General features: G+C 46.2%; 4 protein-coding genes and 3 long non-coding RNA genes across 9 annotated transcripts in view; 5 read left to right on the top strand and 2 right to left on the bottom strand.

Annotated features, from left to right (window-relative positions):
* The window catches only part of LOC115322729, a 7,193-nt gene extending 7,132 nt beyond the window's left edge, over positions 1 to 61 (bottom strand). The window contains exon 1 of the long non-coding RNA XR_005716498.3: positions 4 to 61. This is a non-coding gene — a long non-coding RNA (uncharacterized LOC115322729). The remainder of the gene's footprint in view (positions 1 to 3) is intronic.
* Positions 62 to 2,922: 2,861 nt separating this feature from the next.
* On the top strand, positions 2,923 to 3,765 carry LOC121833975. The gene has a single exon (XM_042287706.1). The coding sequence runs from the start codon at positions 2,923 to 2,925 to the stop codon at positions 3,763 to 3,765; it is 843 nt and encodes a 280-aa protein (XP_042143640.1).
* Positions 3,766 to 4,294: 529 nt separating this feature from the next.
* On the bottom strand, positions 4,295 to 12,132 carry LOC115322746 (putative nuclease HARBI1). The gene is made up of 4 exons (XM_029983100.4): positions 11,912 to 12,132; positions 10,957 to 11,376; positions 8,408 to 8,643; positions 4,295 to 5,004 (listed from the first exon to the last, which is right to left on the bottom strand). The coding sequence occupies exons 1-4, from the start codon at positions 12,130 to 12,132 to the stop codon at positions 4,697 to 4,699; spliced, it is 1,185 nt and encodes a 394-aa protein (XP_029838960.4). The 3' UTR covers positions 4,295 to 4,696.
* A 47,944-nt stretch (positions 12,133 to 60,076) lies between these two features.
* Positions 60,077 to 65,606, top strand: LOC120844909. Of its 3 annotated transcripts, none has more exons than XR_006076971.1 (5): positions 60,090 to 60,283; positions 61,746 to 61,866; positions 62,145 to 62,303; positions 62,448 to 62,563; positions 65,509 to 65,606. It is a non-coding gene; the product is annotated as an uncharacterized LOC120844909 (long non-coding RNA). The 3 variants fall into 3 exon arrangements; XR_005716500.3 differs by lacking the exon at positions 65,509 to 65,606 and adding an exon at positions 64,597 to 64,669; XR_006076970.1 differs by lacking the exon at positions 65,509 to 65,606 and having other exon boundaries at positions 60,077 to 60,283; positions 62,448 to 62,828.
* Positions 65,607 to 69,817: 4,211 nt separating this feature from the next.
* LOC121833976 lies at positions 69,818 to 70,669 on the top strand. Its single transcript, XR_006076969.1, has 2 exons — positions 69,818 to 70,431; positions 70,526 to 70,669. It is a non-coding gene; the product is annotated as an uncharacterized LOC121833976 (long non-coding RNA).
* Positions 70,670 to 85,533: 14,864 nt separating this feature from the next.
* On the top strand, positions 85,534 to 130,440 carry LOC120844901 (4-coumarate--CoA ligase 1). Its single transcript, XM_040216902.3, has 9 exons — positions 85,534 to 85,656; positions 87,624 to 87,825; positions 87,920 to 88,023; positions 117,289 to 117,491; positions 118,736 to 118,904; positions 121,613 to 121,885; positions 126,676 to 126,820; positions 127,809 to 128,069; positions 130,304 to 130,440. Exons 1-9 carry the CDS (start codon positions 85,534 to 85,536, stop codon positions 130,438 to 130,440), a joined length of 1,617 nt encoding a protein of 538 aa, XP_040072836.1.
* Positions 130,441 to 134,019: 3,579 nt separating this feature from the next.
* On the top strand, positions 134,020 to 135,719 carry LOC120844902 (putative nuclease HARBI1). The gene is made up of 2 exons (XM_040216903.1): positions 134,020 to 134,237; positions 135,119 to 135,719. Exons 1-2 carry the CDS (start codon positions 134,020 to 134,022, stop codon positions 135,717 to 135,719), a joined length of 819 nt encoding a protein of 272 aa, XP_040072837.1.
* The last annotated feature ends 8,460 nt before the right edge of the window (positions 135,720 to 144,179 follow it).

The raw sequence follows: 144,179 nt of genomic DNA, 5'->3' as shown, positions 1-144,179 counted from the left end.
TACCTCGGCAAACTCCGTGTTCCTCGGGTTGAAAATCGTCTGAACAATAAGACTACGTACTACGTCTTGCTTTCCGTTCCTTCTTGAATGGATGGCGCTGCATTTGTGTCAGGAACTGAACCGCAAAAATAAGTTATAATTATGCCAAACTTATTCACATTTGCCTTTACGAAACAGCACAACTAAACAGTGGTGTTATTGATATTATTTCTTACCTGAGCACTTGCACCAGGACGTGGGTGACCAGTCAAGCTCACAGGAAAACAAGCGATTGCGAAACCACCAAACCGAAAACGAAACAGTCGTGGCAGGCTTTCCTCACTTTCCTGTCGAAGACGTCGATGGCGTAGAAGTAGTCTAAACTCGCTTTAACGAAAGCATTCACCCGGTAAAAATGACTTGTAGCCGGTGCGTAGTGGCTGGTGGTAGCCACGTCCGACATTTTGTTTTCTCGTGTGGTCTCATCTTGGGTCTCAGCTGAGACCCAGCGTAAGACGCCGGTTGAGCCGCTTGCTCGAAACGAAATCGGAACCGTCTCAGTCAAGTCAGAACTTGAGTTCGGTACCTACAACGGAGTGAGCAGTACCTCGAGAGGGAATCTGGGGAAAACAGGGGAAAGCGAAGAATACAGACGTGGATGGCGACACGGGGTCGTCTGCTTCAGCTACGCCGCGATCGTTTTGGGCAGCGACGAACGACGACCGTCGTTTAAGCGATGTAAGCCATTTGGCGAGTGACGAGACAAACGACGGCAACCCCTTTTGCTGTTGCTCGGTCACTCTCGCGACAAGGCAAACCGCATCAAAGCGGCGGGGGCAAGCGACGAAGGTGATGAGCGACGTGGCCTCTCTAGAAATCCAAAAATCGAGCGACGCATCGCTTACATGCGGTTCAGCCTTAACTGCGTCATGTATTTCGTGCAAACCTCGCTTACATGTGAAAAGCGACAGCGAGCCGCGGTTCTGAACGTGTCGTCTGTCACCACCATCCAGCGCATACGCCGAATAAAGGTGTCTACAAAATGTTTGCTCGAGCTAAGGTGCCCCATTTTTTTAAGAAAAAGGAATAGCTCTGTACGTCGCCGGTCCATCACGAATCCCTTCCAAGGTAAAGAAGAAAGTAATTTGGTACGTAGATGAAAAGTTTCAATGGGTGAAGGAAATGAAGAAACGAAAACGCGTAATTCGAGAGATATTTTACAAGATTACATAAGTTGCTAAGAAAGAATGTCAGGAGATCGCATCCGTGCTAAACTCGCGGCATCCATTGACGCTTTGCATAATGCTTCCTTTGAAACGTTTTTATTTAACGACGAAAGAAGTGGGCACTACATGCCCAAAACATGCATTTTGCAGCTGCAGAGTTGACAGTTTCTACGAAGGCACACTCCACGACCAGCGAGTTATACGTGTTACTGCACATAAAAATGAAACATTCTTTGTGCTGAAGGAATTTTGTTTGCTTCTTATTTTCCCGGCTAAATTATATAAGTAATGAAGAGTTCTGGATTTTACCACAATCAAGCAAAATTCTGTGCTGAGGGAAATTTTATTCACTTCTCATTCCCCAAAATAAATTATAGAAGCAGTCAAGAGTTGTGTATTTCAACCATTTAATACAATCAAGTTAAAACAACGAATGCGCTTGCCGCAATCAGCCGAGATTCAATGCATCAACAAAATATAAAAAGAGCCTTGTCTTCCACAGGCACAGGGCGCAACAACCACCAACTCGCACCACTGGCTGAAGCTGCGCTGGCAGTCGTCAGTACAAGCCCAAACCTTTGCTGGCATAGAAGGGGGCATCGACACCAATTAGCGAGCTGTCATGTTACTGCTGTTTCTACGGTTACACTTGAATTCATGATGTGCCATTTGATGCAGTCAAGTCTAGAGCCTTCAGGTTTACACAAATAGCGGTTCTACTAGCAAAGCTAACATTGTATTTATAATCATATCTTGGGTATGCAGTACTAAATACTAAGCCCAATGGAGGAAACATTCCGGCATGTTCCATCCAGAGCAAGAAGAATCCATGCACATCCAAGAACACTAAAACTTAGAGCCATGTTACTCGAGTTAAAATTCAAGGTCGGCATTCCAGTGAAAGGCCACTGCACTTATGGATAGCAGACTTAGTCTGCTACACTGTTGAAATGCTAGAGGGTACATTTTCCAAGAGTTATGCAATGCTAACGATACAAAGGTGATTGTGTTTCCACCACACCATCATTACAAAATACACAGGCTAGAAGTTTTGCGAAGTGAAGCCGAAACATGACAAGCAGCAACACAAATTTCTTTTGTATCGAAAACTACATCTGGGTAGATACGAAAGTCACAAACACAACACTTCGAACTACTTTTCTTTGGGTTCATTGTATTGAGATGCCAAGTTAAATCAATGTAAAGACAAAGCTGAGAGTCTGCCACGAATATGTATAAGATTGGCCTATCTCACTCATTTAACAGTTAATGTTTACTGGTGTGGAAAATCGAGAAGGATGAAGTGAAAATGACAGCGATACTTGGAAGACGACGAGGAGGCAGGAGGTTTTTTTGTTGTATACCTTGAACTATAACAACGGCCGATTAAACGGTACAACATTTACTGCTCGGACTATTTAATTCTTAACTGAGAAGGATCCTCGACATTTTGGAGCCGAAACCCGGGAAACTGCTTCACGACATCACCACCGAGCCGAGACGAAGCTGCAAATGTACCAGGTACTGGTGACTTTCGTTGCTAACCCTAACAGTGGAACTCTGAGACTTTAACGACGGAGGCAAATCATCGGGATTGTAACGCGAAGATCTTTCAAGAGGGATTCCTGCCAACCAAGCGAAAGCCAATCGACTCTAACGAATCGCAATGGACAGACTGAAGGCGAAGCGTACCACTTGACGAGCCCAAAATACCAGGATGATAAACGACGCTACCACACTGCTGAACAGCCCTGATATAGACCTGAGCAGGCTCATCGGATGCAAAGAACGCCTGACTACGAGCAACGCGGAGCTTGATAGAATTAACGAGGAGTTAGAGCCGCTGCTATCAGCAGAGTTGGAGGACGAGTACGCTGCTGCTGCCGAATGTCAAGGCCATGCCGTCATGTTTATTGCGCAGCTTGGCTTCAAGATTGCGGAATTGGAGAACAGTAGACGCCCCATGGTTCAGGCGACAGCAACGACTACGCCCAATGCGCATGACACAGTCTTCAGGATGAGTGGATCCAGACTACCAAAACTGGACATCACTACTTTCAGAGGGGACGTCACCCAGTGGCAGACGTTTTGGGAACAGTATGAAGGAACAATTCACTCAAATCGCACGTTGTCAACGATGGATAAATTTCATTATTTGCGCCGCTACTTGACTGGAGACGCAGCAGCTGCAATAGCAGGGCTACCCACAACGGAAGCGTGCTATGCTGATGCCATTCAACTACTAAAGCAACGTTTTGGTGATCAAAAGAGGATAGAGCAAGTACACCTGGCGGCCCTTCGAAATCTTCCCCGTGTTCGATCTTCTACAGACACCATGGGTCTGAGGAACTTGTACGACACTATGCAGCTGAACATTCGAGCTCTCAACTCACTAAACGTGCCGACCGGAAGTTTCGCGGCCATGCTTTGCGATATCCTCATCACATCGATGCCTCATGACATTGTGGTGCAATACTACAGACAAGTTTCATACAAGGCTCCAAACAATGCAGCAGCAGAGGAGGCAGGAGGTTTTTTTGTTGTATACCTTGAACTATAAGAACGGCCGATTAAACGGTACGACATTTACTGCTCGGACTATTTAATTCTTAACTGAGAAAGATCCTTGACAACTGGTGGCCATAGCTGAGCTCGTTGATGCTGAGCAAATGCCGACGGCAAGCTTCCACAACAATTGCAACACGCACATTGCCCACACGAAGAATGTCTTTTTTGGTATATCAATAAGAAGTCATCCTGAGCCGTAAGCTTGAATATGGTGTCCAATGAGCACTGACAAGCATACCCCCTAAATTTGCATAACCACAAGCACATCTGATACTTAGCATAGTAGTCTTTTCACCATTGGAAAGAAACACAGGGACAAGCAACCAGAAAATTGGGTGGCTTGGACCTGTTATGACTTGTTTTGTATGGTTCCTAACGCCATCTATGCTGTCGCATACATTCCCAATAAAAGGCCAGCCCCATTAGAGCTAGCCACGCGGCCATGCAGCAATGCCACGCTCTTACCTTCGCAACCAACGTGTCTTTGTGACATTCCTACTAGAACACACCATATCAGCATCAACACTGCACACTGGCTCCACTTGAAGCCAGCTGCATTCACAACTGATAGCCACGACAGCTAATATTGGGCTTGACCTGCACAACGTATTTTGGCTCTGCTCGAGCCTAGCTACTTTTACAATAGCCACAACGGCCAAGACCTGAGGGATCAAGCTTGATCCACAAGCACACAAAAAGATTTCCTGAAACAAAAATAAATAAATAAATAAGAGTGCTTGCAAAATATGTACAGGGGTGACATGACACACAACCTTGCGGATTGTCCTCAGGGTCAACACAGCCCCAGCCAATGTGCGGCTAGCAACTGATGAGGCTGGGCCAGAAGTTGGGCTTTCAGCCACAAGGTCGATGTGGACTCCGGGGTCATTTTCCTCGAGGTGCCGGAGTTTGAGGGAACGAGACTACCAGCCTTCGGACTGGTTGCTGGAAGAGGACAAGACGTCCCTGGAGTCTGGTGCAGCAGCTGCTCTGCCACGCCGGGAAGGGCCTCTGCTACGCCGGGAAGGGCTTCTGCCACGCCGGGAAAGGCCTCTGCCACGCCGGGAAAGGCCTCTGCCAATGGCGGAGGGACCACCTGAGCCTGAGGCAGCAGCTGCTGCTGCTGAAGGGCGACCAGTACCACCGGGCCGACGACGACCGGGACCCCCTCGTCCACGACCAGCCTGAAGCCCCAGCACACCGCCCGCAGGTTCGGCAGCCGGCACACGGGCTGCAGACAGGCAGTATTATAAAGACCTGCTCGTGCAAGCCAGAAAACATGCCACTCAAGCAGCAATGCGTCCTTGTTTGGCTAAATACAGCCCTTGAAGAGCTCAGAACGGCACAGGCAGAGCGCAAAGCATCAAAAGAGACGCAGAATGCGACCCTATATGTTTAGAGAATGGTGCAAGACTGTTTTTGCCCTGCTTGGACTAGCTGCTTAAGAAGAAGGCCCTAAAGGAGGGGATTGTAGATATAATAAGCATATGTTTTCTGGTTAGTGCTCGTCGATGTCTCCACCTTTAGTATCTAGCATGCACAAATCTTCCACTGCATTATCTCGTTTGGCAGCATGCAGAACTAAAGAAATGATGGCTTCATAAAAGGTATGCAGCAACTTTTACACACTCAGCCAAGTAAAAGCGAACATCATTACTGTATAAACACGTGCAAGGGCCCCACTTCAAGAAAAATGTTTGCCTTCCACACCACCGCATTTGTACAGGCTTGTGCAATGTCACCGCATGCAGTAAGCGTCAATGCTTTTCTTCTCTTTGGACTCGTTACAATCCTTTCCCTTCTTGCTGCCTTTTGTCAAAGTTCCTTGAGGTAATTTGAGCCAAAATCCCAGCACATTTGTCTTCTTTTTGCATTTCAAGAAGACGACAAATGCATCCACCATTTGCTGATGTCAAAGCTGAGTGGGAGTGAGAATGAAAGAAAGTACAAAATGCAGCTGCAAAATGGCAGTGCAACGTCGTAAACGCTCATACACGCAGTTGCGTTTTAGTGTGTTTGACTGCATTACATCGAAAAGTAGCCATGAGTCGGCGGATTGTCTGTAGTTCACATAAAACGAAGCACCTAATTTGCTTATCACGCGGCATACAAAGTATATATTTACTTGTTACCTGCAGTCGCAACGCAGTCTAACGCAACAGACTGATCTGACTGAGAATTCGGCACATGCGTGGTGCCACCATAACTTTAGTTCAGAGGAGGCAGACGGCGGTGCCAGGACAATGCACGAGAGGACTCGTACCATCTCGTGCTTACACAAGCAGAAAGACTGAAGTTCTCTTGATGCATTGCAGCAGTGGTGGTGCAGTCAAACTGGCTGGTGAGATCGGTCTATTGCCTGTATGGGCCTTTACGCAAGACTGCCACTCAGGAATGTGTTTCCACAGAACAAGAGATACTGCAAGAAAGGCACGTTTCAAAACCAAGATTGCGATTCAGTGTAACGAATCCCTTCGATTTTTATTTTTTTGTTTTGTTTTGTTGTTGCTACATTTCTTTAGCGGGAGTGGTCTGTCAAAGCAGGCCGTGAATCCCAAAAAGAAGCGACCGGGGACTGGCTCGCTTACAAGGAGGTTATAAGGGGCAGGAGGTGGCGCCCGTATTCTCCATACATGGAGCGAAGTGTAACGGAAGTAGGTGTGACCATGAACTCTTCTCACCCAATGGGGCGCTCGTCAAATTGATTTTTGGGGCAAACAAGCCTCGTCGCCATGGCATTTCCGTGGCAACGCTGTTGTTTGCCCCAATATTTCAAGACAGCGATGGCAGCGTCCACTGAATCGGTGTCGAACAGGCGAGATTTGGTGCCCAACAGTTGCCTGACCAGTAGGAAGTGGGTGTGTAGCGCACGCTCTCGACACCGCGAGACCGTGCCTGGAGCGTCGTCTAGAACGAGCCGTCGTAGCGCGGCTTTGGCAAGAGATCGCGTGTCAGTCGTCGTACACAAAAACGTTGAGAATTCCATCGCGGGTTGAGAAAGCCAAACAAACCCTGCTTCCTGAAGATGTTGGTTTCACTCCGCCGTGATGAGAATGCGCGTTCGCAACGAAACATCTTTTGGTGCGCCGATCGAATCGAAAGCCAGCCGCGACAGCGAGCAGACGAAGCAGACCGCAGGCATGGAGCAGACATAGCCCAAGCCTAACGACCGAGCGGAGAGCAGACGATGGGAGCCTGGTTGAATTTAGTTTGGATGAGAGCGCGTCGGTGCGCGAGGCAGTCTGGGCTTGGGTTCTTTTTCCGGCGTCACTGGGTACGACGTCATGCCAGGTCCTGCCCTATTTAAACGTCCTTGCTCTCTTATCTCAACTCCGCCTTGTGTACTGTGTACTGTACGCATCCTACCGAGAACCGATTGCTTTTTGTGTGTGTGTTCTGTTGTGCCACGCCGAATGTATCTAAGAGAAACTTCCTGCGGTCTGGCTTGTTTATGTTAAGGCCGCCTTGTGTATGTGTACCACCCAGAATCAAAGGTTTGTTTTGTTTGTGTTTGACTTGTGTTCGGTTCAACCATGTGGGGAAGCCAAAGGGAAACGGTAGGGGCACAGCTCGTTAGCGGAAAGGCAACTTTTTGTATGCGCTGAACGGAGAATGTTGGCTGACCGCGTACACCACCGCCCAATGACGCTGTTCCAGCTGGATGAAGTGTGAAAGTAGCGTTGTGTTTGTTGTTTTTCTGAAAACCACAAAATTGAGTTTTGATTGGAGCGAAGAAGCTTGTTTCTGATTCGTCAAAGCAAGTGTCTCCAGAATGCTGCTAGCTCTTGTATATAGAAGTGGACTGGCAGGAAAAAAGGCCAGAATCCAGAGAGCAGTCGGAGACTCTGCTCTCCTGTCCTGCGGTCGTGAAGACGGCAATGAGTTGAGCCTGCCGCTGGAAAGTCATTGTTCCCCATCGAGTTTTGTTGGTCCCTGTGTTGCGGCGTAGGTGGGTGAGGAAGTGCACCAGATGAAATCGTCCGACTGACTGGACCAAAACCATGAAAAAGGCATTCATGCCCCCTAGATCAGCGTCGATGGCAGATAAGACTCATTTTTACTTGTACTGCGCCCGTTCGCTTTGAGGCTGTGGCTATGTATTCAGCTACTGTTGGGTTTTCTGTTTGTCTGCTCACAACCGTGTGCTGCGCATCGCCTAGTTTTTTTGCGTGAGCTGTTTTTGTCATCTTGGTGAAGGCAGTAAATATCTTTTGATTTTCACCCTCTACCCTGTCATCGCTTTCCTGCTCACGTTTACACCATGAGTGGCCCGTTTTGTATGTCGACCAGTTGAATCATCTTTTTTTTTTCTTTTCTTCCTATGTGAGCTGTGGACTGTGTCTTTTTTACGTTATTTCTATTAATCAACAAAGGGGCCCACAGACATTGTGACAAGCTTGCACATGTATGGCAGTCCAGGTCTGTTAAAATGCTTTTGTTCTTTCCCGGTTCGAAATGGAGGTGTATTAGACCATTAATTTTGATTGCAAGTACATTAAGTGTTGGATGCACAAATATATATATTTTTTAAATCCCATGTGGCCAATACCTTGAAAAGATATCTTGTAACAAAAAGTGCTGCTCTTACACGAGTTTATAAGGGATAAACTTGTGTTTGTAGGCTTAAATCTCACCACGAAAGTGTTGGTGCACAATTGCATGTCGGCGCGCAACCCCATCGTCTGCTTCGGGTGGCGATGGAGGCACGGGAACCTCTGGTGGAAGGTCACAGTCACCTTCCCTGCACGTGTAGTGCTGTGCAATGTTGTGCATCACACAGCACGCCACAGCGATGGTGCAGCAGCGTTCTGGCAGCATCCTCAGCTCGGCGTGCAGGCAGTGGAAGCGGCGCTTCAGCTGCCCGATCGTCCTGCGATCGAAAAACTTCATTGGGCCCCTGGCACATTTTATATAACCTAAGGCAGGCTTAACTGCCACCCTTCTCCGGTACCACACTGCAAGAAACACAGTTAAGTGATGCCACTCGTTATCGGCAGGAAGGGGGAGGCACGGAGAGATTGTGTTCTGAACTAGCCTTGAAAGAGAACTGGTTCATTTTGACAGAGAGGGCACTCCATCCAAGAGGACTACAGTAAATAGACAAAGAGGGAGGAGAGGCTCATGTTTGCGAATGGTGCGGTGATGCCGCGAAGGTGAACAGACCTCTCAAAAAACTCTTTATGCTGATTTAATGGAGAAGAAGTGGATAGATGGACCCCTTGATTCGGGCACCAGCTATCCGCATTTATGAAACTGCCAGGCACGCCGAACATAATCTGGACACTCCATCAAATCAAGGTGCATCACCTGAATGTGTTTGCTGCATCGTGTTTTCTACGCAGACAGTGGAAAGAGGGTGCCACATAAATAAAAAATCAAGTTAGGCTTGCAACATGTACAGCAACTCACATCTTCTAACAAGACGTGCATCCCTCGTGGCATCAAGCACGCATTATAGGCTGTGGGTAAAAAGAATGTTCTCCACAAACAAGCACTGGGGCTGAGCTGTCATCAGTGTTTGTATCAGGTACCGCACTCATTTTGCATCTCTTTATTGACAAGACTTCCTATACTTAGGATAAACTTTCTGTGCAATGAAGAGAAATCTAAAGGGGCGGAGCTAACGGCTCTGTGTTATCACACCAAGCAGTTCTGTTAAGTTCTGGATTAACAGACCTGCACTTCCTGCAGTTCACTCCTTCGTATGAGAATTGCGGTTGGGGGCACTGAACTGCAACAGCCGAGATATTTTCCTACATTTCACCCGTTTCTAAACACAAGCGAACGCTTTGACTGAAGCACCCGGACCGACTTGCAAGGTAAATTACACAGGTTTCAATCTGGTAGAATTATATATGTCTTGCGACCGACATGAATATGGGGCATCAATTTAAGAAATGCCATGAAGTTCATCCGTGCTGCAGTTTTGAGGTTATCGATACGCTAACTCTTCTGGTGCTGAAAAATCATAGCGCTTACGCAATATACCGAAATAGGAACATTCCCAAGCAAAGGCGCAAAGTCAAATCCCATTCGGATCGCATTCAATTACTGCTGGCCCTAGGGGGATTCGGTGGTGCACCACAGCTCTGAAAATATATAGCGAAAGCGCATGCTGCAGAACCCAGAGATTCTGGGCTCAAAAGTCGTGGCTCAATTCCCACCCCTGCCAATGCACGTGAGAAAGATGCCATGTTTGTTCTGCAGGGAACAAGAAAACCTGCGGCAAATTTAAAACAAGAAACCCCGAAGGAGCTAAAAAGAAATGCTACAAGTCTGGCCCACCCTGACTAATATTATAGTAACATTGTGGAATGAAAGCTAAAAAGAACAATTTTAACTTGGTGGTGAAAGTAGAGTGAAGCTATATGCACTCCGGAGTGCATTTCGGAAGAAATGGCTATACTCACTCCGCAGAGAGCTCATGCCGATCGGGCCACCCTTTTCTAACGGCGCGGTATCACTGGGGAGCGTGTTAAGCCAGCCCCCCGCCTGCATTCACGCCGCTTCGCGGCGACAGTGTACGGTTGCTAATTACAAAACATAGCCAGTACATGCCACTTCGCGACGTCCAGTCTGCAAACTAAGCCCCGCCGTCCCCGATCGCACCTCCGGAAAGGGAGTCCCATACCATTTAGTTCTGCGAAGTTTCGTCGACAACATTCGGTTTTCTTAGTGATCATCGCAAAAAAGAAATGTCGTAAATATCGCCAAATGCCTCGACAAAACAAAATGTTCAAGAAAAAAGAAAAATAAAAGTAGACCTACTGCGGATCGAACCCGCGTCCACTTGCATACAAAGCAGACACCTTAACCACTATGCTATGCTATCGCTAAGAAAACTCGTTGTGACCATTCGTTTTATACGAGTTTAGCGGAGTGCGTATAGCCATTTCCGTCTGAAGTGCACTCCGGAGTGTGTATAGCTTTACTCGTGAAAGTATACCCAGCAAATTATTTTAGGTGAACTATATTTAGCTGTGCAGTGAAACGGCGTGCTTGGGCTCTGTAGCCCCTATCTGCAATGCCACGATGGTCACTTTGAAAATCTCGTTGTGACAGTTGTGTTTTTATACGAGAACCAAACCGTTTACGTCGTTCGTTTACCATTCTCTGGTCGAGGTGCACGACGTCGTGCGTATAGCCTTAGTCTTCTCTGAGAGCAGCTAGCTCTAAAGCCTACCTTTCGACCACGGACCGAGTCGTTGCGTGCGTCTGGTTGTACGCACACTCGGCCGGCGTGGTCGGCGATCGAAAAGGCGCCATCAACCAAGGCCTGCACGGGTAGCCGCTGTCGCCGATGAGGAGGCCGCCGTACGCGCCCGTTGCGAAGTTCTCCCCGACACTGCTCTGCGACAGCACGTACGAGTCGTGGACGCTTCCGGGCCACTTGGCAACCACGTTGAGAATCCTTGAGCGCGCGTCGACCACCAGCTCCACGTTGATGGAATGGTAGAAGTGTCGGTTCACGAACACTTCCTCGTGCAGCGGTGGCCCTTGGATCCGAACGTGGGTGCCGTCGATGGCTCCTACGACGCCCGGAAAGCCGTCCACGGCGTAGAACTGCCGCTGCAGTTCGGGGACTTCCGCTGCTGTTGGCCACCTGAAGTAGAAAATGTGATTTACACTGTCAGTTGAAAAATAAATTATAACGTTGGTTGAATCTAGCACATGTTCGATTATGACGTAGTCGGAAATTCGCATAAAGCTTGTCACGATCGAGTGTGAATCAGTACGTATTATTCGCTACTGTTTTGAAACGCACCCTCCTTTCCGAAACGTTCTTCAGTATCCACCAGCTACTCCCGCTAACATGTTGTGAAACACGTTGTTTTTTCGTAATGAGAAACACTCCATAATACAAAGATAGTGCCGAGGGTGCCGAGGACCACACCCACCATTACGGACCGTAGCAATAACCAGACATCGCTTTGAGCACGCATATCGAGGGCTAAATAATGGCGCTGCATGTTAGTGAAAAAAAAAAGGTTTTCTTTAACGAAAACAAGTTGAAGAAGTCTTTTCTCTCACGAAACAAGTTGAATAAGTCTCTGTTCCCCGAAATCCAAAATTACGTTGCAGCTGACTGGCCCACCGGCAAAAAGAAACGCTAGTGTTAGGACTTCTTTTTTTCTCACCGTATGAAGTGCGGCGCTTGCTTTGCCAGAGCCAGGGCCACTCGTCGCACGCACCGTGACGCTGTAGATTCATGCAGATGCAGAAAGTCCCCCGCCGTGATCAAGAAGGTGCCGGTAGCGAAGAATTTCAGCGCTAGGAGCACTTGAATCAGGACGGGGGTTGCATGGCTGCGTCTCGTTGGTCGTATGAGGTCGCTGGCCAAGACGTCGGCGATGTACATGATCCCATCGCGGCCAAACCGAAAACGACGCTGGAGGCCCTCTTCGTCGAAAACGTCGAAGGGGTGAAAGCGGTCGCGGAATACGCGGTCCCGCGACAGCATCCACGCGGCAAAGATGGCTTGGACCCGACTTGTCGTAGCCACGTCCGACATTTTGTTCACTCTGAGACCGCCAGTGAGCCTTCTCCGTGGCTGTCTCACGATCTGAGACTAGAGTTGAGTCAGAGACTCGGTTTTGGTCTCAAGTCCAGACTAAGTTTCGTTTCGAGCAAGTGGCTAACCTCTGAGACTGTCTCAGTTTGGGTCTCCGTTTGGGTCTCAGTTTGGGTCTTAAATCGGCCGCCAGCTAATTTGCTACGGGGCTGTCCCCCGGCTTGAGACACAACTTGAGTCAGAGACTCGGTTTCAGTCTCAAGTCCAGACTAAGTTTCGTTTCGAGCAAGTGGCTCACGTTCGGTCTCGGCTGAGACTGTCTCAAGTTGTGTCTCAACTCTTTCGAGCAAGCGGCCCCTGGTGTTGTAGCGTACCTGGATGATATCATCATCTCGGGAAAAACGAAACAAGAGCACAACGAGCGTGTGGAGGCTGTGTTGCGACGGTTGCAAGACGCCAGACCGAGGGTCAACAAGGACAAGTGCCAGTTTGGCAAGACAAGCGTAGAGTACCTTGGACACAAAATCGATGCTTCGGGGATTCACCCAAGTGCCAGCAAGGTTGCAGCAATCCACATCGCTCCAGCTCCAACTAACAAAAAATAACTGCAGGCCCCAAGCAGCACGTTGGGAATGGGCCATCGCTGGCAAGTGTACTATGGGAAACCAGGTTTTCGATGGCCCAAGCTTGGCCAAAGTGCTCGGCAATAGCAGTGTTTGCGTCCTCGTCTGGTGACTTGCCATTCAAGTTTATGACAGTCGCTGGCCATTCACTTTAGGCCAGTGGCTGGCCAATCACGTTTGGCCAGTGACTGGCCATTCACCTTTGGCCAGTCACTTGCCATTCCGTTTTGGCCAGTCACTAGCCATTCACCTCTGGCCAGTCACTTTTGACCAGCCACTGGCCATTCGATTTTGGCTAGGCACTGGCCAGTCACTTTTGGCTAGCCAGTGGCCATTCCCGTTTGGCCAGCTACTGGCCATTCCCATTTGGCCAGCTACTGGCCATTGACTTTCGGCCAGTCTTTGGCAGAAAGTGGCTGTAGTTATACACTTCATATATAATTTATTACAGACTAACAGAAAATTTTGGTGTTCCTCAGACGATTGTCAACAATTTCCGGCGCTCAAGTTTGAGAACTCAACCCCAAAAACTTTTACATATTAATGACAAGCGAAGCTGCTGCAAGGTTGCTCAACATTTAATGGGCGTTTTGAGTGCTACGTCTTACAACACTGGTTGCGACCACCATTTCAGTCCTCCGTGGTCCCACCGTTAAGATCCCTCGGCAATGCAGCAGTAAAAAAAGAAAAAAGGTGAAGGGGCAGTGAAACGATATTCAGTTATAATATTTTTCACTTTACACAAGCTTACTGGCACTAATGGGAAGTCGAAGCCTTCAGTACACAGTAAAAGTTTTTACGCACTTAAGGGTGTAAATCATTTTGTACCAGGGCTAACACCCCTCATAATGTTCAGGCAAGCACCCTTCATAATGGGTGCTTAATAACACCCTTGGGAAAGGGTGCTTGGTATGGATGGGCGCCCGCTGGGGTGGCCCAGTGGATGCTGGGCCACCCCAGCCAATCCGGCGCCGGGAGAGTATCACGCGAAGTTTGGTTATGTGGAGTTCAAGGTCATATGACGCACTTTCGACGCTGGATTAATTGGCAGTGTCCGCCACGCTCGGACGAAGGGTGAAATGAGGTATAGGCCCCAGCGAAAGAAAATATTATAGGAATCTGTCCAATACACATATCAGAATCTGCAAATTGTACAAAGATCATATATGGTATTGCATATTCTTATATTATTATTATGATATGATTTACAGCTATGTTTACTGAACACATGTTTACTGAACACATTTACACTTTTTTCACTTAGGGCGATAGCCACACCACCACATACGAGGCACGTGATAAAAAAGTAGTGAGTCACAGTGAACGCAACTTATGAAGTAATACAAAACAGTTCCTTGTAAGCCAGATCATAACCCCGGGGGCAATTGGGAAGTGCTACGGCGGCCCCCTTTTTCAAACTCTAAGCGAGCGATCAGTGGCCCCAAGCATCGTACTGCGCGGCTGAACCATTCTAAGCATCATGGGTTGCCACAAACGAGGCAAGGGGAGCTTTCCTGTTGGGAGATCAAGTGACACGTTTTGTTTGTTTCAGAGGATTGCAGGCAACACGCTTCACTTATCACTTGTCTCTTTATGCGCATCTCATTACTAATTGGAAACAGAGTAGAGGGGGGTGGTCTAGCCCTTGACTGAACCACAGCAGTAATTCAGTAAGGGAAGCTCATTACGACATCAATTAGAATGTGTTGAATTGAACATTTATTGAACCCTAAGAGACAAATGAAAAATACAATGTATGCCATTCCATGACATAAAGAATGCTATCTGCAAACATGTTATGAAAAATATCACATAATGAACTTGCATTCTACGGCAAAAAAGCAAAAATTTCGGTAGAAGACGCTATCCTCTTGCTCATGTACAAAGAAAATTATAAAGTTCTGGAAGACGACTATGGATGAGGAACTCGTACAGCTAAATTCTAAGCATGCCTCGCCTTCAAGAGGTCAGCATAAGTTATCACAGAAAGTGCTCAGCAATTAAAGGAAAAAAATAAAACATGAATCCATAAAACATTCTATCATTCGTTCTGAAAGCAAACTAAAAATGGACCTGATAATACTGGCGAGAAAAGTGCATTATAAAATTTTAAAACGGCTCGAAAATATCTCTCCGGCTCTTCGACCCCATAGCTGTCTGCAAACTTTGTTCAAAATTTTGATTACGACTGTCCTTGGAGTTGTGTCGCTCAAGCCAAGGAAAAGCCACCCCAGAGCAACCAACGTGTTGGAGGCCTTGCATTCGTACTGGATGCTGAGCAGCCAATATGCTGCCAACAACATGCACAACCCCTCTTCTGCATTAAAAACGGGGAACAAGCGCTCACGATCCACAACAAGGTGAATAAAGACTGCATCGTCCAGCTCCTGCTTCGTGTAGAGGACACATGGTGTCGATGGAATGTTCTCGCCCTGCGTTAGGTAAAAGGATGAAGCACAATATATTTTAATGGAGAAAGCCAAAACATGTTTGCTCTCGTCAACTGCTATTATTCGCTGCCATTAAGGCCATGAGCATCAGCCTCCACACAGATATACAGCGCTTGTGTTTAAACAAGTAACCGGCGTATGCAGCAATGTAAAACGAATGAGGAATTACAATCGGGGCAACATCACGACATGAAAGTATTGCTATATAATCTTAGCGACATTTGTAGTATCTCTATTTCTGTATCAAGATGTATTTGCAAAATCTATTTGTGTTTCATTAGCGAAATACTTTTGCGATGTATTATGATACGCTGCTAGGCTTATGTATCTTGTTACATTTATTGTTGGAAATAAACTGACGGGTTTAAAGCTAAAAACAAAATAGAAGCCACGCCAAAAAGCCGACGCATCACTGGTTCGTTTTCGCAATGAGAGTGTTCTTTTGCTTTGCTCTCACATTCCACTTTTACAGCGGCCGGTTTTCTTTCTGCAGACTGCAACCTTCCTGTGTAAATTTGAGGTTACTGTTTGGGTAAGAGGATGCACAGCTGAGAAACAATATGCCCAAAAGAGTCAGAAGACAAAAAGCAAGGACGTTTGGGTAGACACACTTTGCCAGGCGGTGTCATCGGTCGCAAGCGTTCTTTGGGTGTGATAATGGGTTCTGGACGGTATCAGCGACCATACCCAAGGGAAGGCAAGTTTAAAAAAAAAGGGGACAAACACAGACAGAAGGTGGGAAGCTCAGGTGCTACAATCTATGTTTGCCACGGACACACCCTTCTCACCACGCCACTCTGCATTATGAACCGTATAGGGCCGCCGACTGACCATAACGGTACATGCTAATATTAGTCCCCTGGCCAATGTTAATTTTTTGCCTCCTCTTCTACACTGAAAAACCCAAAGATGAAGGTTACAGAAAACAGAAAACATAATGTCTTTCATGTAGCTGTAGAAATTAACTTTCACGAGCTATATTTTATGTCTAGCCGCTGGCCACATCAGCTCCCCCGTCGAGCACCAACCGGAACAGCGGAAATTTAGCACGCAGCACGTCGAGCCTGGCGAGGTTGACGGTTGTGGTCATCAACGGTGGAGGGTAGGGGGGGGGGGGGGGGGGGTGTCACTTAAAAAGGTGCTTGTGATAATATATTTCTACAGCTATCTATGAGACATTGTTGAGTTTGAACCTCGCTGCACCCCTAGAATTCGTGACAGACAAAAAGTGTTCTGACAAAATATAAAACGAGCTGTCTAGGTCAAGAGAAGAGCAATCTCGGAGGCCATAAAGGTAACCTGCGGCTGCTGGATGACTTGCTGTAAACGGACCCAGAATTCGCGAGCATAGAGAGAGGTGCAGAAGCTATGTGATATTCAACTGAAAAGTTAATATGCTCAAATAATTATTCAGTTTAAGCCCAAAATCTATGATTCGCACATGCCTATTATTTTAAGTATGAAGCCAAAGGCGAACCAAGTAGTAGTCTGTTGATTTATTGCCGAATGGAATACAGTTTCACTATCAAACTGGATGATTTGCTTATGTTTTAAAGGTTGCGACAAAAATTCAATACTTAATTGAGTGAAAAGCAAACCATTGTAACAATTATGTGCCTGATTATATTCTACAAGTCGTTTTACATGCATACACAGTACTCTATTTGAAAGCTAATAGAATTTTTAAAAAAGGCCGTGAGAATTACGTTGATGTTTTTTTCACTGCGTGTTTGTGGGACTCGGCGGACATTAGTAAAGGGAATAATCGTCACAGTATGTTGACTATTTGACCATAATCTGTTAGCTTGTAATTAAAGGCTTTATGAACCATGTTGCAACTGCAGTGTTAAAAGCCAGTCACTATGAAAGGCTATATACCGATTTAAGCCAATCACGAAAAGCGAAGTGGTTAAGAGGTATTCATTGTCAAACTTCTGCATTTTCAATGTCGGGTGCGAAAACCGCGCTCAACTTGAGCTCAAGAATTCGTGCCATTAATGGTGGGTAGAAGAGTGACATAGTCGTACCGGGTACGAAGTCACTATCTCGACAGTGTGTCCTTAGTGGAAGCATCGGCGTCATACTTTCAGGATAGTGAAGGTGCATCCGAAGCAACCACGTCCGCACGACATCCTGAGGCCTTCTGAGCGCAAGATTTTGTTATTGGGCGACAAAAAGGCAGATGTTTAGGATTGAATATCTCAAAATTGTTGCCATTCGCAAATTGTTTCAATTGGGATGGTCCTTAATATTCACTGCCTTTGAGACTATAGTTACAAAATATCCCATAAAATCAGTATTAAAAATATTATTAAAGTTTTGGTTAAATAGTTTTGAATGACATACTGCGAAGGGTTTTCCCCTTATGTAATATCCTCAGCGCCCCACAAACATACGGTGAAGTAAATCCAAATAACACGCACGCCGTTTTTTTTTTTGTTTTTTTTTTAGTTGAAGTAGAAAGTTTTGTATATAAGTATATAAAAATATATATAAATTCCGGGTGCACCATCCAACTATAAAGGTCCACTTTTTCGTTAAGAAGCACTGGATCAAAGTGGACAAGGCCAGTTTTACATAAACCCTCAGCACAGCTTGTGCCATAGACCGCTAGAAATGATTGCTCACCACATAGAATACTCTGCGTTGCTTGAAGAGAGCGGCTTGCAGTGTTTGACGGTGGGTCTACCCGCTTGACATATACCAGAAAGTAACAGAGGCAAGGCCAGTATCACATAAACCCCCCAGCACGGCATGTACCAAGGACCGCCAGAAATGACTGCTCACCTCATAGAACACTCTGTGCGGCATGAAGAGAGCGGCTTGCGGTCTTTGACGATGAGTCTACCCGCTTCGTGCAGCTGGGACCTGCAATAAATTTAATACAGCTTGCCATATACCACAAACTAACAAAGAAAAACCAGTAATGAATAAGCCAGAGCATGACATGTCCCGAAGACCGCTAGAAAGTCTCCCTCGACTCATAGAACACTTTATGCGACAAAACCCCGCATTAAGGACTGATTGAACTGAATATAAATGTTGCAGAAAAATAAGGATCTGTATTCAGCTGTGTCAAAACACGTGATCTTATGTATTATATGTGTGGCCTTATAGAACACTACTGAAAAAATTTTGACTAACGAGAGTGACCACAAGTGTATACTGAAGAATCTATAACAATGATGAAACCCAGAAAGTAGCTGAATGCCTTCCCTGTGTTTCACCATCGAGTGGCAGAAGTTTCTTGGCCTATATTTTTCATTAGAAACAGGTGTGATGTCCATCTGTGTTTCGAAATCTAAACAGTGAGAGAGTGCAGGCGAGCTGGTAATTAATTGACATCTTGTAAACCCTGAGATGGGGAACGATAAAAAAAATATTGAGATTTTGTTGTATTCGTCCGTTTTTTTATCGTTCCCCATCTCATGGCACAACATCTAGATGTTGAAATCTAGATGTTGTGCATGATATTTTTTATTTCCTGTTGAAAGCTCAAGGACCTTCCCTGTTGTTTGTTTAATCAGATTTACCCAGATGTTAGTAGGTTGCTTCTTTGCGTTTACTCTTTTTGGGTATGTTAGGAGTTGTGAACAGTATTACGCTAAAAGGTCCAGGAAGGAATTCCCTTCGTAAAGTGGTGGTAAGCAGGCGAAATATCGTAAAGAGTGACTTCATGTCTTCCCCTATGTTTCCTCTTTTGGGTCAGCTATTCATTTTTTCTCCATTAAAATTCAACTGTGATGGACACTTCTCTGCGTTTGTATTATCTTCATGAGAACCCGTCTTGAAAAGTTATTCGCGTTTAGCCTGTATATCTAGCTTGTACACTCGTTTTTATTTTTGTTCATTAATGAATGACTAGGATTTAACTATAAGCACAGTGTTAATGCATACTAATAAATAGCAGCATACTTTTATTGAAGATAGTCAATAAAAGTATGCTGCTATTGGCTGCCAACTAGTTCAAGCATCGGGACTATAGTGCTGATGTTTGAACCAGTTGGTAGCCAATCATTAAAAATAAATCATAAAGAATATGGAAACAGAGGATACCAACACAACACAGCATTGTGTTGATCTCCTCCTTCTTGTCCATGCCCTTTGCACTCCATGTTTTTAGTAATACATTTTTCAATAATTTTCTGCTTGACATCATCTGTATAGGGGTTCACTGGAACGACCCACCTGCCATTGCATTCACTTTAGGGCAGCTCCCCTTTCCTCATGGTGCCATCGTTGAGGAAGTGCAAGGCGGGTGTCACTCTCACTCTTGTGGTTCAGTTTCCCAGGTTCCCATAGGTTTCAAGCTGCTAGCCAAATTGAGTCAGGCCTTCCAGCCCTGCAGGGAAAGTCAATTCCACTCTTTTAGGCCTAAGCACCCACATTTTGTGTATACCTGAAAGAAGCTCTAACAGAGAAGAAACAAAATGATTGGCGCTTTTCAAATGCATCCTTTTCTTTCGCTGAGAACATACATACAAGTCACATGCTATTGTACATTCATTCAGTGGTGCAGCTTAATTTATGAAGAATACTTTTTTATATAACTTCGAGCTCTTAGAGAAAAGAGTCAATGGGTCAGACATAAATGGTTGCTATGAACTGTTCTATACATTCACACATTATCTGATATCATAAAAAGAGTAGAGCAGGATAGGGCTGCACTGCATCATTTACGACTTCTGTAAACAATTAACAGTTGGCATTTATTTATTTCTTAATATCGGCTATTATTGTTTGACAGAAAGAATAACCGGGCGAGTTGGTACGGTGGTAGTCTTCCAACTCCATTCAATAATCAGATTTGACATCAGGCGTTTAAGTTCATTTTTTTCCTACCTTTCTTATGTTTTTGCTATTAATGAAGCTATACGCACTCCGGAGTGCACTTAGGACGGAAATGGCTATACGCACTTCGCTAATCTCGTATAAAACAAATGGTCACAACAAGTTTTCTGAGCGATGGCATAGCATAGGGGTTAAAGTGTCCGCTTTATACGTAAGTGGACGCAGATCAATCCGCGGTGGGTCCACTTTTTTTTTTTAGAGCGCAGCTCTTAGGGGCCCGTTTCCGGCTTGAGCGGCGTCGGCGTCGGCGTCGCCGTCGCCGTCGGCGTAACCGCGCGGTGCAATATGGGTAAATTTCCCCGCTAAATCTAGCGGAAAAATTTCCCCGCTAGATTTAGCGGGAAAAATTCCCCGCTAAATGTAGCGAAAAAATTTCCCCGCTAAATATAGCGGAAAATATTCCCCGCTAAATCTAGCGGAAAAATTTCCCCGCTAAATCTTGCGGAAAAATTTTCCCGCTAAATCTAGCGGAAAAATTTCTCCGCTAAATTTAGCGGAAAAATTTCTCCGCTAAATCTAGCGGGAAAAATGCCCCGCTAAATCTAGCGGAAAAATTAACCCGCTAAATCTAGCAGAAAAATTTCCCCGCTAAATCTAGCGGAAAATATTCCGCGCTAAATCTAGCGGAAAATTTTCCCCGCTAGATTTAGCGGATAAAATTCCCCGCTTAGTCTAGCGGAAAAATTTTCCCGCTAAATCTAGCGGAAAATTTTTTCTGGGGGGTCGCGTGACCCCCCAAGGTCACATGACGGCGGAGCTTGGGTTGTCGGCTGGACGCAACGAAGCGGCGTGTACTGGTTAAGCTTTTTATTAGCAGCCGTTAACGAGCTCCCCAGTGTTAACGAGCTCCCCAGTGATATAGGCGCCATTCGAAAAGGGTGGCCCGAGCAGCATGAGCTCTCCGCGGAGAGCGTATAGCCATTTCCGTCCGAAGTGCACTCCGGAGTGCGTATAGCTTTACTCTTTTGGTTTTTCTAGCAGCTCAATTCTTTGTTAGGGATTTCGCCACCACTAAAAAACGTGGCATCCAAACTCTTCTTTTTTTTACATCACACAATCGTAAACTTGGAAAGTGTGCCGGTTCGGCAAACGCGAAGAGACCGCGCGTCTCTACGGCACAGGCATTAGCCTAGGCGAAAAATCATGCTGCTCGCTCTTGTAACGTTTTTCTCGCTCCCGCTTTATGAAACAAATCGGTGGCGAGCTGCTGTTGGGACAAGATGTCAGAACTAGCATGACCTGTGATATTAACACTTCGGGACGGCGCATGAATGCTTGAACTGCCGTCAGACGGCACTTGAACGCTTCACAAAAGCATCGTCGTAGGAGCGTCGGAGGACGGCGCCCAGAACATGCCGCACAGTTCCACCGCACGACAACCCTTCTCACACTGCGGCGAGAGCCACAGGTTTTGAAGAAGATACGCTCTTTGCAAATAGCGAAATAACACAGGGCAGAAGCATAGTTAGAATCAAGGATAGCTTAGCGAGCACACGGTACACGACAAAGTTTGAAACAGCGGCCCACTTAGCCGAAACAAAAGAAAGTTGCTTACCGGTGTTTGCACGAGTCGTCCATACTGTCCTAAACTTACGGGCGTTGGCACGACGCAGCGTCTCCCAACTCTCAGTCATCGCTTGCTATTCTTGAAAACGGTCCTTGTAAGGAAGATAACTAAAATATCCACTAAAACGTCTAAAACCTAAAAAGAAAGGCGATTTCTGAAGCCACTGCAACTCCCACGGCCATTCAACGTCAGCCCCAACCACTGATCTCTATGACAATTGCTGCATCGCGTTTGCCTGCGCCGCGAATGCGGCCACTGGCGGCCATCTTTTTGGTAGAGTTATATTACCTCTAGCCAAGGTAGAGCTGCTGCAGCCACTATTATTCATCCATGGCAGACAGCGTTTTGGCAGGTGTGGTAGCAGGTCGCCGTCAAAATAGGGTGGGTGATATTTCGTACTTCATTGAAATTGTTTGACGAAACATGTTTATGAAATCCGGCGTGAACGGTAGCTCGATTTTTGAGGACCCGGGAAGGTGAAGAAATTCCAACTAAAGGATGAGGTCTACATGAGAAGTTTCATCCCTGGCCCGCAATGAAAAGCAGCAAAGGTGGTTGCCATAATCGGCCCAGTCTCGTACGGAGTGCAGCAGGAGAACGGCCAGATTCATCGACGCCACCGTGCCAAGCTGCGCAAGACCTGGCTGGACGTGAGCATCAACCCAACGAGCCGGGACAATGCTATTCAACTGCCCCCATCACCTGTCGTCAAGAGCCAACGGAACAAGTGCCTTCACCAAATGCGGAGGTTCATGACCAGTCGACAAGTCTTCCTCCTCGAAGGTCATCAAGACTGCGTCGACCAGACTCCCGATCGGGACCTCATGTGTATTAACTAACGAGATTGTGCATCTTACCAAGAGTGGAGGAATGTAATGTAGTGACAAGTTTCACTGTTTTCGCTATGTTTAGCGGACTTTGTGTTTTCGGTTGTCAACCTTGTTATCTGTTTGTTATCGGATCATCCAAGGAAAACCTACCAGTCGTAACCAAGACAGCGATGTGTTCGGCTCAAGGTATTACAGTTAGAATCATCGCTTTTGGGCAGTGGAAGGGAAAATCAACAGGTGGCAGCGCGTAATCAACGTCCTAAAGAGCGCCCGTACCCGTTTGATTCTACGGGGAATCTAATATGTACACTTGGCGAAAAAGTGGGCAAGGTATTTTACCACCGTTATTCGTCGGCGCCAAGGCCAAGCGCAGCGCAGGACAACCACAGCCACCAAATTCCTTGCCGACTTTTTTGCTAAGGGATCAGAATGAAACGAAATGTATCTAACCAGAGGTGCTCTCGAAGCTCACGCGTGAAAAGCGGCAGGACGCTTGCTGGCACGTGGCAAGTGCTCGTTGGGTTTCAGAATTCCTTAAACTGTTTGTCTCGTAACGTGTATGTGCATTAATTTTTTATGAGCTTTAACCGAAGGATGTAAGGCGAAACAGAGCATAGTGGAATGAAGAAGGCGCACACAGTGAACCAAGCAAACGCTCAGAAAACGCGCGTAAAAAATCCTCCCGCATATAAAAAAAAAAAAACGCGCGTTTTTAGCAATATAAACGACAGTCCCAGAACGTTAAAAAAAGAACAACAGGGTGAAAATGCTTGTCGAAGGTCATGACCCATCGACAGGTAAAACAGAAAGGTACACGCGAAAATGCAGTTGTTATACAAATAAGATTGGATTAGCTACGGTCAGTGCGTTTCAGGACGATCGATGTAGATTGCATGCATAAATGACATTATACTGGGATCTTCATTAATCCCGGCGCGGACTGAATTATATTTGTAAATAACATACGATTCTCTCTGCTCGCGATCACGGTTGCTTTTGAAATTGGATTGCAAAAATGTGACGTCCAGTTTGTCAAACGTCTGTTTGGCTAAAGCTATATGTTTTGAAAACAGGAGTTTAGGAAATGATTTTACATGAGCCCGGTGATTGTTAAATCTCAATTGAAAAGGTGTGCTGGTTTGGCCCACGTACTGCTTACGCAGGTGCCACGTGTCAGGAGGTATGTCAGACTACTTGCGCCGCAGTTTAAGTTTTCATGGATTATGTTGGTGAAATTGGATTTCGTACTCTCTGCGTAGTTTTAGGTGTCACGTGTTGACACACCTCGCAATTCGTTCGTCAAAAAGGGCGACTGCCAGTCCTTTCAGTGTAAGTTGTCTTAGACTTGGCTATAGCGTCCCTAAGATTGCGTGAGCGTCTGTAGACTGCTTGGGGGACGGAGGTGATATTCCTTGCGAGGCGTTCGCTATGCTGTAAAATGTTAAAAACTTTTCTCAACATGGGTGCGACGTTCGGAGACTTATTTTTAAAGTTAGTACGAGGTTCGCCTGACGCTCCTCTATCTGAGGACTCCGCCCACTCAACAAGAGGCCGCGATGAAGGGTCTGTGCCTATTGATTGCAATGTCTATGATCTTTTCCGGATACTTCTGTTCTTTCAGGACTTGCCTTAATAGACCGATGTCACCAAGCGAACTGCGCAGGCGCGCGCATTCCGAAAGTGGTGCCGCCGCCATGCTACTTGTAGTCATCCCTTCCCGGCTTCCCGGCTACATACGGCTGCGCGTACGCACATCATTATAAATTATCATTTGGCACGCCCCGGTATCACCTTGATTCTCTTGCATGTTTTTACTTCATAAGATTGTGTTGTTTGGGATGCCTTACTTTCCTAAGCAAAGGACAGAAAAGCAGTTTCAGTCGTCTTATCGCTTTAGAATCGTTTTGTCGTCTGCTTCGCCGTCGTCGGCTTCTTCGTCTTCGCGAACGAGTGAGCCCACTGCCGTTCACGGGGTAATCTTACTGCGGCCGCGGGAAAAACAAAAAAAGAAAAAGAAAAAAAACAACGACGCCACTACTCAAGCATTCCGACTTCTCGGACGTCTAAATTACCTTGCAAACAAATGAACATCTAGTGCAATAGCAAAGAACAAGAGAATTCGAGGGACCATCGGCTCGGTGTAATAGCACCACGGAACAGCCTCAAATGTGATGAAACACTGAGCTTGGTGGTGCTCAGTCCTGTGCATAACGTTTAATCAGCCATCAAGTAAGAGGAGCTGAATAGACTTTCTCGGTCAGCCATAGTTTTCTAAAAGTTGTTTCATTCTGGTTGACAGCGTGTGCGACAGAGTACAGATGAACAGCGGGAGAAGCCTGCACACAAAGAACTGATCTACAGAAAGGCCATGCCTGACGCGCCGTAATAATTGGCATCTACCAAAAAGAAGCAACCATGCCAGATACCTGATATCTTGGGATGGAGATGACTTTTCGTGCAGAGTTTCTATTCAGTTTTATTTTGTTTGCGCGAGATCCGAACGCTAACAGTCGCCCGACGGGGGAAGCTTTATTCTGCGGTCTCGACTGGTGCTAGTACAGAATGGATCAGTAACACCAGCCTAATAGACCACCTTCGTTTGTTACATTTTTATCGGTAAGTACGTGTTGCACTTCTAAATTGCATTATGTAATCTTTTCGCGTTGGAATGAAAAAAAAAAATGAAGGCTGCTTCCGAAAAAAAATTGTGCATATCGGGAATCGCTGCTCTTTTTTAGTGATTGTCCTGATCTTTTGAAGCACAGTGGAGCTTGAAACATCTCGTCGCAATAACAGTTATAACCACCAAAATACACCGAGTAAGAAGTGTATTAAAAAAAAGGCTCCGCAAAGCAGTGCGGAGGTCCTATTTGAGATCGACCAACGAATAGGCCGCTACAGAGCAAATGGTCAGAGGGATTCCAGCTTACGGAACACTTCGGCACGCTCCATGTCTCGTGCCCTGTAATCTTACATATTTTAGCTGACTTGCAATAATTCGATAAAAATTATGAAGCAAATCGCGAAAAAAATCGTAAAACGCTATTTTTCCTGCCGCTCTGTCCGGCTCTGTCGACCTTTCTTTGCCATGCTTCTTACTTGCGGGAAGACGTAATATCCGAGGCCTTTTTGCCTGGTGCTGTTATTATAGCTCCGTGGCATACAACATGTGAAGCCACCGATTGAAAACCATGAGTCAACACCTGGCTAAAAGTCTCGTGCTAACCCGAAAATTTCCAAACGCCAGGCGTACAATGGGCGCCGACGCGGCCGGAAAACTGGGGAGAACTACAGGTACCAGAATGCGCCGCGGCAGCGGTGGCGTCGCTCAACTACTCGTGAGATCGGTCTATTGATCGGTGTTTCTTTTCAAATCGTCGTTGTTTGAAGATATACGTTTAAACCTATGAGCCTGACTGTAAGGCACGGGTCCCAAACACGCGGCCCGCGACTCGCTGGGACGCGGCCCGCAGGCGAGTCCTGGTTGCCATGTCTCGAGCGCTAGAAATGACATGCGCACTCTCATCTCGTCGATTCACTTTTGCTCAAAAAGTAGCTCTGCTCCTTTCACCTAATCACATAGTTTACACTTATCTGTGATCATTTGTCCTTTCCGCTTTATTCTTTACTTCTTGACATTTTTGTAATGTAAAACAATTTCAAGGTTGCAAGCGCGAGCTATTCGTTGACGGATGCATCTCGGTTGTGCGAACTTAATCAGCAGGAGGAACTGCCGGAGGTAAAGCTACAATCTCGGGATTCTCGCCTTCAGAAAATATCACCATTAAAAGAGTATTTGTTCAGAGTTCTAATAAAAAGGGTCAGGAAAGCACCAACTGTCAAATTAACTTATTGGATTCAGGTACATGTTAGCTTGGATAATTCCACGGGGAATTGAGCAACGGAAACGACAGTGTACTTGGTCACTTGATCTAATGAAAATGCCAGCCCGTAGGCGGGACGGTGTCATTTGAATTTTTTCTATATCGTCTGGTTAGGACCCAGAGTAGTCATAAAACAAATCAAATCCAAAGATGTCACTGGCTAAAGTGTGGGTTTACGAAAAACATAAAGCACGAGGTTCCTACTCTTTAAGCTCTTTCTATACACCACCTCCCCCCTCTTACGTTGGCCCTCGACCTTTCCGGTGCGGGCTATCTGGTCCCAACACTCAAAGGAGTTTGAGACCACTGCTGTAAGGTATACTATTTTAGGGGTGAAGCTCCTAAGGGGCTAGCCATGTCCGTATGTCCGTCTGCCGTCGGGTTACGAGCACATGAGCACGCGCTCCCGTGCTCGTGTAGGGGAAAAAAAAAACCCTTCTCCACGTGGTGAATGGTGTTGATTGGGGCGAAGCTCTGGTGGTGCTTGTCTGTGTAGACGGTGATCCGCAGCATGCCGAGCCTTTCGTTCGTTTTCATCCATGTCAGAAAGAGAATGTGTGGTATGGAACGTGGTTATCTACGCATTTGAGCATTTGACCGCAGCGTGACATGGATGAAAACGAACGAAAGGCTCGGCATGCTGCGACTCAGCGTCTACGCAGACAAGCACCACCAGATGCGGTTGTTTTTGCAGGGTCGGTGGTGGCAGCTGTCGTAGTGCGCATATTTCTGACGATCCGTTGGTTTTCGGTACAGTTGATTCACCAACTTAGAGTCAATAATTAACACTCTTGTGTCTAGAAAGGTAATCTCAGATTTTGAGTAACTATGTGTAAAACGAATGGAGGGGTGTGCAAACTTAAAGGCTCTAATGAACTCGAGAGGTTCTTCTTCTGAATGCGACCAGATAAGAAATATATCGTCCATATACCTTTTACAGAAGAGTGGTTTGAGTGAACAGCATGGCAAAAAGTTGGTTTCTAAATTTTCCATAAATATATTAGTGTAGTTAGGTGCAATCATCGTTCCCATTGCAGTGCCGCTAGTTTGAAGGAAGAAACTTCCATTGAATTTAAAGCTATTTAGCTCAAGCACCGGACGCGAGAGGGTAACGACGATACGGTTATCCGGTGAATCGACACTCCTGTGAGTTTCGTACACATTCCCAAGGGCCTCATGTCATCATTGTGGGGGATGTTTATATACAACGACGACACGTCCATCGTAACAAGGAAAGCATCTCTAGGGATATTAGTTTTAAATTTTTTTTTTTTAAGGAAGTGGTTTGTGTCCTGTATGGTACAATGGGAAACTGGGTGAGATGTTCCTAATCACGTTATCAATGTAGCCAGATATTGGTTCGGTGAGAGTTCCTGATCCAGGTATAATGGGACAGCCTGAGTTCCCTTTTTTATGAATTTTTGGTAGCATGTAAAATCAACCTGGCACATCGTTTTTTGCCGTTAAGGCCAGTAACGTATTCTTGGTAATTTTCACCTGTTCTACTAACTGGCCCAGCTGCCCCCGTTTGTTCCCCCTCTCCAGGGATTACTTTCGTCATTCTTCTCCAGCTTGCTTGCACCTTTGTATTTAATAGCATTCACTACGTAGAGCGTCGGCATGTTGCTTGGTTGGATTGGTGTTGAGATGGCAATATAATTTGGCATCGTTAAGTTGTCTATTGCCCTCGTGTAAGTAATTACTGGCGTTAAGAATGATTATCTTGTCGGCAGTTTTTATCACAATGTCGTCTCTCTCGCTAAGGGACCTGAGTGCCCTCCGCTCTGGAGCGGAAAGATTGTAGTGATTCCGCTGCTGTTTTCTAAATATTGCTACGATGCCGCTCTGAACAGCATTACCAACAATGTCGAAATGCTTGTCTCTGCCAGTATTGGGAGTCCACCCAATCTATGTGGATGGAAAAGCAGACGCGCTTTCGCGGGGCCTGTCGAAAAAGAACTCCAGAAGTCAAAGGTGGCGGGCAAAATTATCTAGATCTTGGAGAAAAAAAAAATCTATCACATCGGCCTGTTGTGGGGCAGAAGTTGAGTCCCCGCGAGAGGAGCGACGACTCGTGGGTGGACAGTTCTAGGTTTTTTAAGTTAACAATATCAGTGGATTCGGGAATACAATTCTGCGCTTCTCGTTCACACCCTCTCCGCGGTGGGATCCGAGTGGGTAGTTCTACGTCTGATGAGTTTACTGCGTCATGGGATTCGCTTCTGTAGCTCCGCATGTTTCGTTCACACGCACTTGTCGGAGGAGGCCCAACATTGTGCCTAGCCAGCTTGTTTTCCTTTACCTCCCTGAGCATCTCCTGTTTTTCTCTTCAAACACTTTTAAAACCACGGTTTCGTGCTGTGGTTAATCATGATCGCGGAGTAAATTACGTGCGGCTTGTATGACCGCGGTTAAAGCTGTTTCGCAATGTTCAATATTTATTATCACCAACTCGAGAGGCGCGTTAGTGAGGTGCACCTTTCCAGTTTGCTCTGAGATAGCGCTGTCATGCTAGGCTTTAAGGTAATTTGTAAGCCCTTAGGGGCGATGCCCGCGTCAAGGTAATATTTAAGGTATGCGGAATGTAAATTGCGGCGTACTCTTTTGTGAGCTAATTTTGTAAGTTGTAAAAAGGTTAGAAATGACAAGTTCTCGCGGACTGCGTGTGTCTCACTCAGAACAGGGGGAGCTCGTGATGAGTCCCGCGGTGATCGTCAATCCCGCTGGAGGTGGACAACGTCGCCGAACGTCCTGCGCAGGTTATATCTGGGTGTGGGGTGGGACGGAGTATAGCATTGTTTACTTAGGCAATTTTACACGTGATCTGGCACGTGACGTGACCCAGCTGTGTAAACTCTGTAACCGATTTTGGCAATTAGTCTTGAAGAAGGCCTGTCTCAGGCCGAAACCTCAACTCACTTATTGCATTAAAACTCCAAGAACTCTTCGAAGTGCGACTTCATTACTTTTTACTCTTCGGCATCCTGCGCTATATTTTTGTATATATATATATATATATATACACGTAAAACAAAACCGCAAAAAAAAAAAAGAAATTTGATTTTACTGTCTGACAGAAAAAACACGTGTCAGGACAGTACGCATTTATATAGTATATACCGCGAGCTCACTGCAAGCAGGGACAAATTTTTTTCCGCAGCTTTTTCATTTGGAAGAAGAAATAGTTATGTTATGTGTATATTTTACAGCCGAAAGTTAGCCACTCCCAATGGGTGTCTGGTGTCGCAGCTGTTGATAAGCAATTTAGCCAGTGCAGTACAACAACTAGCTTGGGGTCTAACTTGCAACACGCAGTAGTAATACACGACCGCACGCCGGTACTATGTACAACCAGATCAAAGCGGGAAGGGGGGGGGGGGGGGGAGGGGGGGGGGAGGGGGGAGAACGAACACAGGATCTCTGGGATCTGCAGCGCGGGTTATCTCTCCACATGCTTCGATGTGGAGTGCGCTAGCCCCCTCTTCTACTGATATGCGCTTGGAAATATATAAATCTGTGCACGCTACTGTCAACAAAGAAAGAAAAATACACGGCCATATTGATATGTTATGATCAGCGTTGATCAGCTTTGATCAGGAGTTGTCTATAAAACACAAAGAGACGTTGAGCGATTGGGTCAGCTTTGTGCATGTGCGACTCACGACACCAAATGGCACAGTTTCTCCTGGCAGATGGCGCTACAGGTATGCGAGCCAATGCGCTCCGATGGTCCATTTCGTTTTGTTGAGGACTGTACTTACCCCTGGCAAGTGTAGTTCCTCAGTTTGGGCTGCCCTCGTACCCGCGTCAAAACTCGCAAACTAGGTTAGCAGAATGCTGGTACAATGAAATACAGGCGCAGTAAGCTGGAAAGCTATCTACGTCACTGGAGCGAAAACAACTGCAGGTGTGCGGTGTCAATCGCACACCTGCCAAAGGTGTGCGGTTTCAAAAACCTGGTGACTTTAGAAAAGCTGCACTTCCAAGCTAACCCTCTTTCAATCAACGCAAAGAAAAAAAAAATTGTTTTTTCAAAACCGGTTTACCACAAGAAAAGTGGGGGTGCGTGTCCGTCACCGCTGTTGTTGAAAACGTCTGTATTGCATAAAGGCCGGTTAGAGTTGAAAGACTGGGGGGTAGAAATGTCCATAACCAACCACGACACTTTTTATCCGGTTATGTCTTTAAATTTGTTATTCCACTGGCGAATAGATTGATGTGATGTTGGAATATTTTTGAAGTTTCTTTTTCCTTTCGCTGATTGACTCTGAGCAATCAGGAGCTTCTAGGTTGCCGCAATGCACTGGTGAGGGCCAATCGATGCTGTCGATAGAGGGAACTTGGCGAATGACGTGGCTGACATGTTTAAACCTACAAAGCAGTCCGCGATTTGGCACCAGGCATGACATTTCACCTTGTTAGTGTCAAAGCGCGGACTGTTTTTTACGTCTAAACTTATTATCAGCCGAGTTATTTCCTCAGAATAAAGCGATCGGCTCTCACAAGAGCTCTGCAGGAAAGTATACGCTTTAGGTTTCTTAGAGGGTATGTTCCAGTTTGATTTCTCATGAATCAAGACACACTCCATTCTTCTCTTTGTGGGGAATAATCTCAAAAAAGGAAAGAAATGCTTTCTGCTTTAGTGAGAGTCTGTGATTCGTCAATATAAAATGCGTAGAGACATTTAAAGCCGAGTAATTTTCCCCGAAATGCTATTATTTTATAGAAACCCATAAGCTTTGAAATTCTTGATGAACAGATTGAAGTTTATTCCTTTGTCTTAAAAACAAACACATGTATCACGCATTCTGCTAAAAACCGGGGTGCGCCAAATGTTTTTTGTGTATTATGTGTGCGTCGTAATTGTAATGTTTGGTCACGTGGAGTTTTGGATTATTTCAGGTGTATTAAGCGTTTGGTTGCTCTATTAGGACGCTTAAAGTATTCTTTCGGTGCAGAATGGCTTCTACTTCAGTGTCGCTTTTGGTGTACTTCTACACAGTCTTTTAGTATGCTTTTAAGCAGACGTTTATAACTTGGTTTAAAAAAGAGCGGCAAAACCATGGATAAAGAAAGCACGACACAGTCGACAGAGCTGCAAACAGCGCTGTCGTTTTTCTTGTTTTTACTTTGTCCTTGTTTTGTTGCGCAGGTTTAAACCAAGATGCTCATCAACCAACCCGCCCAAACATAACTTTTAGCAAGCATTTTATACTCCTCAAAGTAGGCTGTCTATGTATAGCTTGAAGTAGTCAGTCAGGTTTTTAAAGCATTTCCTTATATTTAATGACCAATTTCACACCAGAGTTTCAATAAAATTATATCGATTTTTAAATTCTAACGCTCGTGTCGTAACTAAAAATGCATATTATGTTACAAAGACTAATGTGGAATAAGGGCACAAAGTAAAATAACTTCAGTAAGAACTTTTTCATCGAAACAAAGCACATCCAGTATATCACATACAATTGTTTAATATATTGCAGACTTGCTTGAAAACATTATCAAACAAGGAGCATCTAAAATAATTTAAAACCGAAAATAGTTATCAGCTGAAATTACTGGAATTTGTGAAAAGGAATCAAAACAAGCTAATTTTGTTTCTTAGTCAACATTATTCTTCCGCCTGTATGTGTAGAGTTGCTGTATTTGCTTCTTAGGTACCCCTTGACACTCTCTGAAGATTCGCCTGGAAATTCTGCAATTACGTGATCCGAAAACATAAAAGAAACACAAAAAGTTTAGAAACTATAAATATAAAACTGCGTCTTCTTATATTCTCATTAAAAACGAGCGTGTTGGTACACTGGATATACTTATTCTTTATGTCCGCTTAATTTTAGCATACATGGGACCAATGACCAGTTCGTTGCAGTGTGATATTCTATGGCTGCAAGATCTAGAACACAGCATTTTGGCCGATTTCCGAAGTATTAAACAAGCAAAAATACAATGCTGTGTGACATTGGCTAAAAAGTCTGATTTGATGTAGATAAGACAATTTTCTTAACACTGCGATCTATTTTGTATGATAATTCAAGTTTTACTTTGTACGGTTCTATTTTGAGACCATAGTTCCCTTTCGCCGGATGAAAGCAGCAGGGTACGCAAAAAGCTCGTCCCAGACAATGTCAACACACAGCATGACTAGAAGTCTTCTTGCGACTCGAAAGACTGGCCAGGTTCGACCCCACACGCGCGCCGTCCTCTTCCGCGCAATAAGCGCGAAACCGAAATGTCACATAATCTAGCCGGCCGGTCTTTGAAATGGGCGAGTTAATAAACTATATTTGCTCTGCATATACCATTTCTGCAGCGCCGAAGTGTCTACCGTATTTCCCACTGGATTCTAACACCCGCTACCCATTCATGCAAAGGACCGAGTTTGTACAGCACCGAGCTGACCCAACGCTAGAGTTTCATGCAGCCGGCGGCCATGCCGCTGCAAAACGTAGGCTACCCTGACACCCGCCTACGTAAACCGTATGTTTTCTCGAGCATCCCGTTCACTGTACAGGATACAACTATGAACAACTCGTCACATTATCCCAAGACCGTTACTTCCCTCGTGAAGCTTTTGACCACACGAGAACGGCTCCTTCCCTACCTAGCTGTCTTTCCCCGATGTGGGGACCCGCTCTGCCGTCGCCATTATCCTCGAAATGGGTCCCGAGCGAAGCACTCAGACATCAGAGCCGCCGTCTTGGGGTACGGAGGCGACCTATGACGACTCCGTAGGCGCCGGCATCGGGTATACTCGACCACATGGGATCCAGATGAGACTCCACAACTTATGCAGAGGTATCTGGGGCTATAGTGTATTACACAAAAGATTTACAAACAACCAGAAAATACTAAGATTTAGAAACAACGTTTAACAAGAGGTTTAGCAACAGACCAAACATAAAGAAGACAAATGACGTAAGATTAGCACGAATAATTAAGGAGCACTAAGAAAAGGACCGAAATGCGCCCATACACTGTTAGCGAAAATGTAATATTACGCCTGTTTACACCCCATTTTCACTCGTTAGCATATTCTTACACGCTCTGCTAGTGATAAATCGTCAAAAAATTACTTGGGGTAGTAAAAATTGGTGTTTCGGTTTCGGTTTACATGACTAGGCCAACTAGGCGTGTAAGCAACACTGAAAACACCCCAGCCCAACACCCCAAAACGTCGAGCGCCATTTTGCTTCTGCCTCGAAGCGGAACGGCGGACGTAGCAATCGAAGGTTAGTGTTTGATTTTTTTTATCAAGTTTGTATAGAATGTAGCACGTCTCAGATTTTTATTACGTGCCGTTCAAGAACGTTAGATTTGCTTTGAGCAAGCCGGCTCAGGCGTTAAGCCCGATTCACACAACCGGCGTTTAGCCACCCCGTCGATTGGAAACGACTCGAGTGCTCGCCGGTTCTTTTGCGCGAGCTTTCGCTCGGGCGCTGTGAACCCTATGAACTGTGGTGCTCAAAGCTAGCACAATTAGGCACGGGTAGCGTCCCGGTGGAAGGTGCAGAGAGCGGAAACCGAAGACACCGTCGCATAAGAGTGGCGAAGCCGCGATCCTGCACTAATCGTTGTCCCGCCGCTCTCTCCGTCAATATCGACACTTCGCTGCTGGGTGTCTCGTATTTCGACGTTGTAGAGAAACTTGGCAAGCGCGAGGAGTCTCTATATCATTTTCTCCGTCGCCTGCGTGGAGGAAACACGGTGGCGATAGAAACATATGCTCATGCAGTCAGTCAGTCAACTTGGACAATCCCCCTGTTGTCCCTCAATCCTATCGCATTCTTTGACTGCGTTTGTGACAACAACAACGTTTCCCCAGTGTGAAAGCTTTCAGTCGCAACGGGCTAAAAACTGTGTTGTGCATTGCATGTAGCCCTGAGGGAATTCTTCGCCGGAGACACCAGCACATTAGTTTCATTGGTAAGGTGACCGGCCACTAACGTGTTTGGCAAATGAAGCGATCACGGGTAAGTAGAAATGCAAACAATGTTGAATGAATATTAAGGTGGTTGTAGCCAGAGCCTTCCACTTGAAATTTCTAAACAGCAACCTTTAACAGTATAGTCTGCGGTAACTTCTTTTTGCACTTCGGATTGCAATTTTAAACACAAAGCCACTCCACAAAGCTGTCTAAAATCGTGTAAACAACAGCCGTTATCGTCCCCGGTTCGGATGAGCGGAGCTTTAGCTTGATGAAAAGAATGGCGGTCTATACTTCTTGGTTGCTTCAATCACAACCTCGCACAGCTGAACACACAAACAAATCAAGGAAATATATGCCGCACTGGCTTGCAAATCATAGCACACAAGCAGGGTACATAGCAGAGCAGAAAACACTGGCAATGAGCACACGGAGGCATGCAGCTTCCTTTCTTTTTCCCTCGGCGAATGATTGGTTTGCTACAGCATTCCGTAAGCACGTCGACATTCAAAAGTTGAGCCTGATCTGTCTTGCAGTGCTTGCGGAACGGCAAGTATCGCCCACCATTCCACAAGGCACTGCAGGACTCGCAAATGTGTGAACAGTGCTTTGCAATAAAGGCCATGATCGGGCAGCAGGTGCCCATCTAAAGACATTAATTATTGATCGGCATTGAACTAAGCTTTGGGCTTCATCACGTAGCAAGCATGGGTGAGGTGTAATTCAAGAACATTTAATGTTCGACGAGTTTAATACTCTGTGGTGCTTTCCCATCTGTTTCGGTGTCACGGAGTGGGGTTCAAATTATTAAAAATAATTCAATGATCCACTCTGACGATAAACGAGAAATTACGGGAAAAGAACAAAAGAGCTAAGTTCGACCCGTAACTGGCGCTAGGTCCGCGCCTGGTGTATAATCAGTAGAGAAAGACGATGACACAGGGAGGATAAGCAAACAAAAGATCAGATTTAATAAAGTGAAAAACTAAGCTGTACACGGCAATAGAGCACTCAACACAAACCACACTCCAGCTCAAAGCTATGGAGCCCTGCGAGCCAGAAACTAATACTAAAAAGACTCGACGCTCATAAAACCGGAATAAGCCAACAAAACCGTGACGAAAACCCGACACTAACAACGAGAGCAAACCGAGATGGAACTCGAACGTTGCCGTTACACACATGGGATAATCCCCTAAAACAGTCGTAACAGAAAGTAGCACTGCGTAAAAATCTTCCTTACGTTGAACAGTCGTAGAAAACCAGGCTTAGCATTCCGGTAGGTGCTGAGTCCAGAGTAGTCCGTAGTCTGGAGTTGTCGGCCGAAGAATGACTTCTCGGAGTCCGGCGGTCCGGTTAGAAGCTTGATGAGGTCGACACCGCACACCACACAGCCACGCGAGCTTCAGCACAACAAATTCAAACACTTGCCCGACAGACAGGGCAAAAGCCAGAAATTACACATTCCAAGACTCATCTGCAGGGAGTAACCGCGTCGAGCAGCGACCCGGCCAGCTCCGGGGTTCGACTACCTCCTTTGTTCTCGAACCCCCTTTTATAGGCTCGTCTACCGACCAACCTCCCCTTTTCCCCGCCTTTCCGGTCAGTCAACTTCCCAGAGAAACAATGCTGCCCGGCATCGACCCAAATAGCAAAACCTATTACATTTTTCCAACAACCGAACATACGTGCCCATCCATTCCCCCGTACGAATCCAAAAAACATCAATTATCGCCGATACGTAGAACATGACAACCACGACAGGTGACAGACTGGGCAAAGCCGCTGCCTTCAAAAAGCACGCTAGCCAGCGTAAACATCTTTGTATCCCGGCGGCATCCCCGCATGTCAAATCGGCACCATATGCGAGCCAGCATACGCACCCCTCCGTCCGTGAGGTCAAAGTTACAAACTATGCGCCGGGATGATCCGCATTGCCCCTCAACAAAAACCCATCCCGCAAACGAGCAAACCTGTTAGGGACTTATAAAGGAACTACGACGTGACGAACTGAGATTAAAAGTGGCAGCTGACCGTACTGACATTTAGAGTGGTCCAAAAAAAAATATCATAAAAATATTTAAAAATAAAGAAAAGCCTGAATTTGTGATACCCCTCCCCACTTCAAGAATTTTTCACGCTTGAAAATTTAAACACGGCGCGAATTCAGACACATTGACGCCAAAGCAGCCGCTTCAAAATATAACGAGAAAAAAAACGACCACATACGTCTCCAGGCGGTAAAGAGCACATATGCAAATGTACAAGAGAGAGCGCTCCAACGCCCCTGAAATCAAAACCCTACAAAGAGAAAATAGTAATAATAAAAAAAATGATAAAAAGAAAAAGAAAACTCTTAAAGCCGACCTAAATAATTCGCTCCAACGTTTTCCCTGCCCTTTATGTACTAAACTTGCTGTTCGATGACGCCCCATACTGCATATGGTAGCAGGTACTGCTTCGTTCGCTCTGGCAGATCAGTAGAGGTTTTTGGTTCATATCCAAGGAGATCTGTCCTTCTCGGAAAGTCAGAGAAGATGTTATGGAACCTCTCTACTACAACCTCGGCATCCGTCCTCTGTTGAGGGCTAAGGCCCGTGCCAAACACAACGTCTTTCGAGCTCTCGCTTGCTTCCATTAGTAAAGAGAAATCCCGTTTGCGTTCCTTTTCTTCGCAAGTTACTATGTTGCAGGCATTGGTCGCCCCCTTCGTCTGTCGCTCTTCGTACTTCGTCAGCAGGTTGCCGTGAAACAAATTTGTCAAGTGCCCCAGATCCACCTCCTTGATAACGAACTCGCAAGGATGTCACTTTTTCTTGAAAGTCATTTCCTTGCCTTCGTTCAGGAAACAGCTCCGGAGGCCTTTATCCTTACGTTGTTCTGCCCACAAAGCTTCGGGACTGACGGTTTCATTTTGGATTTACGGGGCCTTTAGTTGCTTAGATCCAGCCGTCTGGCTGCTCTTCTTTTGAAGCCTGGTTTCCACGGCGGCACTCATGGCAGACTCGACTTCATCTTTCCTGTCAGCTTCGGTGGTGATCCCGTCATCAGCTGCCTCTACATCACACTCGAGATCGGGCCCTCCCCCAGGAATGTTGCCCAGAATTATGTCCAGTAATGGACCCTCCATGCAGAGTGCTGTTACCTCGCCTCTGAAGAAGGGAGTGCGCATCGACAGCCTGGCTTCAGGGAGTACCCTGACCGTGTTATCCACCAGGTAAACCGCTTTAGACGTTCCCGTGAGGTCCTCATCTGCGATAAGGCTTTTTCGAACGACAACTTCGTTGCACCCGGTGTCGCGGAGGATCTTGACGACCCGTTTTCCCACTTTTCCAGTTGTTACTGGTACTCCATCCGTCAAGTTCTTCGTTTTGGCCCCAATGATTGAACTTACGATCGGGAGTCGCTCCCCTTTCTGAATGAGCCCGTTCTGAATGAGCCCGTCGGTCATCTGGGCGTTTTCAGCAGCCACGCAGCAGTAAGCTTGAGATCGCCCGCGGGGTCCTTCTTGGGATTCTCCCTGGTAGGAACTTGCGGTGTGGCCCGTCCGACCACATCTCCAGCAGGAGGGAGTCTTCGGGCCTTTCTCCCGGCAGTCAGCAGCCCAGTGTCCCAGGCAGTCGCAGAGAAAATATCTCAAGGGAGGCCGTTCTTCTCCCGCAGGTTCCTTGTTGATGTCTCGTGGAGTATCAGGGTTCGTTTTCTTCTTTTCCGCCTTGAATCCAAGAGATTGGGCCCCTTGTGCTTCCAAAAACCGATCGGCCAAGTTGGCCATGTCGTCCAGAGCCTTAGATCCTCTCTCCTTGATAAAGATGGTGAGCTTCAGTGAGCACCCCTTTATGAATTGTTCGGTGAGCACTAAATTCCGGAAAGTGTCGTAGTCCTTGATAGTCTCGGCAAGTTTGACCCAACGGTCGAATAGGCTCGCCAGGCGTGCTGCAAACTGTGCTCCCGTTTCCCCGCTTTCCGGTTTGGCGTTTCAATACTTTCCCAGAATCCCTCTGCAGTCAGACGGAGCCGTCTCATCAATGCCTTCATAGTCAACGGACTCCTTCAGTGTGAGTCGAGAAATTACCGACAGTGCCTCGCCCTTCAAACACAATGCGAGCATCATAGCCCATTGGTCGCGAGGCCAGAGTTGTCCCAGGGCTAAACGCTCGAATCGAAGGAGATATGCGTCTAAGTCGTCCTTCTTCTCATCAAAGGCCGCCATCCAGCATTGAGGGCTCGTTAGGACGGCGCTGTGAGTCGCCAGAGCCCCATTCGTAGGGCTCGCATTTTCGACTTCCTAAAGCCGAATCTTCAACTCTATCATTTCCTTTGCCTTGACTTGCCGCTCGTCCTCCCGATTCATCTCACCTTTCACCCAGTTTCGCACTTCCACGCCCTCGTAGCCCAGCTCTCTCCCAAGCGAGGGTTAATTCTACTCGCGACATGGTAGCACAATAACTCTCACACTCAAAGCAAGAAACAAACAATTACTCAAATCGCCCGCCCTCGTTCTTTCTCGTGGCCCTCCTCCGCAGTGGGGTCGTCTCCCTAACCTTACACCCAGAGCCGTATATTGGGGGTTTGGCCAGTGGGTGTGGCGACGAAGGCGGCGGAGAGGAGAAAAGTAAATGAAAGGGAGGACTGTGTCGAAGGAGCGAGAGAGAAAGAAAGGAGCAGAGAGGAGACGACTGCCATTTTTTCGCAACGCTGTCGGAGACTGGTCGGAGAAGAGCACTGCTGAGGCTACGCGTCGTCTGCTACGGGCCGACTTCTTTTTCGCCTGAATAAAAGTTTGTGGCCATACGTCGAGGAAACTTCATTTATTAGCTTTTTAACCCACCGAGGAATAACAGTATATCCTTCTCTCGCCAAAGCCAGCGATATAAAAGGAAATAATCGAGATTTAGATGCCGATCACATGCATTCCATCGGGAGAATGAACGAAAATGGCGGCAACTCCCCACTCAGCTGCGAGCAGCCGGGAGTTCACGCGCATGCGCTCATGCCTCTCGCTCTGCGCAGCGTGCTGATTGGCTCGCTTGGGAGGAGAGCGTTACGGCGGCGAGATCATAGACTGACCAAGCTCTCCCCATATACGGCTCTGCTTACACCATGCCACCGGTCCTGTCGCGGACGCCAGTTTGGCATGAAGTGGGGGTCAAATTAATAAAAAAATAATGATCCACTCTGAGGATAAACGAAAAATTACGGATAAACGAGAGAAAGAACAAAAGAGCTAAGTTCGACCGGTGACTAGCGCTAGGTCCATGCCTGGTGTATAATGAGTAGAGAAAGACAATGGCACAGGGAGGATAAGAAACAGAAGATTAGATTTAATAAAGTGAAAAACTAAGCCGCGCACGGCAATACAGTCAAACCCGTGTATAACGCACAGCATGAAACGCTCCAATCAGTTCGATATAGCAATAACCATTTACAACTAACTTCCACGATGCGTTCGTTGTAAGGTGAGAGTTCCTTTTTCTCTCTCATCTCTTCTCTTCCACCTTGTAACATAGTGCTAAAATGATTTTTTTTTAAATTTTTTGCATGTTTGCAGTTTTTTTGCTTTTTTTTTCAGCTTATCTCCTTTTCTGAATCACTTCTCTTTATAGGCTTTGGGATGAGGTTTTTTTTGCTTTTTCTTTGAGTACGTGCAGTTCTTTCTTTTTAGTTTTCTCTCCTTCTTAATCGCTTCTCTTTGTCAACTTCGTTCGCGGCTTCAGCTTTTACAATTTGCTTTCTTTCCTAGATTTTTTTGTGGATTGGAAGGGACAGGCTAAAAGGCGATTGTTTGCACGTTTTTGGAAGCCTTCCCGGGTGGAAAAAGTTTGATATAGCCAATATGTTGTTCGTTATAAAAAGTACTTTTTACATGCATTTTTATTTATATTTTCCGTGAGTTTGATATCGACAATAATTCACTGTACCTGTGTTCATTCTAAACGGGTTTTGCTGTAGAGCACTCAACACAAACAACACTCCAGCTCAACGCTATGCAGCCCTGCGAGCCAGAAACTAATACTAAAAAGACTCAAAGCTCATAAAACAGGAACAAGCCAACAAAACAGTGACGAAAACCCGACACTAACTAACGACGAGAGCAAACCGAGATGGAACTCGAACGTTACCGCTAAACACATGGGATAATCCCCCAAAACAGTAGCGACAGAAAGTAGCACTGTGTAAAAATCTTCCCCACATTCAACAATTCATACTTCAGAGCCAGAGAATAAAGTAGAGAAGTCCTAGAAAACAAGGCTTAGCTTTCCGGTAGGTGCCGAGTCCAGAGCAGTCCGTAGTCTGGAGTTGTCGGCCGAAGAACGGCGTCTCGGAGTCCGGCGGTCCGGTCAGAAGCTTGATGAGGTCGACACCGCGCACCACACAGCCACACACGCTTCAGCACCACAAACTCAAACACTTGCCTGGCAGGCAGGGCAGAAGCCAAAAATTACACGTTCCAAGACTCGTCTGCAGGGAGTAATTGCGTTAAGCAGCGACCCGGCCAGCTCTGGGGTTGGACTACCCTCTTTGTTCCCGAACCCCCTTTTATAGGCTCGTCTACCGACCAACCTCCCCTTTCCCCGCCTTTCGGGTCAGTTAACTTTCAAGAAAAACAGAGCTGCCCGGCATCGACCCAAATGGCAAAACCTATTACATTTTTCAGACAACCAAACATATGTGCCCATCCATTCCCCCGTACGAGTCCAAAAACATCAATTATCGCCGATACATAGAACACGACAGGCGGCAGACTGAGCAAAGCCGCCACCTTCAAAAAGCGCGCTAGCCAGCGTAAACATCTTTGTATATGGCGGCGCCCCCTCATGTCAAATTGGCACCATACGCGAGCCAGCATACGCACCCCTCCGTCCGCAATGTCAAAGCCACAAACTGTGACCTGGGATGATCTGCGTCGCCCGTTAACACAAACCCATTCCGCAAACGAGCAAATTCGTTAGGGACTTAGAAAGGAACTACGACGGGACGAACTGAGATTAAAAGTGGAACCACACTCCGCCTTTTTGACCGTACCGACTCTTAAAGTGGTCCAAAAAAAGAAGATCATAAATGTATTTAAAAAAAAAAATAAAGAGAAGCCTGAATTTGTGACACCCGGTTTCTCCACCCTGTGTTTTTTTTTTTTTTTGTGCTTTTTCTATTACGAAGCAAGACATTATTCCAGCCGTAGGCACCAGATGTAATTCCCGTCTGCGATCATAAGATTATAGGATCCTAACTGCCGGCAGCTAAGTGTCAATTACATCCGGCTTGTGCATACAGTGCAACATCTTTTGCTATTCAGACGATCATCACTTTACAGCCGGGGTGTCTGTTCTTGTAAACGACAATAGTGCTACATGTTAAACGGCTCTAAAGCGAAAGAGCAAACTCACATCTCATTATCTTTTAGCTGAATAAACTGTTTGTTTGGTTATGCGTGTTATCCAATCTTTGTTTTAAATTTAATTTTCTCATATAAACACCTTACATTATAGAAAAAAAATGTTATAGTACGGAGGTGTCCATATTAAGAAGACATGACTGTATCATCTTTGAAACTAGTTTGCCACAGCCAGTGTTATAATATGTATTGATTTTTTATGCAGTGCCTGCCTTTCCTTGCCCCTTGTGAGGACGACTGAGAAAGCGATTTTGCGCCACAACGACGGATGGCAAGTATCCCAAGTGTCGTCACCTATAGTGGTCATGTGCTATGTGTACGCAGCATTGTAGGCCGACCGTGGAGCACTTTCAAAAGGGAACTTTCGCCGTGTGCACAGTATGACCGTGTACAATACGGGGCACGTACAGTCAGAACAATTATGAGAGGGAACATGCGGGCGCGTGTCACTTGGTACAGGCAGAGCAGCCTGGCAAGTGTCATGCTTGTGCACTGAGGGGCCTTGGTTTGAAGAGCCGAGGCAGAAGTTTCAGCGGCGGTGTCACTGCCCTGGCGGCTTGTCGCCGAAGCAGAAACGGGGTTAGCTAGCTTTGCTCGTGGCTGGCTTTGTGTAGTGTGTGTAGACCGGGAACGTAGGCTTATGAACTTCGGCAACAAGATTACTATGCGGCTTTGGTGTTTTGGTACGAGCAACAAACGTGACACTATTTGCTACGACTAGCTACGACCACCCACCGCAGCGGTGAAGGCATCGAAGATGCAGACCCTGTGTATTACGCCGTTGCCGTAACCCAACAGTGCTCATTTGTCATGGAGGGCTTTCCGCCCATAGACTTTGCTCGTCACAGAGTGGTATTTCCCATGTTTTTCTTTGTGTGCTCAGTGGCTGGACGGGCCTCATACAGCAGTTCTTCAGGCTCAAAGGTGACTAAAAGTTGAGGGTGGATGGACTTGCAGCAATCCCCTCGGTTGGTGTGTGTGACAGAACCTTTCTACGGCATCATCGGGAGGACACTGTTGTAAGTTAGCAAGTTGTCCGATTGTATGTTCATTATGCTAATATTTGAAAAATTTTGTTTAAAAGGATGCTAGACCAAAACTTGGATTTCATAAGATAAGGCCGCGGAAGCTTTGAATGGGAGCTCTACAAACTCCGAAACATCATTCGTACATTAATATCTCAAACGGATGGCCGTATTCTTGGAAGTTAAAGGGCGCAATCAAACAAGAAATGTGACATCATACTTCTCCTGGTACACTTTAGAATGAGGGGAAGCGGCCTCGCTTCTCTCATTCCCGCTTCGGTTCACCTGCTTAAGGGGATGAAGCCTAGAGGAGAAAGGATGAGAATTGCGACATCACATGTCTCGTCGGCCTTGTTGAATCCCACATGTTTCCAAAAATACGGCCATCCGTTAGAAATAATGCTCTATGTGTGATGTTTTGGGGGTTTTGCAGCGTCCCGCCTACCGCCCCAGTGTTGTTTTGCAAGCTTTGAATTTCGGTTAAGCATACCTTTTAATATGAATAATTGTGTCATCAGAATGTTAGACCATGTCAGTTACACAGCTACTCTCAAACCTTTTCGAGTGGTCTCGCCTGCCAGATTCAAAAGGGGGGGCAACAAGTGCATGTTTTTATGTCTACAGCACAAATAGTTCCTATTGCCGCGCGCCAAGTAGGCAGCGCGGCCGTAGCCTAACGGCTATCGCGCTTGCCTCCCATGCGAAGGGTCAGGGTTCGATTCCTGGCCGCGACTATGCATTTTTGTTAACTCTGTAATGTGATGTTCTGGTGAAATCGAGAACCGTCTAGCTGATTCGAGGTCAGAATGTTCTACGCTTCGAACCTTCTACGTCGAATGCTGCAGAAGCCAACGTGTGTACAAAAGAAGCTCCGCGGGCCAGCCGGAGCCAGTCTCGCCCCAGCGTTCGACTCTGCTGCCACGCCGAATTCGACGCCCACGACGCTCTATTATTATCTTTTGTACTCTTTTATTTTTCGGCACAAGTTCGCCACATTCAACGTTTATTTCTCCCTGTTTATTTCCTGTTTTCTTTTGGTGACCACCCGTGACATTTTGGTGGAGGTGCGGGGTACCGCATGCCCATACAGCGTTCCCCTCCCAGGGCCCGCAGTGCAAGCCCGATTCCAAGCCCTGTGACAAGACCACTCAACGCGGAACCTGAAACTCGGACCAGTCGCCGCACTCAAGGTCTACAGCCGGAATACGGACTTCTGCCACCCAGGACCAGGCAGCCTACGAGGCCGATGATGGACGACCAGCAATCGCAGTCCCCTACCGCCGCCGCCGTCGCCTACCTGCCTGTTGCCCAGCGAACCCCGACGACCTTCCATGGCGAGACCCACGAAGACGTAGAGGACTGGCTCCTGCACTACGAACGTGTAGCACGCCATAATGAATGGACCACTGAGCAGCGCCTCCAAAACCTCTACTTCTCCTTGGAGGGTACCGCGAGGCAGTGGTTCGAGAACCACGAGGCGTCGCTTACGTCGTGGGACACCTGTATCGCTGGCCTGAAGGAGACATTCACGAACCAGACACGACGACAGCGAGCGGAAGACCTCCTTCAAGTACGAACTCAAGGGCCCAACGAAACAGTAACCAGCTTCGTTGAAGACGTCCTCCGCCTGAGCAGCCGCGCCGACCCTCAGTCCACCGAGGAAAAGAAGCTGCGTATCCTGATGCGCGACGTGAAGGACGACATTTTCGGTGGCCTCGTACGCAACCCACCGACGACGATTCAAGAATTTGTAACCGAGGCGACGAACATTGAGCGTGCACTGCAAGCCCGAGCCAGCCACTACCAGAGGCTACCCGGCGTCAGCGCGGTTCCGCTTTCCGCTTGCGACCTTGGCTCCAGCATCTCCAGCATTCGCGAGATCATCCGGGACGTCGTCCGGGAGGAAATTAAGAAGCTCCTGCCTGCTACCCACCAGCCGGCTTCGGTGTCAATAGCCGAAGTTGTCCGCGACGAGGTTCAGCGGGCAATTCAACTGGAGGCTCCTGCCAACGTAGCTGCACCCGAGGAGCCCACCGTGACCTACGCCGCAGTGGCCCGACGGCCACCGCCTCCTCCTCGCGCCTATGTCGCGCCGCCCCGACGCCAGTCTCCTGCGCCGCAGCACGACCGACGCCGTGACGACCAGCCCCAGTACGCCAGCCAGGAGCCCCGTGTACTCCGGAAGACCGATGTGTGGCGAACGGCCGACCGACGCCCGCTCTGCTACCACTGCGGGGAAGCCGACCATGTGTACCGCCGATGCCCATACCGACGACTCGGGCTGCGCGGATTCCACCCAAACGACCCGCGCCCCCGGTATGGTGAACGCCCTCGGGAGATCGACGAGTACCTGCGACGACCCCAGTCCCCCGAGCCTGCGTCCCGCCGAGAGTTCCGGTCGCCATCGCCCCGACGTCCAGCTTCGCCGATGCACCGACCCCGACGTGAAAGCCTGTCACCCCTCGCTCCTCACCGGGGAAACTAGGCGCGGCAACCCCTGGAGGTGGAGTTGCCGAAGACAACCGACGTAAAGAGCCTCCAAGAACGACGGAGCGCTCCCACTCTCCCAACCCCACGCATCACAACGACGCTTCTGCATCGGTGTCCAACAACCTGAACGTTGTGATCGACGGCCTCGACTCATCGGCACTCGTGGACACCGGAGCAGACTACTCAGTATTGAGTGGGAGGCTCTCCCGCCGCCTTCGAAAAGTCATGACGCCGTGGGAAGGACCCCAAATACGAACCGCCGGAGGACATCTCATCACACCAGTCGGAAGATGCACTGCTCGCGTCGAGATCCACGGTGAAACGTGCCCTGTCAAGTTCGTCGTTCTGCAAGACTGTTCGAGGGACGCTATCCTCGGAATGGACTTTCTCTGCGAGTATGGCACCGCCATCGACCTCGGAACAAACCGGCTGACGCTACGAAAACCTGCTCCACCAGCGGAGGAACCGCAAGCGACGTCACCCACGGTCCGAGTCCTCGCAAACCGCGTAAACCTACCACCGCGGTCGAGTGTTTTCGTACTTGTCGGGATCTATGAAGCTTCCTGTGGCGAAGTTCTTCTCGAGGGAAGCCTCCAATTGCTCCTGGGAAGAGGCATAGGCGTCGCAATGGGAGTAGCTGAACTTCAGGATGGGCGGACTGTGGCCCTCGTGACGAACTTCCGAAACGAAACGCAACACCTCACGAAAGGTGCAGCCGTGGGCCACGTCGAGAAACTCCGAAACCCCGCCGAAATCACCGCGATTACTGACGAATCCTCGCCGCCCCAGCAAGACAGTACGTCGCCAGCGCAGCTCGACATTGACCCTAAGCTTCCGGACCCTAAACGGCGTCAGCTGGCTAACCTCCTCGCCGAATACCGCGACTGCTTTGCGACGTCGTCGAAGATGCGCCAGACCGCGGTTGCCAAGCACCGCATCGTTACCGAGGACGACGCGCGCCCTGTGCATCGATCGCCGTACAGAGTCTCCGCTAAGGAAAGGGAGGTGATCCATCAGCAAGTTCAAGAGATGCTGAATGGCGACATAATCCAACCTTCAAGCAGTCCATGGGCGTCTCCAGTCGTGCTGGTTAAGAAGAAGGACGGAACTCTTCGGTTCTGCGTGGACTACCGGCAGCTCAACACGGTTACGAAGAAAGACGTCTACCCACTCCCCCGCATCGACGACACTCTAGACCGGCTGCGCCACTCTCGATACTTTTCATCGATGGACCTGAAGAGCGGCTACTGGCAAATCGAGGTCGACGAACGGGACCGAGAGAAGACAGCCTTCGTCACGCCGGATGGACTGCACGAGTTCAAGGTGATGCCCTTCGGACTATGCACGGCGCCAGCAACTTTCCAGCGTGTCATGGACACCGTACTGGCAGGGCTGAAGTGGCAGAGTTGTCTCGTCTACCTTGACGACGTCGTAGTATTTTCAGCTGTCTTCGACGAGCACTTGAGACGACTCCGAGCTGTTCTTCAAGCCATTCAGACCGCCGGACTCACACTCAAGCCGTCAAAGTGCCGGTTCGCCTATGACGAACTGAAGTTCCTTGGCCACGTGGTTAGTAACGAAGGCGTCCGCCCAGACCCCGAGAAGACTCGCGCCGTCGCGGCATTTCCAGCGCCGACAGATAAGAAGGCCGTGCGAAGATTCCTTGGACTTTGTGCCTATTATCGACGCTTCGTTCGGGATTTCGCAAGGATTTCCGCACCACTTACGAATCTCACGAAGGACGCCGAGAAGTTCGAATGGGCCGAGGAGCAACAGCAGGCATTCGACGAACTGAAACGACTCCAGACTCCTCCTGTGCTTGGACATTTCGACCAGGATGCGGAAACAGAAATTAACACGGACACAAGTAACGCGGGACTGGGCGCAGTACTAGTCCAAGTGCAAGAAGGCATCGAGCGAGTCATCGCCTACGCAAGTCGGACATTGTCCAAGGCGGAAAAAAATTACTCCACGACTGAGAAAGAATGCCTTGCGGTCGTCTGGGCAATAACGAAGTTTCGTCCGTACTTGTACGGGAGCCCGTTCCGTGTAGTCACGGACCACCACTCGCTCTGCTGGCTTGCGAACCTGAAGGACCCGTCAGGACGCCTCGCTCGATGGAGTCTTCGACTACAAGAGTTCAACATGACAGTGGTCTATACGTCAGGCCGCAAGCACAGCGACGCCGACTGCCTGTCCAGAGCCCCCGTCGAAACCCCTTCCGGCTGCAGCGACGACAATGACGACGAGTGCTTCCTAGGAGCAGTGAACACCGACGATATGGCACGACGTCAACGGGACGATCCTGAGCTGCGCGCATTAATCGAGCACCTGGAAGGGGGCAGGAGTACCGTGCCACGTGTCTTCTCACGAGTACTGCCGACCTTCGCCATCCGACAAGGTGTACTCTACAAAGAGAACTTCGGCGGCAACAACACACCGTGGTTGCTGGTAATCCCTGGTGACCTTCGAGAAGAGATCTTCCAAGCCTGCCACGACGACCCGACATCCGGACACCTTGGCTACAGCCGGACACTGGCCCGTATTCGTGAAAAGTATTACTGGCCGAAGCTCCCCAAGACCGTCCACCTATACACACGATCATGCCACGAGTGCCAGCGACGCAAGAAACCACCGACGAGGCCGGCCGGACTTCTGCAGCCCATTTCTCCTCCAACTACACCCTTCCAGCAGATCGGAATGGATCTACTTGGTCCTTTTCCGCCTTCGACGTCGGGGAACCGCTGGATCATCGTCGCCACAGATTATCTCACGCGGTACGCCGAAACGAAAGCTCTTCCTTCAGGGACTGCTGTGGAAGTCGCCAAGTTTTTCATCGAGTCCATCGTCCTCCGGCACGGCGCTCCCGAAGTTCTGATTACAGATCGCGGATCTTCGTTCATGGCCCAGCTGGCGCAAGAGATCCTTTGTTTCAGTGGCACCGGCCATCGTCGAACCACTGCATACCACCCGCAGACCAACGGGCTGACCGAGCGACTCAACAAGACAATCGCCGATATGATCTCTATGTACGTCGACGTAGAGCACGAGACGTGGGACGAGGTGTTGCCCTACGTCACGTTTGCCTCCAATACGGCGGTTCAGGAGACCACTGGATTCACCCCTTTCCAGCTGGTACATGGTCGGAAGGTAACGACCATGCTGGACGCAATGCTGCCCCATGAGCCATCTGACAATGAGAGCGACGACGCCCAGGCGGTTGCACAACGCGCCGAAGAAGTCCGCCAGCTCGCCCGACTCATGATTCAAGACCAGCAACGCGTCGACGCTGGCCGCTACAACCTTCGTCGCAGGGACGTTCACTTCCAGCCCGGAGACAGGGTGTGGGTGTGGACACCCATCCGTCGCCGCGGCCTCAGTGAGAAACTGCTTGAACGGTACTTTGGACCATACAAGGTACTTCGTCGCCTCGGCGAGCTGAACTACGAGGTGATGCCCGACGGAACAAGAACATCATCACGCCGCCCACCACGACCTGAAGTCGTCCACGTCGTGCGCCTGAAGCCGTACTACGCTTGATAGGACTGTGGATCTTATGTGTTTCAAGTGACTCTTTAGTTTGCCGTTCTTTTTATGTGCTTTGTTTTGTTTTGGGATGCATCGGGGTGATGCGCTTTTTAAGGGGGGAGTAATGCCGCGCGCCAAGTAGGCAGCGCGGCCGTAGCCTAACGGTTATCGCGCTTGCCTCCCACGCGAAGGGCCAGGGTTCGATTCCTGGCCGCGACTATGCATTTTTGTTAACCCTGTAATGTGATGTTCTGGGGAAATCGAGAACCGTCTAGCTGATTCGAGGTCAGAATGTTCTACGCTTCGAACCTTCTACGCCGAATGATCCAGAAGCCAACGTGTGTACAAAAGAAGCTCCGCGGGCCAGCCGGAGCCAGTCTCGCCCCAGCGTTCGACTCTGCTGCCACGTCGAATTCGACGCCCGCGACGCTCTATTATTATCTTTTGTACTCTTTTATTTCTCGGCACAAGTTCGCCACATTAAACGTTTATTTCTCCCTGTTTATTTCCTGTTTTCTTTTGGTCACCACCCGTGACACTATCATGCACTGTAAATAGCTGTCAACTGACAGACTGGGTAAAAGAGTGAGCACATACGAGTCCAACTACCAACAATGCCGTCCATGGCGAATCTTGGACACCATGTCTTACGTTATGTGGCCTTAGCGGTCTTTGTATAGTTCTTTTCATTGTTGCCGGTAGAGCAGCTACCGATAGAGGGGGTTGCGAGGACGTCAACTTTGAAATGCAGTTTCTTCTCATAATGTTTGCATTTTGGGAAGTTTCTACACATATACCTTGAAGTTGCTATTGTACGGATGAAACAACTTTGTAAAAGTGTCTATGAAAACTTTGGCAGGGTTCTCTTTAACGTGCCTGACTTACAACAAGGCTGTCCAACTTGAGAAATTTCACTGGTGGGAAGCTTATTTTCATATAAGAATGGTGTACTTCTTCACAGCGCTGTATGTATGCAGCAGAAACTCCAGATGTGTTCAATAAAAGTAGCATTTGCTGATATTGTGTTTTCTTTGTATCTGATGCACTAGTTTGTATTTGTTTTGAACGCTTGCTACGTTTAGGCTATAAAAAATAGTTTAAATTTTATGAGCATTCAAAACCAGTTCCACTTAAATCCGACAAGCTTATTCAAAAAGAAGTGTTCGGTCTGAATAAAAGATTCCAGAAATTACACTAAAATAAATTGCGACTTGGGGTAGCAAAAATGGTGTTTTACAGTCGACTCTCATTATTTCAAACTCCAGGGCCCGTTTGCTCGAAGCGCTAACCGCGGCTGAAGTTAGCCGCAGTACCTAGGAGAGGGATTTTCGAATCACGTGACTGGCTCGGTAGGGATGCGGGGAAGCGTGGCGGTGCCCCGGTGAGTGAGCGCCGCACGCTTTAAAACTAATATGTCGTTGTAGCTGCAATACCGGGCGCGTTAGTCAGCAACGAATGGTGCAGGAGGCTTTCGCTTTGCCTTACCTCACTTCATCACAAAGCATGAGCAAGGCTCTCGCCGCATTTTTTTAGATAGTCTTTCGACTCTGGCCATTCCTAAGCCTAAATGAATGCGGTAATTGCCGGCTTGGCAACATCTTTGGAAAGCGGATTGTCTTGACTCAATCGGTCGGGTATTGATTGCACACAAAAGCAGACAGCATCCCTATAGACCTTTTTCTAAATTACCCAAGCATCGAGAAGAACGCTGGAAATATAATTCTGCGGTCCGCGCGCATTGGCCTTCCTCTTATAAAAGATTCGAAGTAAATAATCAGAGTAAAAATTTGACCAACGCACGTGCAAGACAAAATTTGTTTTAGACTTTTCGCTTTATAACAGTTACTACTTCAGACGCCAGCACGTGCAACGCGTGTAACAACACTTGTAGCATGCACCTCGGTGCCTGGGGAATTTAGAGAAAGGTCTATTATGGTCTATCGGGACGCTGTCTGCTTTTGTGTGCTATTAATACCCGGCCGATTGAGTCAAGGCAATCCACTTTCCAAAGATATTGCCATGCTAACATTTATCGCGTTCATTTAGGCTTAGGCATGAAAAAGAAATGCGGCGAGGTCATATGCTTATGCTTTGCGATTTAAATGAGGTAAGGCAAAGCGAAAGCCTCTGGCACCATTCATTGCTGACTAACGCGCCCAATATTGCAGCTACAACGACATATTAGTTTCAAAGCGAGCGGCGCTCACTCACCGGGGCACCGCCATGTTTCCCTGCATCCCTGCCGAGCCGGTCACTTGATTTCAAAATCCCTTTCCTAGGTACTGCGGCCAACTTTAGCCGCGGTTAGCGCTTCGAGCAAACGGGCCCTGGAAGCCACACACTTTAGTTTAAAATATCAGAAGATTGAATTATCAAAATTCATCTAAATGTTGTCACGAATAAAAACATACTTATTTATTAAACTTAAAATCAGTCTGTAATGCGCCGAACTTGCGCTGAGAAACATAAATTATTAAAGACCTTTGATGGTGTCGGAAGGACAACTGCCTCAAGCAGCCATGCGAAGGTACTTTTGTAAGCGCGTGGGTATCTAAAAGTTTCTGAGCTCGAACAAAAAAAAATTTAGAGTCATCTCATCACTCCAGTCACGCAAACAAAAGAAAGAAGGACATGCGCTGGCGGGGTCAGCGGCATGAGAGCCTATCACGCTGCTGACTCGGCTATTTGCACGTGGCATTACTCCCCTCTTATGAAAGACTCATCGTCTCTAAGCAACACAAAATTAAATTAACAGCTTAAACAAGACTAGGTCAAAATACAGAGTCACGTAAATAGCAGATTTTCACTGTCCTACCGAGCATACCGAGTTCAGTTGAGTCGGAAGACGTGAATCGCCTTCGGGTCACAGAGGGCAGCGTGACAATGTTGATGTGCCATTGGCCAACGACTTACAACTTAGGTCTCATGTAGCGAATAACCTTGAGGTCCAAGCACCACTTTAACAGCTCCTTGCTGTGACGATGAATTGGTGTTGATTCACAGTGGGTAGCCAGGCTGAAACTGGGCGTCGTGGCGACAAAGATTGTAGCAGTCATCGTCAGGAAGTTGTGGCTTGCATCAAAATGCGACCAAGCTGGCAAACTTCCTCCGTTCGTTGAGTGACATACCAGGCGTCGTCGTCCTGTTCATCTTCGTGGCAGATACCACACTTGCCGTAGGTATGGTCATCGGGTTCATCATCAAGGTCGCCGTCAAGTTTGTAGTCATGGTTGCCGTTAAAGGGCAACTCCGGACCATACTTTCAATTTTGGGGTTATGACTGTTTTTAGTGCAGTCAGTGTCCCTGAATTACAAGCTGTAATTTTTTGCTCGTTATTGTGCGTAGTTTTAAAGATATGGACGCCTCAAAGTTTTGTTTGGAACACGGCAAACAAAACCGAAACTAGCCGCTCGAGGCCTTGGCAGCACTAGAAATCAGCCGCTATGTGAACGTGACATCAGGATCGTTCTCGTTCAACGAGTACGCAGGCCGAGCACCAGCTACTTCTGTTGCACTAGCCGTCTAAAGGTAGGAGTTAGGCTGATTTTATTTTAATTCTGTATACGTGGTAGTTATCCAGCATATGTAGGAAGAGTTAGTGCGTATACCCAAAAGTTAGCGACTGGAAAACCCGTAAACTCATACAGTGCCGTACTCGGCGGCCGCTGCCACCGTGCGTGTGCCATGCCGTACTTGTCGCTAGTATACCCAAAAGGTAGTGACTGGAAAACGAGTGAACTCGTTCAGTACCGTACTCAGCGGCTGTCGCCGTGTGTGCGGTCTTCCGTACTCTGTCGCGAGCCCTAAATTGTCATCGGGGCTCCGTGAATGGAGCGACGTTGCTCTACGACGGGCTGCCAGTGATGTACAGTACTGGGGGCCCTCTCGCTTTCGCGCTGCGGGTCAGTAACAGGACATGAGTCTTTGAGGCTTTCCAGCACGGGCTGCTGCGTTAGGGCTGTACATGTCTGTTTTTGCGTTGTTTTTTCCTTGGGCGCGTAAAAGCCAAAGTCCACTCGTCGAACAGCGTTTACCCACACCTTCTTCAATTTCTGGTACGTTGGAAACTTGTGAAAAAGCACCTCCGGGTTGTGCAGCGGGTTGTTTGAACAGCCCACAGCACTACAAGTTGTACTCCGCATCCTTCGAGGAACACCTAGGCAGTCTTGGGCGCTACGAGTTGCTTGCTAAAACCAGTCTTTGAGTCCTCACAAGCAAATAAACAAAAGGCTACACCGAAGCTACACGGGCTACAGATAAAAGCAACGGCTAAACATGACAATCACAAGTCCAAGTAGCGGCGGTAGCGGCTCAAAGAAGCGCACTCCACGTAACGCTCGGACTGGAGGAAAAAAAGAGAACGCTACTGACGTCACGGCCCAATGTTGCTTTAGTGATCGGCAACCCGCTAGCCGCCCGCTAAGGTGCAGCGGCTCGAGGCGGGTCACATTTTTATTATCGGCATTAGTTGAGAATGCGGCATCCCACAAACGTAATATTTTGGCTGGGGTCGTATTTTGTGTCACTACAGCGATACCAGTAATTTTTTTAATTTCGAGTTTTGGCCGGAGTTGCTTTTTAAAGTCATCGTTCGGATTGTCCTTGGGTAACTGTCAAAGCCGTAGTCGGGATCGTCTTCCATGAAATTGTTTAAGTCTTCGCCTGGGTCATCATCAGTGTCGTCATCAGTCTCGTCATCACGGTTGAAGACTGTTTGTCATCGAGGCCGTTGTCAGGTTGGTTGTTGACATTGTAGCCGGGTTTGGTCTTTGGAGTTGTCGTCCGTTTCATCATCAGCGCAGAAGTCGTCATGATGTTTTCGTCTAAGTGTGGTAGCCAGGGGCTTTGTCAAGTTCATTGTCCGGGTCGCTTCCGAGGCCATAGTTGAGGTCGTCGTTGATGTCACAGTTGGAGTCGTCCTCGGATGATTTCAAGGACGTTGCCTTCACGATGGTCGTCTTCAGAGTTATCGTGTTCACAGATGGTACGCTTTATGGGCATAGACTGCGTTACCCTGCACATCCACCATTATGTCATGAACAAAAATAAACTTGATTAATAAAACTTCAGATCAATGTTAAATGCAGCGAACTTGTGCCGAGAAACATAAAGTAACAAAGACCGCACATACTTTGACAGCGACAAAAGGACCACTGACTCGAGCAGCCATGCAAAGCTCTTTTTGTAAGCCCGTAGGTATCTAGAAGGTTCCGAGCTCGAACAAACAAGATTCTCGAGTCATCTCAAACATTCTAGGCATGCAAACAAACGAAAGATTCCCCATTCCCCCCAACTCCATTCCAGAGAATTGGAATTTTCTAATACTAATTCCATACCTTTGAACACCTGGAAAGAAAAAAACTGGGCCCATCTCCACTCCTGGAATGGCTGAACTGCTGCATTCCATTACTCTCAATCCCTCCCAATTGTGAAAATGGCACTTGACAGCTAGTACTAAGTTACCGGAAAATAACGTCAGCGTAAAGCTGGCGTTGTGAAATGCATAGACCACTGCAAAATTCAAAACCCCACCCGCAATCATTGATTTTACTAAGTTGAGCGTTGGTCGCACATAGCACTAGTGGCAATTGGTATGGGGGCACTGCAGATATCGATCGCACCACCACCAGGCGTAAAAGCCTCATAACAGAGAGGAAAACTAAGTCACCCATCTTTTCCACAAAAGAACCGTATATGTCTTCCACTTTTACGAGATACATAATAAGTGAGGAGTCACGTATATTAACGAAATGCGGGCGGTGTGACATTGTCCCTGCCTGGTGGCCTGCAACTGGTGCTGTAATCACACATGGTCCAACAGCCTTATGGTTGCATCTCGCAGCGCCAAGAACGACACTTTGGCTGTGTTCCAAATCTTACCCAAATGGATCAGAGTTACTCCGGTGGGTCGTGTCACGTGACAACACAGATTGAAAAGTGCTGGGCACGGGTAGGTTTTGGAACGCCGAGGTACGAAACCCTTATTCTGGAGTAAGATCGAGTAAATTGTCCTTGTCCGCCTACAACTCTACAGTTTGGGTTGCTTCACTGAGGTTGCCACTTTCATCCTCGAAGGAACATAAGCAGTCAGATAACCAAACCGTCAGTTACCTAAGTGCAATAATGCCGTTTCGAAAGCCCCTTTGACGGCATCGACACAGCTCGCATTAGAACAAAGCCTATTCCATTCCTACTCTATTCTGGGCAAAATGTAACTACTAATTTCATTCCCATTCCATTCCAGTGCTGCCACCATTTTATTTGCATTCGATTCCAGGGTTGTGGAAGTAATGAATCGTTCCAACTCTGGAGTGGCAACTCCTCAACACTGGTGATAGTCATCAAGGCACCCAGTTCAGTGCGAATGCTGTCCTCACAGCCCATCCAAAGCTGCTATTACTGTAACAGACTCCAGTACGACGAAGTAGTTGAATTCGGAAGCCTGTTGTGCAGATTTGTACCTTGCATTGTTTCCGGTATTTTTTATTTCTTTTGTATTTTATAACGGACAACTCTTCTTTGTTAAAAGTGTAACAAGCGTTGTAATCTCGGTATTGTTGCCAAACCTGAAGGTTTTATGATCGGTGCACTTTTAAATAAATATATGCCACAGCCGCAGCTCAGCGATGAGCACTTACACTGCGACTTCGGTGTTTCGTAAGTATTAATTTTGATTGCGCAATAATGATGTTTGTCTTCTGTTAGAATAAAAAAAACCAAAACAATATTCAACATGATGGATAATTTTGGACACCCGCGGCATCTGAGCATTTGTTCTTTTCCTCTGAAGTGTGTCTCTTGCTTACTACCTATAGAGTATACGATGTTGTCTTACTACCTATAGAGTATACGATGTTGTCTTACTACCTATAGAGTATACGACCGACTCCGAGCAATAAAAACATTCTGTTTATTCTCATGTCGTTGAGCTCGTGGCAACGAGTATGAGTAGCATTGTCATCTTTGGCGATGCCAAGGCTGAACCGATAGACTGCCGCAGAGCTATCGCCCTCAGCTCTGCACTGTGAGGAATGGCACGATTTTGTTGAAGTGATTGCGGCTCCAGAGAGGTGTCGTTGCTGTTGACATGTACCGCAAGCAGGATGACACACTAGAGAGCAGGAAAGGGAGCGTTCGGAAGCCGTGCATTGTAGTCGACACCGAGGTCAGGAAATGAGGCAGCAGACGGGGGAAATCGACCCTGTCGTGCTTTCAGTCCGGCTCGATCAGTTTGGAGTATACAGCCTCGGACTGAAAGGGGGATGCCGGCCGACTGCGGGGCCGATGCAACATCCCCTAAGATGAGGAACCGAACTGAGAGCGAATGCCTGACGTGGCAATGATGAGGAGACCCTGGTCGGCTAGCAACATGCCTTGTGAACAGTGAAAATGTCGATGAATATTCACTGGCCGAGCCGGTGGAGCAAGCAAGGTGGTCGCAGCCCATTGCTGGGAGATGCCTGCGCTAGATGCGACAGAGCAGAGGCGGTTGTGGAGGCGCTGCAGATGTGGAGGCTGAGAAAGTTGAATATGTGCCTACTGCATTTTCGTCCGAAAAGGCAGAGCCGTTGCCGTGCTCTTGGCCACGAAGAACATTTCCCTGGATAGCAGGTGCTCGGAGTCAATCATCATGTCCAGGTCACCAATTTGTAGCACTTTCGATCTTAAGGACGGAAGAGACGGTGCAACAGACTCTAAGTTTAACTGTGAAAACATTCTCTTTATTCTTGTACCGTCAAGCTCATTCCGATGAGTAGGTTGCTTTTATACACTGCAGTCATTAACATTATAGTTGATCTAAGTATTTTGCAACACTATTAATACGGCAGATTGGGCGAGTTGGTACAGCATAATTACGAACCAGCGCACAGGTAGACAGTTACTCAAAATCCAAATACACAAAAATATACTCTCGCACAGTGCTGATGTGAGTTTTTTGTGTTTGGATCTTGGGTAACTGTCTACCTGTGCGCTGGTTCGTAATATTGCAACACTGCCGTCTTTAGGCGCGGTGTGGAGGCTGAACCGATGGGCCACCAGAGGCCCATATCTGTATCTGTTTCATATACTGAATGCCTTTTTGCACGGCTCTGTGTTTACTTTTGTCTTCCAGATTTTTACTGCTCACTTGTTTTTTTAATTTTATTTAGAGGATACTACAGTTCATTGAAGGCCCAAGTAGGAGTGGGGTACAACATATGCATTCACACACGTACAACAACAAACAAATAACACGAACAACAACTAACCGGCAAATATACAGGATATATATATTTAAAAGGGGGGGGGGGGGCACAGCATGCATCAAGCAGCATGTAATTTAATCATTTGTAATAATAGATGTGAAATTTAAAACTCATATTTAAGATTGAACATTATCAAACAAATGTGAATTTAATTAAGCTATAAATTTTATATAGACTGCTGCTTTTTATACAATTTTGTCTAGATTTTCAGGATACAATCTGCAAGTACGCATAAAGTAACTGGAAAGTTGAAAGAAGCAAATTAGAGATTGCAAAACCTACTTCTCAATAGATATTTTTTTCCCAAAGTATTTACGTGATAGTGCAGCTGAATTAAGGCTCTTCTTTCAGTTTTTTTTTTATTTGAAACACCTTAAAAATACATTGTTTTCTAAGATTTTTTTTTATTAATATGCTTGGAAAATTAAGTTACCGATTGTGTTCAGTTTATTCTAAACTATTTATATGAAATGCCAAAGTGCTTTTCTGCATAACAGTGGCTAGATAAGGTTTTTATATTTTCTGATAAAACAAACTGACTAGTTTCTCTTTAGTGACCGTTTCACCAAGGTGACAGCGGAACAGGTAACGGATCCCGACGTCAAACTGCAGGAATTTCAGATACATGTTTTCTTAGCGAATGCACGCCACTGTTGTGACATATTTGAATACCCTTATCGCTTGCTTGGGCTCAGCGGGTAATGCAGGTCGGCACTAGCGTGAGTAGAAAGGCTGAACTGCATAAAGCGATTTAGCGAGCGACGGCGACAGCGACGAGTCAGCGACGTATTCCCCTATAAAAATGGCTTCCGCCATTCAATATACATCTGACTGACATCCTATTGCCCCTATCGCCATTCGATTGCTCTCGCTTGAAATTTATGGACACGGTATTACCCCTTTATTGAAGTTTGGCACTGACGTGGTAGGCGCTACAATGGCAATCAAATGGCGAAAGAACCCTTTAGAGTCTTTTTATTGGCAGGTGTCAATACAGAATTCGGGTATCGTCTTTTTATACTCATCCTATTGTCAATCAAGCGCCCCCGGTGGCAGTGCAATACCGGCCAAATTCTGCTGCAAGTAAATCAAACTTTAGGTACAAACCATAGTTATAGTATACGCTAGAGGTTCAATTGGCTCTTGTGTTCCGCGGCAAATTGAAGAAAACCATACATGGTCAACTTCTTCCAAAATGTAATTTAATTACAATTACAATCATTTCGCTCCAAAAGTAGTTTAACCATAATTACAACTACTACTATGTGAAAAATAATTCATTACATTTACAAATTACATCAAAAAGTAATGCAATTACTTTACAATTACTTATTTCTGGGAGCGACCATTTTCGTCTATATAACTTCAAACAACATGTTAAGCATGCAACGCATTTCTTCATTCCTTGCCCAAATGTTTGAATCGCCGAATATATGTCACGAATTGTACATTTTTTTGGTAAATTTTCTTAAATTAATGAGAGAAGTTAACAATTTGGGATAATGAAATCCTACGTTCTTATATTTTCAAGAAATAATAATAAATTAGTTTATATACACGAAGACACCAGATCACTAAAATAAAATTGGTTGACACACCTTTGTTAGCCAGGCAAATAAAAATGTGACAATTAGCTATATCTGAATATTTTAATAGTGTTAATATATGACTACATTCTACATCCACACGCGCTAATACAACCATATTTACAGACAAACGTTTCATTTTTTTCTAAATTATTTACAGTGAGTTGAAATTACAATGGCTCAAACTAAAAAAAGAAGACCCGAATATGGGCTCCCGAATCCATCATGACAATATCCACAGGTGCGAAGTCAGCTCAAAAATGCTTATGCAAATAATATCCGAAGTAAAACCAACGAAAAATAAACGTGAAAATAATACAAAAAATGCGACAGTACTCAAAGAGGGGCGCAAAAAAACTGGCAAACAAATAAATAAAAAAAAAAATTACTTCATAGACCCTTAAAAACCTCAGCCTCGGCCGCCTTTTTTTTTTTTTTTTTTCGGAAATTTTGTTTTGTTATTTGACTATATTTACGACATTTCTTTTTTATGACTAACACTGAAAAAAAGAAAATAAAATGCTGTCGACGACAGTGCTAAAAGCGCGAGCTCGTTGCTTTGGATCGCGCGGCACGAGCGCTCCTGCAGCGGGTGCAGTCATGCCAGTCAAGGCTACTCGCTCGCCGCTTGCACGGCCTTCGCAGCTATTCTATGCAAGGGTGACAATCCGTCGTATTGCACACAAGTACAGCTTCAGAAAAATGCGTACGAAATTACTGCGGCTGGGCTCTGTCGCCTCCGGTACACGTAATCTTCATTTGCAACAGGAGTGACGGACGGCACCGGGCGAAATTTGGAAATGGAGAACGCTTATTTTGATGTTCCTGAGAACGCGACGAGTACAGGCGGCAATGTTGACAACACGCACCAGCGCGGACACCGCCGAGCCGAGCACCCGGCCACACACACGCCGAGCTACCGACATTTCACAATGCAGTCAGCGGCATCCAAAGAAAACGTGTTGTTGACGTAGAAATAACTAAGATGTCAAAATAAAAGAAAGGGGGGACGGACAACGAAGACTTCCCGTTACCAACACGCTCGTTTTGTTTTTAATTTTTTTTCAAAATAAAAGCTGCTATTTTTACGTCCATGACGCCATTGTCCACGCCCCCTGGATATCCAATCGGCGTCGAAAATACGCAGCCTCCGATTCCAAACCGAAACTGAAATCCCGTCGTAGTTGTGTGGCTAAGCGAAGTTTCGTATCGCGTATAAAACTTTTATTTTAATACATTTGTTTTAGTTTTTTAAGTTTGTTAAAACGTTTTACTATTTCGGTTCGCCACTGTTTTACGAATAATGTTACGTTAACTTTTTTTATTTTCGCATTTATTATGCACCTCGAAACAAAGTCGTTTACAAGCCAATCCAATCCACCCTGAACTTCATTTGCGTCGAAGTCTCCGAAGATTTGTTGCGGTTTGGTGTGTCTTTTATTTTTACGTGGAACTCATATCGATCCGATATGCCGCGTCCGAAAATGGATTTTGCGACTAATAAGTGGCGAGGCACCACGCGAGCAAGGATGAACAGCCCTGGAGGTTATGGGCACTGCTCAATTGGCTCATTCCTCGGTGCTTCTCGAAGGTAAGCCTTTTTTCTCTGTGTCCTCCTAAGCTTCCGTTCAAGCATCTCCTTGGTTTGTTTCCTTGCCCTGCCTTTGCCTAATCGCGCCCGAGAAGTGTATTCTGACAGGTATTTTCCTTAGGCGAGCATCTCTCCTCGCGCTTTTCGTCAAACCGTCCGACGGGTTGCGAGTTCTAATCGCGAAACCATGATTCGGTCACCCAACACGTCGGTCGACGTGTCAAACGTTTTATCGCACGTGGGTCGTCACTTCGCGTCGGCACGCATCGCTGCCTACCCATATCTGTACTGGCCAGGTTTCTTTGTCGGCCCGCGCGTCTTATCGCTGTGGGTGATCTCAAGCGACGCGAGCGAAACGCGTAAAAAAAGAAAACATTGTGGTTGGAGCCGTTTGATTTACTGCACCATATGTATATATAGAGAGAGTAAAGCTATACGCACTCCGGAGTGCACTTCGGACGGAAATGGCTATACGCACTCCTCCGAGAGATCATGCCGCTCGGGCCACCCTTTTAGAACGGCGCGTGTATCACTGGGGAGCTCGTTAACACAGCCCCCCACCTGCGTTCACGCCGCTTCGCGGCGACGGTATCGGCTGCTAATTACAAATCGTAACCAGTACACGCCGCTTCGCGGCGTCCTGCCGGCAATCCAAGCCCCGCTGTCCCCGATCGCACCTCGAAAGGGAGTCCCATACCATTTAGTTTTGCAAAGTTTCTCAACACTCGATTTTTTTTTTTCTTTACTGTTTATCGCAAAAAAAAAAAAAAAAAAATGTCCTAAATATCGCCAAATGCCTCGACAAAACAAAATGTTTGAGAAAAAAAAAAGAAGAAAAAAAAGCAGGCCTACTGCGGATGGAATCCGCGTCCACTTGCGTATGAAGCGGACACCTTGACCCCTATGCCATGCCTCCGCTTAGAAAATTCGTTGTGACCACTCGTTTTATGCGAGAAAAGCGGAGTGCGTATAGCCATTTCCGTCCGAAGTGCATTCCGGAGTGCGTATACCTTTATGCATAGCTGATCCAACCTGCATTCTCTTTTGCCATTGCCGGTAGCAAATTGTGTCTGTTTAGTATTGCACACCTGCCAACTTCCCCGTATTACCCAGAAGTCTTTTAAATTTTGATCAGTTTGTATGATTGACAGAAAAACTTCCCGAAAAGAGAAATTACCCTCCCCCTCTCTTTTGTACTAAAGAGTTTTTGCCATCACTGTGGACGGCTGCAATCCCATGAGCATAGGCAGTGCAATATATAAATATAATGAAGTTGTCTTCATGCAAATTTGTTCCCAATATTTCTTTTTAAAACACCCCCCCCCCCCCCCTCCCCTGCTTAGAAATTATCCCGAATTCGGTGTCCCCAAACTTGGAAGGTATGGTACTGTCTGTGCCTTTTCTATCTTGTGTCATTTATGTAACGTAATATATCTGTTCTTCATATTTATAATCGCTGCAGGCCTGGTCAAGGAGGAGTTGCTCAGTGAACTACTAGTTTGAGTTCCCTGAGACGGACACCACTGACATCACCTACAGTGCCGAGGTACAGGCTTAATGGCAGATATCAATAGGAGATGATGGTAAGCTGTCCTATTTATTTAGCAGTGTCGGAGTAACTCACTTGAGTTTTCATCACTGTTTTCGCTGACAGTTTGTTGCCTGCACACAAAAATGGTCCATTAATTGTCCATGTTCATTAAAATTGATGCAGCCTTCACACTTCTGCGGTTTAGAGCGATTCGCAGACATGTCGATCATAGTCGAAACAGCGTGGCTCATCATTAGAGTTGAATGCTGAGTTTCGCTTAAAAACTTTTTGGCCACTTCGATCACTACAAAACATTATTTGCCTTCTCAGGTACGCGTCACGTCTGTTTGGTTGGACAGCCACCAAGTTGACTTGGATGTCAGCGCCTGTTGTCATCAGAACCTGGTTCTTGTGCTGCCACATCATTTTTGGTGGTGGCGCTGTCGTCACCTCCCAGCGCTTGCGCTCCCCGAGTTCCCATTCAAGATGGTGAGTGGTATACTCGTGGGGGCCTCGCTGCTGCAGGTGCTGCCATATAGCTCTGGCTCGTGGTGGCTCCACCGCCATCATTTGTGCTCCCTGGGATCCCAGCCGGAGTGGTGACAGGGATTATGCAAGGGCTCTTTGTCGCAGGTGCTGCCACGGACTTTGGCTCGTGGGGGTGCCGTCGCTACTGACAAAGCCTGTGCTCCCCGTCGTCCCTGTTGAAATGGTGGCTGGAACTTGGAGAGGGTTTGCTGCCACAGCCGGTCAGTTCAAGTTCCGCACATTCTGCCGTAGCCCTTGGGAATTCGTTCCTTCCATGTTGAGGTTCTAGTAGGAGAAGTCCACCGCTGTTGAGCTGCATGTCACCACAGCAGTCAATCTGCAGAGGGGCATGGCCACGTGACCACACTTCTGAAATGTTAGAGCCTTGTTGTGGACATGGAGGCCGGTGTGAGAGATTTAATATGCGTCTGGCACATCTGCCCGGCGAAAGAACTCATGGGTGTGCCACATGGAAAGTGAGCAGACTGTGCAAATCTCTTTTACAAAATGGCGCTAATAGGTAGTGTCTGAATCATTCTTGTCTTACGTAGGTGATACTTTCTAGGCGTAATGTGTTAGTAGATAGCTATGGTGTTATTGCTTAACTCTGAACAAGATACAAAGTATGAGACATTTTCAGGCCAAGTAAAAAATTTCTGCTCACTTTAATCTTGAAGATCTTCCAGAGTTTCACATCATCCAGCAATCCTGAAGGCGATGCACCACATGTAATTATAATTAATATTCCCGCTCTTAGTTTACCAGGAAGGTGTTAAAAAATTGTAAGTAGTGTTAGTTGCTTAGGAGAGCGATGTGTTTTGCAGTCAGTCTTGCACCTTGGCGTTCCATTCGCTTTGGGATGAGGTGCTTCATTCTTGTGCGTCCTTGGTTGTTTCCTTAGCCCCTAAAGATGTTGGAGATTTATATGTTTTATTTTTGGGGAAACCATGTTATGTTAGTATCTGGCATGCTTTTTTTTTTATTGCTGAAAGCTGTTTGAAGTGAGCCTTTTGTCCACCTAAGAGCATAATGATTGGGAGCTTCACTCAGGTGTGTTTTCTGGCCACACCGCAGAGCATGATTGTAAGCATCGATGCATGCTATTGATACCAAGATCGGGACTTCAGAGAGGATCAGTCAAGTCTTCCTATTTTTATTTCCATTGATTCTTTGGCATTCTAGATATCTTTTTGTAAGCGTGTTCACGTAAGCTTGTTCAACTTTCTGGGTCATAGTATCGGGTCGTTCTGTAATTATCATATGCTTTATGCATTTGTCATTAGTCACATCTGAAGTTGTCATGGGCACATGGCTGACACATTTGGTGCTGCTTTGATTTGGAGGGAAAATATTGTCCGCCATAGGTCTAGCAAACTTCATATATTCTACACTTCAAAATTTTCTCGTAGACCTGATTACTAGGCAATAAGCTCCTTTTCAATATGTGCATTTACTTAAATTGAAAAGCCAAAAGGCTTTTAATAATCAGCCACATGCAGAATAAGAACAGTGTTTCTGCCACCTAGTGTGGGAGAAAATGGGTGGGGGGGTGGAGGCCAAAGCAAACGCAAGCAGTGTGAATACAACTCTAGGACTTATATGCGGGGTAAGTGAGGAATTTGAACTGTCTACCAAGACCATGTAGCTCACACATTTAGCAGAGGATAATCGGGTTTGATTTAACAAGCTATTGGGGTAGTTGTAAAGCTCCTATACAGCCCCACATGGAGTCACCCTGCATGCACTGATCTAGACTGCTCGTTTCACATAGATTTTTGTGACCTATTGATCTAACTGCTTCTATTATTTGCAATTTTTTGTGTTATTCAGGATAATTGGGAACCCAGCAAAAGGTTGGCATGTCATGGAGTAAACATGTCATTGCCAGTGTGCTTCACTCTAAAATGTAATGCATGAGCAGTGGCCAAAGCTGATGACACTTGTCTAATGAGCAAATCAATGATACTGCACAAACTGAAGCATATCTTCCTGGGACCGTTGCCATTCCCCTATACAATTATTGCATGACCTCCTTGTTTTTTTTTATTGCCCTCAGTTAATTTGACGAGGACGGGATTGCTGTTATCCTTAATAGGTCGGCGTGTCACGTTTATCTTGAGGTCCAATTAACGGGAAATTAGTTTTGATAAGTTAAGTAAGGGGAACAACAAAATATTCAGAGCAATGTCTTTTTTTTTCTTTCTATTTTTTGCATCACCGAAACATTTATTGGTCACCGCATTGAAACTGGGAGTGTAACGCACGAAGAGAACTGCAGTGTGACCCTCCAGTCTCTGCCGTCAGACGATGCACACATTCTGCAACATAAGTGCAGGATCAGCTTTTTTTTTGGGGGGGGGGGGGGGCGATTTTTCTGAGATAACATGAAAATGTTGTGGTCATCACCATCAAAGTGATTTGTTGTCTGCATGTTCCCTGCTTTAGTGACAAGGCCACTGACAAGCTGCTTCACGGGTACTAAATTGAACCGCTTGACAAGTTGCTCAAACAATAGTGATACACAAATGGCAGTACGAGGACAAGTTGAAGAACCACAAGTAGCGCTTGTCCTATCAAGCACTATTTGTGTTTTGCTCCTCTTCATCTGCTTCATAAAGAGCAAATATATAAGGCTGCTTAATAAAATGACAGCGTCCGTCAAATCGGTAAACATTTCTCTGTAAAACATATTGCCCTGGCCAAGTCCAAGTCTCGTTTTCACGATGAGTCGCATAGTGAATCGGCTAACAATGGTTGATGAATATGATGTAGTTCTACTGATTCAGTAGCATACTTCAATCTCTCTTCTGCACAAAACATATGTTTCGGAGCGGTTGACATAGTGTTTTCTCGACAGCCGAGGGGCTTGAAGCAGGTGCTTAATGTCTGTGAGCCTCCACCATTGAAATTTTAACTTGTCACTTGCTCTAGAACTTGATAATGGAGCAATGGCAGATTTTATGAAGTTTGCGAAACCGACGTCGGAGACCTTCAAATGGGAAAGGTTTACAGGGCTAAAAAAATAATGACAGCACGTCCTCACTCACAATTATCTGTAATAAAAAGACGGTGCCCAAAGAACTGTAGCTAGTTTTAAGTGTCACTCGCTGAAGCGGTTTGTATATTGTGTTAATTCCTGCATTTTGCTGTTTTTTTTCTGTTTCAGGATCCAGTGTTACATTTTTGTGGCTTTTTGGTTGTTTCCCAATTATTGAAGGGAGTTGCAGGCTTATCATGGGCGACACAGTGCTTTGGTGAGTGTACCTTTTATTTACTGCTTGGCCAATCAAATCGAGTGGCTTTGCAGGAAACTCTCTACAGTTTAAGGATGTTTGAGGGTGTGTTCTCCTTCAGACATTCTGAAATGGCACAAATTTTTTTGTGCTGTATCACTATACTCTGTTGAATGACCAGCTGAAATCGTAGTAGAAGCTACATGCTCGTTGGACCAGTCATATGTCTACCTTTCGCCATGTGTTACACTCCCGCCCATAACCATGTGCAGAAGGCGGGGTCAGGTAACGAGAGAGAGGTGGTTGATTGATCCGGTGGGTGCGTAGTTACCACCACAGTCAGCTTAGAGGTGAATGTTAATTACTCAAGCTTTAAATAGGTCACAGTACTCAAAGCTTGAGGAACACCTGAGAAGTTTTTAGAATGTTTTTATTTACCGTGTCTACTCGCTCCATGAGTCTCAAACTACGTCCAACTCGGCTAGCCATCAAGCCAATTTTCTTTCGCCGCCAAACGGCCAGGCCACTTCAAACCAGGCACAGCATAGCGGTACATGCTTTCATGGCTGCAAGTGTGTAGTTGCGGATGTGATCAAGAGTGAAACCGAGCGGCGCATACACGTAACAAAGCTGGAGTCGAGGAATTGCCCAGCGTTGGACATGTTTCGCCCACCGAATGCATTGATGTCAACAAACACGCGGTCATCTGTAGTGTGCTTTCGGACAGTGAAATCGTGAAAGTGGTTAGGCCTAAGGACGGTCGCGTCGCTCACCATGCTGAGTGAGCTTCCCTAGTAAAAAAAATCTTAAATGTATAAAAAAAATTTATGTCCAACAAACGCGTATGATCCAATAAGATCATATAAGAAATTACAAGAACCTTATAGAAACATATAAGAACAATATAAAATTATATTTGAAGTTATAAGAAACTTCTTTTCAGTTTCTTAAAACGTCTTATATAATCTTATATATTTCCTCTATTGTTCTTATACGTTTTTATAAGGTTTTTATATGATCTTATTTGGTCATATGCTTTTATTGGACACCTAAATTTCTTACATGCAAGATTTTTTTACTATTCACTAGGAGGGCGCTTTTCCTTTGACAGAAGGCACACCGAAAGCACCCTAAAAAAAGGTTTTCAAATTGTAGAACATGGTTATTGTAGCGCGCCCACGACCAGCCGTCAATGCGCCTCCGTCAGTGGAGACATGCCACAGTACTTTGCCGTGTCATACTGCCACCTAAAATTACATTTTCGCGAAGTGTGTAAATGCAGAAATTTACCCTGCATAATGAACGCACCCCCGAAATATATGTCAATTTCAGAATAAAGAGGTGTGTTCATTATGCGGGTAAATATGCTAAAAAAGTGAATGATGACTCAAACAAATGCAAAACTCATACATTGGAATTTGAAAAAAATCACCAACCATATCCTACAACAAGGTCCCAACGTTTCAAAAACAGCTTGTTTTTTTCTTCAGGGGTGACTGCTTCCAGATAGGGGACAACAGCTTTGTTTTCTTCTCCGATAGTCTCTTTTTTTTTCACTTCGTTAGGTGGCTGAGTTTGTTCACGTAGCATGATGGCAATGTGCCAGTGGACCTATTGATGTTTCCTGGTGTTGTTTGGATATGCCATGACTATAAAAAGTCAAACTTTGGCATGCCCTGGGACCGCCCAACTAGGGCTATAGTCCGGCAACGTACTTTGGCACTGAAAAGTGCCATGGACCCAAACCTAACTGAGCCCAAGTAAGGCACTTAGGTTTGCTACACCTTTGCCCGAGTTTGGCGTTTCTTTGGCGTGCTACCTGGGAACAATCGTTTGTTATGCGTCTTGCAAAAGGGGTGTACTGCAAGGACTGCAAATCTGGATAAAAAGTGAAAGCCGTTTACAACTTCCTGTAACGCCGAATTGGAGCGCAGCTCTTGAGGAGGAGGAGTGGAGGGTGTATTCCTCCTCCTCCCTCGTGATCATGCCTGCTAGTCCTCCTCCCCTCCTGCTCCCCCTCCCTCTCCTTTACCACCTCCTCGTCCTTCAAGCTCCTCCCCTCGCCTCCGCCTCCTCGTCTCTCCTCCCCCCTCCTCCACCTTCGTACTGCTTTCCTCCTCGCCGCTGAAGTCATGTGACCCCCTCCCCCCGAAATCACGTGACCCCCCCGAACCAGACAATGAGGGGAGGAGGAGGAGGGGGAGGAGGAGGGCAGAGGTCTGGGGGGTCACGTGACTTGAGGGGACGGGATCACATGACCTTGGGCGGGCAGTCACGTGACTTAGGCGGGGGGAGGGGAGTCACCCCCCGGGGTCACGTGACCTGGGCGGGGGAGGAGGAGGGGGAGGGGCTACGCCAACGCCGACGCCGCACAGGCTGGAAACGGGTCATGTGACCCCCTCCCCCCAAGGTCACGTGACCCGCCCGGACCATACTACACAATGAGGGGAGGAGGAGAAGGAGGGGAAGAGGAGGAGGAGAGGGAGGGGCGCGGTTACGCCGACGGCGACGCCGACGCCGCTCAGGGTGGAAACGGGCCCCTAAGAGCTGCGCTCTAAAAGCTGCTGGCAGAAGTTTGTCTCAACATTTATGAGGGTGTTGGCAAAGTTGATGCGATATTCATTGTCCTCACAGTGCTCTGCAACAGCGCTGCGCTCGTGGTCGAATTTGCAGTTGTTTTTGTGTTGTTGAATTCTTTCTGGGAAGTTCTTTTTTTTCCAATGTAGGTGGCATGGACTTGAATATACAATGCCCTGCGCTCTTTGTTTCGAGGGATGACCTTTAATTCGCAGCATCATACGTCAAAGTGTTGATACCGGTTTGTGGGACACCTGAATACTTTCTTTTACCAGCATACATGACAGCGCTTCGCTAGTCCCCTTTATGTAGGGAACACAGATGCGGGTGTGTGGACGGATGTTTTTGAGTTTTTAAGCTTTCTCCCGACCAGGCAGGCCTCTGCCAAAATGTTTACCCTCAAAACTTGCACTGCATGTAGTAATGGCTCTTGGTCTGCGAGAATTTTTGTTTTAGTTTTGTGTTTGTTGAACATTATTGGCCAAATGACAAAGGCTATGCCACCTCATTATGACCACAGTAAAAAGAGCTATACAATTGATAACATAGTCCTGTCATGTTTTTGCTTTGAAAAAAATGTTAACACACGAGATTAATCTATTTCTTGACCCCTTGACTGGGGACCCATGACCAAAAAAAAATTTTTTTGTCCCTATTTTGCCTATATTTTTTTGTACGAAACTTTTCTTGTGCTACCATCATAGCTTTAATTTCTAAAGGAAAATTATTTCCGATGTTAGGGGATAGATGGTGCTTCCTCCCGTACGATAAAAAGAGTGAGCGTTTATAGACACACTCCCCAAACTGATTGAAGAGTGGTGCATCTATGAGTGCGCCCCCCAGGCTGCTGTTAAAATTGGCAAGCATCCAAAGATCTTATCAAAAGTAATAGATAAATCTTTGTCTAAGGTGAAGTGAATATTTACATTAAATTCAAGTAATGACGCAATAACAACATGGCAGTGCCCACAAGCTGCATGCGCATGAACGAATTTCACCATCCAAATGGATGAATGACTGTTTTGGCAGAACTGGACAATGAGGAAAAGGGTACCAATACTTGAGTGTAGCTTTCTAGGGGCTATTATCATTTTAAATTGCAATTCTCATTTGCTCTTTCAGCTCGCACCTTCACGAAGTACAGCAATGTGGGGATGCAAGTCGAGGACAGCCTCTCGATTTCTGTCCCGGGGGCGCTATGCTCTTTCAGGTAAGCTGCTTCCCTCTCTTAAGAGACACGAGTAGACCCTTTTATTCGAGACAAGAATGATGATAATAATCACATCAAATAAAATGGGGAACAAGGGGACAAAGGAGATTCCTCTTTGACCTTTCTCCCCCTTGTACCCCTTTTCCAGGGATTATTATTGTATTCATACTTATTACATCATTGTGGAGTTGACATTTTGACAACCTGTGGTTGGCTGATGTGTTGTGGAAGTCAAAGCTATCGCACATTCAAACATTGTGTGAAATACAGTAGAACCCTGCTGCTGCATCTTTATGCAGTCACAATAAAGGATCATGACATGAGCGAAGATGTAACAACTGATAATGCCCTTGGGATAGCTATAGATGTTTCAGGAAGCTGTATTCTCTGTTTATCTTACCTTAGCTTTTTATGGCTGTAAAAAAGATTGCCTTATTTTAAATGTTAACAATTTTTTCAACACTTCTTAAAATTGTGGTTGAACTATAAGTAACACACTGTTTACAGACAAGCTTGTGTTTGCCCACAGCAGCTATGGGCACTGCATACGCAGGAACTAGATTCGTGTGAGCAGACATGTGTGTACATGTGCCGTGCCGACAGCCGCGCCATCGCAGTGATGCGTTGTCTATAGTTGCAGTTAAAAAAATATTGAAATATGAGGATGCAAAAATTCTGAGCCCATCGAGCTAAACCACAGCTGCCTCAAACAAATCACTGCACCCTGCACGCCACATCAAAGCAGTGGGGCTTGATGCAATCAGCACTGCTTGAACATGGTGGCATGGAGGTGGTAAAGAAAAATGGGGTGTCGTGAGAGCCTGAATCTCTTATTGTCATACAGGACCAAGCAAGAAACACAGTGCAGAGAGGCAAGGAGGTAAAATAAAGGGAGTAAAGCAAAAGGAACAGGGTATGTGTTCCTAGTAGTCATGCCGGCCACCTTGAGTGGCAGTGTTTGGGCATAAGAACCAAGAAGGAAATTCATGAAGCCTGTAATTCTAACACATATATACTTTTGGACGTTCGATAGGACCGGTTTCCGTGAACATAACAGCCGAGAAAACATGTGAGCAAGGTTCTTCTGTGCATATTTTTGAATGTGCTGCAAGAATATTTCTGGTTATATGCCCACTTAATTTATAATGTTTTTCTTCTTTCAGCTGACACCTTACAGACATGTCAGGAAGCAAGGAAAGGTTATTTTTTTACTCATCGTTTACATTTGGGTGATTAACTTAGTCTTGAAAAAAAACACGTCATTTTAATGACATTGTGATAAATAAATTTTGGGTCTTTAAATTGTCCTTCAATCTTTGTTTTCTTCCCATATTGCAAGCCGGCACTATGTGTATCAGGCATGGAATCAATGGTAGGCCATGTAAACTATTGCAGTTTTTCGGCTGGCCAGCTTAAAGTTTACGAGGGGTTGACAATGGCGAAATGGTCACGAAATTCGATCAAATGACGTCTATGTGATAATTATGCCCTTATAAAAATGGTTGATGCCATTTTGTATTATTGCCAAATGGCAGCAGGTGTTTAAGAGCAGTCAATCAGCAGGCAACAGATGTTAATCGTCATTGAGATGTCATCTTGTTGACCCGGATAGCCATTTCGCCACCGTCAACTTTTTGCCGTTCTATTGGTTATTGTCGGTGCATTGCCAGTGTATCTCCATGCTAATGCTAATTGGCTATTGGAGGCAGTCAAAAGACTATAAAATGTATAGTCCTTTGATTGCCTCCTTTAACCATTTAACGTTAACATGTAGATACACTGATGATACACCGACAATAACCAATAGAACGGCAAAAAGTTGACGGTGGCGAAATGGCTATCCGGGTCAGCAGGGTGACGTCTCAATGACGATCAACATCTGTTGCCTGCTGATTGACTATTTGTAAACAGCTGTTGCCATTTGGCAATAATATGACTTTCAAATGGCATTAACCATTTTCATGGGGGTTACGAAGATTTCTTACTATCGCTCGTCGCGTCACTCGGTTTTGGGATTTCTAGAAAACATCGTTCCGCTTTCATGCGGCTTAAGTCGTCGCGCGAGTGACCGAGCGTCAGGGAAGCGGGTCGCCGTCGCTTTTCTCGTCGCTCGCAAAATCGTTTACATTCGGTTTATACTTCACGCTGTCAATAATATCGACTCGAGCGCGCATAATTTCATTTCCAAGAGAGCGCGTGTAAATCAAACCCTAAACCAAGACTGGGGCTACAGCCAGCAGCTTTGAGAGTGTCATACAATGGATTATAGTTTGACAGAAGCAAGCACACACTTCGCTAGCGCATTCCAGCCTTGAGCACTCGAACTTCCGAAAACGAAACCAGATTTTGCTACATTTTGGCTAGCTCGAAACATCTTTTTTTTAATATAGGGTGTCTTTTAGCCATAATCTAGACTAAGAGAAATATGTACCTTCCCAAATTATATTTATGTCGCCGTACTATATCAGTAATAATTGTGTAATATCGTTACGTTCATGTAAAATACGGGGGCGGTCACCGGACCTTCGTCTAAAACAAAAAGTCTGCTATATATACCGAGCGGGTTTCTATTGTAATTGAGTAGGAGTGTCGGGTTGTTAGTGCCTCTGTTCGATGTTTGTCTATGTACATGCTTGTATGTTGATCTTGTGGTATATGCTGTGATGCATGTGTTGGTATTCCGCCGACCGTTCGAGCGAGTCACTTCCAGAAATGCCAAAATGTCTTATTTTTGTAGTCTTTCGTATACTCACTAGGTGGCGCAAGCAGCCGCCCAGTTTTATTTTAGCTTTGTTCGTACATAGTCCATTTATGTGTAAGGAACCACACCACATAGCTACAGTCCAGTAGAAAAGTAGCCGCGTGTTTAAATGGCGCATAGCGCCGGCGTTCAGTTCGTCTTCGTTCGCTGGCCGTTTCGGTAGCCGATTCGTACCCGGAAAGCCGCAAAATTTGCGTACACACGAGATATGAGTGGATACGTCGAAACGTCGCGAACAACTTTGCTCGCGGGAAAGAGGTTAGCGGGACGTCGGTAATGCCGGTCGGGTAGGGTCGGATCGGGTCGGTGTCGGAGCTATTCGTCGTCGCTCACGGCAAACGGGCTTTTTCAATAAAGTTCATGTCTGTGGTCGCGAAAAGATAACTCCTGTGGAAATTACCCGGCGTCGGTGACAATGCAACCGGCTTGAGGCCTCGGCGATCGGCTGAACCGCCACGCGAACGAGACCTGCTCGATGGGGAAACACGCTGCTGGATGCAGTCGATGGTCGCTCCCACTGTCGCGTAATCGCCGTAATGGATACGGCGTCGGCGCTTGGGGGTGAATGCTTGCGGTAGTTCAGCACGCATGGACGATTACGAACGAACACGTGCAAACTACGCTTTCGCTGCGGCGAAAAGCCGTGTAAAGCGCTGGGCCTCGGTCGCAGAACCCGTCTTGCGTCAAACGGCTGCCATTGTAAAAAAACACCCCTAGACGTGTGATCGCAGAACAAAGTACACGTTCAAAGATGTTCATTTTACACGAGACCTCGGGTGCAAACGAAGTACACCGAGCATCCCGTGTAAAACGAACACCATTTGGGGAGTCCGCCCTGGGACAACGGTTTACACGTCCAGGGGTGTAATTTTCGCTGTGTGTGTAGGAGGCTTAGTATTTGCTCTAGTTAACTTTCATTGCAATATTATCCTGCGATTTCTTCTTTAGAGAAATTTAGTCGCATGCCAAGTCCCGAACCGGAAAGACAGCACTTCACCAAGGCCTCGCTCCCGAACACCATAACTGGCAAGTTTTAAGTATATAAAAATGCCGGCTTTCCTTCAAGCCGCTTCAACTGCAAGTCAGATGTCAAACTATTTCTGAAGTATACTTGAAAAATAAAAATGAAATCAAATGTAGTGGTCACATCAACCTGAATTCATTTTATATTAATGTGCAGGCATGCATGGCATCGTCGTCTTGGTGGTAAATAATTTCATGATGAACAGAGCCAGCCAATGGTGCTCAGCATTTCAAGCAGCCACGCAATTGTGCCTTCAAGAAAACACGCACACTGGCTGTAACAAAAACGTCTAGAGCAAGACTATATACAGCTTCATCTTTCAGCCCCTCAATTTACCACAACTTGCACTCCTAGCGGCACCTAAGGAAGCCACTAGGGGTAGTATTTTAACGTGTGTAACCTGTTGACAACAAGATTCGATTCATTTATCTATACATCACCATACCCCGTTTGTAATTACGGTGGATTGTAGCGGGCTTTACAACGTATCTCAGCCAATTTAGAATATCAAGTGACAACGCGTCAGTGCGCCCCTCTCCAAGGTCACATGACTCACACAACATGGAATTGACTTGTACGACTCGGAGCGCCGTCTGTGGTCCATTGTAAGGTAAAACGGAGCATACGAACAGCAGACGTTAGGAATCGTATGCCCCAACATTTGGCAATCGGTGGAGTGAAGATGTGGAAAGCTAGGTTCCATCGCTTGTAATGCCATGGCACACCGGGTGATGTTTACACCACGCTACTGAAGTATGAAATCTCCAACAGCTGTTGGGTGACAATTTTTGAATCACTTTATATTTTACATGTCATCGACCAAGTTATAGTATAAACAAATATAAAAATTATATTGCTTAAAAACAAGTCCGAGGACACCTAAGCATTTATTATGATTTCTTAATGCGAAAGCATGCCGCCTGCGACGTATTGCTTCCGCCTCGCAGTGTCGAAGGGCCTCGTCTTCTTGCCGCCTGGGACGCTTCGAATCGCGATCCGCTTGCGCCTCCCGACGGCCGAGTGCGCACACTCGTGAAGTGCCCGCGGCGCGCTGAGCTCGGCCGTGTAGCCACTCCGGAGTTCGCACGTGCGGGTTCTGCTGGCACTGCGGCCAGCCGCTGCGCCGGCAGGGTGAGGCCTTCTCTGGGGGTGGTCCTTGGATCTACGCCGCACGGCAGCCAATGGGAGCCTCGTTCCTTGAAGCTATGACGCGCGCCAGACAATGGGAGTCTATCCATCAGATGGACGACAGGCTTGGCTCCATGGGAACAGGGTAGTTTATGTTCCGTTTGGTGCGGCTTCACGACCTGATAACACCGGTTCACTCCATGGGACATATAATGCTTCCGCATTAAAAAACATTTCAGTCACAAAAGGTCGTAAATTACGAAGAGCTAGGTGGTCACTTGGACGCCAGCGTAGATAGCGGTGGCACAGCGAAGAATCAAGCATAGTCATGTCTGTAATCGTTTATATATCTCTGGTGTTTTTGCTTCACGCACTTTTGTCTTTCTTTCATCCCGTCTTTTACACTTTGTTTTTGAAAGTGTTTTCCTTTTCTGTGCGATGGAAGGAAATAAGCAGTTGTCAGTTTGAGCTTCTCGTGTTCGATGTAGTTTTTCCATTGTCTCAGTTTTGTTGCCTTTGACTACCTGCCAGTGCAGTTTAAATTCAATGATGAACAACCAACTCACCCCCACTCAAGTATTGTTGAGCTTAATAGTTGAAACAATGCGAAAAATGGGCTTAGTTTTGGTTTCTGTATTTGGTTCATTTTGAAAAAAAAGAGCGTTAAGCTCGGGCGTGCACACCTTCGCTGCGGTACATCCTACAGTTAAAATGTAGTTTCATTTAATTTCATTTGTATTACCTTCAGGGCCTCCTGAAGGAGGCATTACAGAGGGGGGTGCCATATCCATGGCTCAAAACAAAAAAGACAACAAAACACTAAAAAAATGAAGGAAAGCTTTGGAAACATCACTATATAAACACTATTCAAACATTTTAGCAATCAGCTGCAAATAACATTTATGGTCACTGGTAGTTGCCAAGCTTGTGGGTATAAGCTATTCCAATCCCTTATGCATAATGAAATAGGTGATCATTTGAATGTGTTGGTTTTCGAAAAAAAATGGGTTCAACGTTTCAGGGGTGGTCGAGACGAGAGGAAATATAATGGACCGGGGAAATACAGGTTTGGCGAGACCACGGGTTATAGTGCAATATCTGCATGAAAGAGAGTCGATCTATTTTTCTACGAATGTCAAGAGTTTACAGGGATATGTACTGATGCTATTCCTAGTGTAGTTACTGTATCGGTTATGACATCACATGACGTCACTGCTGGCTGGACCTGCCACCTGGGTTCGGCTATAAAAAGGCACTGCACGAGTGATAAAACGAGTAGCACGATTTTCGACAGCTTCCAGTTTATTAATTAAAAAGCTTTGATGAGGGTTTTATATCACTGATGCATACTCCAGCTTAGTTGTGACCAGTGTATGCTAAAAGTTTAACAAGAGAGTTTGCGAGAAAAATATGCCTTCTCATAAATCCTAATGTTTTGATAGCTTTAGAACAAATGTAGTTTACCTGACTCTTCCCTGATAAGTCTTCAGAGAGGTGCACTCCTAAATATTTATATGTGTTCATCCGCTCAACGACACCAGATGAAATATATTATGAAAAACTGACTTTGTTTTGTGATCTTGAGAATGACATCATTTTAGATTTTTTCCGTGTTGATCGCCATGAGCTAAGAATGACACCAAGATGTTAAAGCTTCTAGATCTTGTTGCAAGGTGATGCAGTCATCAATTAAAGAAATATTTCGATAAATCACAATTTAGTCAGCATACAATCGAACGATGGAGGATAATGAAGAAGCAATATCATTCACAAAACTTACAAAAAGTAGTTGCCCTAGAAGAGAACTTTGAGGGGCGCGAGAGATGACTTTCAGTGGATAGAAAGGGACATTGTCGACGATCACAGATTAAGTACGATGTGACACGGAAGCTTGAATCTTGGAGACAATGTTACTGTTGAAGTTTAGATGTACGAGTATGGATATTAATCTGTTAGGGGTAGACCCGGTCAAAGGCTTTTGAAAAGTCTAGGAAGATTGTATCTGTTTGTTTGGAAGAATGTAGATTAATATGTAAATCGTTGGCAAGTTCAAACAGTTGTGTAATACAAGAAAGGTTCTTAAGAAAACTGTAGTGTATTTAAAAAAAAACGGGTTACAAAATCAGCCCGGTCGGAACACGGCTGCATGCTATCGCTCGGGTAGGCAGTCAGTCAAGTACTCCACGCGACACTCTCGGGCGCACGCTGCACGTCTTGGCACGAGCACCTGCAACACACATAACATTCCCCCGCTTTAATTGAAAAACAAAACAAAAAAAAAAAGGGAACGCCAGCACTGCACACAAGGCCAAAAATGTTATGGGGCGTGTCTGTCTGAAGGACGGCGATGTCTTGTGGGGTAGCGCTGTTGCTTGGCGGAATTGTCGGTTGCCGTCTGTGGGGTGGTTGCAAATTAACTGACCACGGTCTCATCGACGCAGTTTTCTGGATCCTTCAGGTCGGACAGCATCACGCCCGTGCCTAACAGCAAGCTGGTAGCTACGGGCGTGATGACTCCCAACTTTTCCATTTTTGCCGATTCTGTCTTGACTGCTGCTTGCATTGCGAATGAAATGCTTCCAGCCTTCAAAAACTTTGGCTGTCAACCTTCACGAAGAAAAAGTTCGGCTTGTTCCCCAGAAATGGTGCCGAGCTCATCTTCGAAAAGGTCGCTGTGGTTCTCCAATAAGGCGTCGAACTGCTGTTTGAGACTCTCTGACGTTTCGAGCCTGTTGACAGGGAGCAGATTTTTCCAGGCTAAGCGAATTGCTAGCAGCCATTCTCTGACAAGCAACGCCGGTCCCTTGGCTTCCATGACGTACAGTGGAAGCTCCTTACTTTGGTCGTTGTTTTGCACAAAGACCAAGGCCAGACCCTTCGTCTTCATAAAGTCTCCTGTACACGTGCGAAGTGTCAGCGTCGTTGGCTGTAACCGCTTTCTTAGGAACAGCTTCTGAAATTCAGCCAATGAGACAACGGACACAGCTGCGCCTGTGTCGAGTTCCATCGTAAGCTTCACACAGTCAACGTTTATGGGTACGGTGACCGGTTCCGAGCCCGCAGTTTTGACCGCTTGCAGAGATACCGCGTCGTGAACGGACGTTAGGCTTTTCACCTGCCTTTGTCGTTTCGATTTTGTCGGCTTCTGTTACCTGAGCAGCAGGCGCACCGAGTGTTCCCTTTCCAGTTGCACTTGAAAAATGTGTCACCGACGTAAGGGCGCTCATCACTGCGATGGTTGGTCCAGTCACAACGGAAACAACTGGACTGCTCTGGCACTAGCTTGTCGGTCCGTGCTTTGTGGTCGACCCGAGCATTGTGGACGTAAGGGACCGATGCACCGCTGGTGTGCTTTCACGCTGCACTTTAGTTGCTATTTCCATCGCAAGGGCCCTCTCTACCTACTTCTGGAAACCCAGCTTTTTGTCTTATGTGAAGAGGACGCGCTGTACGTCTTTTGGCGAAGGCCGCACACAAAACGGTAGCGGAGCGGTTCGTCAAGAAAGCCTCCAAAATCGCAGCTATGTGTTAGATCTCGAAGAACAGCCACAAGTTCGGCGATGCATTCACTTTCTTCTTACGAACGCTTGTAGAACTTCGCCCTTTCCGCTATGACGGATGGCTGCGGCGCAAGACGATCACCCAGAAGCATGGGTAACGCGGTAAACGGCTTTCCGGACGGTGACTGCGGGGCCGTGAGCGTCAATAAAGCGCATGTCTTCGGACCGACGAGATCAAGAAGGCATGAACCTTCCTACCTTCGGGAACCTCGTTTACCAGGAGGTACGACGCAAGTCTTTCTTCGTACGAGCGCCAGTCGCTCGTCATTTTGTCGAAAGACTCGATGTGCCCGATGCGACTTATGGTCCTCGCTGAGGGGTTACCGCTTGAAGGCCGCTCTAGGATTCCGAGGCTGGACAATCCTTGGCTCAAGTCAAGCCCACAGCAGTCAGACGATGATCCAACCCGTCGACCCGATTGCAGTAGGAATTCTTTGCGAGAATCCTATCCTCGTCGCCAATAAATGTAGTGCATTTACAAGAAAAACGGGTTACAGAAATCAGCCCGGTCGGAAGACGGCTGCCTGCTATCGCTCGGGTAGGCAGTCAGTCAAGTACTTCAAGCGACAGTCTCGCGTGCACGCTGCACGTCACGGCATGAGCACCTGCCACACAGATAACAAAAACTATGCTGGTTAGAAGACAAGTGACTGCTATCCAGATGTGACATTACGTTGCTGAAAACGATATGCTCAAGCTTGCACGAAACACTAGTCAGTGAAATCAGACTGTAATTAGTTAGATTATTTAAATTACCCGATTTGAAGATTGGGACTACGTTTGCATTTAGCCAGTCAGACGGCAGTAGGGAGAATTTAAGAGGATGTTCAAAATTAGGAGCCAAGACTCGGCGGACGTATCTTTCGTCAATTTTAAGTGTCGAGAGTTAATTACATCATTACCAGGTGAAGAATTCAAAGGGAGTTGATTAATTACATTCACAATACCATCGATTCAGAGGTAAACATCTTCCATAGGCGTGAGACATTCAGACGTAGAATACATAAGCTTGGGGGCTCGGAAGGTTTCTTGCGTAAAAATGCCACCAAAAAGAGTATTGAAGTTTGAAGCAACCGCATTAGGGGATAGCAAGTTACCTTGTGAGTCAGTGGTGGGCAGGTTGGCACTGCTAGGTTTAGGATTGATGATCGACAAAAACGCCTTCAGGTTTTCAATTAATGTTTTCTTCAGATCGTAGTTGAAAAACGTTTTGCTATCTCGATTTAATGTTTGCACTCCTTAAAGGGACCATGAAATTACCTTTTTACTTTTTCCAGATAACTTTTACATTAAACCGTCAATGTTCACTGAATGCCGAACAGGCATCCGTTTTCGTCTCGGTTTATTAACTTCTACACAAAAAATTATTGAAATATTGACTGTTTCATTCTCTCCAACTGACCGCAAAAGAAGCCTTGACGTAGGCCGTTTCCGGAACCGGAAGTTCTCTCGGCAGTAGGAGAATGGGAGTGTTAGCGGCAACGAGTTGGGGTGCGCCGGTAGGTTTTACTGCGCTGATGTCACCGACGTATTTCCTGAATCGGCGCCTCTCATCGCCGCATCGCAACTGAGCGAAATTCAATGAGATATGTTGCACTACAGCTACAGCATGGGACTAGTCCCATACGCCGGTATGCCTGTTGGGAAGTGCAGCGAGTCTTCCGGTGAAGACTCCAGAAGTCAACCACCCTGTCATTGTTGGCAGAAGGGCCGGCCCGTGTCAGTCGTTTGCAAAGCGACGTAGATGGCGTTTTTCGCGGCCTCGGAGATGCAGGAGCGAGCCGACGTTAAAAACGATACGTTTGAACTACGAGTGTCAGCAAGAGCCACGTAAATACCTGTTTACACTCGGAGCGGACGCGCGCGCTTGATGGAAGTCTTGTATTCGCGCTGTTTGTAAGCGCTTCGGGACCGTTCTTTTACGATTGCAACTCGATACTGACGCGACACTCGGCAAAGAAAGGTTGGACCGGGGTTGTACAGTCGCCGGCCATGTGAGCTCCCCCGACCGAACCCCGACCGGGTCCGCGAAAATCCCGCACGCGGCGCGTCGAGCATTGCCGCGTTTTGGGAACCGGGCTATTGGGACCAAACCATTCCGTTATCAAAGGGGTGGATGCATAGCTATTATTGGGTTTTCAGCCTTTACAAGTGTGAATCACGAAAACATGGCCGATTAGAATTGCCGTCTTCGGGTGTTGGCCCCAGGTGTTTGGAGATGATGGTATAACTGCTGATAAACTGGAGCTTGCTTTAGGCGTAGATAAAGCAGCAGTGTTCGATCGATGTTTACAAATGTAAAGACCCTATGTTTGATATGATATTAGGCATGACAACAATGATCCCTCGGCAAGCGAGAAGTGGCTGACCAGGAAACCATCTGCAAAGTCATCGTGTAGATAATTACCCTTGGCGAAGCAACACGCTACTGAGCGCAGAACAATAGAGTCTCTTCGACAAAACGCGTTCATGAAAAGTGCCTGAATCTTTATTCTGCTTCGACACAAATCTTTTTCTTTTTCTTATTTATAGCATATCCCTACAAATTAAATAAATTATTTCAAAATCGCTTGTCATTGTCTAGTCTAGGTTTGAGAAAGATTGTAAGAAAGTTTGTGCGAAGGATTACTCTTCGGGTAGGAAATATTTAAAATGACAAAGCGGTTTTGCAACTAAAAAAGAAGTAGCATATAACATGTCAGAGATATTATGCAGCGAAGAATTTCGATAAGCCGTCTGCGTTTACCTACAACCGGAATCGGGATTGTAATCTGCCGTGCTTCATTCAGATTCACGTTCCAAAACGCGGAATGCTATTAAACTTCCTGCGTCCACCCCTTTGATAACTGAATGGTTGGGTTCCAATAGGCCGGCTCCCAGAACGCGACAACGCTCGACGCGCCGCATGCGGGATTTTCGCTGCTCCGGTCGGCGTTCGGCCGGGGGAGCTCATATGGCCGGCGACTGTACGTATACCTCGCACGAACTGTTATAGTTCGACATTGACGTGCAGTCTGTCAGAATAAAAGTGGCATACCAATAACAAAGTGTACATACCGTGTTACGAAGGTAATCCATACGGCGTTTATTTCAGCTCTATATCACACAAAACAAGAAGATAGAATCGACGAGAGTCCCTTTACGACGAGTGCTCGTCAACACTGCCTCGGAAAACAAGGGGAAGAGATTGACCTCACGTCTTAATCTAGAATTGAGGTCAGTGATCAAACTATAATACGGGAAGGGTCCACAAGGGTCGCGCGGGCATATTTCATTTAGCACGCCAGCCGATCGTAGGCAGACGGTCTTGCGACGAAGCAACGCAGCGCCGAGTCGGAATGCCTGCTAGGCCTATACGCTTCGTCGGAGTCGGTGGATCCAGCGTTCTTGTTCGTCGTGGTCTGTTTTAAGTACTGTTTTCTTGCTGCTTGAAGTCGGCACGCGCGGGAAGAACACGTAGAAAAATAAACGTTCAGTCAGTCAGAGTTTTGAGAGGAAGGAAAACAAAGAAAATAAACGTTCGTCGCTGGCCGCCACCCAAGTAACTGTCGGCCCTGCCCTACTGCGCACGCGCAGTAGTTGCTTCGTTTACCACACGATAGAGGGCGCCTGGCTCTCAGCATTATCAAATTTGGCAATTTTCGCCACACATCTCTAATTGTGCTACAAAATGTGGATCTGAATATTATTGAACAAAACTTTTAGGAAACATTCGCCGGCTATTTATTGTTTACGATCGCGGTGCTGGTGAGGTAGGCTCTTACCCAATAGGCGACCTGGATTTGGCTGACGTGCTCCATTTCCGCGGATGAATCGCAGTGAACAGGCGAAGGAAGAAAGGCGCAAAAGAGTCCAGTTTCCTTTTAAACTTTCTATAGCAAATAATTTTTTTTGGCTCCCTATTTTTGTGTTTTTGTGTTTCTTTTCACACCTTTTACGACGTGCGGTGGATGAAACTCGATTTTAAAATCATTTCATGGTCCCTTTAAAGAACGCTCGAAAATGAAGCCATATAGCATCCTCGTTTGGCTGTTTAGCTTTGCAGTATAAACGTTCCTTTTTGTTTAATATTCGTTTAATTTTTACGGAGAACCAAGGAGGGAAGGTGCTTGAGGAAAGAATATTTTTTGGAATGAACCGATTAGCAGAGCTAAGCAAAACTTGCTTGAATAAGGTCCAATTGGTTTTGACATAACGATCATTGAACACATTTTTAATACCCACAAGTGCTTTAAAAAGAGCGGTGTTTAAACCCTCTAGGTCAGCTTTTGGGTAATCTCAGATTGCTCTGAATTACCTTTGTTTGTCCGGGAGTTTTACTGATAGGGAAATGTTTATGATCGCATGATCAATAGCTTGCGATATGAGCTGCATAGAAGAGATGTGTTCAGGATGGGTTATACAAAATAGGTCTGATGTTGAATTGCCACGTCTCGGCTCGAGAAAACTTTGATGCAATACAAATGCAGAAAGAAGGTTAATAAAATCTAAACACTATGAGGGGTTGCGCATCTGGATGCAACTGCATCGTTCATCCAGTTAATAGATGGGAAGTTAACATCGCCTGTCAAAATAATGGCACTGTTTGCATATGTCGCAAACACATTTTCTAAATTGTCTCCAAGTTTTTGAACAAAATCTCTTCCAGAGCTCGGAGGGCGATAACACACTCCCAACAAGAATATTAAGTGCAATATTTGCAGTTCAACCCATACAAGTTCCAGTTCTGTGGCAACTTCAGCAGCCGAGGTCTGTAAACCGTTTATGGCTATTAAGACACCTCCTCCTCTACAATCATTACGATCTTTACGGTAGGTTGAATATGATTGACTAAATAGCAATTCGCAAGGTACGTCTCCGTTCAACCACGTTTCAGTCTCTAAGATGATCTGATGATTGTTCATACGCGCCTCTTTAAGCAAAATATCTTGCTTACTATAAACACTACGAAAATTTGTAAACAGAAAAGAAAGTTCATGGGAACGGCATACACGTTCGGGTGACCTTGTGGCAGAAAGTCAGCTGTGCATGCCGCGGCCAGCGGGTTTTTCGATTACACAGTCATTCCGGGAGTCGTGAAGAAATACCTCGACGTTCAGGTACAGCTTGAAGTAAGCACGTCTTGTTCTCTGGTTTCTCTAGTTCTAGGGGGCAATGAGCAACCAGTGATGTAACAACAAGATGACATGACGTAAATGGTCGGTCATTGATGCTGCTGGTCGGGCCATGATCGAGGGGGGCTATGGTTGACATTCCGCCTCACACTGAAGAGTTTAAAACCGCTTGAGGGATTACGGTGCAATCAATCGAAGTGCGGATACTTATGTTGGAACGCTGATCTGAACCGTAGCTCCCGTCGTGCAGTGGCCAATATGACTGTCGTGTACGATGTCCTGTTGTCTCCTCCCCAAGAGCGACTGCTCTCTGGGTAAAGGACTGAACACTATGGAAATATGACGGAAAGTACGTCAATTTCCATATTTGGAATTTTAGCGTTAAGGGAGGATGGCAGGTAAAATCGACAAAAAAGCTATCCTTTATTTTGCTGTTTAAATATACTCCGATTCCTGGAGAAACTGTTCTCCAAGTAGCGCGCCACTAACGATAGCTATTTTTGAGCTCACTGTGCCGTGCGGGGAAGCAAACACGTGGCTTGGAACCGCAATGGGGCGGTTTGATTTATTGACTTCCAAATACCTGCGGCATGAGCGTCTCCTTTCTGGCTAAGAAATTCATTCCCTAGGCCGTTCGAAATACTCTTAGAGGTAGGACATTACTGAAAAAAAAAAAAAAATCAACATGCTGGGAAAACTATTTATTGCTTAGGTGGTCACCGAGAAAATCCCTACCTTCAAAACGACCAGTATGAAACGTGGAAACGCAGAGCTCAGTATAGTTATCGGGTTAGCGTGCTGTTCTATTGACGTTTGTGTGTGCTGTGTATGCATATGCGCTCAATGTATTTGTTTAGCTGATGCTAGTGGTATGCGTATTATATGTACATCTGTGTATAATAAAGGCGTAGCGAAGTGTAATGATGGCGTGAGCAAATGAAAATATTTTGGTAGCACATCCATTGGGTTTTGCTAACGCCACCTTGCCTAACTACGTGCAAATGGTCGGCTTGACTATTCTCTCTGGTGGCAAGCGATTTAACCTCCTTTCACGCCTCGGCATAGTTTTGACCAAGTAGGCAGCTTCGAATTTGCGGTTCTTGAGAGCAGCTTTTGGTTTCGCAAATGGTTTACCACTCCTCCGTGAAGTGCGTTTGACGAAGGAATTGTGGCTCGAGAGATGCAGAGGTAAGACCTAAAGTGCGCGAAGTAACTGGGAACCGGGTGTATCCGTTAAACATCGCACTGTTGGCGATAAGGGGACTGAGTGACTGCTTTTGAAACGGAAGTTTCTTTACCTGCGGGGGGTAGCCTGCTTCGGAAATAAATACAGTTCCTGGAACGATCGTGTTAAGCCTATATTTTCGGCTCTTCCCACCCCGTACAAAAAGCGCCGTCCTCGTTAAGCCTTATTGACCTCGATTTGCTCAATTCGGCGCCGCCATAATGAGATGCAGGCGACAAAGAAACTTTGTCACCTTGCTTTCAGGGATGAAATCTTTTCCCTCTCTGAAGGAACATGTGTGTCAAGAGCATTCCTCCCTTTAGGTAGGACTATATAGACCCTTTTTTCTAAAAAGTGTATACCATGCTTGTTGGAACGTCACGACATGACCGGCCATGCATACTTGCGAAATGTTGCGTGCAGTAGCGTCTTGAAGTTCATAATATATTTATTAAATATTGAGGCGCCTTTTAATGACGTAAATATCAGATCTTACTATATTTCAGCCCATTCTACGTGACCAGCGCAAAAGCTTAGTAGCTTACGGCTTTCACGGACAGTCCCTTTAAAGTGGTCGTGGTTTGATATTTGAAAACATCAAAGTCGGCTTAAACCGCGAAATGACATTGCTTGCCTGGATCTACGAACCGTGTTTTGGGCAGACGATTTGTTAGACATCACGCTGAGAGTGCTCTTTTAGTCTTCCGCCGTTGCTCCCACAGGTGGCTAAATGGATGAAAAGACTCGGAACAGAAATCAAAATGAAAATGTAGCGTGCATAAACATTTTCCATGTCATATAATTATCGTAGAGTTATAGCACCGCAATTTTGTGTTGCAAGTATTTTAACAACAGTTGTTAATCACGTAACGTACGGCGTGTGCATAGCTAACATATATAAGTACTGCGTTTAGGTGCGCATCAGACAGCTGGGCCCGCACGCCATTTAGAACGGGAACGATTGGTCTAGAATATTCTAGCTAATATTGTGTTTCACGTTGACTTAAAAGGGGCTTCAAACCAAGGCGGAGTAAGTTGTTTTGAGCTCTCTTGTTGAGGCCGGTAAAAATTTTTTTCTTTAAAAACAAGAAAAAGAAAACAGGTTTCTTTAAGTAGCACAGTTTTATTTTTTATATCTTTTATTTCCATGATTTCATATGACTTTAAAAACTAGAAATGGCCATTACGGTCTTGGTCGTGACTTCATTTCGCCAAAGTAAAACTATAAAGAGAGCTCTTGTAAATTGACAACACTGCACCTTCATGAACCACGTTATACTTTTTACCTAGTTTTATCGTTTGAAAAGAGTGTGTACTAATGTGTCATTTTTACACCGTTAGAAAAAGAAAACACCCGAAATGGACGCGAGGATTGTGAACGGAGTGATACATTCAACTCTGGCGGACTTCGAGGTTGGAAATAGCTACGCTTCCCAACTTATAGAAGAGCGATTGCAGAAATTATCGTCCAAGATAATTATTGTGAGTATGATTTTATTTATATTCATTGCGGTGTAATTAGAAAGCGCAGAATATTGCAGATAATAGGATCGAATATTCTGCTCTGTTGTTATGGTGATGCGAGGCTACTGAATTCAATTTGTTTTTTTATTAAATTTTTGATTAGTGTGCGGTGAGCGGATTTTCAAGATTTACCTATAGGTACATCTATGTGCCATTTGTCACGATGCAACGGCGTATACGCCGTAGCATTGCGAAAAATACCACCGAGCTAAGACGAACCATTTCGAACATAGTTACGGTTGCTTTTGAGCTTTTGCTTACGTACTTGACATTAAACGGGTGCGCAGTTAAAATTCTAGTGGTCATTTTCTAGCTGAAATGTGTTTCATGTTGAAGCATAACCTCAAAAACACCAGCCTTTCGTTGAAAGGCATAAGAAAATTAAATTTAAAGCTAATTATACTATCTTCCAATCTGTACCTGGTGGATGCCTGTGAAGCTTGGTTGAAAGGTAATCTAGCAACGTTTGGATCTTGTTACGTAGACCATCACGTTGCATGAACCGTTACGTAGTCACACTAAACATCGGAACAGTGCCGCTCTTCCGAAGTACGCTCAATTGCTCAAAGCGATCATGAAACGATTTTTCAACTTTTTCCTTCTTAGCTTTCCTCAACTCATAAATCGCGCATTGTACCAAATTGTTCAAGAAGAAAGAAAGGAGGGACTCCCCTTTTGCTCGGACCGTCGCTTGTGTTCCCGGACAAAGCCATCCTTGCCCGAGAAGATTAGCCCGCCGATCAAAACTCGGACAAAAGTTGCTTTCCCCACCCTGTTCACGACTAAGCTGAGAGTGGTGCGGAAGCTACGTGCTCTTTGGGCCAGTCACACGCTCGTCATCCCACGGGTACTTCTAACGGCTTGGTTGTAACGCGTCCACGCCACCACAACGCCACAAGTAGCAAAGCTCACAACCACGCCAGCCTTGCTACGTCACAAATGCGGGGAGTCTTGTTGTTTTTTGTTTGTGCTGGATATCCTCTGACGGATCGCACTCTCCGTTCGCTTCTCCTCGGGTTCTTGCTCGAGTGCACCGTTTGGAACGAAAAAATATAGCCAGTCGTTGCAAATAAAAACGTGCGTTTGTCACTTACTGTTATTATTCGTCATGCTTGACTCATTTCCGAACGAAATTTCTATATCTCAATTTTCATTTCTGTACCCTCTTAACGAGAACACCAAGCCTGTTTTACCAGTACACTCATGCCGCGCCGCCCTACGATCGGAAATTCTCGGCTATAGTTTTGTTACAAAAATCCCGGTGAAATTCACCAACTTTAATTGAGTGGTACTACTAAAGTAATCAAAAGCAACCTGATACGTTATAAAAATGAAAATTCAAGTTTCAATAAAATAAAAATAAATAAAGAATACTTAGGAAACCCAGAAAAATAAGAACCGTTGATTACTGCGGTGCCTTTGAGAAGAAAATGATATCAGAGTTTAGGTCATTACGAAATACACCGAGCACCTCCCAGCGCTCAATTTATTCTCAAATGTAGCGGAAGCGAGGTGACGACACTCTGATTATATGAGCACATTTGAAGACTTTTATCAGCAGCATGTCCTGTAGCTGCTCTGGAGATCTGGGCCTGCTTCGATGTCTGATATCCAAACAATTTTCACAAATACATTTAACTAAAATTATTTCTAGTGGCTTCCTCAAAATTGAGCGAATCAGCATAATAAATATTGATATATAGGTTCAAAGTTACCAAGAAAACCAATAGTTACTTTACGCCACCATATCCTTGTAGCACGCAGTTCGCATAGTTGTGTTCCTTGACGTGCAGATTTTTTTGCTGTAAAATTGTTGCACAAATGGGAGGAGCTGAATTTAATAAAAGGAGTTTTGCTTCAGCATCTAGAAACCGGCCAAAAGCTCTTTTTATTTCTCGAACCAGTTTACCTTGTTTTTCTTCTAGGCTGACACCCATCAAAGCTTGACGGCCCATCAGCTTTTGGAAAAAATACGCAAATACGCTGTAGGTTATCAAGAGCATGGTGTAAAACCGGGCTCCAGGGTGTGTGCGTATATTGGCAACGCAGTTGAAGCAGTAGCGGCAGCCTTTGGGGTCGTGTTCGCGGGCGGTACGCTTGTCATGGCAAAGACCACCTACGTTGAGAGTGAGTGCTCGCGAATCATCCATTTGTTTTGAATTTTATAATCATAGCACCTTTAATCATATAAAGTTAATTTATTATTATGTCGTTCTCATAGGGGAATTGGTGTACACGATTGAAGACAGCCAGTGCACATTCCTTCTGACTGACCAAGAAAGAGCACCAAATGCTGCCAAGTTGGTGATCCCATCAAGCATTAAGGTTGGAGATTGTTATCGATTTATCGAATTGTGCTTTGGCAGCGCTATGATTGCTTTTATTGTGTTAGCATTAGTGCTCTGTTACATGCGCTGACCTCTGACTGTTTGGGACTAACCAAAGTTCGCAACTTCGCCACGGGCTGGTGAGTGCAGCTGCACTGGCTGCGGAAAGAGTCTAGGAAACACTTTCTGCAAGCGCCGACAAGTAGCAGAAGAGGCGTGGATGCGCTGAGGCCATTCTTTGAACAATCCGCCGCGCACACCAATGGCGAGTTTTCACGTGACATGCTGCTTTCGGTTTTGGACTTCCGGTTGCCATTACTTTGCCAAGCTGTTGCTACGCCACAGCTAACGCGCGGCTACGCCTGTGGAAAAGTCGGCCGGAGTGCTTTCATTGTTCCCTCTGGAACGGAAAATTAACCTCGGAGGACGATCTTGCTTTACCGAATCGATCGAAAGATTTTAACCTGACGGAAGTGGCGAAGTTATGCGATGTATGTGCTCCGTATGACGCTCACCAAAATGCAAAAAAAAACAAAACAAAAAAAAAGAGTTGTTTTGAGCCAATTATGCACTCCATTCCACCTTAAGAGCGGGTGGTGCATTAGCGATCACAACCAGACTTGTACACGTTACTGAAAAATAGTAAGGAATTACATTTACAATTACTCGAGGCCAACTTGTAATTTATTACAATTACAATTACCCTCCCATAAAAGTAAGTGATCGTTACCCCCAAATGTAATCCGTTACTTTCGTGGCGTTACTCTCAGCCTTATTGTCCTCAAGTAGGAAACAAAGGGAAGAGGGCTATTCAAGTTCTTATTGTTGCCACCTGTTCCATTTATTGACCTTGAATATTTTGAGCAACAGCTGACTCGCGAAAGTCTCGTCAAGACATTTTGCGTTATTTCTTATTGAAGATGTCGACTGATACGCTGAACACGCTTTGAACTGAGGCACTGGATGGGAGTGGCATATTGTGCCTCACGAATGCTTCATGCTCTGCATCGAGCTTTTTCAGCGAAGCAAGGAAAGTACTATTTACCGCGAAGATAGTGCGAAGCTTCGTCCTTCCAGCCGTAGCCTGATATTCGAGAGTTTTAGTAGAGTTGGTAACAGTAAGGTGATAAATAATAAATAACCTTTGGCTCGATATTCTGCTTCCTTTGGTTCTGAACAGGTCTAGCCTCGGTTGAGACGTTGGTGAATAGGAAAAGTTTGCAATATTTAAATATAAGTAATCAAGAGAAAAAAAAAACAGGACACTCATAACAACAATTAATTAGAACGTCGGTTAAATCAAGGAATTGAAAACGCACGTTTGCCATGTGTACCTTTCTTGATGCCGTTCAAAAGCCCATGTAGCACGGACCGACTGCAGTTTACTCCGGTGTTCTCCAGATAGACGTCCGCTGATGCCCCGGGCAGCGAAGGGCAGAGAACTAACAGCTCATTCCCACTGGAAGCGGATCCGCGTTCGCAAAGCGGTTGCGAACGCGGTTGTATAAAGATCCAGTCCAATTGCACGCGCACTTGATGTCATCGAGTGCGCGTGACATTGCACTGGATCTTTATACAACCGCGTTCGCAGCCGCTTTGCGAAAGTGGATCCGCTTCCAGTGGGAATGAGCGGTAAGTGAGCCTCACTATGGCCCCACCCACGAGCTTCACTCTCTCCTCCCCCCAAGCCCAGAATATCAAGTCTACGCCAGCCACCATTATGTTTTATTTGTAAAAATATCTGCTTCAGATAAGATGCATCCTGCTGGGGTTAAAACAGGAAGAAGAAAAAGGAAGACTATTACCATTTTCGAAGTGCTCGCAAAAAGCTGACTCACAAAAAGGGTGGCTGAGATGCAGATAACTTGGCTGGAACTCGCGAATAAAGTGGTCCAACCCTAGAAGTCGGAGTACAAAAAAACTAAGCCGCTTTTAAAACAGGGTCAAATAAGTGAAAGAAGCAAAGAAAATACATCCTGCTTTCTAAGAGAAGATGATAAGTGTGCATCGACGAACGAGGATGCTTGTGGCAATAACACCTTCACATAATACCATCTTTTCTAGTGTGTTTTAGGGTAGACGGAGCGTTGTCATTGTTTTGTGACATTATAAAAATGGTCGTAGTCACTATAATCGAGGACATTGTCAATTCTTGTCTGTGTACTTAACGCCTTGAGCTTCTCGGAGAGGCATACAATCACTTGATGTCTTCCTCTCCCCCGCCTTCGATCGCAAAGAAAAGACAGACACCAAAAAAGGGGATATAACTTGCCCCCCCCCCCCCCTTCTTTTTTTTTTTTTTGTAGAAATGTTTATTTGGATATTTTTACATTGTTGTTAGGGTCTAAAAAATTAGATTCAGGGGCTTGGTTTTGAAAAAAAAAATAGCTTTGCGGAACTGAAGAGTGCGAAGCCTCCCTTTGCGCTGGTCAGTTCGCGTGACAGTGTCACTGCGCTCAACTTTAGCAAAATGAAAACGACCTTTTCTTTAGAAGAGGGGGGGGGGGGGGGGGGTGCTGATCCTGAAAAAATAGCAACGGATTACGAGGAATCCGTTACGTCAAAAATGTAAGAGAATTACTTTAAAATTACTCTAGAAAATATGTAATTATTCCGTTACTAAATTACCGATAAATGTAACGGATTACAAGTAATTTCGTTACTTGTAACGGATTACAAGTAATTTCGTTACTTGTAACGGATTACGTACAAGTCTGATCACAACACTGCCGACTTGGCTTGCACGGACGCCCTTGCCGCGCAAACGTCGTTCAAAACGGCCGGCTTCTGCTCGTGCTTGGACCATCGGCGTCGCTCCCACTTACGGGTGCTTGTGGAGGTGCCGAGTGCGCCTGCTCGTCAAGTGTGGCGTTGGTGCTCCCTTACCATGCTTTGCTTCGCACAAAGTTCATAAGCTTGCAACGCCCTCGCGGCTGCGGATACGAGCATGTGGATGTATCTATATCCCGATTCAACATAAATGCGAGCGAAGTCGGTGCCACAAGCACGAGTATGCTTTCTCTCCACACATTACAAATAAGCAGTGAATCATCTGAAATCGCGGAGAAGATAATTGCAATTAGGCGGTTTGATATGATGAATACAAACGATTTGCGATTGCTGTGAAGCCCAAGGGACGGACAGGTATCTACGAGACACCGACCCATAATCCAACTCGGTAGGGACGATTGGGACGATTACCCAAAGCACTTTTCGGATCCACGGTTGGACGAACAGACCGAGAGCGGCTTCAGGGTGGTCTGATACGAGTGCGGGCTCTAAATGAGGTAATTGCCACATTTATATGACGAGAAATGTGCACACAACAGGCATCGCGTCGCTCCAGCTGACCGAGACGTCGAGACGCTTGGGAACATACACAGGGTGCCCCCGTCGCAAGCCGAAAGTTAGAGGCGGGGTGAGGAGGTTTTTTAGAGAAGGGGAAAGAGAATTTTCCACTTTTCCCAGCTACAGGGGTTTTAGGATGCACCTCAGGCCACCCTAACTCCTCGAGTGTCAGTGACAAAAGCTTCTCGTGCGCTACACAATTCACTCTCATTTTCGCCCTGATTTTTCATCTACGACGCATACACACACACACTCCAATTCACTATAGGTGGCGCCACCCGGCAGGCATATTCATATAGGAGATGCCTTCCGGTATATAAGTTGTTGAGCCTGTCTACTGTGCTGGCTTAGCTGAGCGGCACAAATTATTGCCGCTTATACGAGAAGACTGGGGTGTCATGAGCGCAGGTCACGTCTGTATCATAAAAAAAAGAGGTGCTTATTCTGTTATTTACGCCAGAACGGACGTTTTATTCCAGAAATGAAATGGAAACTAACTTCTATTTTGGATTTAATTTCTCGGTATAGGTAGTAATTCCTGACTCTAATCCGAGAAGACACTTACGACTGCTTAAGCGTAAGAATGCGAAAGGCTTCCTGCACGCAGCACATACCTTCATCTGCGGGACAAGCTTTCCTTTTTCACACTTGCGTTCCGGCTTGGACATCACGATCCCCCAATGCGCAGGCGCAGCACCCCCCCCCCCCCCCCCCTCGCTTTCACGGCTTCCGTTACAATGCATCTACGTTTGCTGTGCTTCTCTTTGGGTTTTATATTTGCCTGACGCACGACCGCCTTGACCTTGAACGGCCCCAGCGGCTTCCGTAGCGAGGTATCTGATATGAGGCATCGCAGCCAATGGGGATTTGTTGCTTGGTCTACAGACTACAAGCTTCGCTCCATGGGACAGGGGGATCGCTGGCCGTGCGGGCTGAAGGGCAGACCCAGCTCGACGCGCGTGGAGCGAAAGCTCGCGCTGCAGGTCCCAGGGCCGGTTTGCTCCTCTTGCGGCTGCGGCCGCGGCCGCGGCCAAGAGGGATTTTTACGTCACGTGACCAGCTCCATGGGGACAAGGAAGTACCTACCGTCCCTGCCTAATGGCGGAGAGATCCGCATCACTTGAAGCACAAAAGCCTAATGTCGCTCGCAGAAACTGATTGCAGAGCTTTCAACTGGAGTCCAACTGACCGCCCCTTTATACTGTAGGAGCGGCAGGTAAAGTTACGGCCAGGTAGGGTAAATAGGAGCCAAAATAAAGAAAAAAAGCACACGAGATAAAAGCGGTAGCAGTATATTTATATACTTCTAGCGGCGCCGGCGACTCGCGCCTTCGGCTATGGTCGAGAGGTTAAAGCGCCAGTTCTTGTCCTCGCGGCGTGGAAGTTCCGGGTTCGAGTCGCGCTAGGGACTTCTTTTTTTTTTTTGCATTTTGCGCGTGTTTTACTTTTTAACTGTGATACTTTTTAAGAAATCATCCGCATGCACTGCTGCGCCTTACACGGTTTTTGCTGTTAGTCCCACCTGTTCCATCAAAACACCGGGAAGAAAAAAAATATCAACGCAACTTAACGCGCTAATACAATCATTTCATAATGTTCATTAAAAGGAAACCAAGATAACAGCATCGGTATGGCTTTCACACAAACGGAGCCCAAAACAAGCATCCTTTCCCCAGCATTTACAGTTTTATCTGTTATTAAATAACGCTTTTGCTACAATTCCTTACAATAACGAGAGACGCCTATTAAGGACTAATAAAAACTGCAGTTGTGGCAATTAAAAAAAGAACTCCAAGACAGACAAAAAGAAAAAAAAGACTAGCAGCTGTGGATACATTGATTGAGCGAAATCCTACAGGCAAGGCAGCAAGTCAAACGTCTGAGAAAGTAGTAAAGCCGAAATAAAAGAGATCATGCTTTTACTTGCAGGGATAGTGATAAAAAGTGCATTTATACTCTTTAAATTTTGTTGTGGCAATCGTTTTGTAATATTAACACATTACTTGTTGAATTTTAGTTAGAATAGCAGACGATCACGACCGAATGCAAAAGTGAATCAGGCTTCGACCATTGCAAACCCTTTCTCTAATGCAAACACCTAAAATGACTTTGGATCAAGAAATGAAATTAATTATAATTAATTCCATATGATGATCCAAAGCCATTTTAGGTGTTTGCATTAGAGAGAGGGACCTAAAATGACTTTGGATCAAGAAATGGAATTAATTATAATTAATTCCATTTGTTGATCCAAAGTCATTTTAGGTGTTTGCATTACAGAGAGGGTTTGCGATGCTGACGCCTGATTCATTTTTGCATTCGGTCGTGATCGACTGCTATTCTAACTAAAATTCAACAAGTAATGTTTTAATATTACAAAACGATTGCCAAAATAAAATTTAAAGAGTATAAATGTACTTTTTATCACATTCCACGCAAGGAAAAGTATGATCTCTTTTATTTCGGTTTTACTATTCTCTCAGACGTTTGACTTGCTGCCTTGCCTGTAGGATTTCGCTCAATCAATGTATCCACAGCTGCTAGTCTTTTTTTTATTTTTGCTTTTTTTTTTTTTTTATTGCCACAACTGCAGTTTTTATTAGTCCTTAATAGGCGTCTCTCGTTATTGAAAGTAATCGTAGCAAGAGCGTTATTTAATAAGAGATAAAACTGTGAATGCTGGGGAAAAGATGCTTGTACGGCTCCGTTTGCGTGAAAGCCATACCGATGCTGTTATCTTGGTTTCCTTTTAATGAACATTATGAAATGATTGTATTAGCGCCTTAACTTGCGTTGATCTTTTTTTTTTTTCTTCCCGGTGTTTTGATTGAACAGGTGGGACTAACAGTAAAAACCGTGTAAGGCGCAGTAATGCAAGTGGATGATTTCTTAAAAAGTATCTCAGTTAAAAAGTAAAACACGCGCAAATTACAAAAGAAAAGAAGTCGCTAGCGCGTTTTGAACCCAACACTTCCACGCCGCGGCGACAAGTACCGGCGCTTTAACCTCTCGACCATACCCGAAGGCGGTGGCCGCAAGAGCCGGCGGAGGTATATAAATGCACTTCTATCGCTTTTATTTCGTGTGCTTTTTTTTTTTTTTTTGTTTTGGCTTCTATTTACCCTTCCTGGCCGTAACTTTACCTGCCGCTCCTATAGTATAAAGGGGCGGTCAGTTGGACTCCAGTTGAAAGCTCTGCAATCAGTTTCTGCGAGCGACATTAGGCTTTTGTGCTTGAAGCGATGCGGATCTCTCCGCCATTAGGCAGGGACGCTAGGTACTTCCTTGTCCCCATGGAGCTGGTCACGTGACGTAAAAATCCCTCTTGGCCGCGGCCACGGCCGCAGCCGCAAAATGAGCAAACCGGTCCAGGGATCCCAGAGCCGTGTATTGGGAGAGTTTGGCCAATAGGCGGAGCAAAGGTTGCCGCCAGCGCCGAATATTCCCCCCGCGCTTAGGGCGTAAACTAAATTTGTGACACAGCGTCGACCAATCAGGGGACCGCGACGTCACAATATTGCAAACGGAATTTAAAGCGTGAAATAGAAGCGTTTAATCTCAGCCTCTCTACTCCAGCTCACAGATGTCGGCAGTGAAGACAAAGGCACAGGCGCGTGAGCCTAGCTCAGAAAAACGGTTTTGTGTGTATGAGAACTCGTGCATAGAAGGCACTTTCCAAAGCCACGCGCTCGTGCCCATGCCTTTGTCTGCAGTGTTGATGTTTGTTCGCTCTGGGCCGGCTTGCTAGAACCGCATCCTAAGATTGGCTGAAAGAAAACAGTGCAACCGGTGGGGCGCGCGAGCCTCTTGAGACGCGGAGTCCCTCTCGGCTCGTGCGCTGGCAATTGGCAATGCTTTCTTTCCCCGTCTCAGCTGAGACGCTGTTTCAAGTAGGTCGGCCCTGGTTTGGAACCAACGTTACTAAAACACTCAGTTGGGAAACTCCCATAGAGACAGCTTTGAAAAAGTGGCCCCAATCTGTCTCCGAGCACCGAGCTAATGACGAACACAACGCCACCATTTCTCCCGCAGCGGCCTCTCGAGGAACTGCACGTGACTTCTATTTTGGCTCTCAGAACGGTTACAGCGGTAGAGGTTACAGGGGTGGCACCCCCGTCTCCCCGGCGGACGCGCCGCGTGAACTACGCGAGTTAAAATGCACCTAGGGCGGGACGCGCTACCTGAAAGGCCCGCTGAGGCATGGTTGTATAAAAGCAATATTAATTGTTCCGCAAAACCTTGCGAACTAAAGATGATAAAAACATCACGCGCCCATCATTTGGTACTAAACTCCAATAAATTTCATACAAAAAGAGTCTTTTCCGTTTGTTTTTACGCAAAAACAGGCTTTCAAAAAGCTCGAGGTGACCATAGTACAGACAAACGAAAAAGAGTGGCGCTGTTGTCGCATTTAGCTCGGTCTCGGTGGACGCCAGCGGCCCAGGTTTCGACGGCGAGTTTGCCAACTGAGTGTTTTAGTAACGTTGTTTGGAACCCACGTTCGTTTATTCTACACTTGAATATTGGCGTGACTAAAACCTCACATGCACAAAGTTTTCAGTCACCGAGAGCTAAACCTTTTCACTCTAGCGACGCTAAAACCAGAGTTATTACAATAAACGCTAGAGGCTCAGCTGGCGCTAGTGTCTTCGGGACTTCCGGTTGCAAATTGAAGCAGACAGCTTGCAGCCTACTTTTCCAGTCTTCCTGTGTATTCCTATGGGAAAACGCGCGTGAATTTTGTATCGTCGCCGGAAAATAAGATAAATAACTTTTGTTATTTCGGTTGTACCGGGTAGTATGTGTAGTGGTCGCTATTTGTCCAGCTAGTGGCGCCCTCTTAGTGTAGAGGGGCGTGCGTGTTCTTGAGAAGAAGTAAAGGAGAGTTCTTCACGATCGGCCGTCGGTATTGGATGTCTTTTACTGAGCTCCGCCTCACAGGGGTTTGAGAGGTAGGCTCTGAATCCTACATTGTGTCAGAAGTGTTGGGATATGACAAGCTCTGATAGCACAACCGATTCCACACCCTGGAGGGGCATCGCTTTACGCCAGCCTGACAGTTTCGACCTTTCGAACGCGGAACTGAGGCCCTCCTGGCTATCGCAATATGAAGACTACGCCTTTGCATCGGGTCTTTCCTCGGCACCTCAAGATGTTCAGGTGCGTCTGCTACTCTACTGCATGGGATCGGAGGCCCGACGCTTGCTGCAGTCCTTTTCGCTGTCCGCCGAGGCGCCATACAACGCCGTGGTACGGTGTTTCACCGAGCACTTCGTCCACCCCGTCAACGAAGTATACGAATCGTCGCGTTTCCATCGGCGGGTCCAACAAGCGGAGGAAACCGTGGATGCGTTCTACGCGGAGCTGATGCGTCTAGTAAAGCGCTGTAACTATGGCACCCCGGAGGTCGAGGAACGTCTTGTCAGGGATCGTTTTGTCGTCGGTCTTCGGGACTCTCAGCTGTCTGACCGTCTTGGCCGTAACCAAAGCTCACGCTCAAAGACGCGTGGGTACAAGCGCGCCAAGCCGAAGACGCCGACAAAGAAAAAGCAACCAAGGCAAGCACGGGTCAATCTGAAACTCCAGGAGGTCAAGGTGTCAATATTGACGCGACCAAGCTCGCAGGTCGTCTCAAGCGGCGCGGCACTAAGCCTAACGCCACCAACGCTGCTCACGAACAGTCGTATCGCGTCTCTACGGGCAGGCCTGGTTCTTGTTTATTTTGCGGACGTTCACCTCATCCTCGTGAAGACTGTCCCGCACGCAAATCGAAGTGTAACTTTTGCCGTATGCAAGGCCACTTCGCAGAGGTCTGTCTCTCCCGCATGAAAAAGCAAGCCAAAGTAGGCACTCTACAGCTTTCTGTAGTCGACGCCGGAGAGAAGGCTAAGTACATTGACGTCACCGTGAACAACTGTACAGCGTCCTTCAAAGTGGACTCAGGAGCCGAGGTGACGGCTGTTCCAGATGATTTCCCTCAGATTCCCAAGCGTTTGTCAAAGGTGGAAAACGCCATTCATGGACCGGGCAACCACCCGCTTAAAGTGCTGGGTTCTTTCTCATCGACGCTGTGGTGGAACGGCAGATCTTCCAAGCAGCAGGTGTATGTCATCCAGTGTCTCGGTTCTCCTTTGCTGGGCTTCTCTGCCATACAGGACCTTCAGGTCATCAAGTTCCTCGATTCTGCAGCCAAGCCTGCCGACAACCCAGGCTTCACTGAGCTCTTCACAGGTCTGGGTGCGCTACACGACGAGTACACGATCCGGCTAGAATCCAAAGCCACTCCTTTCTCTTTGAGTGTACCTCGTCGTATACCCATTCCCTTACGAGAGGTCGTGAGGACGGAACTGGAGAAGCTCGAGCGACAGGGCGTCATTCGTCGGGTTGAAGGCCCCACCCCATGGTGTGCAGGAATAGTCGTCGTTCCGAAGGCTTCTGGTGGTCACTGTCTCTGCGTTGACCTTACGAAGCTCAACAAGGTCGTCCTTCGAGAACGGCACATGCTCCCTATGGTGGACCAAGTTCTCGGACTTCTGGGAGAAGCGACTGTTTACTCCAAGTTGGACGCAAATTCCGGATTTCACCAGCTGAAACTTGCCAAGGAAAGTCAGAAGTACACCACTTTCATTACTCCCTTTGGCCACTTCTGCTTCTGTCGTCTGCCTTTTGGACTTACGTCGGCACCAGAGTACTTTCAGCAGCAAATGGCGCGCATACTGGAAGGACAGGTCGGGTGCGTCAACATGATTGACGACATTCTTGTCTTTGGACGGACGCGCGAAGAACATGACGCGCGGCTCAACCAGGTACTTTCCCGACTATCGAAGGCTGGCATCACTCTCAACAAAGACAAGTGCGTGTTCGGAGTGTCCGAAGTCAGCTTCCTTGGAGTCGTCGTATCAGCAGAAGGTGTGAAGCCGGATCCTAGCAAGATTCAGGCTGTCCAGGCGATGGAAAGGCCTGAGGATGTTGCAGGGGTCCGAAGGCTACTTGGCATGGTAAACCATGTTGCGCGTTTCGTGCCGCACGTCTCCGAAGTCATCCTCTCCGAGCACTTTTGTCGAAGAGCAACGTATGGGCCTGGGGTCCTGAGCAGCGGCTGCATTCCTACGGGTGAAGAACCTCTTGAGTTCAGACTGCTGTCTCGCCAAGTACAACCCAGTGTACCCCACAACAGTTTCGGCAGATGCCAGCTCCTTCGGTATCGGTGCCGTACTCCTTCAAGACCAACCTTCGGGAGAAAGGAGGGCGGTGGCCTTCGCATCTAGGGCCATGACCCCGACAGAGATGCGCTATAGCCAAACAGAGAAGGAGGCTCTGGCAACGGTGTGGGCTGTACGACGTTTTGACAAGTTCGTACGTGGTTTGCAGCTCAGTGTGGAGACCGACCATATGCCCCTGGTATCTCTCTTCGGCAAGATGGAGTTAGACATGTTGCCTCCTCGCATCCAACGCCTTCGTTTAAAGCTGATGCAGTACCAATTTCGCATGCTGTATGCGCCGGGAAAACTACTGGCAACAGCGGACACACTCTCCAGAGCTCCCCAGAAAATGGGGTCTGAAGACAAGGGCAAGGACTCCCTTGACACATTTGCAATTACAGCACTGGAAGACACGTCTGTTGACCTTCCACTCCTCCCCGAGGAAGTCCAAGCTGCGCAACAGTCTGACGGAGAGTGCTGTGCACTCAAACGCTATTGCGAGGTTGGATGGCCGACGAAGCACAAGCTGCCCGTCAATTTGTCCAAGTATTGGTCTGTCCGAGGCGAGCTGTCGTTGTGCAAAGGAATTCTCCTCAAGGGCCCGAGGCTCATCATACCGGCCGACTTAAGACAGGCAATACTGAGGCTCATACATGAAGGTCACCAAGGAGTTGTCAAGTGCAAAGCTCGTGCTCGTGACTCTGTCTGGTGGCCAGGCATCAATGCACAGATCACTTCCATGGTGAGCGGCTGTGAGCAATGTGCCAAGACTCGAGGTACCCGGAAGTCTTGACGTTAAGCAGCACTTCGAGTGGAGCTACGATCGCGGCAATGAAGTCAGCCTTCGCTCGGCATGGTATCCCGCGATCTGTAAGAACGGATAACGGCCCGCAGTTTGCATCGGGGGATTTTGCGAAGTTTGCAAAAGATTGCGGCTTCCAGCACCAAACAAGTAGCCCCAGATTCCCGCAATCTAACGGCGAAGCGGAGCGAGCTGTCCGCACCATCAAGCAACTCTTAACCAAAGCTGAGGATCCATACTTGGCACTGTTGAGCTACCGAGACACCCCAGGTGTTTCTGGAGACAGCCCCGCACAACTTCTGTTCGGGCGTCGGTTGAGGACACGGCTTCCTAGGACTCAAGATGAAAGTCTTCCGCGGCCACCATCGCCCGCTCGCGTGGCAAGGAGGAATGAGTTGTATAAACGGAAACAAGCTCAGGCCTTCAACCAGCGGCATGCTGCCCGCGAGCTGCCTCCTCTTCGTCCTGGAGAAAGAGTGTGGGTACAGTCGGAACAGTGTCCGGCCACGGTGCTCAGCCCAGGACAGCGTCCTCGCAGCTATCTGGTGGAAGCTGACCACAGCGGAGCGGTCCTTCAGCGCAACCGCAGGGGACTGGTTCCTTTTGCAACCCCAAGGCCGCCGGTTGAACCACCCGCAGCTGACGGTGTGCCGCCAAGCCCAATAGCGGCTCAGCAGAACATTAGTAATGACCCAAGAGGGCCGCCTGTGTCGACAAGTCCCTATCGGACTCGCAGCGGACGAGCCGTGACCCGCCCCAGGCGTTTAGACTTGTAACGGCGGACAGTTTGAAAACGTTGCAGTTGATGGGGTTATTAGACAGTTTTAGTGGATCGTACGCTAAAGCCTTGCGTACGCAATAAAATTGCGGCTCGGGAGTGCGCGTGCGCAGAACGCAATAGAAGAGCTAGCGTATTGCGTACGCACGCAACGCTGGGGATTTTGCGTGGCGGGCTAGCGGGCTCTGCGGGACGTTCTCGAGAGATCTCGGACCCAACGAGAGCGCCAGTTTCAAGATGGCGGTTACCTCGACTGGCGCAGCAAAGGCGACGTGGTGTTTTCGAAGATCTGTGTTACGTAAAATTGCGTGGTGTTCAGCTCGGCAATTCTTTCCGGGACCTACGGCGGTCGAATCAAATCGCCGTGCAGCTGAAGGAGTGCACAGCGAAAATGTTCGCCGCTTGGAATGTGCGTCAACGTTGCGATCTGCTCAACGCTAAGCCTATTCGCACAGTTCATCACCGACGGACGAGTGACTCTAAAAGAAATCGCCGAAGTCTTCGCTATGTACTGGACATCAGTAGGTCATGAATTTCATTCCGCGATAGCATTGATAAAAGGTGCCGTTTCAAAGGGAAGATTGACGGAGGCTCCGTGATCGAATTTGGCTACGCACTCTTAAGCCTGGTTCAGACAGTTGCGTTTGACTGCGTTGCGGCAGCGAGAAACCAGGACATCCCTCCTACTTATATCGCGTGCTAAGATGATTCTTTGAATTGGATTGCACGCTTCACACGAAGCACAGATGTGCCGGTGACTCGCTTTTGGTTCTCGACGCAACGCAGTCAAACGCACTCAAACGCAAACGTCTGAACCGGCCTTTACTCGTAGCCTCTGTACCCCGCAGAAAAGCGCGCTTGACGAGGCAGCTGCGGCTTAGTTTAATTTGAAATAAAATCATTGGACACGTTTTCATTTTCAATATTTCTTTCCAGGAGCATGGTTGCGCTATAAGCACGCGGAATTCTGCAGCTCTAGCAAATCTAACCAAGATCATGCGCGGTGTTCACTCGAAAACGTAACGCACAGCTAAATTCGGTCCGAGCAGGTCATTTTTAGCGTACGCTATACTATTGCGTATTGCGTACGTAATAGCTAGCAACGCTATACTAAAACTGTCTACTGTGAACAATAAGTGGGTGCGTTTCGCCGCAAGAACTTTTTAGCGAAAACGCAGCCTCTAAGAAGGGGAGATGTAGTGGTCGCTATTTGTCCAGCTAGTGGCGCCCTCTTAGTGTAGAGGGGCGTGCGTGTTCTTTAGAAGAAGTAAAGGAGAGTCCTTCACGAGCAGCCGTCGGTGTCGGATGTCGTTTACTGAGCTCCGCCTCACAGGGTTTGAGAGGTAGGCTCTGAATCCTACAGTATGTACATTTATTAATATTTAGAAAGTGTAATTGCTTTAGTTACAGCATTTCCCTTTATCAGTGAACGATGCTAAACTTCACTATAAGTGTAATTGCTTTAGTTACAGCATTTCCCTTTATCACTGAACGATGCTATACTTCACTATATTTGAGGCCCAAACCACTGTTCCATGGCAGGTATGTAGAAACGAGCGACGACCCTAAGCAAAATAACGATCGAAAGGTATGTAGAGTGTGTTCAAAGTTCGCCAGCATTTCGTTGGTGCTTATATATTGCTAATATGTCTGTCCTTTCACTATATGAAAATGACCCCGTCGTGCATCTTTACGAGTGGTTAAAAAAAGAAAAAAAAAACGTTCAAAACGTAAAGAATAAAGTTCGTGGGCTACGAAAGGTGTGTTTTCTTATTATTTCCTATGTTGGGCAGTTTTTATCGCGCACCTGTCCTCTGGCTTTCCCTATTTGCAAAGATTTGGAGCGTGTGGGTGATGATATAAACACAGAACAAGCATCTTCGCACATATTCATGAGCAGAAAGAATAAAGCATATTTCTTGCAAATCGGAGTATATTACGTGACTTTCAATTTATTTTGATCGTCTGCAAGCACAAAAGTTACTTACCCAGTGTTACTGCGTAGTTCTTGCCGTCTCTCTTGGTTTTCCAGATGTCCATCGTTCGTTTGGCACGTATATCCCCTATGCTGGAAAGCGTCGACGCTGTGTTCGCGCTTACAGTGTCCGACAGTGCACATAAATACACGTACGAAGCGGTATTAACCGTTTTTAATGCCGCGAATTTCAAATAAAAATGCTGTAACTGACCAATTATTCCGTCTGCGTGACTGAGAAATGTTCCAATGTGCCTAGTACGTACGAATTATTCGTCATATTTGATTTTATAATCGAGCGCGGAGAGAAAATGCACTCGCTTTTTCCCATAGAAATGCATTACCGGAACTCAATTTGTGACTGCTTGCTGTCTGCTTCAAAATGCAACAGCACACTAGCGCCAGCTGAGACTCTAGCGTTTATTGTAATAACGCTATGGCTAAAACGGCTCAAATCAGTCCTGTCACATATTTAGAGCACACCACCACCGCTAGGGGCTGTTTCGCGGCCTGTGGTTTGCCCCGAGATGCTCGCCTATTCAAACCAATGTATAGTCAAACTCTCTCAATAAACGGCTCTGCAGGGATCTTGGGTTCGAGCCCCACCCCGGCCCGTTTCGATCTGGATGAGCGTCGTACCGGCGTGCGGTCGTGTATCACTACTGCGTGGTGCACGTTAAAGACCCCAGGCTAGCGGTTGTACTGCACTGGCTCAGCGGCAGCAGCGATTACGGCACATCTTTTCAAACATCCTAATCCCTAGAGTAGAATATTAGACGCAGGGTGTTTCTGACGTCGCACAGTAAAACAAAGTTTTCTCGCTGTGTTCCCACCAGGTAAAAAAAGTGTAGTTTATTTTTTTTTTCCTTCACATTGCTGGACATGTGATTAGTGCTTATATTGTCACGGGTGGTGACCAGAAAAAAAAAACAATAAATAAACAGGAAGAAATAAACTTTTAATGTGGCGAACTTGTGCCAAAAATAAAAGGGTACAAACGATAATAACAGAGCGTCGCGGGCGTCGAAGTCGGCGTAGCAGCAGAGTCGAACGCTGGTACGAAACTGACACCGCTCGCCTTGCGGAATCCCTTATGTACCCTCGTGGGTTTCTGGATCGTTCGGCGTAGAAGGTTCGGCGCGTAGAACATTCGAATGTCGAATCAGCAAGACGGTTTCGAATTCCCAGAACATCACATTACAGTGTCAACAAAAATGTGTAGCCGCGTAGAAGGCAAGCGCGATAACCGTTATGCCACGCGCGCGCTGCCTACTTGGCCAGCTGCGGGCGCGGCATTACTCCCCCCTTTGAAAAGTGCATCGTCCCGATGCAACCCAAAAAACAAAACAAACAAAAATAAAAATAATGGTAAACTAAAGAGTCATTTGAACGCATAAGGTCCACAGTCCTATCGAGCGTAGTACGGCTTCAGTCGCACGACGTGGACAACTCCCGGTCGTGGAGGGCGGCGTGACGAAGTCCGTGTTTCGTCGGGCATCACCTCGTATAGTTCAGATCCCCGAGTCGACGAAGCACTTTCTAGGGTCCAAAGTAGCGTTTCAGGAGTTCCTCGCTGAGACCGCGGCGGCGAATCGATGTCTACACACACCCACACCCTGTCTCCGGGCCGGAAGTGGACGTCCCGACGACGAAGGTTGTAGCGGCCAGTGTCGACACGTTGTTGAGCCTTAATCCGGAGTCTGGCGAGCTGACGGACTTCTTCTGCCCTTTGGGAAACCACCTGGGCGTCGTCGATTGCGTCGACAGCCGGTTCGTGGGGTAACATAACGTTCAGCATTGTCGTTACTTTGCGCCCATGCACCAGTTGAAAGGGTATCACTGCGGTGGTCTCTTGTACGGCCGTGTTGTAGGCAAATGTGATGTACGGCAACACCTCGTCCCATGTCTTGTGCTCCACGTCGACGTACATGGAGATCATGTCGGCGATGGTCTTGTTGAGTCTCTCTGTTAGCCCGTTGTTCTGCGGGTGGTACGCCGTGGTGCGGCGATGGCTGGTGTGGCTGAGACGACGGACCTCTTGCGTCAGCTGGGCAATGAATGATGATCCACGGTCTGAGGAAACACTCACCGTCATCGTCTTCGATACAGGCAGGACCGGCCTCGACAGGACCTCTTGACAGGCAGTCGGCGTCATGGTGCTTCCGGCCGGACTTGTACACAACGGTCATGTCAAACTCCTGCAGTCGTAGGCCCCACCGGGCGAGGCGTACGGAGGGGTCTTTCAGATTCGCGAGCCAGCAGAGCGAGTGGTGGTCCGTGACCACGCGAAAAGGACTTCCATACAGATACGGGCGAAACTTTGTTATTGCCCAGACGACAGCGAGGCACTCCTTTTCAGTTGTAGAGTAGTTCTGCTCCGCCTTGCGTATGCGATGACTCGCTCTGCCCCGTCCTGCCTTTGAACAAGCACCGTGCCAAGTCCGGTGTTACTGGCGTCCGTGTGGATCTCTGTATCAGCGAACTGGTCGAAATGGATAAGAATGGGGGCGTCTGGAGTCTTCGCTTCAGCTCATCGAATGACCGCTGGTGTTCGTCTGTCCATTCGAACTTTACGGCGCCCTTCGTGAGGTGCGTCAGCGGTGCGGACAGCTTGCCGAAGTCTCGAACAAATCGTCTGTAGTAGGCACAAAGTCCGAGGAATCTGCTCACGGCCTTCTTGTCAGACGGCGGCGTAAATGCAGCCACGGCGCGGGTCTTCTCAGGGTCAGGGAGAACACCTTTGTTGCTCACGACGTGGCCAAGGAACTTAAGTTCACCATAGGCGAATCGACACTTTGTTGGCTTGAGTGACAGGCCGGCGGTCTTGATGGCTTGAAGCACGGCTCGAAGTCGTTTCAGGTGCTCGTCGAAATCTCGTGAAAATACCACGACGTCGTCGAGGTAGACGAGGCAGCTCTGCCATTTCAGACCTGCCAGCACGGTGTCCATGACACGCTGGAAGGTGACTGGCGCAATACAAAGCCCGAACGGCATCACTTTGAATTCGTACAGTCCGTTGGGAGTGACGAAGGCAGTTTTCTCCCGGTCGCGTTCGTCGACTTCAATCTGCCAGTAGCCACTCTTCAGATCCATCGACGAAAAATATCGGGAGTGGCGCAGTCGGTCTAACGTATCGTCGATGCGGGGGAGCGGATAGACGTCCTTCTTCGTCACAGCGTTTAGTCGACGATAGTCCACGCAGAACCGCAGGGTTCCGTCCTTCTTTACAAGGACGACTGGGGACGCCCATGGACTTCTTGAAGGTTCAATGATGTCGTCGTCGAGCATTTCTGGGACTTGATACTGAATCACCTTCCTTTCCTTTAAGGAGACTCGATACGGCGACTGGTGGACAGGGAGCGCGTCGTCGTCGGTAATAACGCGATGTTTCGCCATTGGTGTTTGGCGAACGTTCGACGATGTGGCAAAACAGTCACGGTATTCAGCGAGGAGATCAACCAGTTGCCGGCGCTTAGGAGCTGGGAGCTCGGGGTCAATGTCGATCGGCGGCGGCGGCGTGCTGTTCTGCTGTGACGACAAGGTGTCTTCGGAGATTGCGGTGACCACGACTGGCGCCTGAAGCTCCTTAATGTTGCCCACAGTGGTACCCTTCGTTAGGTGCTGCGGCTCCTCTCGGAAGTTTGTCACAAGAACAGTTGTACGTCCTTCTTGGAGATCCGTTACGCCTCGTGCGACACCAATTCCTTTCTCAAGGAGCAGTTGGACGCTGCCTTCCAGAAGAGCTTCACAGTGCATGCTGCGTCGGTTATGATGGTGACGAAAACACTCGACCGCGGCGGTAAGTTCACATGGTCGGCGATAACTCGGATAGCGGTTGACGTCGTCTTGGTCTCCACCGGCAGCAGGACAGGCCTTCGCAGCGTCAACTGGTTTGCCGCAAGGTCGATTACGGCAACATACTCGCAGAGGAAGCCCATTCCGAGGATAACATCCCTCGAACAGTCTTGCAGAACGACGAACTTCACAGGGAACGTCTCACCATGGATCTCGACGCGAGCAGTGCATCTCCCGACTGGTGTAATAAGGTGTCCTCCGGCGGTTCTTATTTGTGGTCCATCCCACAGCGTCATGACTTTTCGAAGGCGGCGGGAGAGCCTCCCACTCAAGACTGAGTATTCTGCTCCGGTGTCCACGAGTGCCGATGCGTCGAGGCTGTCGATCACAACGTTCAGGTTGTTGGACACCGATGCAGGAGCGTCGTTGTGATGCGTGGCGTCGGGAGAGTTGGAGCGCTCCGTCGTTCTTGGAGGCTCTTTAAGTCGGTCGTCTTCAGCAACTCCACCTCCAGGGGTTGCCGCGCCTAGTTTCCCCGGCAAGGAGCGAGGGGCGACAAGCTTTCACGCCGGGGTCGGTGCATCGGCAAAGCTGCACGTCGCGGCGACGGCGACCGGAACTCTTGGCGGGACGCAGGCTCGGTGGACTAGGGTCGTCGCAGGTACTCGTCGATCTCCCGAGGGTGTTCACCATACCGGGGGCGCGGGTCGTTTGGGTGGAATCCGCGCAGCCCGAGTCGTCGGTATGGGCATCGGCGGTCCACATGGTCGGCTTCCCCGCAGTGGTAGCAGAGCGGGCGTCGGTCGGCCGTTCGCCACACGTCGGTCTTCCTGGACGAGGGTTGCTCCGGGCGGGCGTCCTGGACCTGTCCTTCCTGGCGTCGAGAATACTGTGGCATCGGAGGGTCTCGTCGGGGTGGCGCCGTGGCCTGGCGGTTAGCTTGCGGCGGTCGTCGGGCCGTGGCGGCGTAGCTCAAAGTCGGCCCCTCTGGCGTCGTCGTGTTAATCGGAACCTCAGGTTGGAAGGCCCGGTGAACTTCCTCTCGCACGACCTCGGCGAGCGACAGGGAGGACGGGCGATCCGTAGCGGGGAGCATCTTGGGGATTTCTTTCCGGACGACTTCACGGATGATGTCACAGATGCCTGGGAGGTCGGTATCAAGGTCGTATCCGGATGATGTCGCCAGAGTAGTCACGCCAGGGTGTCTCTCGTAGTGTCTGGCGCGTGCTAGTACGGCACGCTCCATATTCGTCGCCTCCGTGACAAACCCGTGAACATTTGTCGGGGGATTGCGAATGAGACCTCCGAACATCTCGCTTTTCACACCCCTCATGAGGTGTTGCAGCTTCTTCTCCTCTGTAGCCTGAGGATCGGCGCGGGCGCTCAGGCGAAGAACATCCTCGACGAAGCCGGTGACGCTCTTGTTGGGGCCCTTGGTTCTGGTTCGCAGTAGGTCCTCGGCTCTTTCTCGGCGGTGGTGGTTGCTAAACGTAGCCTTGGGATCGGTCTTGAAAATGTCCCACGACGTCAGAGAGGACCCATGATTCTCGTACCAGTGCTTGACGGTACCCTCAAGCGAAAAATAAACGTTGTACAGGCGCTGCTCGTCCGTCCAGCAATTGTGGCGGGCAACGCGTTCATACTGGTCAATCCAGTCTTCGACGTCTTCGTATTGCTCGCTGTGGAATGGAGCAGCCGTTCGCGGTACGACGGGCAGGTAAACGACGGCTGGAGAGGCCGGGGTCTCTGACTGGTTGGCCATCGTCGTCCTCCTTGTTTGCCTGGTACTGGGTGGCAAGGGTCCTAACTCCGGGGGCAGGCCAAGGTTCCGACGACTTAATCGGATCTCGGTCTGGTCTTCGTTGGGTTCTTGGGGGCTTGTGTTCGGACTTGCATTGCGGGAACTCGGAGGGGAGCGCTGCACGGGCATGCGGGTACCCCGCACCTCCACCAAAATGTCACGGGGGGTGACCAGAAAAAAAAAGCAATAAATACACAGGAAGAAATAAACTTTTAATATGGCGAACTTATGCCAATAATGAAAGGGTGCAAACGATAATAGCAGAGCGTCGCGGGCGTCGAAGTCGGCGTAGCAGCAGAGTCGAACGCTGGTACGAAACTGACCCCGCTCATAGAGTAATATACACAAGGTAAAGAGCGGACACTGGCGTAGGCCCCAGCGGCCCAGATAGACCAGTGACAGGTAGCGCTCCTAGCGGGCGGTATTAAGCATAATCTGATTCCGTTTCCGGTCAAGTGAGTTTCGGTTTCGGTTTGGGCGTTTTTGCTCCGATTCTTCAATACCCTTCTCTCTCTCTTTCCTCCCCGCCTCGCTCATCTCTCGGGAGCACCGTGACTCCCGAAGCCGCTGTTTTTTTTGTTGTTTTTTTTTGAATACTGACACACTTTTGCTTTATTTTTTACGATAGAGTCTGTGCAAAATGTGTCAAACAATATTTCAACTTACTTCACAAAGCAGAAGTATATATATTTCTTGTCTTTTTATATTGTAAAGCATTGAAGTTACACAATCACCGCATTGACTCCTGGCTGGTGGAGCCTTTTGGGTTCAACAACAGTAGGTGGTTCGAACAGATCTTATTGGACCACATTCATGTACACATGATTTACTTCAGAAGCTCTGTATGTTTTATACGGAAGAGATCGATACTCACAAAAATAAATGAATATGAAGGACTTCGGCATTCGTACACTTCGTAATAGATTCTTGGCGGAACCAGGTTAACAAAACCCTTCCACGGAGAACATGCTGTATGATACATTCACTTTCACGCCGACTCGGGTACGGGAAGTAAGTGCAAAAATAAATAAGACATCGCTATCATTACCAGTCACGAGAGTATAATAACAGTGCGAAGCACACGCCGGATAGTACAAATTCCCGATTTCCGGCAAATATAAAAAAATCACCAATTTGCATAGCCTCAAACTCACTGCGGGCGAGCCATTACCAAACAATGAGAACTCTATTCGAAATCTGACAAGATTCAACGTCCCTAAATATTCCCCGAAATTGTTCAGAAAAGAAATATGACTTCAGAAAAAAGCGGCTAAAAAACTATGGACAGTGGATACAAAAGTGGATACATTTTCTTTCAGATATTGTTAGCCTCTATACACTATTTTCTATCGAATTTTTTTAGAAAGTGGACAAATATTTTTGTTAGGAAGCCGTGATACACATTCGCTGGAAAAAGGGGAAACAAATATTTGGAGAGCAAGCTGCACCGCCCACTTAATCACTTTTTGTTTTTGGTTTGGCAACCGCCTCTGTTAATACGCTATTAACAGTTAAACCTGTCTCGTTCTTACTAGCCACTGAAGAGTGCAACCGAACTTTGTCCGAATTCCGGTTAAGAAATCAAACACATCAACACACGCGTATTCTGGAATACAATTTTAAAAACCCTTTGTGGTACTCCTCTGGGCAAAGGCGAAAACCACCCAGACCTCAAAGTGTACTATACAAGGCGGTACACACTCCTCGAACATGTGTCACACTCTCTATTATGGGAAGAAAGTGATTTTCTAGTTGCTGAATGAAATAAAAGGCAGCCTGTGATGGTACTACTAAGTTCCCGAAGAATTTTCCAGGCACGTGGTAGGCTTTAGGAACAAGACAGTACTGGTGAGGCCTGGTCAAGTTATTAGACTCATCCGAGAGCAGCTGAAAACAGCCACAGCTGTAAGTTGTCTGTTCAAGCAAAAGCTTCATCAAATAGCCCCAAACGTAATGAAAACGTGGACGAGTCATCAATTATGTTAGACCTGATGTCTGATGCCAGCTCAGAAATATCCTCTAGTGGCGGGAAGTTATCAATTGGAAGACATTCCACAATGTCTGAAATTAAACTTTCATGGTGCAAGGATATTTGCAACTCCTTTAGGAGGTCAGCCTTGCCATCTTCTACGTTTTCATTGTCCGACAGTTTGAACAGTTTCTTTATCCAGAGGTGTTTTAGTCCTGAGGTGAACTGATGCACATTTGGGTTTGTGTTGCAGCCCAGCATTTGTCGAATATAGCTCCAAAAACGTTCCCAAATGTGTCATGCTGCAGGCGTCGTGTAAGTAAGAACTTAAAATCGTGGCTGCTTGAAAGCTCATCCCAGAGCATGAGGACACTTTTTATAGTAACTTGCCACCCAATGATGGCTTATGGCTGCCTCCTACTCTGGAACTGCCATGCTGAAATCCATCCCGAGTTACTGGTGGAGAAAATCAAGTATTTGAGATTCTCCCTTCAGAATGGCATGACGCAACTTCTGCCCTGTCTTCTTGAATTTTTTAGCTATTTAGACAATCAAAAAGTATGCACATCCTATCACAGAAAAAGGCTGTAGGCATGGCTGCTCCAGGAAGTTCCTTTGCATAAACAAGAGATATGATTACAAGAAAGATTGAGGCACTCAGTACCTGTGGGGCACAATTTTCTTCCATGTTACAGGAAGGTTTTTGAATAAATGTGTCTCTCAGTAAGTTTCGGAGTCCATTGCAAGCTAATCTCATGGATAGAACAATGAAGTTCAGCAATAGGAGACCGCTCAATGACCTCATTTCCAATGCAAAGTTTGTAATCTTTGAGATGGCTCTTGGTTGTTTTGGGAAGGTGCGGAACATCAAAGACAAAGTAAACGTGTTCGTGTCAGCTTCAAAAAATGGCTTATCACCACACACACCAAGCTTACGTTTGAAGCCCCCTAACCACAGACCACAGCCTTTACTGTGAAGCCAACAGTCTTAAAGGGGCGATGCACAGATATTTGTATTTTGCGCAAATACCGCTTAGAACGAATCCCTGACGTGAATGATCCGTAAAATATACCCGTTCGTTTTCACCACACGCAATCGAAGTCGAATAAAAAAATTAAAAAAAACGAGCAGAGTTCACCCCCTCAACTCGCAGCCAGAACAAGCGGCCCCGTGATCTGGAGCCGATTATATGCCGCCAACGTTGATCATAGTCATGCGCTGGGGTTGGCAAGGCACAGGACACGCGCTGAGTTCCAGACATTAGAGAGTTTTAGTAGACCGTTTTCGGTTTCCCGCTCCGCTCTATGGAAAGCGGAGTCGCCATCGCGCATGCGCGACCCGCTCTGGGACTTGAGCGTGGAGCGTCAGCTCCGCTATCGTCGCCATTTTGAGAAGTACGTTCCACTCTCAGTAAAGGTTCACTAGATGGTGCTTTTCTGGTAAGGTGGGTGCTCGCTATATGAAATCATGCTTGGGAGCGCGCTTGACCCTTATGAACCTCGCTGCACTAAGAAGCTGCGCAGACTTTGTTTCAAAAGGCGTCCCCCAGAAAACGTTTCACGGTAGTCAAGAACCTCTGGCTGCTTCGGGAAATCGCTGGCCGCAATCCTTTCACGGCCCCTGAACGGTGGGGACAGGTGCTGCCTTGTCTAAGCCAGCGGGCTCGATTTTTCTATGCGAGATGACGACGACGACGACGTTGACAGGATGACACACCGGGCGACGGCGATGTCTCAATCTGAGCCCTTGGCCTCGGTTCCTCGGAGGCGGCAGCTTCTACTTCGGTTGGACTACCTCCTTGGAGCATGATTCTTTGACCCCAGTGGACCCCAGTGAGAAATAGCGCCATTATGTTCCTGGTGCTCCTTCATGCACTGATCGAACGGCGTGCAAGATCCTTATAGCTCGCTGCTCACCCGCCCAACCCGCCTCCACGAAGTCTGAACTTCTGCGAATCGGACTGCCACCCTCTCAATACCAAGAACCCATGTCGTCGTCATCTTGCACGTATATACTCATCACATTACCATGTTCCCTAGACGCGGCACCGCGGGCCTCGGTGGTACGGGCTGCTGCTTTCCGCGGTGCCGCGGCTCTCCGGAGGCAAAAATTAAAGGTTAAAGACCAAAGACTAAAGCAGTCGGCAAACGGACAGATATTTTGTTTGGTTACTTCAGACAGCAAGACAGTGAAAATTAGCGAAAGTGAGTGCTCCATTTATATGTATATTTTTCCCCAATGAATTGAGTCTTTTCTTCTTCGTATGCTTCGCTTTGTGATAGGGTTGCCTTGGTGTTTATGTACACTGCGCGACACTGTTGGCGGGAGCATTCAATATCCTGTTTTTATTTTTCACCTTAAATTCGAGGGGCTGGCATTTTCCTATTGGTGTGGAATAAAGCGCTCGTCTGGGGCACTAATCTGAGCGACAAATTTTCGGCTCTTTTAATAGCTGTCAAAGAAATAAACTGCAAATAAAAGCGATTGTTTCGTGTTCGTATTAACAGTGGAGCGCAGTGCATGTATCTGCCTTGGGGGGGGGGGGGGGGGGGTGACAAGAAACCATTTTGCTTCACTATACACTTCTTTTTATTTCTTTTGTGTGTTTATGAAAGTGCGTTTTTCAGCTTAAGCTCCTGCCCAGTTTCTGCCTCACTTGTGCTACGGTCTTTTCTTGCAATAGAAGGACACGCAACATAGTCTACTCTTACAATGCTGAATTCAACAGTGACACTGTAATTTGGTTAGATGCAATATTCACACGCACATCTGAGAAGTAAAATGGGAGTCGTTAGTAAACGTTTTTTATTAAAATATTTCTAGATGCCTTTCAGCCCAGTTGGACAGGCATTTCGCTCAGTACAAAAGCTTGAACATGATTTACTGTGATAATTTTATGTATTCTAATATTAAACAAACAAAAAAATGCCCATGGTCTTTGTAGGTTTCGTCCAGCCGTCAAATTATGCCGTCTGCGCACATCACTGCCTGGTGCTTCACGACGAGCACCCTCTTGTGGTCTTGTTCTAATTTTTTTGATGGACGGCATATGGGCATGCTGTGCGGTCAACAAAACCCCAACAGTTGTTCAGGGGCGTTCCCTTGTCCTTGACAGCCTAATAAAAAAGACAAAGAAAAACACTCTTACAACACGGCAGTATTTAAACACTACCAAAACATGTGATATGGGACTTGTTACTCCTCTAAGATAAAGCGTATTCCCATTGTGGGGTTGTAAAAAACTGGGTATCGTAAATTAATATATATATATATATATAGTTGTTCCTTAATTCTGCCAAGGTTTGAGGCCGTCAAACTGTGCATGCGAGGCCCGCTACGCCGGAATTCAAAACGAAACTTCTGAAAACTGTTCTAATCTACCACTATTGCTTAGAAGTCCAGGGTTGTGTTTGCTAAATTTTGCATTGTTTATGCCTGTCTGGTTTTCACCAGCCAAAAAATTGACGTGGAATATTCTTTCGACCGTTATTGGTAACTCTTTTCAAAATACCACCGGGTAACATATTCGGCTGCCATATTTTGGGCATCGCTTTTAGTGCGAGACTTATGACAAGAACCCATTTCATATTCAGTATTGACGCAGCATTCGTGTCTAATACATTTAGACTCGCATCCGCGACAAACAATGACGTAGCTCTCTTGCTCCCTAGACACTTGGCCAAAATAAGGCGGCATCGAAGACTAGCGGCACCATGGGTTGCACTTTTAAAAAGGCTGCATTCAAGTTTTTATTATTTTCTAAATCTACCAAGGAAACCCAACGCAAACATTTCTTGGGGAAAGTTAAACCATTCAAAAGTTGCGAGCGAGTGTGAATAAATGAAGCTGAGGGGGAATGGTTTCTTTGGTGCAGCTTGCGAGCGCTATGCTCGTGGTCAGCTTTCAGTGGCATTTTCGACAGGAGGGCGCATGCACAGATATAATCGTCGTTCAAGCACGCGCACCCGTACATCTGACTGCATAGCCATAGGACGTCCACAAAACGCGACGACTTTACCGACGCCGTGCTGGTTGCAAAGTGATACTCGTTCACTTCGTTTGATTATGCTGTTTTGTGTTACATAGAACTCAAATCGAATGGTTTACTTTTTACGCGCGGTGCGTACGCTTTACTTCTTGATTCGACCTCTTTCAAGCTGAGGTCACGGTCAAAAACATCGACGCGAATTGAGTAAGTGCAGCCATCTTGAGATCTAAGCGATCACGCTAAGGACGCTGAGGGCAGTCCGCTCTACAACTTGTGAAGCGGAGCGCACGCTCACTCCGCTTAATATACTCTCCAACTCAGAGCGGGCCACGCATGCGCGGTGGGGACGATGCTTCTCGCAGAGCGTAAAGTAGAGCAAAGAGGGCTCATAAAAGTGGCCTACTAATACTCATAGATTACGAACGCGCTCGTCGTGACTTCTCCTGACACTGCCCATGTACACCTTTAGCGTATAGAAAAAAGTAACTTTTCACCAGACAGAGCAGCTGTGCTAGAAACAATGGAAACGCGAAATTTACACGAACAATGCAGGGTCTCACCTGTGAGCACAGCTCTAGTTTCGCCAGCGTCAACCACCTATGTTTCTTCATGTCAGCGAGCAGGTGGCCGAACCTCTCGTTGATGTGACCCACGATGAGGTTCACAGAACTGAAGAACACCGACAAGTTCCGTCCAAACGCTCATCCAAGTAGGAACAGACGGTTGGGATAGGCCAGTCGAGGAAGAACCATGCAAAGCGTCTCGCCAGATTGGCAACACCCTGCGCCGATCTGTCGGGTGCTGGTATTTGGAGGCCCGCATGCAGAACAGCCAGGTCCTTCTTTAAGCAGGATAGCTTCCTAAAGGGTTTCGTTTCTACGTTGGAAATATCCAGCAAACCGCGTTCGGAAAGGAAGCTTCGGCGCTTGATAGCACGAGGGATACGAATCATAGATTCGATGTCTCGCCAACTTAATCTCGTTAGTAGAAGTCTCCTTCCTTGAGAACAGCGGGGATTCATCGTGCAGATGCCTTGCTAGCCTTGAGCAACACTGTACTCGTACGCAAAAGGATGTACTCGCAACGCGCAAACTTCGTCCTTTTCTCTTATTTTTCTATTTCGAATAAGTAAATCTGTTTCAGTTTTAATTCGAGTGGAGGAGAAGCTACAAGAGCGAGTGCCGGCCTTTTAGCGTCCTTGATAAGCATGCGCGCTCGTGCAGTGCAAGTACCGTTTAGAGCAACATGCTCATGCTTATACCTTCGGCTTCACTCGCACACAAGGTGGAACAATTACATTTATATTTTATAGCTTAATATTTCTTCAGGTGTGTGCCTACTATTTTGTGCTCATTATTGTCGCCTTCGTTTTTACTACCTCTACAATCACGCTCCCTTTTACTCTCTTGGTGTTAACGCTTAGGTTTTTTTGCCTTATAGTACTATAAACGTCCACTTGTGGGGCTACGCAAGCAAATTTTTCGAACCCGCTCAAAACGCTCTTACGCTGAAGAAAAACGCTCTACTAAAACGCTTTTTTGGACCTCCGCTTTCCATTCCGGCGAAGCGGGCCGCGCATGCGCAGTTTGGCACCCTCAGAGCGGAGCGGAAGATGAAAACGGTCTACTAAAACTCTCTATTGTTATGGTTCGGCTGTTGTCGTCATTGCAGCGATTTGACACAGGACACTACCCGAATGTTTCTCGAGCTATCGATTATCACGAGCCCAAATCGAGTGTCCTCGCCATGCTCGGGTCCAATCTATGAGCGTATTCAAATGTCGTCACTGGGCGGTACTGCTACCGTGCAGCTATGTCATCAGGTTTATCGAAGGAGAGATTGAATAAAAACACTGGGTTTTGTCCTCGAAATTACAGCGCAACAGAATAGTTTCTTGGTCAGTGGCGTTGCGTGCGAGTATCCTTGAGTCCCACTAGTGCCAGTAAGCTCGTGTAAAGTGAAAAACATTCCAATTGAATATCATTGCACCGCCCCTTTAAGCTCCCGAATGAGAGAAATGAGGAGACTGCGTTAAACAGAAGACGTTGTTGGAGTGTGCACAACATTGTGTGCAAACGCACCTCCTGGAAATTTCAGACAGCATAACAACCAAGGCTCTATCTGCAATGTTAGAGGTTCGTTCAACACCGTCATCTGTTAACCCATGGACAATGTCGTGTGCAAGGTCGTAAGTTAAATTCTTTTTTTAAAACAATGTCATCGAAAATCAACATGCACACACGTTCAAGTGCAGCCAGACAGCCCGGCAGAAACAACAGCACGAGAAGCTCGAACCGATCGGCTCCACGAATTCACGCCGAGCATGCGAGCACGCGGGCGGTCATGCGTCACCTTGATTGATGCAAAGTCGACCGAACATGATGCAGCAGAAAGCACAGATGGACGGCACGCACGGCACAGACGAATGACGCAGGGACGAGCAGAGGCCATGCAGAATGATGCAGAAGCGACGGCGTGCAGGCAGGCAGGCCATGGCAGGCGCCATTCATCACGTGGTTTTTGTGACGTATTTGATTTAATCTATTTAGTCGTTTTAAGTACTTTAAACAATTTTAAAGCATTGCCATTTAAAAAATAAATACTTTTCACAGAAAGAGTTTTAATTAATTTTAACCACATTGTAGAAAAGCGCCACGTAGCGGAGGGTATGAAACGCACTATCTGGGCCGCGAATCGGCTCCTGTGTCCTCTCTTTACGTTTACTATATTACTCTATGCCCCGCTCGCCTTGCGGAATCCCTTATGTACCCCGTGGGTTTCTGGATCGTTCGGCGTGGAAGGTTTGGCGCGTAGAACATTCCAACCTCGAATCAGCAAGACGGTTCTCGAATTCACCAGAACATCACATTACAGTGTCAACAAAAATGTGTAGCCGCGGACAGGAATCGAACCCTGGCCTTGTGCGTGGAAGGCAAGCGCGATAACCGTTATGCCACGCGCGCGCTGCCCACCTGGCCAGCTGCGCGCGCGGCAATATATGCCATTTCCTATAATAAAGGGGTAAATCTCGCTAACTGTGCTCCAGCTAGAGGACCCATCAAGGAGTGGACTGCGACTGTTGCACGGGACCTACACCACCCAAATTGAAGCATGCAAACAGCCTCGCCTACCTCCTTGTGACGTCATCCTACCCGAATGGTGTCAACTCACCAATTGCACTTTGTCCCAAAGCCGAGCGTCCTCCGACGATTTGGATAAACGCGAAGTCCTTCTGCTCACGACGCCGCGCTCGTGACCCTTTCTCTGCAGATGACATCAGTGCGGTGATAACGTATAAATGCTAGTGCCCCAACTTTGATAATTCTTCGTGGTTTTTGTTCGCCACACTACCAGTTACAGTCATAAAAGAATATAAAAAGAAAACTTTACTACGCATCTAGTTTTTTTTTTTTTTTTTGGTTTTTTTTTTCGTTAACTTAAAAAAAATTAACCTTGTTGTTCATTCCGAGAGCGAGAATCTATCGCTATTTGAAATGCTTGACAGCTCTATTGCTATCGGACATATGCATCTATTATGTTATTTCTCCGTACAACGAAACAGAACGACTAATATAGTTTTTTTTTTTCTTGCTTGGATTCGCAGGCATTGTTTTGCGTGGGAAGCGCGCCCAAGTTCATCAATGTTCTCCAGTTTCAAGAACTTTCAGATACCTCATTCACGCCCCACGTACCTACTGACAACGAAGAAGAGGTTGTGGCAATCCTGTATACGTCAGGGTCAACGGGTCTTCCGAAGGGCGTGGAAATTTCGCACAAGGGGTACTGTTCAGCGTTTCACACCTTGAGGTATGAGCGCTGATCGGAGTGTTGACAACTAACCAGAAAACACAAAGTATATGATGTCATACCGGCAGCCTTTTTGCTTGTTTCCGTATTTGTGTACGGAAGCAGGCGCATTCAGAATATATATTTTTTTAAGTCTAATAAGAAAGACCCAGGAGTATAATGTACATTTTGCTTAAAGCAACCTTAAGTTAAGAATATCCCTTTCGGCCTGATCGAGCACCCACTTATTTTATTCACATGCGTAATGGTATATTGAAACTAATAACTTGTGTGACATAAAAAGTGAATTATAGCAACCAAATTTCACCCTCCATGAACCACTTCATAACGCTGTGAAGCCGATGGGGAACCAGTATCCTTAAAAACCCCTAAAAGTTTTTTTTTTAAACAGGCTGGTTGGGAGACGCGTGTCAAAAAAATTAATTTTACGCGAAAAAGATTTTTTGAAAGGTATTGACGACTAGAGATTTATTTGAAATTCTGCGCGAGAAATCTATGAAATCTATGGGTCATTCCGGAATTACCATCTCGATCGTGAGGGCGAAGCTAATCCAACTCTCTTTTACGTGCCCGAAATGCCGAGAGAGAAAACAAGTGGAAAGGAGGCCACTGTCGAGTAAATCACGTCTCGCGCCGTTAATATTCCTTCATCATTTCTTTTTTTTTTTGTAAAATTAATTTTGTGATACACGTTTCCCGCCCAGACTCTTACATTTTTTTTTCTTTTTAGGGGCTATTTAAGTATTATCTCACGAAATCAGTCACACTGCGCAGAGACACTCAAATCATGTTAAGCTCATCACATCTAAAAGTGCGTGAAAGAAACATGTGTGCCGCATTTTCATGTGTTGTTTGTTAGTTTCTTTGTTTATTTGATTTTTGCACGTTTTACAACCAGATATAGTGTAAAGAAGACTGCATTGTAAAGAAGGTGTAGAACACGACGGGGGATTACGGACGGAAGTGCTGGCCCTTCGCCGTCCGTAATTTGTTTGTCTGCTCTATCATATTGTTTTGTTCATTTCTGTCTTGTCCTCTCTGCTGCCGGCCGGATTACTATATACTACGTTATACAATTATATTCCTTTATACTACAATATTACTTTACATTAAAATATACTATTTTATACAAAGAGTTTAAAAATAACTTCCAGTAGGCAAAGAAATCTTTCCTTGAGTTTTTAGGTGGCTGTATTTATAATTTTTTTTTTAGTTCCTATGCACCGTTTTTTTCTGGATTTCAGGCCTGCTGGAGCTTGCACTGAAGAGGATGTCTTCCTTTGTTGGAATCCTTTCACCCACGGGGCGGGTTTTGCAATAGCCATGTTTTGCATGTTTTCAGGAGCAAAAGTAGTCATAACCGATCCTTTGATTCCGTACAAAGCTTTCCTGCAGGTTCTCAAAACTCATGAGGTGAGAAATTTCGTGTGAACATAAGAGTAAAGATAACTTCTAAGAGAAAATTATCTTTGTCAAGCGGCATAAATTTATCACGAAGGAGCAGACAGTGACTCAGTTGCATGGTAAATTTTAACAGAACACCGCTTTCCTATAAAAACGAATGTTGAATTGTATTATAGTCTCAAGACACTAAGCTGAGTGACGCTGTTAATTTTCTTTTTATGGTAGTAAATTCGGAAAAAAACCGGCCGTAACGGGAGTATAGTCCGTATTTCCTCGTTTTTGTGATTTCTTTTTTTTTTTCCAAGTAAGGACTGCGTTGTTTTCAACATTGAACGGGTGTCAAAATACGCCAACGCATTTATCAAAGAGACGTATCTATGGTACAACCACTCTCCCGGTTCACGGGATCTTTATTATTCATTTATGCAGTATTTACCTTCAGAGAGCATTACAATGTATAAAACAAATCTGCAAACAAAAATGTATGTCGAAGCCAAAAAAAAATGAGTCTACGTACGTTGTAAAATAAAAATTTGATAAAACGAATCTGCAATAGGTGAAATTAAAACCACGAAATAGAGACTCTAATTAAAAGAGAAATGGGTGTGAAACGAATATAAAAAAGCACTTCAAAACCACTATAAAATTGACTATAGATATGACAGCTTAAGTGGACAGCAGGTCGAGATAATAAAATGCTTGTAAGCGCCGCACAAAAAACGAACACGATTAAAAAATTACTGACCTTGGCAATGACGTAGTAAAAGAGTGACACGACATTCAGTGACAGAAGCACAAAAGGAATGTCTAAAGATGCCCAAACACCATAAAGTATAGAATTATAAAGTACTGGCAGTCAATGTAAATGTGATGTCATGTTCTAAAGGATATTCCCCAGCAAGACTTTTAAGAACTAAAATGCAAACTTGATAGTACTTTCCATGATGTGGAGAAGAATGACGGCCTGATATTCGAATTGTTTTCCGTAGTTTGTTTTGATTGTTTTTGCCTTTCTAAGCGTCCGTTGAATGGTGTGATAAGGCGCTGCGCTAGCTTGTTCACATGAGCTGTGGCTTGATTTGCATAGTAGGTGAAACAACTTACTCTAAAACAACTGATGTCAGGCACCCTTTTGTATTTAGTTCGCTACGGGATTTTTTAAAGAAATACCTGCAGCCTATTGCTAAGGCTGCGTTGATATCCTTGTAGCTACGATGAGGATAATGTCGACCTAAGTTTAATACCGGTCACGCTCAATCATTCATTTTCGAAGAATTGTTAAAAATGCAAAAGCCGGTGAACGCCGTATTTTTTCACTCAATACCGAACTCGCCAAAAATGTGAAAACATTGGTATGCTCGTGAAACTTGTGGAATAACCAGTTTAAAGCGAATACAGTTGTTGTCCACGACAATTTCGTATACGGAAACACCAACGCGTGCTACTCTCTAAACTTCACAGAGGAGTTCTCCGAAAAAAAAAGTGAGTGACAGATACCAATATTCACTTTTGTAAATCCGAAAATTGCAGGATTTTTTAAAAGAATCCCGAATGGTCGAACGCAAAAATCAACGCTGTCCTTTATTTCTCTCTCCATCTGATCTTTGTTTGTTTGTAGCACGTCCTTTGTATTGGGTGTAATGCCAAGATTATGAATATGAGTAATTATACATTTCTTTATATTAAAGCAAAATTTTTACTTTAACAAAAATAATCGCATACGCTCGAACCATTTATATTATGGTGATTTAAATTAAAATGAAATAAAACGTTCCCATGAACCAATCTTCAAAAATACATATTTTTTCTATTTATCGCTTGACGATCGTTTCCCCATTTTCATGAACACTTATCTTTTATTCCTAGCAATAAAGATTCAAGCAAGAAATATTTATATCACTATTTTTTAAAATCGCATCAAGGTGCAAAATCTCTTTTCTACATGACGTGTATTTAATAGCCTACATAATACTTTAATATATTGAATCTATTTCAATGACACAAATTTAATTGCCCTAATTTTTAAACAAAAACATGTTGTGTTTTAGTCCTGCTCGTGAGTTTTTATATACCACAGCGCAAAAAAGAAGTAATAACTCTTGATTTGCTTCTTATTAATGCATTCGTACACCTTAGAGTTAAAAAAAAACGTTAACATGCAGAAAATAAACTGATTAAACTAACCTACTGTTACTCATTAGCTGGTCAGATTTATTTATCCGGGTTACCGCCTGTTGAAACTGCAATTCTTTCTTATACCTAGCAAAATAATAATTATATAAAAAGAATAAGTGAGAGGAAGCAAACTTGGTCTCTCATTTCCTTTGGTCGTAAGTTACAGGGCTTCAAAAGGGGAGCCACTTTCTAGGGTTGAACATTGCTTGCCTCATATCTGTTGGGGCCAATGACATTCCTCTAAAGAAGCTGTGGGAAATTATTTTAATGGTTACTTAAATCGTTTACATTCCGAAGTTCGGTATGTGAGTAATTTTTGTCCATCCAACTTACAATCCATGAAATATACTTTGATCCAACTGTTAAGCCGCTGCAGAATAATGTAACGCTATTTAAGTTCAGAATTCCTTAGATTTACAGCCAGGATTTCCGAAAAACAGAATAATATTTTTGGGACCAGAACGTTGTATTCCTTTTACAGGAAGTATCTATGAAGAACTTTAAACATGGCGTTAATTTTGTTTCTTTTTTTAATCTCGCAGGTATCTTTTTTTATTGGTATCGCAGGATGGATGCAGCATATTGTCAATGAAGTCAGAAAAAACAACGATAGTGTGCCTCGAGTAAAACAAATCTTGATAGGTGGTTCAGTGATTCCGCCTAAGCTTCTACGGGAGGTTCGTGAAATCTTCGACGTCGAATCACTTCTCATTGGCTACGGCTTGACTGAAACGTTTGGCTTAGCGTGCACCTCACCTGTTGGACAAATTGCCTTCGAGAACAGCGCAGTTCCTCTTGCCGGTGTTAAAATCAAGGTATGCCTGAAACTTATCGGATGGTACAAGTTTTCTTTTCGTTGGGTTTAAAATCTGCCATAACAGTGAAGAGTTCCGTTTCTTATATATTGACGAGGATCAGCAAGTAAATGATTACAAGCAGCAAAGTATTTTTTTAAGGATAGCAGGTGCGATAAAAAGGTTCCGAGGCTAATGTGGTAGCTTAAAAAAAGAAAGAGATGCGCCCGCAACATTCAAACGTGGGGGGTCTTTTTGTCTCATTGTGCCAAAGGGCCTCGTTCTTTGAACATTTGGAGCTGCGTTACACGAGCATTTATCTTTGCTCTCGCTCTGGCTTGCAGCCTATAGTGATATCGTCATTGCGCACGTGCACGTGGACACAAGAACTGGCATAGCGCAGCTCCAAACGATCACATGACGTCTATACCTTTAGTATGAGACGCGAAGGTCCTTGCCTTCGAATGTTGCGCGCGCTTTACCATGATGCCCTTGTTTTAGGCTACGAATTGAGTGTCGTTGCTCTTTGATCAAACCTTGCATATGATTACTGATATCTGTAGAAATCCACAATCAAACTTTAAGTTCTCATGAGCTTATACACCTGATAATCAGGGAATACTGCATTGTAATGTGGTTAGGAGCTTACTGACGTTTAACGTAACATTTTAGCATCGGTAGACCCGATGCCTCGAGATACACCTCGCAATGCATGCATGTATGTACGAATAAAAATATGACGCTTAAAACTATCTTGAAAGTAATTTAGAACATTTTACATTTATTTGAGAACGTGATTGCGAACAAATATTTAGTGAGCACGAAACGACTAAAGTCTCCAGGAAACTTTAAGAGAAGAAAATATATTGCCTTAATGACAGAATTTAAGTATTAGAATTTAACATGGCCTCACCTGAATATTATGATAACATGGCTAAACATTCTTTTTACTTTTTTAGATTTCTTACTGAAAAAGAAGTGATGACAATTTTGTGACTTATTTTCTAAGAAAAATTCAAAAGATAAAATGATTCTTCTAGAGTTATCTATAAAAATAAATAAAAAAGAAGTCGTAATGACGTTACTTTTTAAGTTATTTAAAAAAAATTGACATTGTTTTATATTGCTTTGTAAAAAGTGAAAAAGTAAAGTTTTATTATTTATTAAAATATTTAGGACATTTTTATATTTGGAAGAAGGTTTTGAAGAATAACAGCTGACATATTTTGAAAATATTGAAAGGTAAAATATATTTTCTGCATATTTATCTCTCTTAGCATATTTGTAAGAGTTCTAAATGACAGTAGGTTGGTTTGCACTTTTTTTTCTTCTAATTTAGGATATTTTTTTAAGAATCACAGGAGAAAGGCAAATCTCCCTTGTCATTCCCTTTCTTTTTACTATTTAATAAAACTTTCTGCTAACAAGTCCGACGTAACAAAACTAAAATTAAAGATATGTCCCACGTAACGCAAACGTTTGCTGTGCCTAGCGTTACGTCCGAACGGACCGCTGAAACGCGTTAACCGAACCCCGTTCCCCCTCTTTTTCTCGCCCATTAACTCTGAAAATCGATAACATTTCTTCTAGGAACTGTTTTTGTGGAGGTTGTTTTAGCGACTGCGCCGAATTATTATCAGTTGTGCCAATGACTTTTAGTAAGAGATAGAGTGGACGAACTTCGGAGCACTGTTGTCCATCTTGACAGACTCCCGAGAAGGAGATCGGACACTCATAACCTTAATAAGTGATGAGGATTCACCGGATAAATGATGGCCTTCATTATGCAGGCTATATAAGGCTCTGTAGCTGTACACAGGACTGTGATTCTCGTGTTGAGTGCTTCATGGGGTTTTTTGTTTGTGGTCCATTCTAACGTCTATTTGTGCAATGTGTATGTACCACAGGGACATATTTCCTAACGAAGTCCAAAATATAAATAAAAGATCGAGTTTTTATTAACGTTAATGCGCGCTGTTCTGTCAAACAAAAGCTAACAAAATTTATGTCAGAAGGAATTCTGAAAACTTTAAGTGGCCAATTTTAGCATACCTCAACAAAGTTTAAAAAAAAAAGTTTCAGTACGATTTCAGTAACTTTTAACAGAAATTCAGAAGAATTAACTATAGATTTTTGTAAAATGTGTTGAGGGTGGTTCACGCATTTGCTCTGTAGAGTAATCGTGTGTGCCCTCGTCACTTGTAACCGCCTACGACAAGAGGTCCCAGAGAGTGTGAAACTGCTCGACCGGGGTCATGTGGTTTGTGTGCCACGTTTTGAAAAACTATCTGCAAGGAGGTGACGAAAGCGTTGATCGTCTGCGAGTGTCTCTGCCTTTCCGCCTGCTTTCCTTCTCGCCACTTGACAACGCAGCGCGTGCGCATTTGCGACCAATCGGAGCGGGAGGTGTCTGCCATTTAATTTAAAGCACTCTTCGTTGTTGTCAGAGGGACTCTCTTCAATCTATGCTTTCTATAGAGCAGTCTGACACACTGACGCCTTCAGTGGAGCAAAACACTTTCGATCTGTGTCGAAGGTTCCCTGTATTTGGAAGGTCCAATATACGGTTGCTTTGGAACAAATGGTCGCGTAAAGCAATATTATAATTGTTTTTGAAGTTCGCGGTAAAAGGTAATGCCTAAAATCAGAAAATATATATGCATAACGAAGGTGTTTCAGGGTTGCCCGATAGACTGCGCCGTCGTGCTGGTGAAATATCGTCGTGCTTCAAACACCCCGGGCAAGGTTTGGGTGTTCGGAACTCCGGGGACAGGTTTTTCAAAATCCGATGTTGTAAAGCTGCAGATCGTGGATGTTTCCGTTCACTTTGTTTACCAAGGTTTTTATGACCAGATACGGCCTACTGTATTTCAATGCGTAATGAGTGCCATCTCACCATGCTTCAGGCATTCGAACTTATTTTTGACGGATTATTTAACGCATTGGATTCATTAGTCTATACATCCTGCAAATATGTCGTTTAGGAACCCACAACACCTGGGAAGAGATACAAGAGGTACGTCACATCTCCCAGTTAGGACGGCTTAAATTAACACCCCCGGACGAGCGACCTAGAGAGAGTTAGGCTACGCGACACCACTCTTGCAAGAACAAACAGAACGAGTACCTCGGCACCTAAGAAAAGCCATTCGTGTAGCCCAGATGCCGAAGCACATGCATCCGGTTCACATAAGGCTCGACGCATCGCTAGAACATGAACCATGAGCACCAAATACGGCGACAGCCCAACTGCAAGATACACCGACGCGTCCCTGTATCAGAATCAGCCAGCCCATGCTGTATGTGTAACCAATGCAGCGGGGCATCAAATGACCGCCATCGTCGTACGTACGGCATCTAGAGAAGCCGCCGAGAAAATTCCCATTGCCAGACCGTCACAGTGCTGGAAGACTCCCAGGCAACCTGCCGCAATTACCTATTAAGAAGCGTCTCCTAAACAGCGCTTTGCATTCTCAAGACCATCTCCCGGCTTCCCAAAGTACACCTCGTCTGAGTACTTGGACACAAATTCCTCGAAGGCGGCAAATGCCGCTGCCCGCGCGCAGATATACCGGTCTATCATCCAAGATGGGGCAATCTCCCTTGTTCCCCTCCCGACTGACCTACTCATCAAGTATGCCGTCATACTATCCCACTACCGTCACGGTGGAAGAAAATACCGGCCGCCGCACTCAAGACTATCAATAGGTGAAGCCTATTGATAGTTTTCCGAAGACTGCACGTCATCTACCCTTCTCATCTACCCTCCGAAGACTGCACGCCAACACATATCCCCACAGGACCCTTCTTCACGCCATCTACCCTTCTCAATAGCCGCCACCTGTAATTTCTGTCCTTCTCAACCCGGACTTTACTGCCAATCCCACCGCGTTCTACGAGCCGTGGATGACCTGCCTGACCAGCCCGAACCCTAGGATCCTGCAATACCTGGTGACGAGGGAACGGACAGCCAGCCGCAGTTAGGGTATCCCGGAGAAACGGTGCCCACCACTGGGCAGGTGCCCTAACATGTGCAACTGATGCGCGTTAAATAAGGATTTATTGAATCAATGTCGATGACTTTTCAGGCCCTACATAATCAGACATTTGCCGTTTTCAAAAATGCTGCGTCCGACCGGATTTCGGAAGTTTGATAAGCCATTCTATTGACTTAAGCGGGAGTATTAGAAATCACACACCGAAAACATGACCATTATGTCACAAAACGACATCAAGTTGTGACTTTACATCGTCTCCCCTTATGCCCAGACGTAGCCGTCGCAACGAGCTGATGCACCTTTCGGAGCGCACCATAGTCCGCTACGAAAGCACACCATGGTGGCGTTCGTCATTATTTCTGTACGCGTTCTATTTATAGTGCAATTAAATGCAAAGGTGCAAGCGAGCTGGACAACAATTAAGAAAATAATCCCCTTCTCCAGGGATTATTTTCTTAAGCGTTCTATCACCGCTCAACCAATCATTACCTGCAAAGGACTAGTGACTTGCGCTTTTGACGCTGCTTGATCGGTTCCATTAGATCGGAGGGTCGGCTGCGTCCGAGCTTAAGATGAAGCGAAGTATAATCAGCAGGCAAGGCAACACTCATCATGCGCGACTTGGGAGTAACTATGTTTGCGGGTCCACTCCGCAAACGTAAACCTACTCTTTGAATTTTAGGATCGGACAATTCATTAACAGAGGTTGTTGCAAATATTTAACTACTTCCGGAAACGGTAGTGCAGCTGTCTCTTCAAGCAAATATAATTCGAAAGGAAGAAAGGATTTGATGACCTGCTATGATGACCCAGGTTATGGACATAACCAGCGGAGACTCTCTCGGCCCCTATCGTAATGGCGAGATTGCGGTTCATGCCAAAGGCGTCATGAAGGGCTACTATGGGCGTCCTGAAGCTACCGCTGAAGTCTTGAGCAACGATGGATGGTTGCGTACAGGTACGACGTGCTTGTTTTTTTTTTTTCGTTTTTTTTTTTCGTTTCGACTAACAAGAATACGGCTTTCTCGGTCTGACCCAAATATTTCGATTCCGCCAAAATTGTCATGGAACGAGAGTAATATTATTCACTTTTTAATGTTCATTAGCCCATAGTGCGTCTGAGACCTTTATATGACGCTGTAAATACGTACTGTAAAATATGCGGATTTGAGCTCGGACAAAGGCTAACCAATTACCAGTCTCAAAACTTTGCGGTTTGGTGTTCAACCAACAATGTATACAACTATAGCGGGCATTATTAATATTACATGAAGTTTGTCGTAACATCAGAATTCACTACGATCTCACTTCGGCTGCTAGATAGATGTGCGCACGGAAGCGTGCAGGGGCGCACTTCTAGAAACTCCTCTGCAGTTCTTGAGATATGGCATGTGGTGTTCTCCTATTTCTGTGCTTTTATGCATATGGCCGATAGTCATTGTGTATTTCCTAACGTTCATGCCCGCGACGGAGCGAGCGCTCGTTAAACAATAAATCCTTGTTTAGGCAATTTATCATCGTTCTCGGCTCGTGTTCGAGCCCCTCACGAGGCAGTTAACCCAAACAACACCTGCGGCAAATTGCCGCCTTGACGACCCCGATGATGGTTGAGGGGTGACTACTTCTCTGGTGAGGCGTCGATTCAAGCTTCGTGGGTACCAATCAATTAAAACTGGTTGTTTAGGGCTTTTATATTAATGAAGTGATTTGATGAGTGCGATTGGTGAATTTTCATCTCAAAACGAATTCGACTGGATCCGTACCAAATAGTGACCAAACATGTAAGTACAAGTTAAACATTGAATACCAAAATTTCCATTCGGAATGCACAGAACCTTCACAAAAACCACGTAACAAAGGATCAAATCCTCATAGGTGTCTGTTTTACCACGAAGCCACTGAATAAAAAGGGATAAGTACTGCCAAGATTACGTTTTGATTTTCAGGAGATTTAGGCTACTACGACGCTGAAGGACGGGTTCATGTTATTGAGAGATTGAAACAGATGATAAAATGCATGGATAATGTCGTCACCCCTGCGGAGCTGGAAGAAATTTTGAACGCCCACGAGGCTGTCGCAGAGGCCGCAGTTGTGGGCGTTCCAAGCTCCAAGTATGGCGAGGCTCCAACAGCCTGCGTCGTTGTCAAGGACGGCTTCGAGAAAAACCTCGAGAGTCTGGCGACAGAACTGAAGGAACTCATTGCTGGTATATGTCATGTTCCTGATATTCCAACTTTGCTTTTGGTGTGATATGTGCCTGTCTAACTTGCACAATTCAAAGATTAACTTTTACGGATAACGAACAAATTTGTTTTGGGGAAAAGCGCCCTATGACCTCTAATCATTAATGCAAAAGGATAACTAGAAATCTCTTGAGTGTCCTCCCCCTGCTGCCTTTACCCTCTCTCCCCCTCTCTCCCCCTCTCTCTCCCTCTTCCCTCCCTCTCTCTCCCAATCCCTCTTCAGTAGGGACAGGAGCCTACAAAAATAACTACATATCCATACTTAAATACTTGAAATAGAAAAGCACCCTTCTAGAAAATACCAGTAGTCATACCGAGGCCACCTTTATCGCGTAAATTAGTGCTTTATTTGTTTATTCGGTGCAGTCATTGTTAGTAACAAGCTATGTGAAGCTTTCTGGACATGAGCAAAGTAACTGTTGGAATTTTATTGGAATATAAATATTCATCTGTGGAGTGAGGTAAGATTCAGGAGCGCAGCCGTAATAATATTGTGAACGAAGAGCGGAGGAAGCGGTTACTGAATTTAATGCATTATGAGGGAAATGAAAGAGAAATAGAGCTGGCCAAAAATTGAGCCGCTCCTGGCTAAATTTTTTGCCAACTCTTCCTTTTCTCGCCCTAACATTAATGCATTAAAATCAATATTCACTCCCTTCCTTGTTCGTTCACTATATATATATATATGTATATATATATATAGAGAGAGAGAGAGAGAAAACGAAGCGCAGGATGACGAAAAGTATATACGGAAGAAAACGCTCCTGAGACGGTTGTTGGAGTTTTTAAAACATATTATTGGTAAAGTTGGTCGACGTTTCGGCCTGAGCCAGACCTTTTTCAAGACTGGCACATGAGATGTCTGACATCTCATGTGCCAGTCTTGAAAAAGGTCTTGCTCAGGCCGAAACGTCGACCAACTTTACCAATAATATGTTTTAAAAACTCCAACAACCGTCTCAGAAGCGTTTTCTTCCATATATATATATATATATATATATATATATATATATATATTATTCATACATACATACATAGAGGGTGTTTCACGAAAGGAGGACAGATTCGATATTGCGAAAACTACACGTCGCAACTAAAAATGACTTGAGTCGTTGTGGTCCTGGCCCAGGGGCTTATTTAGAAAAATGATTAAAGTCCGGGATAATTAAGTTGTTCATTATTTTTGCTTAATTAACTTTTTTTTAAATATTGTGTTTAAGGGCATTGTTTATATTAGAAAATTGCTCAGCATCATCAAAAAACACTCAATCAACAAATTACAGAACGAAAGAGGGCACTCGCAGCATTTTAGGGCTTTCTGAAAAACCGCACAAATTCGACGGGTTTTTAAGTTTCGGTTTGCTATCGGAGCGCGTCTCGGCCCCGACGGCACCGCGCCCCGCGGAGAAATAGTGCAACCAACCTCTGCTGCGTCCCGCGATGACAGCCCAGCAGAGGTTGGTTGCACTATTTCTCCTCTAAGTCTTCGCAAAAACACCCGGTATCTATATATATATATATATAGCTGCCCATATTAGATAATCGTTTTTGCTTGAAAGAGCTATTTTCTTAACCCGAAGATTTCAAAGTATTCAATCAAAATTTGATGGCACAAATAACAACCTTCAAAAAGGTAAAGCGTAAACTAGAACATAAGCATTAACGCACGAAGTATGAAAAGGGACAAACACATGCCCCGGTGCGTTTGTTCCCTTCTATACTTAGTCTGTTCGTGTTTATGTTCTAGCTGACGCTTATACCTAACATGTACGAAGTAGCTCTACATGAGACTGTACTTCAAAAATGTTCTGTGTATTCATGGTAATAAAAACCCGGGACTCAGGAACACAGAAGGGGACGAGCACAATGTCGTCACCCCTTTTAGTACCCTACTAGAGCCAGCTATTATGTAGCACTGGACATAGCTACATTACATTACCTTCTCTTTGAAACTGACAATTAAGAGAAACACTAGTGAACTTATTCCATACAATGAACAAGCGATGTACAAGCGCTAAAAAAGCAAACGTGATTTTGTTTGTGTCACGTTTTTCTTTCATTCTCAAAATTACATTAACTTGAAACGTAAACGTCTTTCTGCTTTTTAACCTGCAAATATTAGGGTTACATGAATCGAGTGTTGAGCGTGCGGGAACCTACTACAGTTACTATACGTCTTTTTTTTTCTGTTTCAAAGGTCAAGCAGCAGTGTTCAAGCAGCTGTATGGAGGCGTTTTTTTTACGAAATCTCTTCCCAAGTCCGATAGCGGAAAGATCCTGAGAGAAGACCTCAAAACAAAGGCTGCCCATGAAATAGAGAAGTTGAAAAAATAGTTGAGCTTCTCGGACGCCACAAGTTACACGAAAACCAGGATGTAACCTGCGATAAAGGTGTTTCTGTATTTCACTTGCAATAAACAAGAATAAAAAAGCTGCGCCAGGTAAAATAATGGTGATATTTGTGATAAAAAGAGCTTTATTTACGGTAGTCTAAAGTAATTGGCTTTTGATGAAGTATAGTGTAGTGTTGGGACGATCCGGTAGGCAGCAAAAAATTTATGGAGGCCGGGCCAACTCGTGAAGGCAGGCGCGAGGTAGTTGTGCTTTACAAAATTGTCTCCCTTTTCCTGGCAATATTTAACAAACAAATACTCCTACAGGAGTAATTAAAAAGAAAACTTTCTCGAACTGTGAAGCAAAAAAAAAAAAAAAACATTACGATTGTAATTTTTGGTTATTGATTAAACTAAGTAAAACACATGGAGCGAAAGCTCGCGATGTAGAACCCAGTGATCATGGGTTCAATCTCCTCCCTTGCCCGTTACGATCTGGATGAGCATCGTACTCGCGTGCGGTCGTGTATCACTACTGCGTGGTGCACGTTAAAGGTCCCAGGTTAGTGGTTGTACTGCAGTGGCTAAATCGCTCATCGGCAGCTGAAGCACGAGACCCCGCTGAGGCAAACTAACTTTCGGCTGTATAAACATACACACAACAAGTTGCTTTGGCTTTGCTTTAATGTTTTTCTGTCTCTAATGGAGTGAGTGCCTGTTTTGTGAGAGATATATGGGCTATGTAGTCGTATGATTACAACCAACGTTACTGGATCGGCTGAGTTCACAAGCTCCGAAAAAAAGGGACGCGCTGTCATCCACTGCCGTGTAGTGGTGCTGTTGTCGCAGCCAGCCCCACCTGCTTGGTCCGACGTCGCGGTACCCTCGCAGACGCAGTGAAACACATAGTTTCTGTGAGGATTCGCAAAGTGTATTACCAGAAACTAGTGCCAGTGTAACAATGTCCGGAGTGGGGCAACATTTCCTAGGACATTTTAGGTAAATTCACGCCCGCCCGGTCTTCGCAGTTTTGGCAGTCTTCGACATTCGACAACACGCAAGCAAGCTCGGAGAATTGGCGGCGTCTATTATGATTTCCGTCACGATAGACGCAGCCATTTCTCGCTATGTTTTGGTCGTTTGCGGAGTGAAATGCAGAGAACTTCCTTCTTTTGTGTGTCCAGTGTTTGTGTTAGAAGTTCATGCATAATGGATGCATTCCACAGCCGCATTAGAAAAGATATTAATTTGAAGACGTCTTTGTCATTTGAAGGAAGCGGGCTGTTCTTTTTTTATTGTGTTCGGCTACACCGAGGCCTACTAGCCTACTACTAGAGCACCTAGGGCGGTGGAAAGGGCTGAGTTATTCGTCGCGTACGTTTCTCCGAGCTGGTGTGCGCTAGACCACGGGGCCACCGATCCCCCTCGAGAAGCGTTCGCACAGCGCTGAACTGACAACTCTTTGTATTTTAGATTCGTTTTCTTCTACACGTTGTTAAAACAAAATCTGTAAATTATTATGCCCTCATTTTCTTCTCGGCCTATTAAAACCAATTCGCAAAATAGTCCGCTATAATCTTCTTAAGGTGCAACCCCACCGTGCGTGGCGTTTTGGTGCTTTTTTGACGGCTTATAACTTTCTTTATATGTATCTTACAATTATAAAGTTAGTGTCAAATTAAATAGCTGTTTTTCAACGAAACTTTAGTGACTCGATATTACGGTTATTTTAGTTGTTAGTTAATTATTCAGCTTTTAGTAGACCACAGTTTCTAATATTGAAAAAATGATTTCTCGAGCTAAAACGTCCCATCGGCCACGATATTTTACGTGAGCGTTCGGTTGATTGTAATAAATTAAAAACGTAAGAAAAAAATTGTACAGATAATATATATTTTAAAATAAAAAAATAAAGTTTAAATATGTATTATTTTATGGCGCTATAAAACGAAATCACGTCCACTAATCAAAATAACGAAATATTAAATAATGAAGCATCCTTGGATATTACACTTTCTATAACTTTCATGTTGATATATTACACGTTAATAATGTTATAAGACCTTAACTTTTCCCATTCAGTTACGGCAAATTGTAGTTTCTTAATATAAAATACAGATGGCGAAACGTGTTCAAGAACAGTAGGGTGCGCGTGTGTATGAAGGCACTCTAAAGAACAGCTTGATGTGCATTTTCCTTCGTGTGCTGCTTCGAACGCCACGTGAAAGGCAGAAAAAACGCCAGAGGTCAGGGTGTCAGATGCCTGGATGCCCGCAGTGAGCTAGCCAGAGATGTCAGAACAACAAGCGCGAGGCTGCGGGTGCACCACAGCTACTTTCGCGAGGCGTTCCGCTGTGTGTCGGCACACATGCCCGACGCGATCCAAATGAAATGGGTGCCATGAAATGCATTCTGCCATTTCAGATTGCGCCACAAATGCGAAAACATTTTAATGTTTTTATCACTTCCGAAAATCATTTTCACAATCAAAGCTTGTCGAAGGTTTTCACTATATTTTGTTTCAAAAACCACGTCGGTGGCTCTTAAGTGGCAATGATATTAAGACAAAACACAAAACATGAAATTGTCTCAGTGTCTCCGAGCCAACGCGCTGGCTGATGGATCCCTATTTGTCGAGTTTAAATATAGGCCAAGGTGCCGGCAATCCGACGAAGGTCAATCTGAGATTTCGGTTGCAGGTCAAAAGGTCTCCAGTTAGTCAAAATAAACCCGCTTTTTTATTGTTGGGGCGTGTTAAGTGATTTTTGTTGGCTTGGCTTGTGAAACCCTAAGATCTGAATATGTGCTTTGCTTTACCTTAGTTCGGAGCGCAGCCAACGCTACGGGCTGATGAAGCCACTGAAGCAGCGCCAAGAGCTTTTCGTTTTCTTTCTGTGCCTATGCGGTCGGGCTAAACCAGAGCCACTAAATAAGCTACGCTTCATACAAATCTTGGTGCTTGAAATGATAGTTGTCAGTTATCTGAAGCTTCATCTGAAATCACAAGAAACGCTTTTCCGTCCTCCACAAATGCATAAACAGTTCGCGACAAAGCAAAGGAATATTACGTAAGTTTCCTGACACCGAAACTAATGCTGAGGAAGTCGCACTTTTGAATCATGACGATCGGCACCTGCTTTTGATTTGTTACTAATCATCAAGATTGTGGCGCCCACAACAATATTGGGGGGAAAAGTGCCGATACTCTAAGCGTAGCTCATTTTGTTTAGCTCAAAGGCTAATACCCAAATCACACGGCAGCGTAAAGGTACCTTTAGCTTAGGTCCCTTAGCTAAAGGTACCCGTAGTTAACGGCGTTTTTGATCACACGATAAATAAACGGAGCACTTTAAGTTTATGTTAATTGCAGTCCTACTAAACCGCGAGAAGAGCACGTGATAAACAATTATTCCTCGAAATCGGTTTAACGCGCAGTTTTTGTAGTGTAGTGGTGGGAGTTTGTTGACAAATTGATGGAAAAAGAAGAGGAAATGAAGGTGAAAAACAGTGATGATCGCCATTGGTTGGCTCCTGTCTCTGCCACTTTTCTGACCATTAATTACCAATTGAACAACTCTACATGCCAGTGACGCTATCGAAAGGAATGGGTGACGACGAGCTCCTGGGTATGGTTTGGTCGCTTCAACAGCAGCGGATCCAATTTAACCAGATGGAAGAGCAGATCCAAACAATGGAAGCAGAAGCGGACACACTCGACGAGCAGCTTCAGGCATCGAATTTCACAATCGCAGCTATTTTGGCCCGCGAGCTCATAAAGGTCGCTCGGCAGAGGACTGTGTTAGTGAGGCCAGCGAGGTGGTTTGAGAAGACACTGCCTAGGATGGGCGAACAGCACTTCCGCGCTTGCTTCCGCGTCTCCTCCACCACCTCGTGGACGTCTGCCGCCCGTTGATGGTCCGACAGGACACCTCGATTAAGTCCGCAATGACGGTCGAGAAGAGGGTGGCGATCAGCCTCTACAGGCTCTGCTCATCGGCATAAGAGCGGACGATTGCACACCTCTTTGCGGTAGGCCAATCGGTGGTGAACGGAAGCTACCGGCAGTTCTGCGATGTGATCATTGATAAACTCGAGTCGCGCACTGTTTCGGTGGTCCTGAGCCAAAACCTCTACCACCACATGCTCGAGTTCCAGGCAGTCCTCGAATTTGCTAATGCCATCGTTGGCTGTGGACAACCTAAACTACAAGAGATGGTAGGCTAAACACCGTGACCCTTAGTTGGCAAATCGCATTATGTAGCTTGTCTCTGGAGAAATAATCATGCGGGCAAACACTGGTGCTGTCAGAGCAGGGGCCTTTACCTTCGTTGCGTGGTGTCACACGGCCCTTGCCACCTTGCGCCCCTGTAACGTTACAACCCACCAAAACGCCCTTGTTGGGTGTCACCTGCTAAGCGAGCGGATTCCCCTACCCGCTCTCGAAATGCTCTAAGGTGCACAGCCATAGTCTCTGTAGTCAGCATAAACCATAAAAGAACAACTCAAAACCGTCAGCTGCAAAATGCAATCAATTAAAGAAAACGTGCTCTCAAAGGGATTCGGGAAACTTGTTAAATAGAATTAAAGCACACATTTTGTTTCATAGCGCACGGTGTAGCAAAGTTTCATGAGTATGTGCTAGTGCTACTTGTTGCTCACACGTGGTTCTTTGGTTTTAGGTACAGTGTCATCCTTCTGGCCTTGGTCGACCACCGCTACCTTTACCGATACGTCAACGTGGGCTTCCCAGGAAAGTGCCACGATGCCAACGTGTACGGCCGTTCCCCGTTAGCTCGTCTCTTGGAAAGCTATCAGGCTGCCGTTCCAAGAGTTATGGGAGGCACAGAGATTCCACCCCTTGTGCTTTGTGATCAGGCATTTTCCCTCACCCAGAACCTAATGAAGCCGTTCCGACACAATCTGAATTACCCTCAAGGCAAAAGAGACTACAACTACGCTCTGTCCAAGGCTAGGCGAGTCGTAGAAAATACGTTCGGGCGTCTCAAGGCTCGCTTTAGAATCCTTCCGAAGCGAATGGAGCAACGGATGGAGAACGTGAATGCTGTAGTTCGAGCATGCTGCATTCTGCACAATGTCTGCGAGACCCTGAACGATAGGGCTGACCAGCAGTGGGTGACGGAGGCCCTGAAGATCGGAGAAGATGCAAAACAGGAACAGCCGAGCCTCAGCTCTTTATCTGCGACAGATAGGGGGGATACACTCCGAGCAGCACTTATTTCATACTTCGAGGCAAATCCACTTCGGACACGCAAGGCATAACTAGCCCTTGTCATTAGACTGGGTGCCACTGCTTGAAGCCCACACATAAGTAAAACGGGGTCATATATCTGTGTGCTTCACATTTTTTTTGTGCCCTTGACTTCAGGAACTGCAGGAACTCCCGCTGCAGGTTGTTCGACTCCTGCAGTATTTGAAACTGGCGCTGCCGATCATTGCGGACTTCATCTCTTGCCTTTTTGAGCTCCAGTCTTTGTTGTCTTTGCTCCTCCAGGAGCAACATGAGAAGGTCCCCTTGCTTCCTGGAGGACTTCCTTTTTTTTTTTTGCGGTTTCTATTGCCTGAGAGGCCCGTCTCCACGTCGTCTTCCTCGGGCCGGTTTTCGTCTCCCGGTTCCTAATAAAATCATGTGCTCATCAGTACGGCCCATTCCTTTATGATACATGCAAAGCTTTCGTTAATTCACGTAGTTACATTCCTTGAATAATTCAGCCACAAGACAGGGAAGGTCTAAACCCTCAACCGTGGGGTGTTTTTAGACACAGTTCAAGAACATAGCACCAGGGTTATGTGAGTGCAATGCTGTGTGAACAGAATGAGCGGATGATGCGTGTAGACACCTTAACACTGGACAGCTGTCACATGTATTACCTAGTTCCACTCACTGACTTACATAGAAATCATAGATTCTGCCCTTTGCGTCTTCGCAAAGGGCAGGAGACTCTCGCTCTCAGCATTCTAGAATTAAAAACACATTAAATTTTCTGATATAACTCTACAAGATCTTCAGAGATGGAGTCGTCCACCAGGCTAGAGTCGTTATTCGGTAGGCTTCCGAGAAACCTGTGGAGGTCACAATAAAGTGGCCAGTTCACCTTTCCGGACCCTGTTGTCATGCTTCTTTTTGTCCTGTAAGAAAGAGAAAAAAAAGTGAAAGCCGTTTACAACTCCCTGTAACACCGAATTAGAGCGCAGCTCTTGAGGAGGAGGAGGGTAGGGTACTGGGGGGGGGGGGGTGGAGTGACCTGGGGGGGGTCACGTGACGATGCCGATGATGTCATCAGTCACGTCACTGATGACGTCATCAGTGACGATGACGATACGGACTCCGATGACGTCATCAGCGATGATGACGATGCGGATGTCGGTGACGTCATCAGTGACGTCACTGATGACGTCATTCGTGATGATGACGATGCGGATGCCGGTGACGTCACTGATGACGATGCGGATGCCGGTGAGGTCATCAGTGACGTCACTGATGACGTCATCAGTGATGATGACGATGCGGATGCCGGTGACGTCATCAGTGACGATGACGTCAGCGGGGAGGTCACGTGACCCTGGGGGTGGTCACGTGACCTCGGGGGGGGGGGGGGTCACGTGACTTCGGAGGGTCACGTGATTTTGGGTGTCACGTGACCTTGGGAGTCACGTGACCCTGAAGGAGGGAGTCACGTGACCTCTGGGGGTCACGTGACCTTGGGATGATCTTGGGGGCCGCGTGACCTTGGGGTGACCTTGGTTACGCCTACGCCGACGCCGCTCAAGCCGGGAACGGGCCCATAAGAGCTACGCTCTAAAAAGTGGTATTAAGCGATTTGGCCTTTTGCCATCTGTGAAGTTCAAATGCCGCAAAATATGGCCTATCACTCCTTCCTCTATGGGGAACTTTCTTTTTGTACTGGTGGCCTACTTTTCTCTGTGTTCTCCTACAAGACAGTGGGGCGAGTATGTGGGTGCTTGCAAAGTGGCTCAAAATCTAGGGCACGCCCGCCTCACTTCGCAGAAAAAGCGAGCTATAAAAGTTGAAAAATGCAAGAAAGCTGGCAAACTAACTCTGTATTAAAAAAAATTTAAAAATCCCAAAACTGGAAAAAAAAACGAATCACACACGTGTATAACTGTCCCTTTTTAATTTTTTTTATTTCCCCCGTTTTGAGGTTTTCCGCTACAAAGTGAGCTATTACTCCAAATTTTACAAGGTAGAATGCAACACTAAAATGCAAGTACGGTGAAATTCTGAGATTGCTACATGCAATGAGGTGATGTCGCTAGCCTGCAATAAAGCTCGGAGCTTCCTCCGAGGACGGGGCTTGGGACACTCTCAACGGAGCGGCAGTGCGACAGCCGCTCGTTTAGAGACATCAATACCCATGCAGGCGCCTATTCTTACGGCCTTTTATAGGTCGTATTCACTGGCGGCCATAGTTGAGCTCGCTGCTGCTGAGCACGTGTTGACGTCAAGGTTCTACAACGCTTCCAACACTCACATCGTACACCATTGAGATTGTCTTCTTTGGGAGGCCATAAATAAGAACTAATTTCGAGCATGCGCTCTCAGCAGTCACCTCAAATATGGCGTCCAGTGAATACCACTTATAGAGCCACACTCGAGACTTTTACGGAGCGTGCAGCCACTACGAGCTGTATTCCTTATCGCATCGTTAAAGAAACTTGGAATCTGCATCCAGTTGTGGCGATGTGGACGATCTGGAGATTTACGGGCACGCAGAAGGTGAGCATCAACGACAATTCCGGTAACGTGAAAACGTGCACCTGTACGTCTGGTTGAGGTTATCTATCGTGTCATGGACCTGCTGCCGTGTCTTTGTAATGGAGACGGACTCGAGACTGAGCCATATGATCTCGTAGACGCCGGCGTTTCTCCTCTGCCGCCGGAGCTCGCCGATGTTATCTTCCCACAGACGGATAAGTGTCCAGGTTTCGGATTCTTACCAGTGAACTCGAGCGCCTTTCTTCTTGTGCCGCTAGTGCTGGCGCCACTAGTGCTTGCGCCCGAGTTTACCTGACCGAAGGGCCCCGGAACCATGGTGGATAAAGGTCACGGGAGGGAGAGTCGGGCGACTCGTCTACAATCTCAAAAAACAGCTCGGAGTGGTCCATCGAGCTCGGGTTCGTAGAAGATATTCCTTTCCACGTGCCGCCGCTGCTACCTGCTAGCTAGAGCATGCGTTCCTCGTTAACGTATCATTCGAACGCATTTGTGTCCACAATCATTTCGTAATAGACCGATCTCACCAAGCGTTCGACGCATGCGCGAGGCAGCCGTAACTTTAGTTCGTAGGAGGCATCGGCAGTGCACGAGACTGTTCGTGTTCTGCACGCGCAGAGCTCCAGCGAGGTTGTCGCACGCGCGGAAAGACTTTAAGTTCCCTCGATGCATTGCGGCACTGGTGGCGTTGTCAAACTGGCTGGTGAGATCGGTCTATTCGCTACTTATATATATTCAATTTGTTATAATGCATTAAACAAGATATATTTATATATCAGTGATTTTTATTTGGAGTTTTTGGGTCCGAGGATATTCCCTGTAGCTGTAAAGGGAGCTCGGCGAGCTCCGTTTAACACAGGACCTCCCTTAGCGGAAGGGACCTTTATGCACCGTGTGATCACGCTCTCCCGCACCCTTTTCGACAAGCACCTGGGCTAAAGGCACCTTTATGCTGCCGTGTGACTTGGGTACAACCTTGGCACTGCCACAGTGGCATTTTGTTCCCCTCATATCCTTTGTATTTTTACTATGAATGCGCTGTTTGCACCGGTTACAACAAAGGGTTGCATCAGTCTATGCAATGTGCACGTGAAGGCAATCTATGTGTGCGTAGTTCTGGCATCCTGGAAGTATGTCTTCCTCATAATGCATTTTATATTAAAACATAAGATCCAGTTCACGTAAATAATCTCGCAAACAGGCTCAGCATGTCACCATAACTGCGGACGCTAAAGCAGAGAAAATCATGGCCGAATCGTGCAGCGTCAGGCCGAGCGTGTGGTTAAAGCGGCGGCCAGAGATGGATGTCTGGTCAAAGCAGCCCAAGTTCCAGCCGCATGAGCCACAGCTGAAATTAAGAGTATAAGGGTGGTAGTCAAGGAGAACAAAAAAATCGAGCATACCGAGAATACAGTACAGGCGCCACTATGTTTTGTGGGAATTCACAAGCCATCCGCTTCTGTAAACAGCTGTGGTTTTTGAAACGACGGTTCATAATGTGGCTATACCTTCTTTATTTCTAAAGCATTTAATACCTCATGCCACCTTCGGGGAGCGAGAAAGAACCTTTAGTCACTATCTTTATCTTAGGACAAGAAAAAAAAGTGTGGGTCATAAATTTCTGAGCAACCCTTGTATAAAAGTTCCATTGCCATGCACATGCCCTTATTCTGCAACCTTATTACAAAAACGTCTCGTAATTTATTCGAGTACACAAGGCCTTTGTGAGTCAGGCAGGTGTAGGCTAAGCACAAACTATGAGCTTAAAAATCAAAAGATCACTGTGAACACATTTTCGGCAATTTCGCAGGAACTTCAGCTCACTTCTACTGCAGATCCTGAGTATTCCATAAGAACTACCACGTCTGCCGATCACGCCTACAGTATTGAAGTTCAGTACGAAAACAACGGTAAGAACTTGTGAGGTTTCATTCTAGTTGAGAACGGTCCACAATTTGAGAACAAGAAATGCGGCGAACTCGCCGTCGTTGTCTTTTTTTATTATTATAGCAATTGCCCGAGAACATCTATATTTTGACGAAATTTAAAAATTCAACCCCAAATTCCTGCCTGTGCTGAGATGAAGTCGTAAGATGGAAAACCAACTATCCGAAGCCGCTCTGCTAACAATAGCTATTGATCACATGTTCCCAAAATCCAAACTTCTTCGGGAGTATTCCGGTGTTCGGGTGTTCAAGCACAGTGAGTGCCCCGTGATCTTGCGTGCTTTGTCTGAGTGCATTTAATTTAGCAGATGATGACAAACGCGCAAAGGTGATGAACACTGTGACGACGCACATTTGTCTCTGGCTGATTGACTTCATCCGGTCGTCGGCGGCTGTGATCCGACCTCTAGAATGAAACGGAGTATAGAAAGCAAATACATTTCAATTCGGAAACATATATTTAAAAAATCAACCTGGTGTACTGGGTACGTCTAGTTTATCTATAGTTGAAGCACCGTTGCGTTTTGTTTTTCGGAAGTTTTGTCACAACTGTTTGTGGCATGATATAACGTTGGAAATGCACGTATCTACCATATCTGCGTTACTGCGCATATGTGCGCGTCATACGAGTGTGCTCTACTTCTAGTGGGCACGAATGCTCTAGTGGTAGTCTAGTTAATGGTGTGTTTCCACCTGGCTACGGAGGGGCGTCATTCGACAGAGGGGTACATCGCTTGGAGGTCTTTTTCTCTTAAAGGTCGGTAAAAATTGCCAATCTTTAAAGAAACAAGGTTTAAGTTGAATTTTAAACGTATCGTATCTTTTGGTGGCATAAGTAGTTAAACCTTTATAGAGCCGAAAGTGTGGTTGTGAGAATTCAATATTAAGGCGTAGTCACATATACACCACAGTGCTAAAGCGGCGTTATAGATAAAGAACTGACTTTGCTCTATAGCAGCTGTGTATTAGCGCTCTGTTGTAGGTAACTCTGTCCCTTTTCAGCGTAAATGAAGAACGCAGAGCTAACTCGATCAGTGCTAAGTGAGCACTGAGCATGGCACTGATGCAGCGCTGGCTCTATCCTAGCGCTGCGTTAATCTGTGAAACGGCCTTTACAGACTTGGCGGGAAGGCTATTTCTGAACAGCGAAGTGCCAACGATTCATTTCGTCTGTTCATTGCTCTCGCCTTATTGAACCACAGACATAGTACTTTTTAACCCATTGCCATCGTTTGGCTTCCCCTTTACATCTTTAGAAAAACCTCCCGAACCTCGGTAAGCATGGCGGCTCGCATTGTGAACGGAGTGATACAATCGCCTTTTCCGAACTTTGACGCTTGGGAACAACTGTGCACACTAAACATTATAACGCCCATAATCGTGTAAAAAGGGTGTAAGTTAGGAAAAACACCCTTCTTACACTTCATTTACACGATATTTGAATATCGGTGGGTGTAAAAAGGGTGTGCTGATGTTTTTCATCCCTTCCACACCCTTTTTACGACCTCGCTTATTGCGATGGCGTCTGAAATCGTGTAAAAAGTGTGTATGGGCGAATTATACGCCCTGTATTAACACGGTGTGAAAGGGGCGTTATGGTGATGCCAGTCTAATACACCCATGATTTCATATCCGTTAATGCTTATTGCTTTGCTGAAACTGTTGCTGATGTACGGCGGTATAAACATCCAGTATAATTAATCGCTACACGAAGTCGCGTATGGTTAGGAAGTGATGGAGTATAGTTTTTGCAACTCCGAACGAACTCTTCGTCCAAGAGGAGCCGAAAATTACGTGTCGCGTGTGCGTCAGTTTCATCAGTTCAACTTCGACTTAAAAACAAAACATCTCCACTCGCAAAAGATGAACGAAGACGTGTCAATATACAACCCAAACAGCACACAGCATTGCGCCGATATAGGATCAAATATGAAAAATTGCGCCGTTACCATTTTGGTCCAGCCAATATCTGTGAAAAAAAGGATGGTTCGCGGCGACGCCATCCTGACATACCGTAGGCGATGCCGTTTTTGGTTGAGCGTCAAGATTCCCGCATGAATGGCCTATGCCGGCGAGGTATGTCTATTTATTAATCGCCTAAAATCCGACGTTAAAAAAGAAAAGAAAAACAAGATGAAGCAAAACGGAATCTGCTTACTTTTAACCAGAGAAAGACCTCCTGCGCTGAACCACTGAACAAACTATGGGCCGTGGCGCCCTCATTTCGTGTATTACAAACTCACCTGACTGGTCCTCGCACTACTTATAGCACCTTCACTGAGATTTTATTTTTGTGTGTAGTTCTAACGAAACAATTCCGCAAGACAATCGAAAGTGCCGAATTTATGACACCCCGGCTATAGTACGCGATCCTTAGTTGACACCAAAATATCTAGCCTCCCGACGCTTTTTTTTCCTTTTTTTTTCTTTTTTCGTACGGGTGAAATTGCATCTCTTGTTTCATGCGTTCGAATTTGTTTTGTGTTATTTATTTCGTGATTTCGCGGTCGGCATCAGAGCACGCACGCCACTGCGTGAAGCAAGTCCTGACGTGTCCCATTTTGCGACCCTCCTTAGGCAGCCCAGGTGGCTTATACAAAGCCGCAGAGGGAGATTAGCTGCTTTGTCCACCCCTCTTTGACCTCGTCTTCTGATAAGCCTCCACACCTTCTTTTGTGTCTTCGTGTGGCTGTGAGCGAGTGCGAAGGCCGCTTCTAGCAAATCAGGGGGGTGGTGTGTAACACGTGACCGTTCTCCGTGGGACAGGGACGCTTGGACTATAATATGTCACGTGACTCGCTCCGACGCGCTGATGGGCTCACTGGGGCCGAAGTCTTTGCCGTATTCCAAATTACGGTGAGTGTAGGGGCCACGTAGGTCCGGTTTCTAAAAAGCTTCCGTCAGGCGTCAGTGTTCTTCTGTTTTTCGTGCTTTGCAGTCGCAGCCGTGGTTTTTCGTCTTGAACGGCCGGAATACGTTCATACTAATTTTTTGGTAATATTTGTGAATTTCGTCGGAGTCCATAGAATTATTGTGCTGTGTTTGTTGGACGCGTTTCGACAAAGAACTAACTGCTCGTCGGCGCTCGTGAGACTTCCGCTGATTGTGATCGACCGCCTTCATCCTCGACATTGTGTTTGCGTAGTTTTGTGCTGCCCGAGTCGGATTGTGCATCTATCACGACAGAGAGCTGCTCATCGGCGACGGCGAGAGTTCCGTTGAATGTGAGCAACCGCCTTCATCCTGGACGTTGTGTTTGCGAATTTTTCTGTGGTGCCCGAACCGGATTATGCAACTATCACGGATTACATGAGATCGATGTTTTATTTGTAAGTACTCTGCAAGCATGCTTCTGGTAGTAGTCCTGCTTCCGTCTCAATAGACCATTTTACTGTTTACAAGCATGAACTGCTGCTTACGCCTCAATCAACTCCCGGTCGTTCTGTCTCTGCCAGCCTGTCGAGTTTTGCCTACGTCAGCAGAGCTAGAAAGCTTTAAAGTAGGTTTAGGCGAAGGAAAGCCTTATTTAAAGTTTGAGTGCATTTATTTTAAGCCTCGAAGAATTTTGTAGCTTTGTCACAAAAACTTAACACTAGGTCACAAATGCCAGCATTTGAGGTTTGACATGGGTTTCTCGCGAATTCGCGAAAGAAGAAGATGAGGTCCATGCACGTTTTTTCTGGATTCAAAAAATAAAGTGTTCCACATGTTTCAATTTGTTAGCAATCATTTCTCCGTAAATACTTTTTGATGAAGTGCTGTGTTACACATTTAGTATAACTTCTTGTAGCTGAATGAAGTGAGAGTTACTGCGCAGGCGAGCTGGTGAAGGATCATGGTGAAAAAAACCCAAGACTAGGACAAAAAATCGGGACAACACAACACGTCTCAAGACATTTTGAGGCAGTATTGTGTTTTCCCAATTTGTTTGTCACTAGTCTCGGGGTTTACCCACCATGCTCTTCTAGCTGCAGTACACGTTTTTGGTAGGGTGTACTGCTGCCATCACACCCTAATAAATAGGTGTAGAGCAGAATCACT

The sequence above is a fragment of the Ixodes scapularis genome, unplaced genomic scaffold (assembly GCF_016920785.2).
Source record: "Ixodes scapularis isolate PalLabHiFi unplaced genomic scaffold, ASM1692078v2 ptg000225l_1___fragment_3__unscaffolded, whole genome shotgun sequence".
Taxonomy (NCBI): domain Eukaryota; kingdom Metazoa; phylum Arthropoda; class Arachnida; order Ixodida; family Ixodidae; genus Ixodes; species Ixodes scapularis.
Note: the sequence above shows the minus strand (reverse complement) of the source record. Positions and strands in the feature narration are given on the sequence as shown.

Coding starts and splice junctions, on each gene's coding strand:
- LOC115322746 (XM_029983100.4), bottom strand. CDS start 12,132: ATGTACATCGCCGACGTCTTGGCCAGCGACCTCATACGACCAACGAGA. Junction 8,644..10,956: donor ACTCGGTCCGTGGTCGAAAG/GTAGGCTTTAGA, acceptor TTTCGATCGCAG/GACGATCGGGCAGCTGAAGC. Junction 5,005..8,407: donor TGTGCACCAACACTTTCGTG/GTGAGATTTAAG, acceptor GCCTGTCTGCAG/CCCGTGTGCCGGCTGCCGAA.
- LOC120844902 (XM_040216903.1), top strand. CDS start 134,020: ATGCCAGTGACGCTATCGAAAGGAATGGGTGACGACGAGCTCCTGGGT. Junction 134,238..135,118: donor GTCGCTCGGCAGAGGACTGT/GTTAGTGAGGCC, acceptor CTTTGGTTTTAG/GTACAGTGTCATCCTTCTGG.
- LOC121833975 (XM_042287706.1), top strand. CDS start 2,923: ATGATAAACGACGCTACCACACTGCTGAACAGCCCTGATATAGACCTG.
- LOC120844901 (XM_040216902.3), top strand. CDS start 85,534: ATGGACGCGAGGATTGTGAACGGAGTGATACATTCAACTCTGGCGGAC. Junction 85,657..87,623: donor TATCGTCCAAGATAATTATT/GTGAGTATGATT, acceptor TTTTTCTTCTAG/GCTGACACCCATCAAAGCTT. Junction 128,070..130,303: donor ACTGAAGGAACTCATTGCTG/GTATATGTCATG, acceptor TCTGTTTCAAAG/GTCAAGCAGCAGTGTTCAAG.